The sequence below is a fragment of the Notothenia rossii genome, assembly GCF_949606895.1.
Source record: "Notothenia rossii genome assembly, chromosome: 8".
NCBI classification, from domain to species: Eukaryota; Metazoa; Chordata; class Actinopteri; order Perciformes; family Nototheniidae; genus Notothenia; species Notothenia rossii.
Genome location: NC_136906.1, coordinates 29,200,077 through 29,343,665, shown reverse-complemented (window position 1 = coordinate 29,343,665; position 143,589 = coordinate 29,200,077). Strand labels below are relative to the sequence as shown.

At 39.5% G+C, this 143,589-nt stretch overlaps 9 protein-coding genes and 1 pseudogene across 17 annotated transcripts in view; 3 read left to right on the top strand and 7 right to left on the bottom strand.

Moving 5' to 3' along the window:
* Positions 1-9,093, bottom strand: part of mfsd11 (major facilitator superfamily domain containing 11) — an 11,420-nt gene extending 2,327 nt beyond the window's left edge. Inside the window, exons 1-11 of the mRNA XM_079642323.1 lie at positions 8,804-9,093; positions 7,526-7,693; positions 7,387-7,442; positions 6,013-6,120; positions 4,958-5,037; positions 4,767-4,863; positions 2,988-3,046; positions 2,733-2,886; positions 1,414-1,457; positions 1,124-1,189; positions 719-844 (exon numbers count right to left, since the gene is read on the bottom strand). Of these exons, the coding sequence (XP_079498449.1) occupies positions 719-844; positions 1,124-1,189; positions 1,414-1,457; positions 2,733-2,886; positions 2,988-3,046; positions 4,767-4,863; positions 4,958-5,037; positions 6,013-6,120; positions 7,387-7,442; positions 7,526-7,621 (886 nt within the window). The 5' untranslated portion in view covers positions 7,622-7,693; positions 8,804-9,093. The remainder of the gene's footprint in view (positions 1-718; positions 845-1,123; positions 1,190-1,413; positions 1,458-2,732; positions 2,887-2,987; positions 3,047-4,766; positions 4,864-4,957; positions 5,038-6,012; positions 6,121-7,386; positions 7,443-7,525; positions 7,694-8,803) is intronic.
* A 1,587-nt stretch (positions 9,094-10,680) lies between these two features.
* On the bottom strand, positions 10,681-15,132 carry srsf2b (serine and arginine rich splicing factor 2b). Of its 3 annotated transcripts, XR_013802131.1 has the most exons (4): positions 14,406-15,132; positions 13,337-13,677; positions 12,778-12,950; positions 10,681-12,068 (listed from the first exon to the last, which is right to left on the bottom strand). XR_013802131.1 is itself a non-coding variant. In XM_079646902.1 (3 exons), exons 1-2 carry the CDS (start codon positions 14,876-14,878, stop codon positions 13,350-13,352), a joined length of 801 nt encoding a protein of 266 aa, XP_079503028.1. In that variant the 5' UTR covers positions 14,879-15,132; the 3' UTR covers positions 10,681-12,061; positions 13,337-13,349. The 3 variants fall into 3 exon arrangements, 2 of the variants coding, with proteins under 2 accessions (XP_079503028.1, XP_079503027.1); XM_079646902.1 differs by lacking the exon at positions 12,778-12,950 and having other exon boundaries at positions 10,681-12,061; XM_079646901.1 differs by lacking the exon at positions 12,778-12,950 and having other exon boundaries at positions 14,406-15,131.
* Positions 15,133-17,182: 2,050 nt separating this feature from the next.
* LOC307016062 (GTPase IMAP family member 7-like) lies at positions 17,183-19,089 on the bottom strand (annotated as a pseudogene). The gene has a single exon. The product of its transcript is annotated as a GTPase IMAP family member 7-like (transcript).
* A 1,201-nt stretch (positions 19,090-20,290) lies between these two features.
* On the bottom strand, positions 20,291-22,943 carry eif1 (eukaryotic translation initiation factor 1). Its single transcript, XM_079645866.1, has 4 exons — positions 22,758-22,943; positions 21,880-22,043; positions 21,603-21,704; positions 20,291-21,499 (listed from the first exon to the last, which is right to left on the bottom strand). Exons 1-4 carry the CDS (start codon positions 22,786-22,788, stop codon positions 21,455-21,457), a joined length of 342 nt encoding a protein of 113 aa, XP_079501992.1. The 5' UTR covers positions 22,789-22,943; the 3' UTR covers positions 20,291-21,454.
* Positions 22,944-27,556: 4,613 nt separating this feature from the next.
* On the top strand, positions 27,557-31,053 carry LOC307016771 (uncharacterized protein). The gene is made up of 5 exons (XM_079646088.1): positions 27,557-27,952; positions 28,625-28,686; positions 28,772-28,882; positions 29,492-29,629; positions 30,629-31,053. The coding sequence occupies exons 2-5, from the start codon at positions 28,660-28,662 to the stop codon at positions 30,713-30,715; spliced, it is 363 nt and encodes a 120-aa protein (XP_079502214.1). The 5' UTR covers positions 27,557-27,952; positions 28,625-28,659; the 3' UTR covers positions 30,716-31,053.
* A 1,072-nt stretch (positions 31,054-32,125) lies between these two features.
* Positions 32,126-105,076, bottom strand: LOC307016162 (transmembrane protease serine 9-like). The gene is made up of 20 exons (XM_079645195.1): positions 104,933-105,076; positions 104,205-104,422; positions 103,687-103,882; positions 85,966-86,007; positions 85,254-85,363; positions 83,781-83,910; positions 80,569-80,667; positions 80,138-80,178; positions 79,875-79,999; positions 79,551-79,648; positions 44,671-44,691; positions 44,000-44,162; positions 42,986-43,254; positions 42,387-42,532; positions 41,503-41,764; positions 40,712-40,771; positions 39,357-39,528; positions 35,268-35,521; positions 35,056-35,153; positions 32,126-34,170 (listed from the first exon to the last, which is right to left on the bottom strand). Exons 2-20 carry the CDS (start codon positions 104,418-104,420, stop codon positions 33,865-33,867), a joined length of 2,808 nt encoding a protein of 935 aa, XP_079501321.1. The 5' UTR covers positions 104,421-104,422; positions 104,933-105,076; the 3' UTR covers positions 32,126-33,864.
* LOC307016767 (uncharacterized protein) lies at positions 55,335-66,524 on the bottom strand. 6 transcript variants are annotated; one of them, XM_079646081.1, is made up of 7 exons: positions 65,186-65,372; positions 64,770-64,831; positions 62,254-62,361; positions 61,214-61,370; positions 59,107-59,172; positions 58,385-58,540; positions 55,335-57,313 (listed from the first exon to the last, which is right to left on the bottom strand). In XM_079646081.1, the coding sequence occupies exons 5-7, from the start codon at positions 59,146-59,148 to the stop codon at positions 56,909-56,911; spliced, it is 603 nt and encodes a 200-aa protein (XP_079502207.1). In that variant the 5' UTR covers positions 59,149-59,172; positions 61,214-61,370; positions 62,254-62,361; positions 64,770-64,831; positions 65,186-65,372; the 3' UTR covers positions 55,335-56,908. The 6 variants fall into 6 exon arrangements, with proteins under 6 accessions (XP_079502207.1, XP_079502205.1, XP_079502206.1 ...); XM_079646079.1 differs by lacking the exon at positions 61,214-61,370 and having other exon boundaries at positions 62,254-63,525; positions 65,186-66,524; XM_079646080.1 differs by lacking the exon at positions 61,214-61,370 and having other exon boundaries at positions 65,186-66,524.
* Positions 96,159-99,958, top strand: LOC307016766 (general transcription factor II-I repeat domain-containing protein 2A-like). The gene is made up of 2 exons (XM_079646077.1): positions 96,159-97,196; positions 97,295-99,958. Exons 1-2 carry the CDS (start codon positions 96,717-96,719, stop codon positions 97,994-97,996), a joined length of 1,182 nt encoding a protein of 393 aa, XP_079502203.1. The 5' UTR covers positions 96,159-96,716; the 3' UTR covers positions 97,997-99,958.
* An 8,073-nt stretch (positions 105,077-113,149) lies between the features above and the next one.
* Positions 113,150-134,628, top strand: LOC307016768 (uncharacterized protein). The gene is made up of 5 exons (XM_079646084.1): positions 113,150-113,167; positions 130,397-130,554; positions 130,635-130,808; positions 131,397-131,583; positions 132,996-134,628. Exons 2-5 carry the CDS (start codon positions 130,405-130,407, stop codon positions 133,109-133,111), a joined length of 627 nt encoding a protein of 208 aa, XP_079502210.1. The 5' UTR covers positions 113,150-113,167; positions 130,397-130,404; the 3' UTR covers positions 133,112-134,628.
* arl6ip1 (ARL6 interacting reticulophagy regulator 1) lies at positions 134,253-143,454 on the bottom strand. Its single transcript, XM_079646087.1, has 6 exons — positions 143,283-143,454; positions 142,078-142,211; positions 141,434-141,553; positions 139,534-139,651; positions 138,994-139,078; positions 134,253-135,220 (listed from the first exon to the last, which is right to left on the bottom strand). The coding sequence occupies exons 1-6, from the start codon at positions 143,316-143,318 to the stop codon at positions 135,102-135,104; spliced, it is 612 nt and encodes a 203-aa protein (XP_079502213.1). The 5' UTR covers positions 143,319-143,454; the 3' UTR covers positions 134,253-135,101.
* Positions 143,455-143,589: the final 135 nt, after the last annotated feature.

Genomic DNA, 143,589 nt, shown 5'->3' with positions numbered 1-143,589 from the left:
TCATGTGACAAACTGCATCACAGTGCATTAAGTACTGTACTTAAGCACAAATCAAGGTAGCCTACATCTCAGATGAAAGTATTGAACTTATGAAAGTGTTTCACCCCCCCCCCCTGTCCAGTTAAAACCATGTATTAGGTTATTTTGATGTTTGGTTATCATTCATTATTTACTTTTTAAACTGGAAATATGCTCAGAATGTCCACACCAGCAGAAGTCAAGTGTATGCTGCACAGGGTTGTGGGACAGGGTAAATACGGCAACGGGATTTACATTTTAACGATAAAAAATAAGTTATAGGAAAAACATTTTATAACTTTTAACTTGATTAATTTTAATACCATTATTATTATTACTTTTATTAATAATGTAGTTATTTTTGTTAAAGGCTGATCAAATGTGTGGAAAAATAAGCGTGAAAAAGATGGTGTTGGTATATGAATGCATGTTTGTGAGTTTACCGGTCCCTTTAAATTGAAAGATAAAGGGCTAAGATGCATTGTTGCAGATAAAACTGTTCAATAGTATACCGGACGGGACTGAGAGGGAAAGTTTTCAGCACTATCAATATTTTCCCTTCATTGAGGATCAGAATAAAGGAGTCTTTCTTGTAGTGAAGTATGTTCAAAGTGTGGTATAAGTGCTTTCCCTGCAGTAAAGGGTCTGAATATGTCTTCCACTACTGTCACTGGGTGTAGAAAGAATACTTAGGACTCACCCAGAATCTCTCCGACTCCGATGCAGATCCCAGAGATGCCGATCAAACTCTTCGCATCGTGGCCGAAGCTTGTCATGGCTCCGATACACGTCCCGTAAACCCCGCTGTAGAAAGTGAGCTCCAGGCCTGACAAAGAAGAAAGCAGCAATCCAGACTCATTGTTAGTCACACACACACACACACACACACACACACACACACACACACACACACACACACACACACACACACACACACACACACACACACACACACACACACACACACACACACACACACACACACACACACACACACACACACACACACACACACACACACACACACACACACACACACACACACACACACACACACACACACACACACACACACACACACACACACACACACACACACACACACCTGTGTATCCAATGCAGAAGCTCAGCAGCAGCATCTCTTTGGTGACAAACATTTTGCACGCTTTAACTGCAGAAAAAAGAAAGGTGGAGGTTAGCAGTTCTGTTTGTCTAAAGTTTAAAGGGATAATTGTGATGTTTAGAAATGGGAATGAATTAGGTTATTCTCCACAATCAGTGTGTTACCTACAGTGATGCAGTTTGGAGGAACAGACAGGATACAACCACACTTCATTACATCACAATTCCCCTTTCAAAGCCTATGAAGTGCAGGTGATTTGAGTCAAAACTTACCAAAAGCATCCAGAGCTTGTGAGCCGATGCTCTGGTGCGATGAGCTGGAAAGAGGAAGACGATCAAGACATTTGGATAAAACTGTTCTTCGACATTTCACAGGCTCACATTTTTGTTAAGTAGACATTTTCACCTTTAAACTCATCCCTAAACGGGCCCTCGGTTGTCTTAGTGACCATATTACAGCAGTTTGAAAGACAAATGTGGAAAAGACTACAAAGGATAGCATTTACAGAAAAAGGTCACCCCGTCTCGGCCTGCAAAAACATATCATCCCAGCTCCGGGCGGGACGACGAGGTCTACCATCTGTCTTTTGAAAAATGTCTCTCCAGGACATGTTCCACAATCTATGGAGGGTGTTCTCCTTCTTGTTAAATAATGTTTAAAAGGAATGTTTGCTTCTGACATCAGGACCACTAGAGAAAAGAGGCCCAGCTGCTCGCTAACAATACATATCTCTGATCAATGTTCAGGCTGCCTGTACAGTGGATTATTAGTTATTATCATGAGCCAAATAATACATCAGGCAGAATGATTTGGACCCCCCTAACATATGGATTTATAGGAGTGCAATAAATAAATCTGTATAAATATACATTACAGTATAAACAGTAATGAATCGAAGAATAAATAAGATCATAAAAATAAAGAGGAATCCATAAAACAATTTTTAAAAAGCAGAAAAAAATAAAACAATGGTAAGTTAACAAAGACATTTGGAAATGTATAGGAAAAGCAAAGACGATATGGAAAACTCAAGAGGAACAAATACAATTGTGAATAGAAATGTTTTTAAATATAAAAAGGAAGAAAATTAAATAAAGTGGAATGCATAAAAGAATAAAAAAGTAAATAAAGAATGGTGGTAATACAAAGATAATTAAATAGAATACCTAAATGTGCAACAAAAAAAAGTAATTCAAAATATGGAAATATAAAGAAAAAGAAATTAAAGAGCAAGAAACAAATAATAATTAAAACAAAGACAAATAACATTTTCACGTGTTTCTCATATTTGTTTACCTTTAGATTATTAAGCGCATCTATCCTTTATTTAAAATATGTTTGTGTGAAATCACCTGTGTGTGTATGTATTGTTTGTCTATATAGATTCTATATATTTTTTTCTTGACTTTTGCCCTTATTTTGATTTCCTCTTTATATGTTTATTGTATGCACTACACAAATTGAAAGCCTAATTGGCAACAAACTTGATAATTGGAACGTTTATACAGAATCCTGAAGTTATATTCTGCAGGACAGTTTGATGTTTGTAGTTTTCCAGGTCTTTCCACACAGCCCCCCAGGTGTTCCTCACCTGGCTGTACTCTCAGTAGACTCGGCCTGCAGCAGCGACTCTGTCACGTCTTCAGGAGCCGCCTCAGGGCCGGGCTTCCGGATGAGGAAGAAGAGGAAGCAGCCGACCAGACTGATGACCGTGAGAGAGATGAACACCGTCTGACGGTCTTTGTCTGGGACACACAGCAGCATGAGTCACATGATTACATTTCAACTGAAGGGAACTGAACTCCATTAATAGCCGTTAATGCACATGTTCAGTTTTCCTTCCTACCTGTTATGTGATCGTGTCCATGCCAGGCACAGTATATGTAAAGATTTCCAAAGAATAAGCTGCAGAGAGAGGAGGGATGTTAAAATGAGTTCAAAACTAAAGAATAGAGATGAAACACTTAGTAGAGCTTCTGAAAAATAATCGGAAGCTACTTTAATAATCCTTTAATTGCTAAAGGAATATTTGACCCCCAAAAACGATCATTTGTTTATCAATTACTCAACTGGGGTTACCTTGAATTCTTGAAGAAAGTTAATTTTTCTACCATGACTCCATTGTGAAACAAAGAATGCAAAAAAATTGAAAATTCTTAATGATTTCAAGTAAATGGGGGCCTAATTAAGTAAAACCTTAATATAAAACACTTTGGATATTCTGGAACCAGCGCTCAGCTCGCTGTATAAGATGTCCTTTGGCAGGCGGCCATCTGGCATTCTGCGAAGGTGACCAAGCCACCGCAGCCTCCTGACCTTCAGTGTTGGGAACATTGACTTGCTGCCTGTACGAGCCAGCACCGCCTCGTTCGTGAACTTGTCCCGCCATGTGATCCCGAGGATGTTGCGCAGGCACCGCATGTGAAAAGCATTTAGCTCTCTTTCGTGCCACGCATAAGTTGACCACGCCTCGGAACCATACAGCAGGACGCTGACCACGCAACATTGGTAGATGCGTGTCTTAGTGCGCTCGGTGAGGTATTTGTTGGTCCAGGCTCTTGAGCGCAAACGACTGAAAGACGTTGCGGCTTTGCCGATACGAGTCTGGATCTCCTTAACTAATGACAGTTTACGCCGCCGCGATGAAGTGTCCTCTCCATTGCACTTGCCCGGGCGGGAATGAGGGCTCCAGCGTTGCCCAAGCTGCAGGAACCACACTTGGCCTCCGCTGACAGGACTCCAAGGAAAGACAGAGGTCAATACATTGGCGCCAACATTGGCTGCAGGAGATGGCCGTTGGCTCACGAGGAGCTCATCCGCCCTTTGACAGGTTTTGTATTTAGTCCTGCTGGGTGTCTCCATCACCCTCCACACAAGACCGAGGCCAGGTGGGGGAGCCGGTTTAGTCGCCGACGACCCGACCATGGAACAGCTAGCACTGGTTTACATGGTACCAGTGGAAGCCAAGGACTTAGCTGACACAGACTTTGGACTATACTTGGACTATACTGCATACTGTGTGAGAGTTTGCAAACAGGTGTTCTAATATAGTTTTACTGGCATCAAACGAGGCCCCATTTTATGAAATTCATCAAGACATTCTTTATTTTTTGATTGTTTGTTCAGAGTGGAGTCATGAGTAAAAAAAACATCTTCAAGAATTCAAAGTAACACGTTACATTACATTTCATTTCATTTGGCTGATGCTTTAATCCAAAGCGACTTAGAATAAATTCCATAACTATAAAGATTAGAACAACAAGGAAAGTGCAGATATATTCACTTCAAGCAAGTCATACTATTTGTAATTGTGGTGAATTCATTACAAGGCTTAAATTAACTTTGCAAAGTGCTTTTTTTTTTCTTCAAGAATTTAATTGCCAAGGTACAATCGAAACAGATGCGTTTTCAGATTGCGACGGAAGATATGCACAGTTTCTGCTGTCCTGATGTCAATAGGGAGCTCATTCCACCATTTAGGTGCCAGGACTAACACAAGATGAGTAATTCATACAACAATCATGTTCAGGTCCTTTTTAGAAGGGAATAACTACTTTAAAGTAAAACATGTCATGCATAAATATCAGAGATTTGCTGCTTTGAGAAACTAGGGTGGTAATTTCACCTGAACTGCAGCAGCGCCCAGAAGATGCCACTATTTCTTCCGATGGTGTCATCAGTGGAGTTGATGGCAAGCACATTTCCCTGAGCCGTCCACAAGACTTGAAAACAAAAGTAGAAAATCCGGAGATATAAACAAAGAGAAAACATGCTGTCTTGTTCAGAAACATCCTTAGATAGAGTCTCTTGTTTTACCTGCTGCTCCTATCCCAACCAACACGGACGCGGTGTAGAAGCTCCATGTGTACGGGTAAATGAACATAGCGATGTAGCCGCTGTGGAAACAAGAGACATACATTTGCATTAAAAAGGGTTATGTTAGTTACATCTGCTTTTTCGTCCCGCGTCCATTCGCGATGTCTCGCAGACCCCACGCAGCACGCAGGAAATTAACCCAGCTCACACAGTCCGCTCCTCGCAGCAGGCGAGCCGCGCAACGTCCCGCCAACACGGCACCCAGACCCCATGCAGCATTCTCATCTGTTTGTCATTCCTGGTGTCATTTTCTGGTTGCTAACGCCATTGTAACACATAATCACTGATGTTCCACTGTAACGGTGGTGGACTCATCAGAACACAGTGGGCGAGCTGACCAATCAGAGCACACTGGGCTCACAGGGAGGGGGGGGGCAGGAGCTCCAACAAGCCGTTTAGGACAGAGTGAATACACATACTATACAGAGATGCTGTATGAGAAACCAATGTGAGTTTGAAAAATGGAACAATGTAAATCTATTCTAGTAGACCTCAACAATGGAATTATGATCAGTAGAAATGGACATGACATGGGACCTTTAAAGTCAAGGCTGAAGACTGTTTGCCACTGCCTTTTATTAATTCAAATGATTATTTATTTCTTACAAAGCACTATTACATTTGTTATTGTATTTTATACCTGTGTTATTCTATTTTATTTTTATATTTAATTTCTACTGCTTTTAAATGTATTTAAAACTGTCCTTTTATAATGCATTTCTATGACATGTTTTGATGCTTTTATTGTTTTTTGCAAAGCAACTTGAATTCTTGTTGTTAAAATGTGATTTATGTGACTTCACTCGCCTATAAACGTCACTCGCCTATAAAAAGGGGCAATTGTATCTGGTAATCCCTGAGTCTATGATTTAAAAAAACTTCACCTACATAGAATAAACAAAACCTATACATTTTTCTTGACTGTTTTTATATGTATTTTTTATTTCACTAGGTACTGTATATCAATAAACTTCACGTAGTGTTTGTGTTCTGACCTGTACAAAAGCCCGCTGAAGAACATGGAGAGCTGCGGCCCGACGACGGTCACCACCGAGGGGGCAATCAGGTTGGATGCAGAGAAAACTCCGTAGATTATCGCCATGCTGAAAGTGACAGAAAACACACCGATTATGCATAAACTCAAGTAAAATGTGTGTGCCACTTATCTTAGCTGCTAAGATTCTATTTTAAAAAAGAAAAATCTAAAACGGTTTACTTCTACAAAAGAGGCCAATTATTGCTGGTAGAACTAATGGATAGTTATCATACACACCAGGTCGAAGATTTATCAAGAATAATTGTTAGAAATATCAGTTTTACCTCCGTACAATTTTTCTTTGACATTTGTGAGAAACAAAGGCAGTTTTAAGCTGAACAATTGTATGAATGTAACAGGAGAGGTTTTTGGAAATGTAAGTAGATGTTCTTGAAGTCACTTAGAGTTGAGAGAAACCTTTGTGTAAAAAGTTGATTTGTCCAAGTTTAATAAATGTTATTCGTAGGGTTGCCTTTGTTTGCCATTTTTCACATTCAAATCCCAAATACTGAATATTCCTTTAAGAAAATGAAATGGCTCTGCTCTTTGAAAATGTGGAAATATAAAAGAATCATAAATACAAAATAAAAAGAAATGTGGAAATATAAACACACACAACAATAAGAAATACATAAATAAAATAAAAGAGGAATATATAAATAAATCAATATAAAATGTTGTTTGAATTGTTATTAAAACATGCTCTATAATAAAGATTAATAATATAATTATGTATACATTATTACAGTATTTATTCTACTATCAAGTATTTCATTTTACATTCAGTTTGGTATTATTATGTTTCCCCTCTGTGGGATGAATAAAGGTACTTTATTCCTTAATCCTGCATTTAACTTGCACCATTATGTCACATATGCCCATTTTATTTCTTTATTACTTTTTAGGTCTTGAGTATAGTAGGTTGAACTGCTGGAAGATCCTGGGTCTTAAGACCATTATTAAAAAGGCTTTGCAGCTATGACAATAAAGCCTTTGAATCTTGAACCTTTGAATACATTATACTATCATTGTTTGAATGGCACAAAATGGTCTTAAAATTAAAATCATATTGTTTTTGCCAGTTATTTCTGGAACAATAAATTCAACAAAATTAGATATCCTGACAGATCTAATCCAAACTTTCTAATAACTCTCCTGCAAACTAAAGTGTATGCAATTTCCTGACTTACTGAACTCGGACCAAAAATCCCCTCAAATGGTTAACCTAAGATTGAACTATGCTTCAAGGATTTTTGCGTGCGACAGATTTGATTATAGAAGATGCCAGCAGATCCAGGCAGAGAAAGTGTGCAGCATATCTAAGCATACCAACCTGGTGTATCCACTCCCATGGAAGTCAGTGTTGTTGAAGCTCTTGATGACAGTTTGCTGTAGAGATTGAGAAATAATTTAGTTTAGCACTGAAGCATGATGAATTGGATCTAAAATGAGCATTTGTCAATTCAGCCTACCTCTATATTGCCGCATGTTTGAAAAGCAGTGAACATAAACATAAAGCCGAAGCCTAAGATGACGATGTTTAACAGCCTCTTCCCCTCAGGACCCATTTTGCAGGATATTTGCAAATTCCTTGAGGAAGTACAGACAAAAAAAAAAATCTACAGGCGTGAACAGCACATCTGAAAATAAAAGAAGAGAAGTACAAATCAGAACAACGAATACAATATTACAGTCACTGTCTGCAACAGTCATACAAAAATAACTTTATACTGAACTTGACTCAAACACATATTTATTCAAAACACTGATAGAGTCATACACTATTCATGACACGTTTATATTATAGAGCACAATGATAACTTTGGCACACTATAGATCTACAAACTATAAACCTTTTCTTATAAAAATGTACTTTTTGAATAGTTTCCCCCCTACCATTACCACCTACCTACCATCAATCTGTTTTTGTTGATAACTGCATAGGAATGACTACCTAAGAAGTGTTGTTAAAGAATTGTATGCTGAATTAGGAAGTGGATTGTTTAGATCACAATAACACCTAATGTGTGTTTTTGTCCCAGCATAATGGCTGACTATAAGCAACTTAGCTTTAACTGAAGTATTTGTAAAGGGTGTTTATCTTACTGTTTATGTGTTCAACTAACTGAAGAGGGAAAAGACAGATGTGTGTATGTGTAACATTACGTTTAAGAGAACGTCTGTACAGTTAAACCTAGAAAACACAATTTTAAAAAATGCTTATTTGTGTACCAAACTTCCTTAAAAGATCAGTGGTTTAATCACAAGCACATACACACTTACAAGACTCTAACATTTCATAAACGATTTGAAATATTATTTATTTGACAGTATAGAAGACGAATAATTTCGGCAGACGATATATCTGCAACAAAAAAAAACTTACGTCTATAACATAACATAAGAACTTTTAGAATAGTTTGCCGCTACTCATCTCCACGAGTACCCGTTGATAAAAGCCCATGTTGTTAGGGAATTAATTTCATGCCGAATTGTTCAGTGGATTATCTGGATCACATCAACATCAAAATATGCGTTTTATCCATGGTTTTATCCATTCGTTTTTGTCCGACTGTAAGGCAAGCAATGGAGCTTTACTCGGCTAATTTCTAAATAGGGTTTTGTACAGTCGTATTGTATTGTAGCGAGGGTAAGTTTCAAGACAATGACAGATCACAATAGACAGAGGTGTCTTTTTACGTCAAGCTTAAGAAAATCAAGTGCAGGGTTTGAGACAGAGAACAACTTACCAACACCGCTGTAGCTGTTTAGCTAGCTGCTCCTCTGTGTGCGGGCTCAGAGAGTTATAATTAACATTAGTTAGCTTCTTATGGTAGTCCCGGTATCCTTACTTACTTTAAACTAACTTCAGCATCGCGTTAAACTGCTTTCATGGAGTGTTTTCACCGGTAAACAGGACCGAAACTAGAATTAGAGGCAGTCATGTGAATTAGTCAGCTGACTGTAGTGCTGTTTCGCTAGCTTGAATCTTCGATTTACAAACATTCAGCGCGGAGGAACTTCATCAACAGCGGATCTGCTTAAACCCATCCCGTTTTGTGTAGATTGTTCATGCAACATGGATTCTACTTCCGGTTAGTTGTTTAGTTATTGAACTTCACTCAAAGGCAAACTTAAATGTAACTCGTTCTTAACCACTTGTTACAATATCCATGTATAAATCAGGTATAAATGCTAAGTTATTTATTGTTTTGATTTAAAAAATAGAAACTGTTAACTTTTATGGGTAATGCTACAGCTAGCAAGACAGTAACTACTGCCGGATAAAAAATAAAAGTGCCTTTTTCATATTTTGAAAAATTGAAACAATAAAATGTTTTTATATTTTACCAGAAATCTTCTTTGCTCTATTACATTAGTACTTTAAATTAATAATATATAAGCCAAACAAAGGAGGGATTATGGCTCCACTAGGTACAATAAATCATATTTACCAGAGGTGGAAATACTCAGATCTTGTACTTGAGGAGAAGTACCAGAAAGTAGGAATACTCTGTTACAAATAAGGTCCTGCATTCAAAATGTTACTCAAGTAAAAGTTGAAAAGTATTTGCATCAAAAATATATTGGGAGTACAAAAAGTAAAAGTACTCATTCTGCAGATTGGTCCATTTCTGAATAATATGTGTTTTGATCATAATTATTGTTGTATTAAAGTGTTATCAAAGCTGGTAAAGGTGCAGCTAGTTTTTTTTTTTGTAATACTGCAGAGTAGCTTGTGAACTCAATTACTCCAGGTGGAACTAAAGTCTGATTTAAATGTTGATAATATTTCACATCATTAATCCAAAGTAACTGCAAAGTAACTAAAGGTATTAAATAACTGTAGTGCAGTAAAAGTACAATATTTACCTCTGAATTGTAGTAGAGTAGAAGTGCAAAGTAGCATAAAATGGAAATACTCAGATAAATTACAATTATCTGAAATTGGAGTTAACTACAGTACTTGAGTAAATGTACAGTTACTTTACACCTCTGATATTTACCCATAACAGTGATTGAATAAGTTATTCATGCTGCTTCTTCTCCATTACAACTCAGAAATAAATGTTGAACTTTTTACTCAACTATTAATGTTACATCGACTCTTGCATCATCTATACACCATAAACATATTGGCTCACTAGTGATATTTATTACATCCCGTCTCGATATCATGTACCTTTTAGTTTATTTTCCTCCCATTATATCTTAATATTTGTCCAGGAACATTTTGTATACATAGTATATCTGGAAATGTAGTGTTTTTATTTTTGTGTTAATACTTTATCTCAGTTGTGGAATGTAAAAAAGGTATATTTAATCAAGTAACTTTATTTTTTTTTTTAATTGTGATAATACATCTGTATAATACAAAATGTGCACATTACTGCCACTTTTAATCCAGATATACATATTTTTTTATGCATTTAAAAAACTTTGCTCTTGTCTTATTCCTCAAACGCTTCTCATATTTACCATTATACTTGTATAACAGTGACAAAAAACATTTGGAATCTAGTGAGTATTATCACAGTACTTTTAATGCAGTGAATTATCTAAATACTTCTTCTCCCACTTGCATATGTTTTAAAGCATGCCACATACAACACAAAAATAAAACGGGTCAATTTTAGACAAAACACCAAATCTTTAATGAAAGTCACATTTATCATCCATGACCATACAGAGAAAAAAGGAAAAAAAGCATGTCATCTTACAAAGGGTGAGAATGTAGCACTGCACCACTGGTAGTCACAGGAGCACTCTTCAGAGCAACACGCCACCTTAACAGCTAACCAGCAATACTCAACGGCTACACAACTGCGCCTAGTGCACAAAACAAAACATACAAGCAGGATTAGCATAAAAAAATAAAATAAAAATACCCCACAAAGACACTTTGTCTAAAGTCCAGTAAATTATGCCCTGGCAACAAAATATTGAAGGTCCTTAAAATCTGTGAAACAATCTTCAAACTGATGCATCAACCCCGGTCACTTTTCACTGTTTATGCAATTACATTTAACACATTTATCACAGGAGTTAAAATGGTCTGCTGTCCTGTCTAACAAATACGCCCTGAGCTGCTGAAATAAAAGATTGTAAATTAGGTTTTTTTTGAGGGGTTACTTCAGTTTAATGAATTGTTTGCACTGAAATTAAAGTGATATAAAGCATAGTTTGATTTTGTTGTTGTCGATTTATCTTTAACATTTTTTTTTTTAGAAATGCTTCTTTAGATGTGTGTGGACACCACGGGCCTGTGTACGGAATTACTGTGTTGGCTGATTTTAGGGATGAATACAACAAACTAGAAAAATTTCGGCATTTTGAAATGGGACGAATACACAAAGACGGTATTTAATCGATTGAGTTAGCAAAAGGTTGAATAAATTGAGAAAATAGTCAACATATTGATTGATAAATGGAAAACAACTATTGTCAGTTGCAGCTCTAGAAATATTTCCCTTTTAATTATGTCAAATAGAAACAGCTTTTTGCCAAGAGAATAACTCACAAGTATAGTTACATGACCAACATTTGACCCGTGGCTGTTGCATGTGATTGAATTGTTATTGTAAGGTTTGTTTCTTTTATATTCATAAGCTGTGTTGAGAAAGTTGGTGACTAAATATCTCTGCTGCAAGTAAGATTAAACAAAGCCAGACAATTGAAAGAAACCCAGACTACGTTCTATCTCTTCCTGACACAGGCCCGTGGGGAGAAGAGCGCACAGAAGAGGTACAAACATGACTTGTTTTTATCCTGGGTCATCTTTACAAAACCAGGTCAGAACAGTGTTTCCTCTCCACAGTGAAACAGATTTTAAAAAATCATTATGAAAAATAAAAACAATCACAGCACATTGATGAAGTGACAGAGCCATTTTTGTGGCCAAATGAATAAAAGAAACAAATCATGGAAGACACAATAATAACCTTTTACAGCGGCATACTGTTGCTTGGGTTGGATCCAGTCTGCGACGTGAAGCTGTCAGTCGTCCCCTGAAAACTGCCAGAACAGAGAAAGTTAGACAGAACCAAGTCACAGAGGACCGCAGAATTAATCCAAATCAGACTGGTTTTATAAAAGCCTGTTAATGCGTTGCCTGGACAACAGCTCATGTAGTTTAGCTTCGCTAAAAGACCGTTAACTTATAATTATTATAGTCATGGTCCCAAATATTCATTTGCATAGCTCCCCCCATGTATTTTGTTTTTCATGTTATTCCATCTCAAAAAACGTTGCCATGTAAAGGTGAAACAAATAATATAGACTGCCCACTTAATTGCGAATGTATGTAGCCTATGGCTTGTTCCCAAATCACATACTTATTAGCCTTATTTTTTAGTATGTAAGCAATTGGGACATAGTACGTTGTAAATATTTGGCGCCATGAACTTTGACCGGCTTGCATATTGCAAAAATGTGACTGCCCTAGTATTTATTTTTATTTTCTATACTGCAATTTACTTTAGAGGTAATAAAACATGCACAAAAAAAAATGTCGGCCAACTAAACAATACTGTATTTAATAAACAATATTGAGATACTTGACATAATTTATATTTCCCTGCCCTATGTTGAACAAAAAAAAGGGAAGTGAACCAACTGATATGAGGAGACAAACCTCAGCACCCCGAAAGCCCAAACGTTTCTGGGCTGGGAGCAAGCACTGGAGGACAGTTTAATTTCCGGTGGTGTACACAGACAGACGTACCTTTACACCAAACCCCAACTCTGCCTGCCTCCAACACCCTGCTGCACAGAAACCCCCACCAGCAGCAGCTGCAGCAGCAGAGGCCTGCGGGCAGCAGCTCACCACATAGCTGCTAACTGCTCATACTGCCTCAGCTCAGCAAAAACTCCACTTTAGCAAACAGGATGCCGCAGCTTGGGAAGGAGAAAATTCCAGATTTGGTTTACAGAACTGTTCTTAACAAACACTTAGTATAACTTAGTATAGTTAGTGTTCACTAAATAATATGATCTTTCATACTGGGTGTTGCATAAATGTGATTATGGGTTCGAAGACTTTGCAGGTCACGATTGCAAGGGTGGTAAAAAAAAAAAAAGACTCATGGTGCATCCTTTCGAAGGTAAAAAAAACAGCTACTGTTATTTAAAACCAAAAATGTCATAGTATCTGCTGTATTTGCTGCTTACGGGGATAAACTTACCAAGAGTAAAATTCAAACTACTCTGTCTCCCGTCCTGATATTTAAAAAGTTCCAAAAGTGACATAAAACAAATCTTTGCAACATGTAGTCAACACTCACCTGATGTTGAGCTTTATGGGGTTTCGCCTCCATTCTCTGCTGCGGTCTTGGGCTGGCTTTTAGATCTCGACCTGGACCCTCTGGAGGGGGTGCGGCTTCTGGACCTGGACTTGGACTTCGATTTGGACTTGGACTTCGATTTGGACTTGGACTTAGACTTGGATCGGGACCTAGATCTAGAACGAGAGGGGGCCTTGACCTTCTTGTTCCTGGGAGAGTGAGACTTTGATCGGGAGTAGGAGCGGGACCTGGATCTGCTGTAGCGGGATCGGCTTCGGGAGCGAGAGCGGCTCCTGCTGCGGGACCGGCTGCGTCTCTTGTCTCTCGGGCTGGGAGAGGAGCTGGAGACATTCAGAGCGTTAAATTGGGGTCCAAAATGTGGAAACAGTTTGACATAAAAACACGTTTTTTGGGTCTCAGACATGAAGGCTTCTTGGTTTTCTCTGTTTTACATCATAAAGTGGAATTTCTTATAAATGTAAATAGTTTCAGTTGTGGCCAGTTGGGTGGAAAAAAAAATACGTTGGAAAAGTTTTGCTGTATCTGGATTATGCAGTTTCGCTAAAATACTTAAATTGCGTTCTCTAGGAAAAGTATTGTTCAAAAGAGCACGGCCCTCATGAATATGTTAATTATTCAATGGAGTCTGGCAACAGTTATCCAAAAAGTCACGTGTTCCTACCCTGTATTTACTGAAACAGTAGTTCATGTATTTATTATATAGTAATAAAATGCATTGAAAGGGACCATATTAAATGTAAAGAAGTGGCATACTATTCACAGACTTCGAAAGTCACGGATTAGGCTTTTTTTTTTAAAGTTTTTTTTCGTATTTAATCTTTGCTGAATTGTAGAGTGGATATTGCTGGTTCGGAAAAATACTTTACTTGTGTTCGATGAGGACAATAATGGTAAGTAGAATGGGATCCCTCTAAATCGGCAGTTTCTTTAATGGAGTCTGGCTTGTGTGTGTGTGTGTGTGTGTGTGTGTGTGTGTGTGTGTGTGTGTGTGTGTGTGTGTGTGTGTGTGTGTGTGTGTGTGTAGAGCTGTTTGCGCGCCTATTCTTACCTTCTGCTTCGTCGTCCACCGTATCGCCTGGTTGGACCACCTCCTCCTCTTCGGCTGCCTCCGCCACCACCACCGCCGTCGCGATCGCGATCTCGATCTCGGTCGCGGCCACCACCACCACCACCCCCGCCTCCTCCTCCTCCTCCACCTCCTCCTCCTCCTCCACTACCACCATAATGAGAGTCGGGTGGTCTTCCGTACCGGGCCATCTGGACTCGCAGCTCCCGTCCATCAAGGAGCGCGCCGTCCATGGCGTCCATTGCGTCTTCGGCGTCACGTTTGTCGTGGAAACGCACAAATGCGAAACCACGGCTTTCTTTCGTGTATCGGTCTCGGGGGATGTAGACGTCCCCTACGCGGCCGTACTTCTCGAACACCCGTCGGAGGGTTTCTGGAGATGTTCGGTACGTTAAGTTGTCCACTTTTAGGGAAGTCATGCCGTCGACGTCTGGCGGAGGCCTACCGTAACTCATGGCGATTAGCCTTTGAGGCCTAGCAGCCTTCCTCAAAACACTTGAATTCTCGGCTACGAAAGAGCCTACCTGTTTGTTAAAGTCCACACACACTCACACTGGGTGTTCTTTTAAATGGATTCCCCTCACCTGTTGGGTATTTGAGACTGAACAACCACTAAATTGGCGACTGCTTCCCGCACAACTCCGTCTGCCTCGCGTTCAACAACTGCCCCGAACCAGTGCGTGAAGTGAACTTCTTCTTCTACTCTCAAATTGTGGCACGCTTCAGTATCACATTTAACCAACCAGCGCCCCCTGTGGAATTACGTTTTAATTGTGTTCAATATTAAAACGACACATTTTGTAATTACAAGTCTTAAATTAATTTAGTACAGTATACAAAATAAATAATGTATAAGTTCCATGATATAGTTTGTAGCATAGAATTAAGGATAACATAAAACATTTTTTACAGTCAAGTTTCAAATGAATACGAGTAAAATGTTTGTATTTTTATTGAATACCATTCTGGAAATATAACAAGTCTTGAAAAAAGGGCGTACAATAAAGATAACATAAAAAAGGGAGAAATCAAAGATACGTGTTCCATGAAAGAATGATGTGAAAATAGACAGACGAATTGATGATATCAAATTGACAGAAACCCAAACTTAACTTTACTTAAACGGTTACAATATTGAAAAGATTAAATCAATCAATTAATTTTCATCATTTTTTTACAGCAGGTTTTACATTTGATAGTATGTGAAAATATATACTAAGATTTTTTTGTTGAATATAAGGTGAAATATAATTTTTTTCGGTTAACAAAAGCATGTAACAGGTGTTCATTAAAATAAGTACAATATAGACACAATAAGCATTAAATGCAGAAAAAAAGGTTATTTAGTTCCATGACGAATGTATGTTTGAATAGAGATAATAAATAAGGATATCCAAAAAACATTTGTAGAAACCCTCGCTTAACAACTTAAACAGATATAATATTCACGACTTATTTAAAAAGGAGAAATAATAGGTTTTCGTAATATAAAGTGTTTAAAAAGACAGCTCTGGAAAAACTAAGAGACCACTTCAACAGACACAGGAATGGATTGGATGCCATACATGTAGAGATTGAGATTTATAACACATTTGGAGTGCTCTTTTAAATGTAACAATTGTGTTTAATGTACGCACACTGAATAAACCCCATATAATAACTGAAAGACCAATCTTCTATATAATTACAATGAGTCCAGTTTGTTATAATTTGGACCCAAGTTACCATCGGCAAAACACGTGGGTTTGCTATCCTGGCTCCAAAATGGTGGAATGAGCTCCCCATTGACATCAGGACAGCAGAAAGCTTAAACATCTTCCGGCAGAGACTGAAAACTCATCTCTTTCGACTCCACTTAGAGCGATAGAACTATTAACAAAGCACTTATATACTAACAAAGGACTGGCTTATCTAAAGCTTCAGTTTTAGCTCTAGGAAACATGATGTACTTATATGATTCTGTTTTCTTCAAGTATGTTGTTGGTCGAACGCACTTATTGTAAGTCGCTTTGGATAAAAGCGTCAGCTAAATGCAATGTAATGTAATATTTACGAATATATACATCATCTTTGATTTTGTAAGGAAACACATATGTTGGGAGCATTCAAAAGTATACCACCTTTACCATCCAGAGTCTGATCTGTCTGTTTATACTATATAGGAGTTATTCTCCTTAAAAAATGACTTTCTGAAGAAGGTGTTGTTGGAAATGTTGTCAATAATATTGTTATTGTCTAATTTAAAAAAATACCAGATGTGAAATTACAGCCCAGTCAGATGTTTACCAAGAAAGAATCATCCTGATGTTTTTATATATATATTGAGGGTCTCTGATATGATATCAATAATCAAAATGGTCTCTCAGGCTTAAACCATCTTATCCCACTCTATCAACAAGATAAATGTGATGTTAAAGATTCCTTGTATTGTAACAACTTGTATAGATACATTTTGACGCTTTTATCCTGATTTATTTTCAACCTGAGATTGGTCCTTATTTCAAGTTCTAAACAAATTAATCCATAGGTGATACACATCCTTCAAAAAAGAAAACAATTTATGATGTGTTATTTATGATAAACCATTTGCACTTACTTCCCCCCTACACTGAGTTTCAATGTGGTGTTTCAAAAATGATACTCATACTTTGTGATGTATAATTATATTATGGCACTTTAGTCATACTTGAAATGATGTATTACATCCATATTACACCTATATTACATATGTACATATTTTATAGTAGTTTACATCTTTTTGTTTGTATGTTCTTCTTTTCTTAGTTTATTTTTGTACTTATACTTTTTAATATTCGTTAACTTTTGTAAATGTTAAACACCAAAACCCAAGCCGTTGGACTCTTACACCAATGACTTGACGGGACTTGATGTCCAATTCATTTCCTATAAAAAACAAAGGTAATTTTGTTCATCTGCAATAACTACTGGGTGGTCTACAAAAAATTCATTGTAGTATGCAAAGAAGGCAGGTCAAACGTGGCAGAGGGCACATTAAATGTAGGACCTTGGACCTAAATCTTTCAAAACAAGACAACGTGGTGGTACATTTCCTATTAAAAGCTACAGAAAGCATTCAAGTAACAATGCGTTTCCCAATACCTATGACAGCGATCACTGCACATAGAGTGATGATTTTTTTGAAGGAGTTAGCTTCTCCTTGTGCTTCACCATGCGGTTGATCTTCTGCAGCAGCTCTTTAACTTGGGAGGGATCAACTTTTTCTCTGTTGTCGAAAACATGGTACTGCCCATGACATTCTCTAATGAAGTCACAAAGGGTAGAATCTTCTCCGATTAACTCTTCAACGGACCTTCCATCAGCCCTCAGATCATCTCCTCTGGTGAACAGGCCCATGGTGTATATGCCGCCTCTGTACCGAAGGCCTTCTGGATTATTTTCACCGTTTGCCTTTCATCCTCAGTGAATGTGCTGAGCTGCAACACGACCAGGTACACAGTGGGCAGGCCGGGTTCAAGGCACAGCTGGATCTCCTTCATCTCTTTGTCAGGGTTGCCTCTCCACAGGCCAGGAGTGTCAACAACAGCCAGTTCCTGATCATTAAACCGCCCTTTCTTCATCTGGCACTTCTGTGTCACAGAGGTGGAAGAGATCCACGACTCGAAAGACTGTTCATTCCTGAGGATGGTGTTTCCTGTTGCACTCTTACCAACTTTCTTCTTCCCAACCAACACCATCTGCAGCTTTCTGGCCTGCTGGTTATCTAGGGAACAACAACAAGGCCGTCATTGGTGTTAAGCGTTTAAGCATGACAATGAGACAAAATTCTGCGACACAAGTTTGATGACATTCTTGTAGATCTAACCTTTCTTCTGCTACCACACCTTAGCAGGTAGCAGAAGAAAAGTTAGTTCTACTTTCTATCAGCCTTGTGAATGTCTTTGTGTGTCATCATGCGAAAATGTGTTGCTGGAAACATACTGTAACAGGAACTACTACAGAAAAACTAGTTTGTTTCGGTAAATTGTGACCTAGCATCACAACTTTGAAAGATGCTGCCACGTTACGTTACAGGTGCAGTTGAGAACAAAACGAAGTTGAGTTTGAAGATTGGGGATAACACCAATCCCCCATTCTTCTCACAACTAGCCCAATTTGGCGTTGTGGCTGGTGTTATCCAAAGTGGTCTCCAAAGTTATTTTTTAAAAGCTTAAATAGGGCAAAAGCTTCAAGCAGGGAGGAGTGAGACAAATAACCCCATACTTCCAACACCCGCTTAGACCAAGCCCATCTTCCAACTAGAACTTCATTTTTCTCAAAAGCAGACCGACTCTTTCCGCATGAATGATTCATTTGAGCCTTTACATATGCTTTGACCCTTTCGAGTTTTGATCTGTTTTGAACATTATGGCATAACTTTTCAGGATTTTTTTCCCACCACTAATCGGCTCCTAGAATCTGGTTGGAATGGATTTTCAAAAAAGGAGTTTCCGTCAAACCACATCATTTAATTGGAATTGTTCATTAATTACTATAGTGTAGCTCAGTACTGATTATTATTTTTTTTTTAATCAAATTATATTACTGTTATAACCATTATTATTACTAGTTCTAGTGTTAGAGGGAGGAAACGGTTGCCTATCATTTTAACAGCTGAGTTTATTACCAATTTTGTTAATATTATCTATTAAACGTATACATCTTGAGGGGAAATTGTGTGCACATGTAATAAAAAAGTTCTAAAAAATAAATAACAGAATCTAAAGATTGTATTTTATTTTTATTTCTCCTCCTTTTCTTCTACTTCACACAAAACCACCACCCCCCTTTCCTGAACATCATCACCATCACCCACACCCTGTGCAACACCACCGCACACCGAGTCGGACACAGCAGCAGCACCGCGCTGTATACCGCCAAATATGTACATAAATGTGAAAAGTGTCTTAAAAAATGAGTTTGGAAATTTCTATCAAGCATAAGGAAAACATTGAGAACATATAGCTCTTATAATAATAATAAAAAAATACTATCAACAGGGTTCAGCTCCGCATACAGCTAATAATAATGTTCATTGTTTGGAGAGTCGGTTGTTACATCAATAATAAATGCTACTCCTAAAAGTAACCTGCTTATGAAAGTAGGAGTACTTTTTATTAAATATACTTACCATGGTGAATCCTTCTGCCAGACATGTTGGTGTTGTAAAGTAATCTGATATTCTCCTCACTGTTTATGTTGGGATATTGATATCCTCCCTAAATCAGCTCCATCACAAATAACAGCCAATCTGGTGCAAGTATTAAATGGTTGTTGTGTAGAAAACATGAAAGAAGTTGAAGGGGTTATCCCTGTTGAAAGAATCATAGGTGACTTAAGTCCATTTTCAGCAACATGTTAAGTAAATTGTTATGTTATTACTGGTACAAAAACATGTTAGAGATATTCATGTGCTTCTGGTTGTGTGGTTTATTTTATTATAATTCAACATATGCTAAATGCTGACCAGAATGTATTGGTCCTCATAGTCATAAATATAATATATCTGATCAAATAAAGCCTTCAAATAATTGGAGAATGGTCTTAAGTATGAACAGAACTGTAAGTGTAAATTAAAAAATGGTAAGTGGCTAGTTAGGTACTGTGACCAAGTTATTTATTTTACCTTGCATTTGGTAATAAACCCTCTAAATATTTCCCCCTCTTGTTTAAATAGAGCAATACATATTTTTTACTCAGTACAATATGATTTAGGGTCCAGGACTTATCTATGCTTTTGGTAATTATCATGCGTCCTAATACACTCTGCAGTGTGTGTCAAGTATGGTCAACACCAAAAGGAGGACAACTGAAAAAGCCCACACAACAAAAAAAACAGGACATGTGTATCAACTGCAGACATTTTATTGAACCAAATATGGATTTTGCAAAAAAGACTTTCTCTCCAACTCCCTCAGCACAGTGTGAACTGGCCATGACTTAGATTTTTTCTCAGGTTTATAAATTATTGCATTGTAGGAAATTAAAGAATCACATATTCATAACCGTAAGTAGTTCTCATTTACAGTCCACACCGGAAAGCTGGTCATCTGCCAGAGTAGGAAACTCACTTCATTTACCGGTAAGTCCAAAATGAATCTCAAATGTTACCAACTAAAAAGCATACTTCAAGTGAAATAAGTAACAGCCATATATTACCAGTATTTGATTTAATTCCCTACTCTGGAGGGCTCTGATCACATAACTGATTCAGACTCTCGTTGATCAGAGTAAGAACACCACTGAATCCCTGATTTAGCTTTAATACTTGGATTGGCAGCAATAAAAAAAAAAAAAAACGGAATTAGAAAAAAAATCAGACATAAAAAAAAAAAAAAAAAACATTTCTGGGAGGTGGTGAAGATGTGAATACTTTACAATGCGCTGGGCATGGAAACGGTGTAATTAGTATATTGAAGACTAAAAAGAGGGAAGTCACTAAATTGACAAACTCCTGAAGCAAACACCTTAACAGAAATGCCCTCCTCCAACCTGCAGCTCTTCCGAGTAAAGCCCCTGCAGCAGTGAATAGTTAAAAGTCTACAACCTTCCTGTACAAACCCAGGCCCCATTCCCAATGACACCACTCCAACATGTGGAGACTCAACGTTTTATTGAAACACCTTGTAGTACAAAACAAAAAAGTTACATGAAACGGTGCCTCCATGTTGCGGCACAAGACCTAAAATGGGGAAATTAAAAAAGGAAATTAACAAAAACAGGGGGGAAAGGAAGGAAGAAGTGTGTGGGAGGGTCATCACCACTCGTCCCTGATGTTGTGTGGAGCTGCAGTGGTGTGTCTTTGTGAGAGCAAGTCTGCCCCCTGGTGGCGTAAGGGGGCGTTGGTGTTACAGAATCCCATGTTTGTCAGAGTAATTCACGTGTTAGCTAATAGGAGCTGGTGGGGTAGCAGAGGGGGAGAGAGGGGGAAGGAAGAGCAACAGCAGCACATAAGAGGAGGAGGGGGTTTAATGGCCTTCTAGAAGAGAAGGGGAGAGGGCTGCTAGCAGCTCCTAAAAGCCGTGGACTTTGAGCTGCTCCTCCTTGGCCAGGTCAATCTGCAAAGAAGAAATAAGAGATCAAAAAAAGAAAACGCCCTTTGGCACTCAGTATGTACCTTAACACTCAAACAATTATGCATAGCATAATAACAAGGCTTACCTCAATAAGGAACTGGCAGATATTTTTGCGCTGGTCTCCCTGAAGCTGGATCACTTCACCATACTCTGGGTGCTCAATCACTGTCCCATTGCACGCAAATTTCTGTTAAGGTAAAAAAAAAAAAAAGTGGTTAAATAGACTGAAAAAACCCATCTTTAAGCATTTGGTAGAACAAGGCAGTTCTTACTATCACAACACTGATTATTTATTTTTGATTGAAGGTAAGAAGATTACTGATAAAGGGCAGATTAATGGAAAGCATTATATTTCTCCATACCTTCTTGAAGGCCTTTACTAGCTTCTTCTTGTCATAGCGGGAGCCAATGCCCTGGACAGTAGTGAGGGTCTTCCTGCCGTTCCGCTGTTGGATTCTTATGTGGATATAGTCCTCTGTCCCGGCTGGGAGGCGGTCATCACCCTTAGTTGCATCAGCAAAGGGGTCTGGTGAGGTAAACAATGACATAAGACGTTAAGAAAAATAGACTAAGCTCAAGAAAAACCTCTTTAATGCATCGCCATAAGAAAAATAACAATTCGAGAAATATGTATGGCGGATTTGGCCAAACAACATTTTCTTTGTGTTGATATCTGGCAGAGCTCTTAGGGAGGGCCATTTTTCGGATGAAGAACTGCGCAGACGTACCGAGCTAAATATACTGCTTACTAAAGCCTGGCAGCCATAGCTAGCCAGCAGACACGATTGTGCATTAAAACCACAATCGTGACACGACAACATTCATTTTCGGTGCGTAAATTAGAAGTCTAAGAATACATCTATAATCAAGTTAAATAAATGTATGTTGAAATCAGCCCACATCACAATAGTTCCATCTCAACGGTAACACAGTGAAGAATAAGCTAACGTAGCAGAATGTAGGCCTAATGGCGGCAGTTTTAGCAAATGGCCGGTTAGTCGGTTACATTATCCATGAATAGTTAAAAGTAGTAGACTTAAATATGTCTGGCTTTACTGATCCATCTCAAATCGATGGATTTGAGAAACAAGAACTGTGATAAAGTTAAATCCATTTTCGACGCAATTAAAACCTCGACGTGAGTCAGAAGCTAGCCGTTAGCTCCGCTAGCTCTCGCCCTTCCCTTCCCCCCCCCCATCTTAATGTCTGCCGGGTTAGTTTGATAAAATAAATCACTTACCAAAAGTTTGGAGGTTCTGGATATCGGACATACGATAAGATTTGCTTTCCTTTCGGATAATAACTTGATAAACGAGCGGTTCGTCGGCTAACTGTGACTTATTTGTCGCTTCTAAGTGTCTCCTGTTGACGGGGACGGTGCAGGGTCTGCTTCGACGGCTCTCACAAAATGGAGTTCTTTCAGCCAGTTACACTGAAAAACAAGGCTTTATAGCCCCGCCCTGAAAACAACGTCACTACGTAGCTTAAGTACGGGCGAGACGTCGACTGCAGCCACGCCCGAACGTTTCTCAACTTTACTGGAAAAGTGACGTAATCATATCGTCAGGAAAATTACCAACATCACAAACATCAACATTTCCCTTTTTTATAATTTGTTAAACACATGTTTTTTTCTGTCAATTTGAACCAGAAAAATTTAATTTTTAATATGGTTGCCAATATTGTATTATAATTCAGAAGGAAGGACCACCTAAACTGAGATGTTATTATCCCAAATAAATGTTTTATGTGTGATGCGGTGTCTGTTAATCCTGGAGGATAAGATTTGTTATTTCAGATTGCCATAGTGAATGAATTACAAAAATGAAATGTTAAAGAAGAAGAAAAATAAGTTTTAATTATTAATTCTGAATGATTTTTTAAACAATGTAAAAACTAAAATAATGTATACAAACTATTTGTCCCTTCTGAGCAGGGCCGCCCCTCCCTACACGCAGATCACGCAGACTGTGTGGGGCCTCACCTGGCGGAGGGAGCCTCGTCCGAAGCAAAAATGCGGCGCACCTTAATGCGCATATGCGCCGGGGCGCTGCCAGGGGTTTTGGGCCACATGAAAAGATAATCACATTGGTTACTTAAACTTTTTTTTTTTAATGTTCTAAAATTGTTTGGGTCCCTGTCAGTCACTGGCACTTAGAATCGTCCTAACTGTTCATCCCCTTACGGCGCCCCTGCATATGCGGCGCAATTACTGCAACGGTAGGTCCACACGGCAGCGTCGCGTGCTTCAACGGAGACCCTACCCATTCACTTTGAATGGGGTGACGTCACGCTTTGCCAAACTGCATTGTGGTTCTGTCGCGTCACTTTGCCTTCCGTTGCTTGCTTCGAAAGTTGAGAAAAGTTCAACTTTTCAAGCGTCGGAGGAAGCGCCAGCCAATCGAATCATATGCCAGTACAAGCGCAAGCCAATCAAACTGCGTGCTTGTGTGTCCGGGGTGGGAGATTAATGTGGTTGGTTGTTGGTCGCACGCCAGACACGCCCACCGGCAAGCTTCAACGCGACGCTGCCGTGTGGACGTACCGTAAGCGCGCCACAGTTTCACCGCTGCGAGGCTCCGGTGCATGCGCCACTAGCACCCCCCCGTCGACAAAGGGCAGGGCCGTGGGAAGTAGGGGTGCTGAGGGTGCTGCAGCACCCCCTGGTGGATGACAGGGGATCTGCACTTCTATAAGATATAATACTAATATAATACCAAAAAAATGCATTTTCAGCCCTGATGTAACAACATTCATAATTAAGTAAAGGTAACACCCTTTTTACCCCAGCTACATTTTCCATTTGCCCTGTACGATGGGCGCTGTAGTGATGAAAGTGGGGGATGTTGGCTTCAGGCGCCCGCAGCTCACAGCGAAAGTGAGAGATATAGAGAGGGGGGGTGCACCGGTACCGGCGGGGATTGTTGTTAGCTTCTGCTGCGCTAACGGATATAAGAAGCTGTTTCTACAATAATGTGGAGGGAGAGCTCTCCTGTCAGACTGAGAGGCTCAGTGAGGTAAAGGACTCTGAGGGCTTAGATAGTTCACTTTAGTCTAAGTTATCTCAGTGAGTCTCAAACGTATTGATCACAATTATGTAAACAAATATTTCCAAGGCACTCCTTTATAATTATTAGGATAAATAAAAACAGGTTTGAAATCATTCCAATGTATACTATAGGACAGTAAACCAAAAATATTGTTTAAAACTGGAGAGATTTAAAAATATGCATAAATAAATAAATGTTAACTAGGTAAAATAAGATATGAATGAACAACAAAAATAAAATAAGTTACATTTATTTATTATTGGTTATGGTAGGTTATTGGAAATGTTCACATACTTATTTGATTAATAAAATGCAAACCGATCTTTTTCATATGGGTGTTTAGAGTTGTACCCCCTAGATCAGTCTCTAGTAATTGGGCGCTCAAAGTGCACCAGATTGAAGCATTTTACTTTAAAATGTTAAAAATATCTTCCTGGGGGGGCACCCCCGGACCCCCCTAGAGGATGTAAAGTCCACCCCCCCAATTAAAACATGTTATAATACTAAATACATTTGAAGCCTTTTTATATAAGCTGTCCACCATGTCAATATGTTTCTCTTTTTGTAGTGTATTGGTCTTTTGTAGAGGTTTTTCATTGCCAGCTAAAATCTTGCCGAGGGCAGCACATTGGTCAAAACCAGCCCTGCTGTCATCCCCACAGCACCCCCCATTTGAAACATGTTCCCACGGCTATGACAAAGGGTCTCATCACATAACTTTGCGTGGGGCCACAAGTTGGCCAGGGGCGACCCTGCTTCTGAGGGCCAATTTGACTATATTATTCCATCCATTACATTATGTTATACAATATAAATAAACGTACAAATAAGAACCCCAGATAATCTCTATACAAAGTCGAGATGTTGGCTATCGTTAATGCATTGCAGTGGATAGAACAACATAAAATTTAAAAGGCTAGTATATTCAGACTCGCTAGCCCTGATATGATTATAGTTCATGTCATCCCAAAACAGACTAGACATAGCCTACTACTATGACATATATGAGTCATTATATAGGCTACATCATACTGAAAAAGAAATTAGATTTGGGGATTCCAGCCCATAGGGGCATTGATTGATTGATTGAAAAGTTTATTAACAGCTTGTATATTGGGTACAGTACAGTACAGCTCAAAACATACAATTGTTAAGGGGATGCAGACCAGAGAAAGACTTTCGTCTTGTTTACATCAGGGTCCCCCATTTCCAATTCATCATATCATTTAAGACATATAAAGACATATTTTACATACAGATGGCTTATTTACAATGTACATACAGGTGTTTTTTTACATACAGATGGCTTATTTACAATTTTCATTTTAGATTTCGTTCTAATACATCCTAACCGGACATTTAAGACATACCAAGTCTACAGATATAAAGTTAGTAACAGAGTCTAAAATGTGAGTATATACATAGATGGGGGGGGAAGCTGTCCATTGTACGACAGGTTGAGATTTGTACCATTACCGGAGCCAGTTTTGCAATGCTCTCCCCCGAAGGTGCTCTTTAAGAGAGGTTTTGAAGGTAAGTATAGTTTTACTTTCCTTTACAGTAGTGGGAAGAGCGTTCCACCTTGATGTTGCATAATTGCGAAACGTGTATTCCCCCTTTTTTGTGCCAAATCTGGGTTTTACATGATTTGTGGAGCTCCCTCTGGTGTTATGATCATGGTATTCCTTGACATGTACATGGGTACCATAGAGGTGTAGTGTATCTTGTAGACCAGGCCCATTGCAAGTAGCTGTACTCTGTCGTCTACTCTAAGCCATCCTAGGTTGTCAAAGTGGGCAGAGGTGAGGTGGGTTCTAGATGAAAGTTCAAGCAGTAGTCTGACCAGTTTATTTTGTGATGTTTGAAGTTTTATTTTTAGCGCCTTGGAGGTGCTATGGTACCATAACGTGCAAGCATATTCATAGTACCCTTGAATGAGTGCTCCTGCCAGAGTTCTCAGGGTGCTTTTGTTTACCAGAGAAGAGATCCGGAATAGGAATCTAGTTCTTTGATTGACTTTTTTTATTACATTGGATGCCATTTTGTCACAGGAGAGGTTTGCCTCCAGAATACATCCTAGGTATGTCATTTCCTTCTTACTTGTGACAATAATGTCACCCACTGCAACTGAGAAGTCGTCGGATTTGCTGAGATTATGTTTCGAACCGAAGACAATGGACTCTGTTTTACCCAGGTGTAATGATAATTTATTATCGGCGAGCCAGGTGCAGATTCTGCCGAGCTCGGAGCTGAGGGTTTTTTCAACCTGCAATCTGCTCCTGTCAGAGACCAGCAGGGCTGAGTCGTCCGCGAACAGGAACAAGTTGCAGTCACATGCTGATGACATGTCATTTGCATAAATTAGGAACAGTAACGGACCTAATATGCTTCCTTGTGGAACACCACAGCTCACTGGGAGGGGGGGGGGGGGGGGGGACAGAGTACCGTTTACCTCCACCATCTGTTCTCTCCCCTCCAGGTAGGATTGCATCCAGCTCACCGATAGATTATCAAAACCAATTGCTTTTAGCTTGTCAATCAGAATGGGGTGATTGACAGTGTCAAGGGAAATGAAATAGCTGACTCTTTAGCAAAACAAGCCCTTAAGCAGGAGAGAATTATAGAAGCTATGTTTTAGTAAAAATCGAGCTGAAGCAATAATACGGAAACATATCATGGAGGCAAAAGCAGTGGGATGAAGGGAAAAAAGGACTACTGTTTTATAAAATAGCCAACAGGAAAAAGTGGGAGGTTTTAAAACAATAGGAAATAGCAACACATTATTACAAGACTGAGATTAGGGCACACAGGATTAAAACAATGCATTTAATTGGGAAACATCAACCAGGAGCATGTGAATGTGGCTTAGACGAAGAAACGGCCAAACATGTTATCTGACTGTCACTGCCAGATATAAAACATACAGAGAAAAACTGAAGAGAAAGCTAAAGAAATGTGGAGTAGTAATGTTAAATCTTAAGAACCTGTTGAGTTGCGACAAGGACAACTTTAAAGCTTTATTTTAGTTCTTCAAAAGTACTGGGTTGATGAAGAGGATTTCGTTTTCTTTTTGTTTTTTAATTGTGTTATTTTTCTTTATTTTTTCTTACTTGTAGCTCACTGAATTTTTCCCACTCCAGCATAGTAGGTGGCGGTGGTGCCACCCGCCATTAAACAAAAAGAAGAAGAAGACCCTTCTGACTCCATGGCAACGCAGCAGCTTCCGCCGAAGCTCATCCCGTTTGTTTTCACATGTAGGCTTTGCTCTTAGTTTTACACTTTTATACAAAAGTGTAACATGGTGATGTGACTTTACTTCACATATACCAGCGTTTATATTAATTACACAAGGCGTATTTATGAAAGTACAGGACCATTCAGAACGGTGAGACATTAGCACATTAGCATTGTTAGCTAATGCTTCTCCTGTAACGTTATTCTTTGTTCATTTTTATAAAACATACAATTAATGTATTTTTCTTTCTTTCACGAACATTTAAAACAACTTTGTCCCATCAAAGGGACCCCCCTACTACAAATACTTGAGTCCTTTTTATGGCCACAGTTAACTTACTTGTGTACTTTTACATAGATAAGTATTTTGGAGTATTTTGGTGTGACTAAAATGACTCAGGTATAAGAACAGAAGTATAATCAGCTAAATGTCCTTAACATATTGAAAGTAGAAGTACTGATTGTGCATATATAAGTATTGCATTATACATTAGATTATTATTGAGACATTGCTGACCAGCATTTTAATGTTGTTAGTTACCATAGAGACTGTAAAAGGTTGTTACAGGTCAAGCTCATTTAAGCTGGTGGAATTGTATGAGCTCATCTCGTTTTATGATCTAATATATATCTGAAATGTAACTACAGCTGTTACACATACTGTATGTTGTAGAGAAAAGAACAATACAGTACAGAACATTGAGAAACCTGCACATGCTTTAGAATTATAGATATACTAAACATTTCACATGAAGAAAATTAAAGAGATTTTTTAAAGCCAAAATAAATGTATCTGTTCTATCTGTTATTCTTCTCCTGCCAGATTCCCCAGAGATGTGAGCCTTGTGACAGTTAAAGATGTCTTCTCAGGAAGAGACGATGCCAGTAAGAATAAATGCTGATTTATTAATATACACTAATCTCTGCTCAGTGACATGTCCTTATATATTTCATTGGTCCTGTTCCTCAGGTGCTGCCTATTTGGGAGCTCTCCATCCCTCTGCCTGCCGTGCTGATGATCACTCTGAGCCTCTACATGATCGTCCTGGGGATCGGGCTGTGGATCAGATACTGCCTAAAGGTTGGTGCCCTGTTACCCTTACTGCAGTTTGTAAAATGTAAAATGAATACGTGTTGTTACCTTTAACCTGCACTAAAGGTAGACGCATTAGGAACTGTAATTAAAGTGGACTATGCTAAAGTTGTAAAGGCTTTGATGTTGGCTCCCTCTGGTGTTTGAAATGCAGCACCAGACAAGCCTTGCTCTCCTAACACAGCTATTAATTATCTGCAAATCTATCTATTCAGGCTTTCAATACTATAGGAAAGATATCTGAGATAATTTGAGTTCTTTATCAGGTGTGATTGTAACATTTGAGAAAAAGGGTCTGGCTTAAGAGTGGTTAATTATCATTTATAACTTATTTAACAGGGACACAACATGTAGGCAATGCTGCATCTAATCTTAAGATTCAAGGGTTTTATTATCATATAGAGTTAAGTAAAGAAACATCTACATTCATCTTTTGTACACAACCCTCAATATCTAAAGTTTGCGTGTAAAAGAAAACAAAAAAAACTCACCTGAACACAGTTTGTAGTCGATTAGGTAATGCGCAGCTTAATAAGTGTTAAGTGTTATCTGTACGGAGTGTGGAAAGTGATTATGTTTTTTCTCTCTCTCTCAAAGGACCGGTGCTCTTCAAAGTGCTGTAACTGCTGTCCAGAAATGTCCATATGTGCGCAGTGTAAGAGTTTAGCAGAGATGTGTGACTGTCGCCTGCCGACCCTGCGCTCATGTCGGGCCGTTTCCTGCCCTTCTCCTTCTGTAAGTCACCGCCACATACTGCACACAGTATAACTACTGGTGTAATCATGAATTCTTCACATTCCTGCTGAGCATACTGTTATTGTATTATGTTAAATAGTTAATCTTTGCATACGGCTTTGTAAATAGGGGCCTTACTTCATGCAAATTTGAGATTTCTGGCTATTAAAATACTCAGACTTGACTAGTTTCCACAGCATTAGAGGCAAACATTGGTTCATTTTAGTTCCGGTTCTGCAATAAAAATCTACGTAAATTGGATTTACCCTTTCCTGTCCTTGCTAGCCACTTATGTATGTATGTCTCTCTGACATGCAAAGACTTAAAACCAATGTGTATATTTTCAAAAAGCTTTCCTTTTCTCTTTAAATTGGTATTTTTATCAACTGTTTGCAGCTCAAATAAGTCTGTGAAAACACTCCATGGTCTTTTTCTTACATTCTCTTATTGTGTTGTATGTATGCATCCTAAACACCAAAGCAACTTCCTTGTATGTGTAAACCTACTTGGAAATACATGAACCTGTTTCTGATTCTGATTCTAAAGGGTCAAACTCTTGAGACAAACAAATCACACAAATCGGTCTTGAACAAAGTCAAGTTTCACCTGATTGGTCTGCCTGAGATGAGACTGATTGTAGTGTCAGTACGTTCTGTATGTGGCTTGTGAGAAATGGGTTCTTATGGAGTTTATAGATTCTGCTTCTAGTGTCCTAAACGGGCAAACTCCCCACACACACACACACACACACACACACACACACACACACACACACACACACACACACACACACACACACACACACACACACACACACACACACACACACACACACACACACACACACACACACACACACACACACACACACACACACACACACACACACACACACACACACTACTTTCTATTCTAGCCCCCCTAGGCAAAAAGCTTACCATACAGAGCTTTTATATTTATCTTATTGTGAACTCCTGTGTCTCGTATGTTTCCCCACAGTGTGCATGTTGGGACTGCGCCTGCACCTGTCAGCCCCCGGAGTGTGAGTCCTGCAACTGCCTCTGCTTCGAGATCAGGATCAAGTGAAGGATGCTGGTGCACTAATGCCACAGGGACATTGTTAGAGTTTACAGTGGAGAGATAACAGGAACCAAGGGAGGAAAGTGACTGGGAAGGACTTGAATCAGAGGCGCTCATGGTCAGCATCTTTACCCAGGACTATTTCTCTTTTTTCTTTTGCCCTTTTACATTTTTTTTTTAAAAGACTGAAAATTATTGTGTTACTCAGCAGAACTCGTTTTAGCTTTCACATGTTGAAGACTGTGTCAAAGTGTTTTATTCTCATTCTCTAAACTTGGGTACCTTTGGTATTTTTTTAACCTGGTAGGTTTGTGAAACAGATTAAATCAGTGTGTTGAAGTTCATTGATTTTTACATATTTAATTATTATATCAGCCAAAAAATGAAATTTCCTCTTTAGTTCCTTTATCCGTTAACTATTAATCTACTTTACATGTGCTATAATTTGATATACAGTAGTATATTGATATCCATTGACTCAGGATTACATAGCAGAATGGAGTTTTTTATCCTTTTATCCTCTCTCACTGAATACTTTGAACTATTTGTGACTAAATGGGACAACCGTGGATTTTTGGATCTTTTAAGAGCAATGGCCAGACAGGCGAACAATTACATTAAATCATTGGAAATCGACGATCGGGCTCGATATATGGTTAAATATAGCAGTAGGCGATCGATGTCCATAGATGAGCGTAACATCTACGTCACTTTACGGCCCCGCCCACTTTTGGGGGAAACCAACGCTGTCATTTGAATGGTGATCAAGCCTGAAGCCACAGAGCTCTTCTTTTACTGTCCTTTCTTCTTAGAGGAAGTACAGAAACACGTAACTCTGGATTTGTTTTAATGTTTGTGGTGCAATAAACGACACAGGAGCTTTTTGGCATGATAAAACTATTATTTTCCGCCTCGGTCATGAGAGAGTCAGCCGGCGAAAATTACAGCCTCGCCTACTGATTTTAATTTAACCATATATCGAGCCCAATTGTCGATTTCAAATGATTTCATGTAATTGTTTGCCTAACTGGCCATCGTAATCGGGCTCTTTGAAGATCCAAAAATCCACGGTTTTCCATTTCTGATCGGATTGAAAGACAAAAATCAGAATTTCTATTGACCGCCATTCAAATGACAGCGTTGTTTCCCCCCAAAAGTGGGCGGGGCCGTACTTTTCGCCCGGAAGTGACGTAGGTGTTACTCTCATCTATTGGAGCCTAACAGGGCCCCTTTAACCATGCTCCTTCATCAAACCCTTATTTATTTATTGATCTATTATAGGCAACAATTTATCTATCCACATTTTTTACTGACCCCAACCTGTAAATGGTGGTTTTCTCGGGTGGGCTCAGAATCTTTTTATTTGTATAATTAAGTGAAAATGTAGCGCACCAGAGATGAACTCACAACAACACATTTTCATTATGTATTTAATCATCTCGATATGAACCAAAACAATAAAGAGAATTATTAATATGCTTCAGGATGTTTGTAAAGAAAACACAGAAATATTTCAAAAAGGTCATTATCGCATCAAATCAAAAAAATTTTTACAATTATTTCACAGTTAAAGAGCATGTGTAATCCACGGCAAGACTTGGCAGACTTATGATCCATGAAAAGTGCAGCTGAAGTATTTTAAGAGCAAATGTTTTTTATAGATGTTGACATGTTAGCTCCATGATATTATGAGGTAGACAAGGGCTCTCAGTGTTCCTTAAATCTTACATTTGTTCAATAATCCGTCCAATTGTATCAATATACACCATCTGCTTCTACGTCAGTTGGAGTTGACGTCTTTGTAAAAGATGTAAAAGAAGGCCATGTGTGTTATATCTGGATCCATCATAAATGTCACTTTGAGGATAAACAATTATAAAGTTCTCACAAAATATTACTCGGTACGTAGAAGATTATATATTACAAAGATTTCACACATTTCATTATTGTAGTGATTAAAAAAATAATAATAAAAAAACGTGCATATAGCCGTATGGTCCATAGCTTCATAAACCGTACTAGACTGTTTTTCAGTGCAGCTCAAACAATTCTTCATTTTTAGACTGGAGCAGTTAGCGTACAGGATCACAAAATGAATGTAAACATGTTTTATTTTGTGATAGAGCAGTGAAGCTCGCTTCAGGTTAATCTCCTTCAAAGTAATTCACATTTAAAAGTTTATTTTTAACTTTCTTTTAGAAATGTATCTCTGTACATGCACACATTTCCTTACAAATATTTAAAATGTTGCTTTATGTAAAACCCTCAGGGTTGGGAACTCTAAGAAAAAGAAAAAAATAATCCACCAATCCTGTACCTTATAGTGCCCAGAGTTTTTACATCTTCATTATATATTTTTTCATAAAAGTGTGGTATTATTTCTCTATATTTACAGTGCGTGTCTTTACTTACTTATGCAGTTCAAAAAATATATATTTTCTCTTTCCATGACTGTTGTTATCCACAAAAACACCAAGGTAGCAAATAATGTTTGAAGTAGATTGAGCAAGCGTTTTTTAACCTGTATGGCCGTTCTCTTTATGCTCAACAAAACCTACAAAATGCTAACTAGTATGTCAGCCCGCTAACTTTCTTCTATCTCCTGCTTTGGAGTTATTCTTCATTTCCCAAAATAACATCTTTAGATTTCTCTACAGATGTCGGCAACACGTCTAACTCCTCTAATTGTCTTAAAGTGACGTCATTATTTTTGTGTTTCAATAAGAAAAACAACGGTTCAAAGGTTGTTTAGCTCAGCGAGAAAAGTAGTGTTGGTTTCTAGAGCAGACATAAATGAAAAAAAGCGCTCAGAAAGAGACGCTGTGTGGACACAGTGTTGAACTCTTCCTTTCCTTCCTTAAAATAGGAGGTTTCTGCAACATGTACCCTGCAGTTGAATAAGGATTGTTTAAACAGAAATTAGCCTCTGATAGGATTTATTTTTGCATTGCTGTGCTTATTGCAGCTCCTTAAGTTGTTATTGCCCCCCGGATGTCTGATTTAACTACCTCTCTACGCCAAGTGCTCACAAAATTAAGTCATAGATGCAGCTTTGAGCTAAATCTTCTCTTAAATTAAGTAATTAATTAATTAAAGATTACATTCATTTGTGATCGCCACATCATGTAAATCACAATTTACAAAGTTTGAGCTTTCTACAAAAAGAGTCGGAGACAGGTGGAGAAGATGAGGAGATGGAGGAGGAAGAAGAGGGGGCAGAGAGCAGGGCTCGCCCCGCTGTTGGTGGGCAGCGTGGGGGCAGCGGTGGCGTTGCTGGAGTTGCCTGAAGATAAGAAGCCCACATTTGAAGCCAGGAAGCTCTTGAAGCGGCTGAGTTTTGTATTTTCCTTCACTGCTGCTGCTTTTGTTCTGGTCTTATTGGCAGTGCTTTCAGCTGAGAGCACCACTGCCTGGAACCAGGAGCCGTCCTGCTTACACATCATCGGACCGCCAGAGTCAGTCTGAACACACAGACACACAACATTTAGGAGGGAGTGTGAAACAATATTACCTCAGTAAGCTGCTGATTGTCTTGCTGATAATCTTATATATAATTAAAAAGAAACCTAACCCTAACTACTTCATTACTACCTCTTAATTAAAATCAAAGCCAATCAACAGCCTACGTGACTACATACACTTTTATAAAAAGATACCACTCTCAATCATCGCTTTAGAAGCTATGCATCAAAGGAAATAAAATACATGTTTGCATTTTTGTACTACACAATAAAAAACATTTGTATGTCATCCATTAACTCTTTTTATTTATTTAACTATTTATTTCTGCAAATGTGCAACTGTGCTATGCCAGTCGTGATATATAAAATGACTAACTAGCTATTAAAAAAACTAACTATACGATACTGTAGGGTACAAAAAGTAAATCACATAAAATAAAATAAAAATCTTTATGTATTTAATTATGTAGATATTAATCAAAAGACGATATATGAATATTCACATACTCCTTGATGTGTGCTTATAGAATAAAGGAAAATACCACCTAAGCCGACATGCGAGTATAGTTTTGATAGTCTGCGTACTTGAATATAAGCAGTAGTTTTGTATGAATCCCCGTTCTGATGTGCTGCACAAACAATACCTTATTACGGCTTGTAGAAATAGTGTATTGCTTGTAGACAGCTTTGTTATGGAGCATATTTTAAAAATGTTCAACTTGTGTTTCCAATGTAATTTTTTAAGTGTCCAATGTTAAAAGACCCTAAAACACATTGATAAAACTGAAAAAGCATATGAAAGTGAAATAATCTCCTAAATTAAAATATTGAGCAACACAGAAATATAGGCTAACTACATAAAGAAAGAAAAAATAAATAACTTACTGGATCCAGTGTAAAAGTGCCGGTACATAAAATGTCACTCGACGACGCGTTCCCACAATTTTCCACAGAGGTCTTAAACTCCTGCAGGACTTGTTTTTCTGAAGAGTGGAAGAACAAAAAAAAAGATGGGAAATTAAACATCTAAATTGCTAAAACCTGGACTTGAGGCACTTTGTAAGTGCCTATATTAGTGTGCAAATGTTTAATCTCACCTCCTCCTTTCGCAGAGCTCCAACCAGCAACCCAGCAGGACGTTCCCACGGAAAAGGTCCGTCCATTGTCCATGCAGATGGGCTGGATGTAGTCGGACAGGGTGGGCTTGGTGTGCAGGTGCAGCACGGCTACATTAGACCCCGTCATCGTGCTCAGAGTGATGTTTGACACGTTCCTTTCCACCTCAAAGGGGTTGGAACCGTTCTGTTTCAGCCGACCCAACACAACGGTCCAATCAGACGCTGAGGGGGAACTGTGGGAGATAAAACATGAACTCAATATTGACTTGCAGAATGAGTCCTAAAACCCTGAAATTAGTTAAAACATTTTGGTTAAATGCTTAAAATAAGCTTCAGAGATTTGTTTGTTTAATGACATAAAATACATCGGTAAATATGTTCTTTGTGAATTTCTAAAGCTTGTCTTAAAAGCGGGTAGCTCACTATTGTCTAAATGTGAATACTTAATGTAACCCCCCTGAACATTAGCCATCTTTATCCTAGCGATAACCGTAGTTTAGCTTAGCGTTGCCATGTTTGGCTCGTCAGTCCCCTCCTGCTCCCTGGCTAAATGACGCACTGCGTGCTAAAACAACCATCCTTCGGGCAGCAGAGCAGAAATGGTGGAAATCCAAACACCATGACGACCTCCTAACCTATCAGGCTCTCCTCTCCTCTTTCTCTGCTTCCATCTCTCAGGCAAAAAGCGCTTTCTTTCAAGATAAGATCCAATCTTCCTATTCCAATCCCAAAAAACGATTTTCCATCTTCTCCACCCTCTTGGACCCCCCCAAAGCCCCTTTCCCCTCCTCCCTTCTGTCAAGCGACTTTGTTAACCACTTTGAAAAAAAGGTTGATGATATTCGCTCTTCTTTTTCTGACTCACCTTTACTCACCACTGGGTCACCAGACCCTCCTTTCACCCACACACTGACCTCCTTCTCCCCTCTCTCTCCAAGTGAGGTTCTTACCCTCATTACCTCTGCCCGTCCTACCACCTGTCCTCTGGACCCTATCCCTTCAAACCTCCTTCAGACAATCGCTCCTGATATTCTACCGTTTCTCACCCATTTCATCAACACTTCTCTAACTTCTGGTCACTTTCCAAACAGTCTCAAGGAGGCAAGAGTAAACCCTCTCCTAAAGAAACCCACTCTCAACCCGTCTGATGTTATAAACTACAGGCCTGTCTCTCTCCTCCCGTTCCTGTCTAAAACACTTGAACGCGCTGTCTTTAAACAACTCTCCTGTTATCTCCATCAGAACAACCTTCTGGATCCGCACCAGTCTGGTTTCAAAGCAGGTCACTCAACAGAAACTGCCCTCCTTGCTGTCTCTGAGGAACTGCACACTGCTAAAGCAGCCTCTCTCTCCTCTGTCATCATCCTTTTGGACCTGTCTGCTGCATTCGACATGGTGAATCATCAGATCCTCCTTCGCACTCTCCAAGAACTTGGAGTTTCAGGCTCTGCACTTTCCCTCCTCACCTCATACCTCAAAGACCGCACATACAGGGTAACTTGGAGAGGGTCCGAGTCCGACCCTTGTCAATTAACTACAGGGGTCCCTCAGGGCTCTGTTCTTGGTCCCCTCCTCGTCTCCTTGAAGACAAACTCGCTCGGATAAGTCATTAGCCCGCATGGTTTTTCATACCACTGCTACGCTGACGACACCCAATTAATTCTGTCCTTTCCCCGCTCAGAGACCCAGGTCGTCTAGCTGACATCTCTCAGTGGATGTCTGCTCACCACCTCAAGCTCAACCTTGACAAGACTGAACTGCTTTTCCTTCCGGGAAAAGATTGTCCCACTCTTGACCTAACAATCAACACCGGCACCTCTGTTGTTTCCCCGACTCAGACTGCAAGGAATCTGGGTGTGACCCTAGATAACAAACTGTCCTTCACTGCAAACGTCGCTGCTACAACCCGCTGCTGCAGATAAACGCTTTACAACATCAGGAGGATACGTCCCCAGCTGACCCAGAAAGCGACGCAGGTTCTGGTCCAGGCTTTCGTCATCTCACGCCTAGACTACTGCAACTCCGTCCTGGCTGGTCTACCTGCATGTGCCATCCGACCTCTGCAGCTCATCCAGAATGCAGCGGCTCGTTTGGTCTTCAACCTTCCTAAATTCTCCCACACCACGCCGCTCCTCCGCTCCCTTCACTGGCTTCCAGTAACTGCTAGAATCCACTTCAAGACACTGGTACTTGCGTACCATGCAGCGAATGGATCTTTCCCTTCCTACATCCAGGACATGGTTAAACCGTACACCCCAGCACGTGCACTCCGCTCTGCATCAGCCAAACAGCTCGCTGCACCCGCACTGCGAGGGGGACCCAAGTTCCCATCAGCAAAAACACGTGGGTTTGCTATCCTGGCTCCAAAATTGTGGAATGAGCTCCCCATTGACATCAGGACAGCAGAAAGCTTACACATCTTCCGGCGCAGACTGAAAACTCATCTCTTTCGACTCCACTTCGAGCGATATAACTATTAACAAAGCACTTATATACTAATAAAGGACTGGCTTATCTAAAGCCAGTTGAGTAGCACTTGAAATGTTTTAGCTCTATGAAACCTGATGTACTTATATGATTCTGTTTTCTTCAAGTTTGTATTTTGTTGGTCGGACGCACTTATTGTAAGTCGCTTTGGATAAAAGCGTCAGCTAAATGCAATGTAATGTAATGTAATGTAATGTGACAGTCGAATGTTTCCTGCGTACAGCCTAACGTTAGCTTTTTACTTTTGAAGAATTATAAAAGTGGTGTTAACATAAGGGATTATTCTGTTGAGCAAAACATGCAACTATCATAATCGTTTGTTTGCCACATGGCATACTTTCTGAAATAACCCAAAAATCTAATTTCCATTGGATTTTTGCAGAGGGAACCGGGAATATGCTCACTTCAAGGTTCCCCTACAGAAATACGGTATCCCTGCAACACTCCATAAGGAATAGGAAAAGAGACAACATCAACAGCAGTTTGGCCATCTTTTGAGGATACCTGCGACCACAATATGTATACTAACCTGTGCAGCCAGTAAAGTAACTGGTTTACTGGTTCAACTGGAACTATTTTAACTTGGCATTGTTGTTGATTGTAACAACAATACGGTAGAAGCCAACTGCTGACTGTTTAATGCGAGTATCTAAAATAATTGCTGAACTACAGTAACCCTGAAACAGAGCATTTCATTTAAGACCTAAATTGTCGCAAAATATATATAAATATAGCCGTAGATTAATTATGCAGCATAAGTCAACATCTAGTTATCATTCAGTCATTCAGCATAGAAAATGACAGCGGCTGCCTTTGCTATAAAAATTTTCCTACAAAGATGGCTGTGCCGCCCCAGAGAGCACCGAATTCCCAGGACTGAGCAAGCCTCCAGGAAGAGCGCCGGCTGTTTAAGCACATTTTCGAAGTGGCCAAACGGCGGTACTACACATACTTTCCAGTCAATTACGTCATTTTGGCCCTAACATGCTTTTCCCCAATTGAATTACATTGTGAAAGAAACGTCTGTAAATCAGCGGATAATTCTTTTCTAGCTTAAAAAAAACTACCTAGTCCGAACACTTTTCTATCCAATATTTAAATCATTAGAGTCTAAAAGCTGTACAAATGCAGAATCCAGGGTTTTTTCCCTCTCCATGACGGAACCAAGAGTGGGAGATTGGAGTCGGGGCTAAAGGAAAACTCAAGTGCTCATGCTCTATGGGCCCAGCTCGGGTACTTTTTGAATCTGTAGTCTTTCCATTTCGGGCTTCATGTGCCACTTTCATAGGAACGAACGGGGCCCCGCCTCCGACGTTGTATCTAGTTCTGTTTAGACATCTGACTGAAGAGAACTCAAAACTTCCAAACCTCTGATTGGTTTAAAATAGGCGTTTTCCATAAAGTCCAATATAAAAACCATTGACACAGTGCGTTGTTGTATAGGGTAGACTTACGTCTGTGGTTTTAGCACACTGTAGTTACAAAGCAATGACAATGCAGCCTTTGAAAAGACCATCTTACGACTAAAGTTGGACAACCTTTGGTCGTCATTTGTCGGAACCATTCCTCCAGGTGTCTCACCTTGTGAAGCATTCGGCGTTGCTCAAGACGGCGTCCTCGGCCACCAGAGTCCCGCCACACACATGACTCCCGTTCTTCTGCAGACTCACCATCCAGGGCCACTCGCCGGCCGTCGCCACCGAGCTTCCTCCCGCAATACGTGAATTCATCGGGGCTTTGCCACATAACACAGCTGCAGAAACAATCACAATCAGATTTCTGAACGTTAGTTTCTTGTTGCTCTCAAAGCACTTAACACGGCTATAGACATACAGCTAAAAACAAAGACAAAAGGAAAAGGGTTAGTCAGTAGATAACACAAAAAACAGCAAAGCAATGAACCTGAACCAAACCTAGTTTTATTAATAACTTTTGAAAAATAAATCCACAAGAGCAGCTTCAGAGAACAACTCATTACACCAAGATGCTCCACAGAGCACCACATGAAGTCATTCCTGCCTGTGGCCATCAAAAAGGAAGTCATTTCTCCCTGTGGCCATCAGACTCTTAACTCATCCCTCACCAAGAGACTCACTTAACCATCAGCAGCCAAACCCTTTTACATTTTATTTGATCTTTTATTGGACATTTTAATTCAACTACTTATGTTTATTTAAGTATCTTTATTTAATTGTATGTTTTTGCAGCACAATCTTACTTTAACTAATGTCAATATAAATATTCGTATTCTATATTATTTTATTTGACCATTTATTGGACATTTAACTTGAATTACATATGTAAAGATATAAATATCTTTATTTTATTTCATTATGCATTGCACATTTTTACTATAACTTACACATTTTTAAGCAATGTTTTTATATTTGACTTTAGTGTCCTACAACACAATTACTCATGTTAGTTATTTAACTATTAACAAAAACAATGTTAATACTCAAAGTACAAATACCTTAAATTGTACTTATGTACAGTACTTGAGTAAAACTGCTATAATCAATTCCTATTTTAGCATGTGTAAACAACATACAGCTTCAATGTAAAGTGGTACAACGTTATACTGAACGTGTAACACAAGAGAAAATTCCAAAATGCACAATTAGTTGCTAATAGTTTAAAAAAAATTCTCTATGTGGGTACATTTCTCCTAAATTCACCAAAAACAAGCATTACATAAGTAATACCTGATTTGCAAGTTTTATCACTTACAATTACATAAGAGTGTTTTATGTTGTTATTTGTCAATGTCAACAAAGTTTGGATACTTTGAGTACTTCTGAGAAGATAAGTATTATACATATATATGTTAATACCTAATACTCAATGTACATAAGTACAGTACTTGAGGAAAACTGCTATAATCTTGTTTTAGATGTAAACTATGGTGTTGGAATATAAAGTCCTAAAGCTCCTACCAGTGGGTGGAGGTTGAGGTGTGGTTTTTCCAGAGTTTGGCAGCTTTGAAGTGGCCTTTGCTGTACAATCACAACATACAAATTTAAAGATATTAAACTCAGGCGCTGAAGACACAGTATTACACAGAACTTAATATTTGAAAGTTTCCAAATACAGCAAACATTTCAGGGTGAAATTTCGTGGGGGAGTGGATGATACACATAATTCTTCAATTTTCAAAGTATGAATTATACAGCTACAATGTAAAGTGGAACAAGCTTAAACAGAATTTATAAAAAGAGCAAACATTCCAAATACACATTTAGTTTTTCTCTATTTGTGTACATTTCAAAAGCGAGCAGTAAATAATACATCATTTGAAAATGTATCACTAATATTTCAGAAAACTTGTAATACAACACATATTTGCCTTAATGCAAGTTATCTATTAGGAAAGTTTTGTGGTGAAATCTATCAGTAAAATGTTTACCCTTTCACCTGTAGTGTGTACAACATGTAAGAGTTTTACAATATATATCTCTAAAAGCCATTTTCTAAAAATGCGTATTATCTCATTCAAGAGATCGAGTAGTAATTGCATACAATCAAATGTACAGTTGTATTCCTATTTAAATTCTGAAGGTCTTATGTAAAGTATGTTTTTTTCAAATGAATGGAGTGAAAAAGACATTTCCAAAATCTCCTCTGTAAAAACCATTGACGCTAATCTTTCAACAAAATGAAACAACCATATTAAATCCGGCTTTTCCACATTTCTGTTGCAAATGACTGACAGGTGACAGGTACTCACGTGGGGGTGTAGGGGTGGAGGTTGGAAGGGGGGGCAGGCCGGGACAGGACACGCTGAGGTCGCTGTCAGTCCCTGTGGATATGAAGGTCACGAAGCCCGGCTGGTTGCTGGTGATTAGGCTGTTGATCCAGGCCTGATACCGGGAAACTCTGGAGTAGACTCCTGGGAAATTAGGTAAGGCGCAACCTTCCCCAAAACTCACAACTCCGCCCTGGATCCAGCGGCCGCCCTGCTTAGTCACCAGCGGACCGCCTGAGTCCCCCTGTAATGAGAGGCACATTTAGAAAAGGGTCTTTGCGGAACGTCAAATATGAAAGTCTTCAGGTTCTTGAATGCAGTAAAAATATTAATTCCAGACTCTGAAAAATGTCCACTACAAGTAACGTTTCTTTGAGTATGCAATCAGCTAAATCTAGCCTAGTTAAAGTACCTACTTAAAAGGTATTGATCCTGCATTAAAACTGTTCCGTTTTGTTATTGTTCTACATAAAAATACGTCAGTAAAATACCCCATTTGTGAATTTCTGAGCACAGTTGAAGAAATTAAAGGACACTACTAAACGTCATCGAACATTAACCACCCTTAGCTTAGCGGAGGAAAGGTGAAGTCATGTGACTGTGCTGTTGTTCCTTCACAGCTAATGTTAGCTGTTTGATTGCATTAATGCTTCAAAAACCATAAAGTGGTGTGAATATGTAGAGCTTGAACCAAAACAAGTATCATGAATGTGTTTTGTGGAGGGAAACAGTAAGATGCTGAGTTCAGGGTCAGACCACAAAAATACGTCATCCAGACACCAGTCTATTAGGGTACACATGCACCATTTTAAGATAGATACTGTGTAACAGAAAGGATTGGAGAAGGTTGGGTCAAAGATGCTCACCTGACAGGAGTCTTTCCCTCCGGCCCGGAGCCCGGCGCAGATCATGTTGTCTGTGATTGTATTAATTCGATAGTCACATTTGCACTGCCTGTTCCCCACGATGGGCACCTCCACCTCCATGAGGCTTTTTGGGGATGGAAGAGGAGCTGAAGAGACACAAATACACACTTCTTTAAGAGCACAGCATTTTTACTGCATTTTAAAATTACAACTACTGCAATTATGAAGTATTACAGTGCTTGAACTTATCATCAAACTTTTTTTTTGTTTCTAATAATGTTAAAACGACCTTATATATAACATAATGACATTTGACAAAATGTAATGTTTGTTAAATGTGTGGTTCGTAAAATATATTTTGAGGTTTTTTTTGTTTTATGTTTTTGTGAAATATGTTTGAGTTTTCTGATTTGATTTTGACATTTGTGAAACGTTTTTGTAATTTGTGCAATTTTTCAGTGTTTTGAAATGTATTTTTTGTTGGGACACCCTTATGAGTGCTCAGTTAAGTGCTCAATGGAAATCTAAATGTCTGTTGCATTTAGACAGCAGAGTTGTGACCTTGCAATAATAAAATAAATGTTGCCTTCTGAACCCACTTTGAGATGCGATGGCCCCCCAGCCGGTGACCCAGGAGTCGGTGCCGCTGAAGAAGGTGCTCTCCGAGGCTGCCAGGCACACGGGAGCGATGTAGTTGGTGAAGGTGACCGGAGAGGAGAGCTTCAGGAGGCAGATGTCATTGTCGCTCTTAATGGAGTTGAAGGCAGGGTGATTGATGATCTGTGTAACCGTCCTCGACACCTCGTTAGAGTTGGCGACTTCTAGATTTAGGCGACCCAGATACACAATCAGTTTGTCTGTGCCGGTACTGGAGAGTTAAAAAAGAAAGACAAATATTAGTAAACTTATATCATGGTGAACTGATGATAACTCACGTAGTGAAGTGACATAAATTAAAACAATTATAAATTGATTGATTCATGAAAATTCAAATGATCAGAATCAGGTAAAGTAATTTTTCACATACTGTAAAGGGCATTTGCTTTGGGGTTTACCGTTGCTTAAAATAAATTATAAAATAAGACTTTAAAAAAAATGTACTTATAAACTATTATAAAGTAAAATAAATGTAACCAATTATAACACAAACCAGATATAAGACTAAATGTACCATAATTACAGAAACTATAACAATATGACCAATTATTATAAAAAAAAAGCAGTATATCTGAATTAAAACTGGAAGAGCTGTGCAGAAAAAGTAGAGCTTGGGGTTGGGTTCACAGTACTACCCCCCGCTCCAACAAATTGTACATGATAGGCTAAGGGGCGGGAAATCTCTAAGCGGTTGACCAATTACATCAGAGCCAGCCAGCTAACCAATCAGAGCAGACTGGGCTCTGGTTTCAGACAGAGGGTGAAAAGAGGTGCTGCAGCACAGGCAGTATGAGAACAATAAAGAGCTTTCTGAACATTAAAGCATGGACATGGACATGGACATGGACATGTCACAGTGGAGGAACAAAATACAAATATGAACCTAAAAATTAGAATAATATTTCCTCGTGAATTAAGTCACATAAATACATTTCATTATAGGATATAGGACAAACCTTGGGAAGCAATGAGCCGCAGTCAGCACCCATTCACTGTTAATGAGGGACCCTCCACAGAAGTGATTGCCTGATCGAGTCAGGCTGGCCTGCCAGGGCCAGCTGCCCTCAGGCGCCGCCTGTCCTCCAACGATCCTGGTGTTGAGCGCAGGCTTACCGCACTCTGACAGAGACACACAACACAACACAGTGAGCCCCTCTGCTCTCCCGGGTTTTATATCGAGTTGTCATATTGATTGATTCTGATTGACTGCAAAGTTACATTTGTAATTTTGAGGTTTGTATGTGCATCTGATTGCCAGAAGTCTATAGGCTGTTAGTGACGACATGTAAATGATATGATGACTAAGCAACTTTTTAGCGTTTTTGTGGACGACATTTTGTTTTTGTTTGGAATAGATAATAGTATTTTAATAAACTGCATGTGTCTGGAGGCTGGCCCTGGTGGGATTCTCATTTCATTCTCATGTGTGGCGCTGAGTGTAATTGAGTTCAGCACACACTGTTCTTTAGCAGGGGGTCTCATTTTTTTAAGTTGTTGTGTTTTATAAGAGAATGAATTGTAACATGAATGAACAAAAATAATAGCAAAGATATATCAAGCAAATTGTTAAAAATAACACAAAGTGTTAACGGAAGTAAATAAAAAAGTCCATAAAACTTCGACTTACCATTTAGTTGTGAATGAGACTCTGAAAAATAGAAAAACAAACATATTGATGAAACAGTTATGAATGAACATACTTATGTTTCTATAATGATATTTAATTAATTCTTTATTTCAAGTTTGCCTAACTCACTAAAGAACGGTCTACTTTTCTTTAATTTTTTATCTTCTGTTCTGGGAAAATTTAATAATATTAATTTGATTATTATTAAATTGTATATCCATGTCATTTATTACCATACACACAGGCACTGTATCCTACATTTCCCTTAAGCCAACTTTTATAAAAATCTTTCACCAATTTAAGATATAATGCTTTAAAAACCTGGTAATTATGTTTTTACATTTATTTATCTTTCATTTCTTGTTTTGGCATCACTTTTATTTGATTAGTAAATATATATACAAATATATGCACACACCCACACACGTATGAAATTATGTTATATCAATGAATACATAATTATATTAATAAATAACATTAAATGAAGTGAATTGGGTGGGAAATAAAAGAGAGGAGCCCCGCCCGGTATTCATCCTGGTGTTATATAATGAATACCTGCAGGTTTGTTTGTTTGAACACTGGAAACAACGGCATGCTTCACACTGGAAACATATAACCATCTGTACTGCCATTACATCTGTTTAGAAAAATATCTAGTACAGCAATATAAAAAATACCTACAAAGTAATAATAGCCCTGACAAACACTGCTGTTTCTTTTGTGTGTTATTTATGAGTTGTTGTGTTGGCGTGTTTTTTCATCTGCCATTTGCACATAGTTAAGGTTGTGTAAAGGCCCAGATACACCGGCCAGTCACCTGAGAAGTCGCCGACACCGACTGTTGACTTGCTTCGCCGGACTCTCCTGCGTATTTGCCGACTTTGAGCACTGGAACACGCCGCAAATCCGAGCCGAGCACATATGAACTGCGTATGCGTGTGTGGCAATAACTCTCCTTACCAGCAGGCGGCGGTAGTGTGTATTCATCATTCAAAAGAGGCAACAACCGCAACAACCGGAAGACAGAGAAGAAGAACAGACTCCGTGATATAAACAAACAACAAATAGCGTTTTTCTTTCCATTTTCACTCTCGTCCATTGAAAACATGAACGAACAGGAGCTCTATAAACCGATGAGGTGAAATAGCCGTCCGTGTGTGTTCCATCTTCCATTTTAAATCATTTGTTTACCTCCCTCACTTCCGTTAACGCTTCTCATGCACTGATTCGCTAGCTGAACAGCCAATCAGTGTTCTTCCTTTGTCCGACTTCCGGTGGTGTTCCCATGTTGAATCGGCAAGAAAAGGCGTCAGGTCGGCAGAAAAGACCCGACGGTGCGGCGCACACCACTCCGAATAGTGCGTGCCCATGCTCATGTTCGGCCCGACTCCCATTTACTGCCGGAAGTCGGACAAAGGGATAACACTGATTGGCTGTTCAGCTAGCGAATTTATAGAGTTTCGGTTTATGGAGCTCCTGTTCGTTCATGTTTTCAATGGACGAGAGTGAAAATGGAAAGACAAACGCTATTTGTTGTTTGTTTATATCACGGAGTCTGTTCTTCTTATCTGTCTTCCGGTTGTTCCAGTTGTTGCCTCTTTTGAATGATGAATACACACTACCGCCGCCTGCTGGTAAGGAGAGTTATTGCCACTCACGCATACGCAGTTCATACGTGCTCGGCTCGGATTTGCGGTGTGTTCCAGTGCGCGAAGTCGGCAAATACGCAGGAGAGTCCGGCGACGCAACAGTCGGTGTCGGTGACTTCTCAGGTGACTGGCCGGTGTATCTGGGCCTTAACATGTTGTCTGGTGTCAACGAAACTGGTTTTACTGGCTCCATTGTTGAGTCAAACATACATACAAACATTCATAGAGACCAGAAAGGCCACATTTCTCTTAGAGCACGACATTTCTCCACCATGAACAATTATTTGCCCAACTTGTTTGGTTGTTTGTTTGTTCGTTCACACCATGTAAAGCGGCCTTGGGTCCCTTGAAGGGCGCTATTATAAATGTAATCTATTATTATTATTATTATTATTATTATTGTTGTTACTTGTACTTGAATATTTCTTATATGTTAAATAATCATTCTTATTATCAATGCATTGTTGTGCTCATCTTAAAAAAAAAAAAAAGGTGCATCTGGAACTTTGAAAAATATACTGCTGGGTAAATAAATATTACCAATAATAAATCATTATTTAATATTGTTGTGTCTTAAGTAAGTAATTTAAGTGAGCATATGAAATAAAGTAAGAAGTACAATACTTCCTCAAATTGTGGTGGATTAGAAGTGTAAAGTAGCAGGAGATGGAAATACTCAAACTACAAGTACCTAATATGAATATTCATTTTTTTACATTCAACATTTTCTATTATTATTGTGAATTATTATTATTAATATATAAGTATTTATGAATACAAAAGTACATATTTCCCTCTCTTTAAAAAAGGGACAATAGTAAAATGTTCCTTTAAAATATATATATTTAACATATTTAATGTGGTAAAGTTCACGGGCAAAAGTAGTTTTAGCAACTGTTTTACAGATTGACCACTTTTGTACTTTTAGTGCATGATCAACGGCAAGGCAATGTATCACAAAAAAATATTTATTCATACAACTTTTTTGCAATAAAGGATGCATTCTATGCGTTTCTGAACTATTATTTCGAACGATAACTTCACTTTTGGTATCTCAAGCGTATTTTGAATATAACATCTATGTAATTAAGATTCTCAAAGCAGTACTTTAATACGCTAAGGTAATAAATATTTTTTAACAACTGAATTTCCTGTCCTTAAATAATTACATTGACACTAATTCCTCTTTAATATAAGCCAAATGTTTCTGGTTTCATGAAAAATAAAGTCTTTAAAATGTAAATACAACAGGATTTATGTACCACAAAATAACTTAAAACTAAGGAAAATCAATCGATATGAGTTTGATTATAACCACATCTTAAACATGGCAATTCTATTACACTAAATATAAAATTAAGTAATAAAATACAATGGAAATTTAAAGCAGAACTAAAAGTTGGTTTCTATGACTAATAAATCACTTAAAGCCTGGCATTGTGTGCGGCTGCTTCACTCTCAGAGGATCTAATAAAAAGAATGGGACATGTATACAATAGAAGAAGGCTTGATAAAGGACACTGACAGTGATTGACTGGACACATATAGTTGTAGACGGATTGTACTCTCACCTATAATTATCAGGAATTGCCCAGCAGACAAAAGCTGCAAAGGTTCAAATGAGTCATGTTTTGACATCTCTCTTTAATCTAATGCATCTTACTGCAAGATATAATACTTTTATTCAACTTAACAACAACAACAACAACAACAACAACAACAACTAAGTTACTGCAAACTTCCAAGAATGATTTATTTTATTATGTTCAATAAATACAGTTGGTTGTTTTTCTCCTTCAGAAATAATTTTTCTAAATAATTTCTTTAAATGCAAATGAAAGAAAATGTAATAAAGAAAACATTTTCTCTACTATATCATATTCAAACATTTTACTAATGCATATAATAGTTCAATTAAATGAACTCTGCTCTGCATTTTGATCCTTTTAAGTGCAATATTTTCAGTTAAGGCAATGTAATCACAAATTGAATGCAGGATTTCCACTCAGAGCTAAATAATTTAGAGATGCAATCATCATAAAAAATACACACATTGCATTTTGATTAGTACTTTTCCCTCTATGGAGCAACAGCTACTCCTACTCTTTTTTTTAAAGTAATTCCCCCTGTCCCTCAGACAGCAGTGAGGTACGTCAGTGTGTGGTGCAGCTGAGGACCATTACCTTGAGTCAGGAGGGAGAGCAGAGCCGCGGCACAGATCAACCTGTAGAGAGCCATGACTGTGGGTCGATTCTGCAGGTCTGCTGCGGCATTAAATAACTTCATTTGCCTCTACACCTCCCTCCTACAGTGTCACCTGTTCAAAGACACGCCCAACACCTCAATCAACATTTCTCTGAGCTGCAGGGAGAGCATTTCCATTAGTGCTGATATTACCTGCTTAATTCCACTGTTCCGCATCTCAAGGGGAATTCCACGCCTGTAAGGCACTGATAGACTTAAGAGGTTGTTTCAACTGCACTATTTCTTAATGCTAAAGGTCTCCTATCATGCAAAATGCCCTTTCTGATGTATTTTATACATAAATATGTGTCCCCGATTTTGCTTCAACAGTTCAGGTTTAACAGCCTTATTACCTGTGGGATGAAACTGTCCCTGAGTCTGGGTTGGCATGGATGTCGGGACCAGTGTGGTATCTCTGTGTGAGACTTGGGACCAGTGTGGTCGGTGTGCTTGTGATTGTATCTTTCTGTATTGTTTACTTTTCTCACTTTCTTTTGAAGAAAGTTATTCCTATTTGGCATTGAGACCTTTTTGCTTTGACTTGTTGAACAACTTTTTTCACCAGGGTTATTTAATATTTTGTCACTTCCCTTTTCCCCCTAGACCTTAGGAGAAGGTAATGCCAATAAATAATGAACTTGCAGAGTTCACTTGCATTTGAAAGACAGTCAAAACTAAAAAGCAAGAACAAGCAAATCCCCATGGGTAAAAATGGGAAAGAGTGCATTTAAAAGACAAATAAAAAAACGAAAGTAAGCACAAAAATAGTTAAAAAGGAAAGAAAAATTGCAATCAATGACAATACTTCTGTATTTACCATTGCTCTTACAATACTTTCAATGAATTAAAGAATAAAAATACCGTAATCTATTGTTAAAGCTTTAGTTACGCTTCAGTGAACTTAGTTTTCTCAAAAAACAATAACGAAGTACTGATACTCAAAGCTAAGATAAGTATTATGACTGATGCTAACCCTCCCACATAAAATCAAACACATATTTAATCCTGCAGCAGATCTGACCTCTCAGCATTCCTGTCTTTCACACCCACACGCATATTGTTTCATTCATCAAACCCAACTAATGTGAACTTAAAAATGTCCCTGAATTCACCTCTCAATCAACAACATCATGTTCCGTTCAATTTTTTTGTTGGATTCACATAATGCTGGGAGATTCTGATCTTGAGAGGAAGGATAATACTACAAAAGTGTTGAATAACAACCTCAAAGTGAAAGTCTTGCATTCTAATACAGAAGTAATTCCACCTGAAATATGCTTAAAACATCAAAAGCACTCAGTATGCATAATCACCGTCAATCGGGGCTTACCCATAGTGCTCCGATAACCACTGGAACTTTACTATATAGAGCATATCACTACTTTCTACTGATTTATTACCTTTATAATGTTTCATTTATAAAATACAAAAGAAAAAGAGTTGCCAAAAGTCATTAAAATATATAAGGTATGCAAATTTGTATGCAAGTCTACCACTTAAAGGTGTATGTAATTTTCGAGAAACCAGCTCGAGTGCGCTAGAATTTGAAAGTACACAGCCGGAACAAATCTGCCTCTGCTGACAGGCAGGTAGGCCATCCAGTTATTTTAGCCGGGCCAGCTAAAATCATTGGTCGTGCTTTTTACAGTACCAGGGCTTCCACAGATGACATTTTGTTATGTATTTATTATCAAAGCATTTAATGTATTCATTTCTATCAGGATGTTAAGAACATTCCACGGAATATAACAAAAAGTGTTTCTGAAATAAATTACATACCCCACCTTTAAGTAAATTTACTTTACACCACTCTACTCTATAATTTGTGCAGTCAAATGTTTTCAAATTCCACCAGTGAGTCAGATAAGTTGGGTGTGAATATCTTTCCTAAGACAGCAAAAACTTACGAGAAGGAAGCAATTACAAAAACTAAAATACCTTCCCCTGTGGTTCCCCATCCATGTCTTTTTTTTAAATGATCACTTCATCATAGAAAGATGTTTGTGTGAAATTGGTAAAACTTGCATATGAATTCTTGAGTTTTGGATTTAAACATGTTTTGTGAGGACACATTGACCTTTGACCCCGAATGAGGCGATCCCTCAGGGCGTTCAGGAAGTCAATCAGTAAGCGTAATCATAAACAACAAGACAAACCATATAACCAAGAGCAGGGTAACTGATGCTCAAAGGGACAGTGCGTAGAATGTTGGACTGTTATCCACTCATCTTCCCTTGACAGGCCTTCTGTAACCAGCAAAATTGCATTACACCAAAGTTGCTCCAAATCCACCTCAACTTCCAGTTTTAGCGTAATTGCTATAACCTTGCATAGCGTTGCCAGCTTCATCAACATTTTAATTGCCAAATAAACATTTTTAAGCTTTTGAATGTACTGTTAATATGTGATAACACTTATTAAGGCAATGAACTTACCATTTCCATTACCAATATATGAACAGTTTATCCAAACAATGCATATTTGAGAATTGACGTTGATGGTTGGTGCAATGAGGAGCTGCTGGCTGTATGGAGCGGCGGGCTTAAAAAAGAATGCACAAGTCAACAATGTTTTGATAATTACTCTCACTGCCAGAACTGTAGACACAGCTCCGCACTGCCAGTTTAACCAAATGGCGTTAAATAATAATACAAATTGAAATCATAAGAGCCACACATTTGGTGAAAGCTAGCTATATAGCAGGGGTGTCCAACACGTCGATCGAGAGCTACCGGTAGCTCGCAAGCCCTCAATAAATAGCTCGCCAAGCAAATCCAAAATGTAAAAAATACACAAAACAAAAAAAGGAAATGTAATTAAAATAATCTACCCTATGCATAAACGAAACCTCAATCATAGCGAACTCTATCTACTTACTACAACTCTATATCTATCTAACACCCCTCCTCCCCCCACAATGAATATCGACCAATCACGTTCTTGTAACAGTTTAAAAGGGGAGTGATTAGTAAAATATGCATAAATAAAAAGAAAGAATGCTAACTAGGTAACATAAGATAAGAATAAACAAGTTTAAATGATTTGTTATTAGTTGTGATCATATTCTAAAGATGTTTGGATTATTGAAAAGTATACAGCTCCCTTTCATATGAGTGTTGAGAGCTGTATCCATAAATTCATTTTGTGCTCAAAGTGCACCAGATTGATGCGGAGGTGAGGACCACCCCCAAATAAAGCAGGTTAAAATAATTAAATTGCATACATGTTCTTTTAGTAAACACTGAAAACGGGTCCCACAGACCCAAACAGCACACAAAGGTTAAAGGTTAGCACAGTGGTTCTCAACTGGTCAGGCCTCGGGACCCACTTTTTACTTGGTCAATACATCGCGACCCAACATTTTGAAGCACTCAAATCTATTCAACAAAAAAACGTGCTGTAATATATACGCTTTTCAGCATACAATATTAATACAAGTGAAATACAGTGCATATATCCCTTACAGGACTGTCTCAGAAAATTAGAATATTGTGATAAAGTTCTTTATTTTCTGTAATGCAATTAAAAAAACAAAAATGTCATACATTCTGGATTCATTACAAATCAACTGAAATATTGCAAGCCTTTTATTATTTTAATATTGCTGATTATGGCATACAGCTTAAGAAAACTCAAAAATCCTATCTCAAAAAATTAGAATAGTTCCTCAGACCAAGTAAAAAAAAAAGATTTATAACAGCAAAACACAATCAAACATTTGAAAATGTCCATTAATGCACTCAGTACTTGGTTGGGAATCCTTTTGCACGGATTACTGCATCAATGCGGCGTGGCATGGAGGCAATCAGCCTGTGGCATTGCTGAGGTGTTATGGATGCCCAGGATGCTTCAATAGCGGCCTTTAGCTCATTAGCATTGTTGGGTCTGGTGTCTTTCAGCTTCTTCTTCACAATACCCCACATATTCTCTATGGGGTTCAGCTCAGGGGAATTTGCAGGCCAATCGAGGACAGTAATGCCATGGTCAGTACACCAGTTACTGGTGGTTTTGGCACTGTGGGCAGGTGCCAGATCATGCTGGAAAATGAATTCCTCATCTCCATAGAGCTTTTCAGCAGACGGAAGCATGTAGTGCTCTAAAATCTCTTGGTACACAGCTGCATTTACTCTGGGCTTGATGAAACACAGTGGACCAACACCAGCAGCTGACATGGCTCCCCAAACCATCGCTGACTGTGGGAACTTCACACTGGATTTCAAGCAACTTGGATTTTGCTCCTCTCCAGCCTTTCTCCAGACTCTGGCGCCTTGACTTCCAAATGAAATACAAAACTTGCTTTCGTCTGAAAAGAGGACTTTGGACCACTGTGCAACTGTCCAGTGCTTCTTTTCCTTAGCCCAAGTCAGACGCCTCTTCCGTTGTCTTGAGTTCAGAAGTGGCTTGACCATGGGAATATGGCTATTGTAGCCCATTTCCCGGACACGTCTGTGAACAGTGACTTTTGATACCTGGACTCCAGCTTCAGTCCACTGTCTTTGAAGCTCCCCCAAATTCTGGAAGCGACTCTTCTTCACAATGCTGTTAAGGCTGCGGTCATCTCTCTTGGTTGTGCAGCGTTTCCTGCCACATTTCCCCCTTCCAACAGACTTTTTGTGGATGTGCTTTGAAACTGCACTCTGTGAACAGCTTGCTCTTTGAGAAATTTCTTTTTGTGTCTTACCCTCCTGATGGAGGGTGTCAATGACGGTCCTCTGGACAGCAGTCAGATCAGCAGTCTTCCCCATACTTGTGATTTAGTTTACTGAACCAAGCTGAGTGTTTTTCAAGGCTCAGGAAACCCTTGCAGGTGTTTCGAGTTAATTAGACGATTCAAGTGATTCGTTGAACACCCTACTAGTATACTTTTTCATGATATTCTAATATTTAGAGATAGGATATTTGAGTTTTCTTAAGCTGTATGCCATAATCAGCAATATTAAAATAATAAAAGGCTTGCAATATTTCAGTTGATTTGTAATGAATCCAGAATGTATGACATTTTTGTTTTTTTAATTGCATTACAGAAAATAAAGAACTTTATCACAATATTCTAATTTTCTGAGACAGTCCTGTATATCCCTTCACAGAACTAAAGTATGCTTTTAAAGGTTTAATGAGATGATGGAATCAAAGCTGAACTATATAAAAAGGCGCACATGATGAAAACCCAACCTCAGCAGGGGGGTCTGGGGGGATTCTCCCCCAGGAGATTTTTAGAAATACTAACATAAACTATGCATTCTGGTACAGTCTGAGAAGAAAATAAATAAATCTATTACTACCCGACATATTAATAATATTTTATGCCATTGTTTGTTTTTCACTTTGTTCTGACATCTTGCAGAATAGTAAAGAGGAGATAGTCTGTGTGACTTACTTTAAATTGTGGGTAAGGGTAGATAGCTCCCATTGTTCTTTGACCTGTCAATCATCAAACCGGGGGTCATATTTCATTATGTGTTCATTTTTATCTGAAGTTGTACCCATGGATGTATAAAGAAGAGTTCTACCGCAAAGTTATTCTCCGTGGGGACTTCCGGCAACGAAATAAAAGTTTGACTTTTTCCACCCCGCAAAAAAAAAAGAATTAAAAAAAGTTTTACCCAATTTTTTTTTCTTCACTCACACATCCGCGACCCACTTTTGGGTCGGGAGCCACCAGTTGAGAACCACTGGGTTAGCATATAATAATGTTAAAATGTGCTAAATATATACACTGCAAAGAAAGAAAAAAAAAAGTAAAAGTAGCTCACGACTTGTTTTATTTTGTGAAAGTAGCTCTTATCCTAAAAAAGGTTGGAGAGCCCTGCTATATAGCAAACGTTAGCTAGCTTGTTATGTGGCTAGATAAATAGATAACATTCGCTAGCCAGCTTGTTAGAAAGATAGCTAACGGTCGCTACTTAGCTAACGTTACCTAACTAAAAAGCACACTGCGCAGTTAACCAGGGCTGCCAACACTCACGCATTGAGCGTGAGAGTCACGCAATTAACCCATATCTCACGCACTCACGCCACACATGCCTTTCCTCACGCTAAGTTTTCGTCCAAAATAAATCTATATAAATATAAAAATAAAGTGAAGGAACAGCAAACCGAGCAGTCTACGAAATGAGACGGTCTTCTGGCTTAGTTCAGTAAAGTTGGAACGATATTGGGAGATTCTGCACTCTTAAAACAACTGGGTTAAAAAATAACCCAATCATAACCCAGCTGCTGAGTCACTATAGGACAGAACACACGCTGGGTTGTCTTAACCCATTTGCTGGGCTGGATAATTTTAACCCATGTGCTGGGTTGTTTATTTGACCCAAGCTAGTGATTGACATTAACTATATCACTGGGTTAAATATAAAACATACATTGGGTTGTTTATTTGACCCAAGATAGTGATTGAAATGAACTATATCACTGGGTTAAATATAAACCATACATTGGGTTGTTTATTTGACCCAAGCTAGTGATTGAAATCAACTATATTGTTGGGCTAAATATAATATAATAATAATAAAGTATAATAGTGTAATGAATTATCTCCAAACACACCGTGTATATTAGGGATGTGCATCTCCATCACTGAGGCCGATGCGATGCGCATCTCGATACGTTACCACGATACGATACATTAACGATACCTTTGAAACACCAGGCGATGCGATACGATACGATTCACCCCTGTTGCGATACAGTTCGATACGATTTGATTCAACATTATGCGATTCGGGAAGATACGATGCGATTCAACACGATGCAAAAATAATGATACTTCAATATGGTACGACAGAGGATTTTTGTTTTATTCCTTATATGCAGCAAATCATACATTAACAAAAAAGTGCTTTACATATTTAGTACTGCAAATCCCATCATGCCGTTTATTTTTTTACCTTTAAAAGCTCTCCAGAGTACAATTGTATAACACCTCACAGTTAAACAATGTAAGGATGCATTGCTCATGATTAACAATGTGCAAATAACAGCTACCATAGAGCAATGCCCATACAGCTGCCAGCCTGATGTGCTTAACACTCAGAGGCTAACACACCAGTGAGCAGAAAGCATTGGTTTCTATCTAAACAATAAAGAAAACAAATAACCTTTCACAAACAGGTATTTCATAACTGCTTACAGAAAGGAAGACATTTAAATTATTATTGGCCGTCACAGGCTGCTGTAAGCTAAACACCTCTCTCTGACAGAACACCTCACTGAGTGATTTAACTCATATGTCTCACTTTCAGGTTTCTCTTTTCAGCCGCAGACCCCATGTCGCCTCTTTATGTGCGTCGCTAAGTTCCTCGTACTACTTGTGTACTTTAAAGCGGCTCGGCATCGTTAACAATTTGCGAGTGATTTTTCAAGTTGACCGTCTGTAGTAATAGTGCCGCGCACATATACCATCAGGACGTTACTGATGGGGTGCGGCTGCGGAGTGATACTGTGTGTATGCAAGTCCGCATCTAGGACGGATCTATGTATCATGGCTGTAGACCTGTTAAGTAATAAAGATACCTCATACAAAGGTCTACGGATACCTTATTACTCTCTATGACCTGCGGTCAACTATATAGCATAAATGACTATTACACCGTCTTTCTTGAACAATCCGAAGTGTTGCCAAACGTTTGATTTGTAGGTATTTTTCGCTGCGCTGTGTTTCTCTTTCTCATCAACTTCCGTGTGTGTTGATAACTGAGACTCTCGTTCTCCGTAGTGGCGAAGCAAATATCAAAGATCGTCTCTGCTGAACGTTGACAAGATAAGGGGATTTTATATGAATGAATCGGTTTTTTACCGATGCAAAGACGCTACGCAATCGATGCATCGCGAGTTCAACCCAAACTGTAGCCGATGTGCACTCTTTCAACCGGTGCACTCGCATCTTGAACGTTTATGCCGGTGCACCGATGCGAATCGGTGAATCTTAACATCTCTAGTGTATATATATATATATATATATATATATATTAAAAATGCATTTATTGATAATTTGAACAGCTTTGGCAAATCGCCAACATTCCATTTGCACTATAAAAGAACAATGTATTTTAGCACAATACAAATTCAAAAAAATACTACATCCGTTTGAATTCCAACACTTCGAATGGACAAGCTGCTGCCTCCAATCTGGTGTGCACACCGATTCTGATTCATACATACTGTAGCCTATATGTCACAGGTAATGTGAGAAATCAGACTAGGCAGAGGTGGAGGCCATGACAGCAAAGTGCAGTGGAAACAGATTTAGCGAATAAATCCTGACGTAACATGAAGCATGTGACTTAAACAGCTGAGGAGGATGTAACCTTCCTCACATTAAACATGAAACATGTCTTCCAAGTCCATCAACATTTCCACATTCTTCTCCCAACCTTTGAGGTTTGACTGGTGTTTTTTTTTTTAAATGGCATCGGTTCACGAGCGGCTGAAGAAATCCTACAGTCCGGCATGTTCTTCAGTCCAAGGACTTTGGGGAAAAGCCTTTCACCATCCATTTGCAAGAGCACTTTCAGAATGAATTCATAGTAGTACCTTAGCTCTTTGGGGTAAGCCATGTTCAGTGTATAGATGACTCCCAGCATGATGGCACAAGCTCGGGCTACAGATCCAATGTTGTCCAGAATGATTAGTCCTTCAAATAAAATCCCAACGTCATCATAATGTCCAGGTTCTCCACCCTCCTTGTTGATGACATATATGCCCATGGTAGATTTCTGCAGGTCTCTGGTGACGTCATCTCCTTCGATGTCCTGTATATTTAAAGAAAAAACATTTATTTATTCAATATATGTAATTTTAAAGACATACTTTGTCGTATAAATGTTTTGTAATATTGCTCACATACCTATTAATCCCTTAAAACAAAGCTGGTCATATTGTATATTTCTGAATCAAACTAAATATATGTGAGGTGTTTTTAAAGATTTACGTAGGATCCAATAAGCTTGGTGCTGAGTGTCAGAAGTCAGAGAGGATTGACAGATGGACTAAGACATTGTTGATTATGGTCTTTCCATTGGACAATAAGAAAAATAATTAATAAAGCCAACCTCATCGTATAAAGAACCAAGCTGTTGATGAATATCAACATTCATAAACATATTCTCAACCTTCATGCTCCTTATAAGGTAAAACATAATTATCTAAAATTGATGCCTGACACTAGGATCTTAAAACACCACATGTGACTGACAAATGCAATTACAGTGACTCACCATATACTCCCGAATGAGATGTCCATTGTCCTCACCAAGGTGGATGCAAAGTCCTTGAGGATTGCTTCCCTTTTAAGGTTAACATCACTTGTTGCCTGTGTAAAAAATTACAATTATTAAAATATTTCTAAATACATCAATAATAACAAAATTGTCTATAAATTGTAGAAGATGTACAACCTGTAGTAACCTAAATATACAATATATATTACAAATTCTACTCATCCAGGGACTTTTCACCAAGAGCAAAGCTCTGTTCTTCACAGTTCACACCTGGAATCTTCCTAGTACAACCACAGTCTGATCTGTTGGCCACTGAGGATTAAGTGGCTTGCTCAAGGCAGGTTCTGCTTTTTCACTTTCCCCACCTGGGGATTGCATTTGCACCTTTCCAGTCACAAGCCTGCTTCTCTAGCCAGTATGCCACTATTGCCTTATTAAGATCAGATTTTCTTAGAAATGTGTCTTGCATTCTTGCACCTGGCAAGTAATCCAGGCTGTTGCGAGGCAAATGGGGCTCTATACGGTACTGGACAGGTACATTTAATAAAATTGCTCCATAGAGTATATGACAATTTGTATAAAACAGTGTATACACACATTTACCTTTTGCAAGATCGCCAGATGTTTGGCTAGTTTCAGGCCAACAACTCCTCCCTTCTTCTGGAAGACAGATGTCAGCTGAGGTAGATGGCTGTCCAACTGCGCCATGAAGGCTGTTTCAAGTGGGATAGTTGTTATGCGCTGGAATTCAGCATGTATCTGTTATGCAAAAACAAAACGACAGAAGACAAAGACCACATTCAGACATTGGTGTAATGATATTTTGTATCTGCTATATAATTAAAGGATAGATTCTAATTTTGACCTCCTCATTAACCAAGTCCTTGATAAGATGTGTATTGGTGTACAGTGTGTTCTAACCAGTATTTATATTAATCTAAGGTAATTGCATGGAATCAGAACTAGACCTGTAAGCTGTATGGTTGTTTAAACCTTGCTAATACTTTTTTTAATTGACAATGGGTTAAATGTTGAGTTATAAATTGAAAACCCCAATTCCAGCAGCAGCTGTTTTCTTCAGACAATCAAACAGACAGTTAGAGAATAGCTGGTGAAGAAAGCGGAACATTGAGCAGCTAAAGAGCCAAATACTTTACTAAGGAGTTGGTGCAGAGCATAAACAGAGCTAAAAGATAGTGAATATTGGACTTATCAAATGGACAGAAACACCATTTCAGATGTATGATCATGTTGCTCTGTATCAGCTCGATGTGCACAGTACAGGCATTTCACCATACATTCACCATGTGAAATATATAACTTACCTCATCAATATGGAGTATTGTGAGTAAGGTTCTGTTGCACATCACACCAACATCAGATAGCAAAACCTGCAATAAAAATAAAGATGAGCAGAAATTAAAACTAATAATAATGGTAAATGAAAAAAGGTAATTGATTGCCAATGATTACTAACTTGAGTTAGGCCAATGACTCAAAATCCTACAAACTCCTTTGTGACAAACAATGTAACGTTTTTTTTTTTTTTTAATAGAGCCTAAATATGACTGGATGTGGTGCACTTTTGCTAAATGTTTAGACAAATTGCTTGTGTGCCCTTACATGCTCAACCGTTATTGCACTTGATGGAATCTTTTAAAAAGTGAGAAGCTTTTCTTAATTCTTTCATTTTAGATGTATAATGACATTAAATGATTATATTCTATTCTATAGCAAAAAGCAATAAATGATTTCTCCCTTTTGGCAAAGAGCATTGTCCACCTCAAGACGGGTAACATTTAACCACACCTCGGAGCGCTGAGTTCTCTCTCCACAGTGTGTGTGTGTGTGTGTGTCTGTGTGTGTCTGTGTGTGTTTGTGTGTGTGTGTGTGTTGCATGCATGTAGAAGCCACGTGTGTATAAACTGCCCCGCCCCCTCGCACACAGACGGGGGAGAGATCTCCCTTACCAACGTGATTTCACATGTTTAGTTGTGTCCAAAATAGAGAACCGCAGTGACGCGTCGTAAAACCCGGAAGTAAGTTAGCATTTTTAGCACTTCCGGTTCCCTCCTCAAAAAGCAATGCATTTTTTCCATAGGGTTTTGGAAAATAGCTCGAAATAAGGTCTGTGGTTGACACAAATTTAAGAGATAAATCACGTTTTGTTCTACGACATTAAATACATCAGCAGTGACCCCACTGGGGATTTTTGAAGAGTTTACGTGTCTGAAAAACGATGGTTGTTACCGAATGGCTGAATAGGACTACAGAAATTGTCGAGGCCGTTGTACGTCATTACGCCGAACACGTAAACACTCCCGCTAAGTTTGTTTTCCCCTGTGTTCCGCTTGAAAGCAAGTACATGCCTATCTTTAGTATCTGTATATCTATATCTGACCATTAGAATCTGTATTTTTGAAATTGTCGTTTTTAACAACGTAGTTTTACAAATGATAGAATAATTAATTACCAGTGTTTTCCAATTTTACTCGGCAATTCGTTTCGTTAGCTAACGTTAGCTAAAGCTAGCGCTACTAGTTAGCTACGCAATGGTTTGTTGCTTTGCTCCGGGTTGCAGCCACAGGTCTTCGCATGAAACGTGCTTGTTCTATCGTTTCCCGGCCAATGTTTTCCAAAGGAGAGTCTGGATTCGTGCCATGAGGTAAGCTGACGTTACATTTTTGTCCATGTCACGGTGAAATGTAAATGATGGGTAGTGACTGTATCGCCCTTTTAGAGATGGCGCTGCTGAAAAGACCGCAACATAAGTAAAGATAATGAATACATCCTATTAAAACCTGTGTGGCTTATATGATAAGTCTAATTAGTACAAGCAGCATAACGTTTCACCATGTAACTAAAGATTGTAGTCAGGGAAATCAGTTTGACATATTGAACTAATAACAAATCACCTCTGGCTGGCAGAGAACTCTCTGCTCCATAGCTTATCTTGGAAGTAAAATCACATGTACATTTTACATTTATATTCAATTTAATATTCCATCCCTCACATACTTTTGTATATATAATAACTTATATTTTGTTTTTCTTGTTATGCTGCTGCAACACAAACATTTCCCAAATTGGGATCAATACAGTAATATCTTATCTTAATTCATTAAGAAATATAACTATTATAATTAGTGTAGCAGCTGACACCTATTTTCAAAATGGATTAATCTACCATTTATTTCTTTAGTTCAATTTTCATCTACAAAAATGTCAAAATAGTGAAAATGTTCACGAGGCTTATCAAAGTGCAAGGTTATATCTTTAGATCTTTTGTTTTAGCCTATGTCTTAATGCTCTTGTATGTGACGGGGTGACTTCCATGAAACTAATATTTTATATCTTCCCAACAGACGAGCTGACAGGAAACCTAACACTCTAACAACCACAACATTGCAACATCCTCCACTGAATGCATACGTTTAGCTGCCTTTGGCTTCTTCAACTGACAGGGGGTGTCAGTGCAGCTGAAATTGTGGATGGCAAAGATGGCTCATGCAGCCGCATGACTGCATTTCCATTCTTCACGTGGGCATTCACATTTTGTGGAGAGAATTCCCTCTTCTCCTGTAGATACCTGTGGTGGTGGGATTGTTTTATTATTTCAAATATATTTACATTTGTAATGCCTTCCCAATTATCCCTTTAAAGAGCATCTTGCAGGTTTTTATTTATTCTACATTTATGCTTAAACTTGCTTGAAAATTACAATTAAAAAAGTGAATGCAGGATTTGATATGTTTTACGAGACATAAGGGCAGGAATTCAGAGGGAAAGGAGCAATTTTGAGCTCTGCTCTTAAAAACGGCTTTTTTTTAAGGTCATACGTCAAACGCGTCATATTACATCACGCAGGGGACACATCTCCGCTCTCTGACCGCGGGTATAGTAGAGTTGCGTTGAGAAGAGCGGTTGTGTTTTAAGGAGCTGGTAATTTTCGGTAGTTTTACATTGTATTTCACCATTTGTAATCATGGTGCAGTATTGTGTTTGTGCAGGTTGCACAAATACCAGCCTTTCAGGACATCGAGTCCACAGTAAAAAGGACCGGAGCTAGCGTTCGTTCCTGGGTGCGTTGTGCATCCACCTCCCTGCAGCACATACTCTCCACAGCTTTATCAGGAAACCGTATTACTTCTCTCTCCCCCCCCCCCTTCGCTGCTCTCTTTCTCTCCCCTCCGGTACACGGCACCGTAAGACATAGTGTGGAGTTGCATTAGGCCGTATCTCGCGTCTCTCCTCCGGTACACAGCACCGTAGTGTGGAGTTGCATTAGGTAACGCGAGATACGGCTGATACTTTCGCATTAGTTTCTGTTATGGATCATTATCAACAGTCCTGCCAGTAACGTTACTATATTATCAATGCTACTTCAGTTATAGCCTGATATATGATAGCTAACTTTACAATGTTGTGATGTGACGTTAGCTAACATTCTGTAGCTAACGCCGGTCACTCACCAAGATAGCTGCCCAGTTCTCCATTGGTTCTCCTCACACCACAGCTCAATTTCTCTCCGATGGCCGTTATTTCTTCTAATCCTTGGCTGCTCCTGGTCTCTTGGACGCCTAGCAGGCTCAAAATTATAAGATTGTGGTCCGTCATATGCATTCGAATATTCATGTTCAACTTCTTCTGTGTCGAAACTAGCATTGGGATCCATGTTTATTAATACGTTACACCGGCCGCTCTCCCCCTTGTGTCCCCCGTATTACGTCACACGCGGGAGGTCACGTGCCGAGGCTTTTTTATGCGGAAGTGAACATTTCTTACAAAAATGACGCCAGATGTCACTGTAGTGTATATTTCTGTATATTTTTTTGAAAATCTAGTGTATTCATCATTTTCCTACACCTTTATTCACAGGTGTCTTTAACCTGGAAGTTGCTCTTTAATTGTTTATAGCCTACTGTATGTTTATTTCATGGATATTTGTGTTTTCTGGTGTGTAATATTTGTAATCTTGGGGCCTCTTCTCTTTAACGTCTACATGCTACCACTGGCTCAGATAATGAAGAACAACAAAATAAGTTACCATAGCTATGCGGATGACACACAAATTTACGTAACCATTTCACCAGGAGACTATGCTCCAATTCAAACACTGAGTAAGTGCATTGAACAAATCAATGACTGGATGTGTCAGAACTTTCTCCAATTAAACAAAGATAAAACTGAGGTAATGGTTTTTGGAGCCAAGGCAGGACGTTTAAAAGTTAGCGCTGAGCTTCAGTCTGCAATGTTCAAAACAACAGATAAAGCCAGAAATCTAGGTGTAGTCATGGACTCTGACCTGAGGTTCAACAGTCACATTAAAACAGTTACTAAATCAGCCTACTATCACCTAAAGAACATATCTAGGATTAAAAGACTAATGTCACAGCAGAATTTGGAAAAACTTCTCCATGCTTTTATCTTCAGTAGACTGGACTACTGCAATGGTGTCTTCACAGGTCTCACTAAAAAATCTATTAGAAAGCTGCAGCTGATCCAGAACGCCGCTGCTCGAGTCCTCACTAACACTAAGAAAGTGGATCACATCACTCCTGTTCTGAAGTCTTTACACTGGCTTCCTTTGTGTCAAAGAATAGATTTCAAAAATACTGCTGCTGTTTATAAAGCTTTGAATGGTTTAGGCCCAAAATACATTTCTGACCTCCTGCTAAATTATGAACCATCCAGATCTCTCAGGTCTTCAGGGACTGGTCAGCTTTCTGTCCCCAGAGTCAGAACTAAACATGGAGAAGCAGCGTTAAGTTATTATGCTCCAAATATCTGGAACAAACTCCCAGAAACCTGCAGGTCCGCTGCAACTCTTACTACTTTTAAATCCAGGCTGAAGACTTTTCTTTTTGTCGCTGCTTTTAATTGAACTATTCATATCTTAGACTGCACTGTAACTTTTTTCCATGTGTGTTTTCTTTTAATGTTTATTTTATTAGCTTTTCTTTTTAATGACTGATTTTAAATGCCATTTTCTTAATGTCTTTCATTTTTTGTAAAGCACTTTGAATTGCCTTGTGTTGAAAAGTGCTATATAAATAAACTTGCCTTGCCTAATAAAGATTTCATGTGACACATAAAATGGATTTGTTGATGGGAATGTATGTGAATAAATTAACTCTAGGTGAACGGTACTCTTGCTATCACTACTCACCGACACTATAAACCTTGTCCCTCATGCTAGCCCTGACAACACCGGTAAGCACACCTTCATCTAGGCTTCACTGTTTTACGTGTCCTGACTTGTAGTGGTTCTCTCCTATCTACACTCTTGTCATCTTTGTAAAACGATATGAGACTGGTAATTGACACAGCCATGACTTCTAGTTCAATTCAGTGTGGCTAAAATAAAAAGCTTTGTTAAAATATGCAAGCGCGCGAAAGTTAAAGTCAGCTTTACTGTCAAAAATTCTACATGTGTTATACATCCAGAAATATCGAAATATCGTTTCCCACAGTGTGACATGTAAACATAAAACAAAAAGGGCCTAGATAAACCTGGTATACATGAAACAAAACAAAAAGGGCCTAGATAACCGGGGTATACAGTTTAAAATGTTAATATATTTAAAGTGTTCAAAGTGCAGTTTTCAGTGCAAGTCAGTTGAAACGATCTTAAGTTGGTGTGACGTTGAAGTCAAAGGCCAGTACACTGCTGCTGTACTGGCTTGTAGTTTGTTTATAGCATAACGTTAGCATTTTGCTTCTGGCGACTAGATTTATGATTCAAAAATTATAAAAGTAGGGTTGACATGTGGAGATTATCCGGCTGAACAAAACGCGATCCCTCTCTTAAATGTGTGTCAACCACAGACCTTATTTCGAGCTATTTTCCAAAATCCTATGGTGAAATTGCATTGGTTTTTGACAAAGGAACCGGAAGAAGTTTACTTCCGGGTTTTATGACGCGTCACTGCGGTTCTCTATTACCACAATGATAAGAACAAGTTAAAAAGAAACATACTGTACTTACAGCCGGTCAGGAACACAGTAGGAATGGCCAGTATATAAACCAGGGCAGCGGGGAAGGTGAAGCTACAAAAAAAAGCATAGTAACAGGCAGTTAACATTCAACTTGTATTATCCACAAACTAATAAGAAAGTCTAACAAGACAAAGATTGGATTTATCACGTATTATATTCGAAAGCAGTATCAAGTTATCTTAGAATTTTAATGTTGCATGTTATACTTCAATTAGGTTACTTAAACATTACTACACAACTAAGCTAGGTTAACAGTAGGCTAACAGTTAGCTAGCTGCTGTAGGCTTATGTTAACGGTTGCTAATGTTAATCTATCAAAACACACAATCGATAGCGTTAATGTTAGCTATAAAGCTACCTGTTTAAGTATAATAATAAACCCAAGGCTATAAATGAGCTACTTACTTAAAACGGAGAGCCGTGGAGAACGTTCACCTCACGACAGCGGAGCTAGGCAGGCAGCTGAGTCCGGTCCTTCAGATTCCGAATGGAAAATGGAGGGAAAGGTGGCGGGCTGTTTGTGTATGCACATGCGCAGACAGGACAGTATATGTGATAATTAAATTGTACATATTTTTTTTTTTCAATTAGGCTACTTTTAAATGAATGAAATTAGCTAATTTTAAACAGTGACAATATATGTTAAGATTAATAAAAAAAGATAAGAAGGATGCAATAACACATTCAAATATATAAAAAAAGGCTATATTAAAACATGTAACATCTAAAAGGGGTCATAATCAGTTTTTTCAGTGTGTTTTGATGTGAGAAATAACAAAAAAGATGGTTCCAGAATGATTCAGAAGTGGGAAAATGAATAAAGCAACCTCTGGGTTAAAACATAACCCAGGCAGGTGTTCAACTGCAATTGAAGCCCTAATAACCCCTTTGACCCAGCGTGAACAACCCACCAGTGTGTTTACAGTACCCAAATAACCCATAATTATGACCCAGCCAAATCAACCCAGCAATGTGTTTATAGAAACCCAGCATTTTTTGGAGTGTGATTTCATGGATCAATAACTTATGAACAAAAGGTTATTCAGACATAAATGACGTCTCCTAAGTACCGTGGTAAGGTTGACAACGAACTACAATCACATTTTGATCAAAAAAAGCCAATACGCGCCGTCCTCCGAGCTGGACACATTACATGGGTCTCTATCTGCAGCCGGAGAAGAAATGAGTGCTCAGGGACCGTCTGCAAAGTACAACTCCAAAAAAAGAGAATACAATAATATTCAATCACTATTATACAGCTTATTACTACCAAACTCACTACACACATCAATAGTCTCCTGTGTGTCATACTACAGCAAGGAGTTTGGAAGAATATGCTTTTGAATCATTTTGGGGAATATTTATCATGTAAAATCTTCAATAAATATGGCATCATCTTAAATAACTTGACTATTATACAGTATATTTCTAACAATCTCACTATTTGCATTGTTGTTTTTAGCATCTGGTTAGCTTTAAAAGCTGTTTCTCAAACAATGAGAGGGAGAGCTCTGTCCTGTCAGACTGAGAGAGATAACTACAGCTCAGTGAGGTAAGGGACTCTGAGTGTTTAGTTAACTTTAGTCTAGTTATCTCAGTGGGTCTCAAACGTTTTGGTCACCATTTATGAGAATAAATGAAAAACGGTTATGAAATACTATGACAGTAAAACAAGAATACAGTTTAAAAGGTGAGTGATTTGTAAAATATCCATAAAGAAAAAGAAAATCTGTTTACCATAAATTATTTTTGCTCTCAAAGTTCATCAGGTTGATGCATTTAACTTCAATATTTAAAAAAAAAAAAATCTTCCCGAGGGAACATGCCCCCGGACCCCCCTAGAGGAAGTGAGGACCCCCCCCCCACATTTATAAAATAGCACTTTACCTCTGCTTAAACCTATATGCCCTTTTATATGCCGTGAGCTGATTATCGAGCCTTCATTGTAAGAGTCGCGGGTACACTGTGTATGTGCGTGTTCCACTGTAGCGCTCGGTACATTAATGGGAAACCCTGGTTTGTACATGTTCAATACATTTGTAACACTGTACACATGAACATTGCTTTTTTCGGTTCACCCAAAAAAAATCTCACTCCAAGCTGAACTCAAATGTTGGCAGCCCTGAGTTAACTGAATTTGGTCTCTATATGTTAACTTGCTTTCATAAATGTCAACACTGTGGACCTTTGTCTCCCCTTCTCACAGAGTTATTATAAACTGTCGACATGATCTTTAGTATGGAGTCTACCGAGCCCTGAGGCCTGTACTACGAAGCCGGTTCAACCTAACCTGGATATGTTTGAGTTAGCCGGTTGGCCTAATCCAAAACATACGCGCTCTCGCTAAACTGTACTACGACGCGGGTTATCAAGTGGATCGCTCAAGCCAGCCGTGTCCTATCTAGTTAGGTGCACGTTCACATGAAAGGGGTGGTATTTGGAGCATTCGACCAATCACATACATGGAGAATGATACTGACAGCGCAGCGTCATACTTCCTGAATGAAAAGGCAACTTTAATATTAGACATATGAAGAAGTTAAACTTTAAACATCCATGACTTAAACACTTTATCCAGGACAAAAGCCACATAGTTGCACCTGCAAGGTGAATACAGCTGGTAAAAGAACAAGTGTTTGAATGCGTACATTAACAGGTTTATGATATCAATGCCCCGTCTAAGACACGATCTGACTTTAATTACATTTGACTCGAGTGTTTCGTCAACTTAATGTGTTGCTTAAAATAATACTTCTGCATACAGTATGTGACACTGTGAGTGTTGCACAGCCAGATACGGCTCAGCTGACTCAGATAAGGAAATATATGATACATTATGATGTGATATGCCGGGCACTGGAGGCAGTAACGTGTAACTCAGCAGAATCTGAGAAGAGCAGCACCAGCTGGAAAGAGCTGTGCCTTTTACTGTTTACTTCACTGTGTTTCCCTTCATTAGAACAGCTGAATAGAGATCGAGGCTGCTACGTTTGTTTGTGCTCAGCTCCGCTCTGTGTGTGCGGTGTGTTTGTCCGACACCACCGGCATTTGTTTTCAAATTACCACAAATTAAACATCTTTTAATCTTAATCTCGATGTGCTATAGTCCTGCCGGCGTGCACCGGAACGAACGTCGAACCACACACACACACACACACACACACACACACACACACACACACACACACACACACACACACACACACACACACACACACACACACACACACACACACACACACACACACACACACACACACACACACACACACACACACACACACACACACACACACACACACACACACACACACACACACACACACACACACACACACACACACACACACACACACAGTTTAGTAACTTGTGCGCACGACTTACTAAAGCGTTCGCACTGAACCCTCCAGGGCTCCGTAGGAGTCTGACCGGCCGATATGAGTTTAGAACTTTACATTTAAAAATAATTCACAGACTGTAAAACCATTCCTTCACTGCAGTGTAGCTGGGAGAGATCCAAAATACAATTAATTGTTAATTAACACTGCTGCAGAGCGAGAAGTGAGAAAGGGGACGGGGCCAAGTGAGGTGAATAAGTAAAGGAAGCTTATTACAATTGATGCCAATGTTTTAAAGGGGTACTATATACTTCATTTCTCCAAAGAAGGTGTGGTCTAATGTATGTATGCTTTATTGAGCTTATATTACATACTTCCACAGCTAAGAAACTTGTCGAGCATTCCAAATGTTAGTTGACTTGGGTGTTTCTGTTTTGTTTCGTTCATGTTAGCTGACATTTTGAACCAAGTTGAAAAAAACAAGCAAAACACAAAGGGTGCCAAATGTCACTGGTCACATATTGACAACTTTCTCTTTAAGACCCACAGTGTACAGAAATAAAAAATATGCCATGCTGAGTAACAGTGACAAGACATTTCCATGTTTTTATTGTTTTGGAATAATGTGCATTTGTCTAGTCTTTGGACCTCTTAACTTTCTTCCCGCTTCAAAGTCTCACATGTTGTACATTTGTGGCTTTCTCTTGGCAGTAGTGAGGGAAAATCTTTTACTTAAGTTAACATACCACATGGTTAAAATGTTTTGTTACAAGGCAAAGACCTCTTTTCAAAATCGTGCTAAAAAAGCATAGAAGAATAATCAGTAAAAAATACATACTTTATAATTAACAAATTCATTCTAGAGATTTGTTCAAGAACGTGTTTTGAACGTGCATGGTTTTCAATGGATTATTTAACGTCATCATTCTTATATTGATAATAACATTCAAGGAATTATTTTCCACAAATTCATCAAACAAGGCAGCACTCAGTTTGTAACTTTAACTTGCAAACTTAATTCAAATTGAAACGTTAAAGGTGGGGTAGGTAAGTTTGAGAAACCGGCTCGAGATACACTTTTTGTTATATTCCATGCAATGCTCTTAACAGCAATGAATATCTTAAGTGCTTTGATAAAAAATCCATACACACATTTCATCTGTGGAAGCCGTAGTACTGTAAAAAGCACGACCAATCATTTTAGCCGGTCCGGCTAAAATAACTGGATGTCCTACCTGCCTGTCATCCTTCCATCTCGTGCACAAACTTATCTCGTGCCCTCATTGGTCATGTGCGCGTTCGCGTGTTTGGAGGAAGGGCTCTGTAAGGAAGTAGCAGATTTCTTCCGGCTGTATATTTTCAAATTCAAAACTACCTACCCCACCTTTAATATATGCCACCCACATATGTAGACCTTCTGTTAATATACTCCTGTACCCCCAAAGTTATGTAGTTATCATTTTTACACTGCCTAAACAGATTTTAACCATTCAAAATGTAATAAATTGTTTTACATTTTCATTTAATCTTATGCAACGTTTTCTACCCTTACCAATCGCTTACAATATTAGTTACATTGTTAGGTTATATTTTATTCACATTTTTACCACTTTGTAGAGATCTGTTTCGACCCACAGTGTTTTTCATTAAAATGCATAACAACTAAACATACTGTATATATATTTTTAAGGCCCTGTATATTTACTGTACTCAAACAAACACTTTAGCTCAACAGAGAATGTCCTCCAACCGTCAAATCTATTTATACTAATATTATATTTCATTATTTGTAATTATTGAATTACCATAATTAAAAACATGTTTTCAAGAAAAAGCCAAGATGCTCTAAATAGATTGTGTTCACTAGATTTGAGCTCTTACATGTTCTTTAAGGCACCTGCTCACAGGTTAGGGGATACTTGAGGAAATGTTATTCCATGAACACTGAGTTTCTGTGAAGGCAAGCTGGTTCTGCCAGTTAAACCTTCAGGCCTGTTGAGTTCCAGGAAGTCAGCTGCACACTTAAATACAGGTTTAGTCTGCAGATACATGTGCAGTTTCGCATAGGTGCACAGTCACATTGGCAACACTCCAAACAGCACCGGGAAATTCCTGCAAACCAGGTGAACCGGTGGGACAATTGTTATGGTAAATGATCCAGATAAAAATGTGACTCAGACAATATCTTACATGTTATGTTAAACATAAAAATAAATAACTACTGCACCCATGGGCATTTGGTATAAATATATTTTACAGGCCCTATTGTTTTTTTTTTCCTACCTAGTGTGTTTTGTTGGTTTTTGTGCATGTAAATGGTCTGAAAAGGCTAAAATCCCAAAGTTTTCTCCAGAGAGAGTTTCTCTGCCCAACCAAGCCCCCACTGCCTGAAATGCCTCCATTGAATTCCTTTGTTCACTTCTGTGACATAATGACATCACTATATAGCACTTAGTTTCTTGGCTAGCACTCCAATACATTGTAGTTTTTAGGCGCCGAACATCTCTAAGCGGTTGAAGTATATGATATAAACGAGAGTATTAGACTAAATTAACCTGATGATGGTACTAGATGGAAAGTATTGTAAAAGTTATTATAATTCCTCCTAAGGGGAACAATAACGTCGGCTCAAAATTTGAGCACAATACATCCAAGTGCTTGAGACATTTCACTATAAACACAAATTTGTAGCTGCTGGTGGCAAAAAGTTGTAAGAAAGAGGATTACCAAAGTCATGAAGGTTTATCCTCTGGGGAACATGATCGCTGAACAGAGTTTAATTCCAATCCATTAAAGTCTGTATACAAACGAACAGAAAGATGTGTAGTACTGCACACTATCATATCAAGATATATCATGTGATTGAATGTAAAAAGAAAACACAACTTTGAATTTTATAAATGCATAGTGCAGTATTTAATATGATATTTTGACTCGATAAAAAGCTCATTACCTAGAGTAGAGATACTTATGGCGCATTTCCACTGCAGCGCATAGCACGGTTTAAGCGTGCCGTGCCAAACCCGGCCCGTTTCTTGTTGCGTTTCCACTAGGGGTAGTTCGGGCTAACGGTTACTTTTTCACAGTTTTCTGTCTCTCCAAAATCCAGGTTCTTTCCGGGCCAACAACAGGGCTGAATATGCTAAACTAGTGAGAGAATCGCTGGCAACTACAAAAAAATGAACATATTTTACCGTGATTTAATTGTAATACACGTTTCAAAATGATGCCGAAGTGACAACATACTGATACCGGTTAGTAAAAAACATGAATTAATGCTTTGACAAGTCTGCAGACAGACGGCAGGCGAAAACCTTTTAAAATGCGTGTTTTCTAAATGGAGATTGGCTAAGCTAACGCAGTATGTGCTCCGACCGTCCACACTCACAACAACGGCCTATACAGACATAAATAAACCAGCGACTGTATTCACCATGCAGGGGATATGCAGGAATCCTGAAGTCAAATTTAATACCTTTTAAGACCTTTTTTAAGACCCTTTCCATACATTTTAAGACCTCATCGCAACTTCGAGTTCTAACCGGTTACATTGGCGACACACTTTACCTCACATTTAATATATTGATTGTAAGATAGCACAACTAAACAGAGTGCAGACAGACCACTGAAGCCTCCTCTCCACATGAACTTCAACCTCTCTGTGAAGGTCAGGTTTAATGCAGTATGCTGCTTTGTTGCTTCTGTAGACTCTGTGCTCTTTCATTCCAGTGAAACTCCTCAGAAACCATTAGAAACCAGTATTTGACCAATAAACAAAACACTTGACAAAACTTTGAACTATGAAATATATTAAACTTTGGTGAGCTTCAGCGGGGTATTGCCATATAGGATCTCCCTCACAAATACCCAGGGGTTAAATTGGGCTATGGCTGTCCGGGGCTAAGCCCTCACACATTTGTCATATGTTCGCAAAAAACGATGTTAAGACTTTTCTCGTTCTTAATATAGACTATATTTGGGTCGATATGTGTTGACTTTACTTTAAAATAGCAGATCTCTGTGACCGGATATAGTTTGGCTTAGACCCCGGCCCCACGAGGACGCATACGTTAAAACGCATACGCAAACACAAAAAAGTCTTCCGTTCACACGCATTCGATTCATTAACGTGTCCGTTCACACTAGATCGCTGGAAATGCTGGAAACGCTGAAGTACATATGCCAGGCCTGTAAGTGGCGCTGCTGCCGCCACAAAATACACCAAAAGCAGCAAAGAAGACCCCGGAGCATGGTTGCCCTTCTGTTTATTCTCCGCGGTGGACGGCGCGTGTTCTCCTGCTGTATATCTCTCAGGTAGTCCACCAGCAGATGAAAAACACTCACCTCTCCGCCTCTTCCAAGGAACGAGGGGACCGTGCGGCAGAGTTTCCGTTAAAAAAATGTTCCGTCGGTCAACATGTCCGTTAAAGTTTAAATCTTCCGTACAAAATTAGAAAAGTGCCGGTCAGAGGTCTTATTTGTTATTTATTGAGCTTTAAAACAAATTGATAACGACTCTCTGTATAATAATATTTAATAAACTGTGCCTGCCTCTTTTCCTCCCCCTCTTCTGACAGCCCAGCAGCAGCAGGAGACGTGGGGAGAGGGAGGCGGGGCTATTTCATCATTATCAGAAAATGATCATATAGGGCTTGCACACGGAGCCGTTGGACCCCCAGAGCGTTGCGTATGCCGTTCTACCCACCTTGGGACCCGTTATCGTTACCGTAGTCGTTTAGTGCCCCCCCCCCCCCCCCCCACAGAGCGGAGCAAGGCAACGAAACTTAAAATAAGAAGCAGCATTTTACGGCGCGCTATGCATGGGGCCGACTTGAGGGGGTTTCCCCACATATCGTTTCAGTAAATTAAAGGGTGTTTCATGTTGTCGTTGTCGTTGCTGTGGACCTTCTTAATACCTTGGAAAATGCCGTTTAATACTTTTTAATAGCCTTAATTTTCGCAAAATTGATTTATCAACTTTTAATACTTTTAAGACCCCGCGGACACCCTGACCATGACACAGACAGTCTGTGGTTTGTACTTGTTTAACTTTTGTCTAGTTTCTGAACATACAGGACTGTCTCAGAAAATTAGAATATTGTGATAAAGTTCTTTATTTTCTGTAATGCAATTAAAAAAACAAAAATGTCATACATTCTGGATTCATTACAAATCAACTGAAATATTGCAAGCCTTTTATTATTTTAATATGGCTGATTATGGCATACAGCTTAAGAAAACTCAAATATCCTATCTCTAAATATTAGAATATCATGAAAAAGTATACTAGTAGGGTGTTCAACGAATCACTTGAATCGTCTAATTAACTCGAAACACCTGCAAGGGTTTCCTGAGCCTTGAAAAACACTCAGCTTGGTTCAGTAAACTAAATCACAAGTATGGGGAAGACTGCTGATCTGACTGCTGTCCAGAGGACCGTCATTGACACCCTCCATCAGGAGGGTAAGACACAAAAAGAAATTTCTCAAAGAGCAAGCTGTTCACAGAGTGCAGTTTCAAAGCACATCCACAAAAAGTCTGTTGGAAGGGGGAAATGTGGCAGGAAACGCTGCACAACCAAGAGAGATGACCGCAGCCTTAACAGCATTGTGAAGAAGAGTCGCTTCCAGAATTTGGGGGAGCTTCAAAGACAGTGGACTGAAGCTGGAGTCCAGGTATCAAAAGTCACTGTTCACAGACGTGTCCGGGAAATGGGCTACAATAGCCGTATTCCCATGGTCAAGCCACTTCTGAACTCAAGACAACGGAAGAGGCGTCTGACTTGGGCTAAGGAAAAGAAGCACTGGACAGTTGCACAGTGGTCCAAAGTCCTCTTTTCAGACGAAAGCAAGTTTTGTATTTCATTTGGAAGTCAAGGCGCCAGAGTCTGGAGAAAGGCTGGAGAGGAGCAAAATCCAAGTTGCTTGAAATCCAGTGTGAAGTTCCCACAGTCAGCGATGGTTTGGGGAGCCATGTCAGCTGCTGGTGTTGGTCCACTGTGTTTCATCAAGCCCAGAGTAAATGCAGCTGTGTACCAAGAGATTTTAGAGCACTACATGCTTCCGTCTGCTGAAAAGCTCTATGGAGATGAGGAATTCATTTTCCAGCATGATCTGGCACCTGCCCACAGTGCCAAAACCACCAGTAACTGGTGTACTGACCATGGCATTACTGTCCTCGATTGGCCTGCAAATTCCCCTGACCTGAACCCCATAGAGAATATGTGGGGTATTGTGAAGAAGAAGCTGAAAGACACCAGACCCAACAATGCTAATGAGCTAAAGGCCGCTATTGAAGCATCCTGGGCATCCATAACACCTCAGCAATGCCACAGGCTGATTGCCTCCATGCCACGCCGCATTGATGCAGTAATCCGTGCAAAAGGATTCCCAACCAAGTACTGAGTGCATTAATGGACATTTTCAAATGTTTGATTGTGTTTTGCTGTTATAAATCTTTTTTTTTTACTTGGTCTGAGGAACTATTCTAATTTTTTGAGATAGGATTTTTGAGTTTTCTTAAGCTGTATGCCATAATCAGCAATATTAAAATAATAAAAGGCTTGCAATATTTCAGTTGATTTGTAATGAATCCAGAATGTATGACATTTTTGTTTTTTTAATTGCATTACAGAAAATAAAGAACTTTATCACAATATTCTAATTTTCTGAGACAGTCCTGTATATGAGGAGCTGTGAGCTCTGAAGACTAACAGCTAACGGCTGATGTTTGGTCTTGTGTTTCGATTTTAAGATGACGTCACGGCTCCGCCTACACTGTGTTACTATAGTTACTACCCAGTTCCTAAACTGCAATTGAAACGCAGCATAAAGTGAGCCAGGCCTACCAAGGCCTAACCATACCGTACTAAGCCGTGCTAGGTCCTGCAGTGGAAATGTGCTATTAGTGAGCTAAAATTGTAGCTCAAGAGAAGCTGCAATATTGTAAATATACAGTACCTCTCAGATCATCAGAACACTGTATTGTACAACTTACATAACAATTTTAATATTAATGAATCTGTGCCAATAAATAGCAGAAAGCCTGAGGCGCTTATTCTTCCCGTAACCACCTGCTCTCAAACTAGATTTTACAGGAGTGATACTGGATATTTATAGTGATGTGACAGCTCAGTGATCAGTGATTTTGTCCTGCATCCATGTTCACTGACTGTGGGGAGTACTGGAGTTCGAGCAACATGCAAACTCTACGTAGAGCCACAGGTTTGATTGTTGTTCCATAAAGTCCACAACATAAACACCGGCAGCTGCTGTTGACAGCCAATACAAAAATAAAATATTAAATCTACTGTTTTGGAATAACATTTGACAAATGTTGGCAAAGCACAAAAGCAAAAAGGTAAAATGATGGCCTGCAGGCTGAAGACTCAATACAGTATCTGATCCCTTTTGCCAATTCTAGTCAAAGGTTAAAATGAGCTACAATGTATAACAATTGTTGTTCCCGAGGACACATTTGTTGGCAGCTTCAATGTTTCAAATGAGCTATTATGCAAATGTTCAGGTTCATATTTGTATGTTGTGCCTCTTCTGCGACATGTCTCCATGCTTTAATGTTCAAAAAGGTCTTTATTTTTCTCATACTGCCTGTGCTGTGGGACCTCTTTTCACCCTCTGTCTCCAGAGTGCGGGAAAGGCCTTTTTTTTTTTGCAGACCATTTACATGCACACAAACCAATATAAACACTACAGGAAAGGAGAAACCCCAAAAAGCACAATAGGGCCTACTGAACTACAGAATAGCACTGGACGTGAAATAACACCCAGTATGTCTGAGGCATCTTTAATTCCAGTAAAAAAAAAAAATAAAACCTCTTTCTTCCTTTTTCAAGTGACATTGGTGCCATTTTGAAGGATGTTAGTATTATTGGTAGGTATAAAACATTTTTTTATTTCTCGTAATGATGACGTAAATGTACAAGAAACATATTTGGGTATTATAAAGTCATAAATTGCGAGTAGAATAAAATCAAGCAATATTGTTTCTTGACAAAAAAGCTGTTATCTCATCAAATGTAAAACTTTAATCTCAGAGGTTATTCAAATGTCTTTCTCTGTAAATGTTTTCCTATTAAACTCGCCATTTTCTTCCCGGAATACCACCCCTGTACCTAGGTCTGTAATTATAAGTAGCATTTATTTTTTTACCGACAATAGCCCAAGTAAGGATACAAATAATAATTGAGAACATACTTTAAGTGGAGAATAAAATATGACAGAGAACTTTACGCCACAGCTTGAAGATGGTTTAGATCTGACAGGCAGTGAGTCAGAATATACAGTAGATATAATGTGAAGTTTGTAACTAAAGTGGATTTGTTGGTTAAACCCTGTACTTATTAAACCTGCAGTTAAAATATAATTGAATCTAATTGTTCCTGTTTGGAAAATGTCAGGGCAGACGTGAACTTTAACAGTGTGCCAACTTTAAACAGGAGCGGCACCTCTTCTATGGAAGGTCTCAGGCAGTCCTGCAACAGTGTTCCAATGAAGATGGTATTTTTTATGTTAATGATTTCCTTGTCCATGCAAAAAGAAGACAAGTATTTTCTAATCTATCCTATTCATACAAATTGCGTAATGCTTCGAGCTGACGGTAAGAAATGTCAACACTTGATCTTCTACATTAAAGGGAATTATGAGGATTTACACTTGTCACATTTAAAAGTCTTCAGAGTTGGGGAGCTTTGGAAACCACCCAAGAGTCACACAAGAATGAATTGATGAATAAGCAGGTGGATTTAAAGCTTTTCAATTCGACAGACAGCTGAAACAATGAGAAATAAAACTCAAGCTGTATTTTTAGCTGACTTGTCCCTTCTTTCAACAGGGTCAGCAAGGACACATCAGAGACTTTCTCCACAACCAGAAATAGAACCAATGTGTTCTAAAATATTTCAATATTTCAATCTTGGAATCATATGCTTTCATTTTTTTGTTTGCCACCTTGTATTGCAACTTGGCACTAATATAAATAAAGTTGGAACGTTTTAAAGCTGCACAAGATACAAACAAGTCAAGGTCAGTAAGAACCACAGATGCATCGTTTTCACTTTAATCAACACTTTCATTTGAAAACCAGCACATACACAATACAAAAAACAAATCATAAATACAAAATAAATACACAAGTTCTGTCTGAAACAAAAACATTTTAAATATGAGGCCTCAAATATAAAAGTGGATTTTAATCGATCTTAAGATCTTTTCTTGTGACTTCCTTCTCATACTTGAATCTCGTGAGAAATGTCAGCCTCTTGAATTAAACTGTTCTACAATGTTAGAGGCGTGGCAGAAGTTCAGCTGAATGCTCTTACAGTAAAACAAACTAATTATGTTGTTTTCTTTGCAACACACAGTTGCAGAACTTGCAGGGCATAGATGATTTTTCTTGTAGTTTTCTAAATGTATTCTGGTATATTTTGGGGGTTTTTCCAAAAGGTTAATGTGATTTATTTAGATTCTTTTTTTCTCATACATTTTTCATTTATTTCCGGGAAAAAAATATGTTTTCTGCTGCATTTGGGATATTTTCTGGTACATTTTGTAGTTATTTCTCTGTGCTACTTTATCCTGAGGGAATATCAACGTTTTATTGTCTTTTTTATCTCTACTATAATATTTGCATAACAGTGTAGCTAAACATTTATAGATTTAAAGATTCATCAGTCTGTTTTTTAACTCCCCAAGTGGCTAAACTTTGAAGTTAAAACAAATATGAAGGCACTTAAAGTGCCAACTATAATTATCCCTTACACTGTAAATCTAATCGATACGTTAAGAAAACATGTCAGAGTTGAAACAGGAAGTGGCTCTGAAGATAACAGCACAGTTTAGGGGGGAAAAGTACACATTCCCTTCCAAATAGCTTGAATCTCCTAAATGTGTTTTAATGACACATTCTTAAATGTTAATATTCTCAAAAGTCCCTTATTATTCCAGTTATTGGATAAAAATGCCAGATACTTTCCGTCATTCAAGTGCAGTAGGTCATGAGGAATTAGCCATAATGTTAGAACATACATTTTCTACAGAAGATAGGGCCAAGGGATTTCTGACCAAAAGTGATTAAGAAAAGATTAAAGTCAGAATTCTGACTTAAATCTCAGAAAAAAACAAAAGAATGGCCATGTGGCCCTAATCCTCTTCCGTAGTTTTCTCACAATTTTTAAAAGTTCTCTTAAAAAAGGTTGATTAATCCACACATTTATTTGCCCATGCCTTAATTATATGTCAAATCAATTAAAAATGATGTGGAAATATAATTTAAAACATCCCCTATCTGCACATGTTTCAGATCAAATGCTTAAGCTGGATTTTAGACGTTTCTGATAGAGTTGTGTCCAGTGATGGTGCGATAGAGCAAAAATATCATTAGGGTTGAAATATGACATATATATGAGCACTTAGAAGATATGAACACTGAAAAGATGGAGTTTGATCCTAAGATTGTTTTCTAAACGAGGCCATACTGATGTCAAGAATAAGAGCAAACACAGAAAAGAGGGATAGTCACATTTTTCTACACACTGAAAGAAAAGGATCAGAGTTAAAAGAGTTATATGAAAGATTAAAGGTGAGGGCTGGGTCCAGGGGGGGGGGGGGGGGGGCACTGGTCTCTGTAGTGCAGGATGGTTTAGTAGGGACGGCCCCGCCGCTCCTGTCTGTGGTCAACTCTGGAAATAACAAGACACTGACTCAGCAATGACAGAACAGGTGAGTTTGTGTTTGAGGGTTTTAAACAAATGATGTGCTGAGTGTTAATGTTATTCACATTGGTGCATCCACACAAGACTCCCTTTATTGCTCGACATTATAGCAAAGTTTAGATTGAGCTTGATTCCATAATACAGCCATACAATTTTTTTCACAAACAGAATCAAGGGTGAAACATATCATAATAATTCAACATAAACGAGCGCAAAAAAAGATAAAAATAACTGGAACTGGAAAACCCTTACTTAAATTGCTGCTGTTTCAATTTTATTTTAAAGCATGAATAAAAAAAATCCCAAAAATGTAAATCCATTCAAACAACAGTGTGGGACTCGAATTGGTTGGCAGTATCTGGAACTCAGTATGTGAACATCAACAATGAGTGTGGTTTGTTTGAGTGTATCTAACCTTGTGTCCATCTTTCCAGGCCCGTATCCTCCGCGCTCGCCTCCTCCTCGGCCCCCTCTGAAGCCCCCGCGCTCAACGCCTCGGCCCCTGAAGCCACCCCGGTCGAACCCCCCTCTGCGCTCGCCTCCTCCATAACCTCCTGACAGACGAACACGCGATTTGGTGACAAGTTGTAAACTTTTGACCGTTTACACTGCAGAACAATGTGTCTGTCGCTGCGGGGTTGACTTGCAAGTGAGTCAACAGCTACATTCAGTAACATTAATGATAAGGCTGCAGGAGTCTTACCGCTTTCCATTGGGGACAGCCCCCCGGCATCCTCAGGTTTCGGGGCCTTGCACTGGTTGCACTCATTACGCCACGAGAAGTTCAGGTTGCCACAGTTGCTGAGGAGAAATGTGCAGCAAGGACATACATTCAGATTCTGTAGTTTTATTACACCACACAATAAAATAAATCTCCTCTTTGTGCATTAAGTTATATTATGAATTATAAACAAAGTGTATGAAATAAAGTAGTAAAAGCTCTGATCCTTGTGCAGCGTAGACATTTTTTTTTTTTAAATGTCCACATCCCTGTAGAAGAGTTAAAATTCACAAATTCCAGACTCACGGGTTTGAACACTTCCAGTCTCCGGCTCTCTGTTGTCGTCGTCGTCGTCGTCCTCCTCCTCCTCCTCCTCCTCCTCCTCTTCTTCTTCTTCTTCTTCTTCTTCTTCTTCTTCTTCTTCTTCTTCTTCTTCTTCTTCTTCTTCTTCTTCTTCTTCTTCTTCTTCTTCCTCCTCTTCCTCCTCTTCCTCCTCTTCCTCTTCCTCCTCCTCCTCCTCCTCCCCCCCCCCCATTGCCGCAATTGCCTCTGTTTCCTCCTGGGAAAACTCCCCCCCGCCCCCCTCCAAATCCACCACGACCCATCGGACCTGCAGGGAGCACAGAACCACACCAGTCAGATCTTCTGCTAGTTTACCCGCAACACTTTCACCTGTTTAATGACCTGTGTGTGGGATTATAAGAGAGACATGTGACTGCAGAAAGGAAGGTATTGTAAATGAAGAAAAGCAAAAGAAGATTCTGGTAATATAATCTTGTAATCTACCTTTTCTAGAGTCAAGAAGAAACAATTTAGGCAGAACCTCAAGACAACATAGTCAATAAGAGTTTATAGGCACGCGAAGGATTTGTACAATATTCAAAATTGGCTTAGAAATATGAAAATTTGAAGATATACTTTTTGGCAACCTGGAAAACTTCTCTACTGAGAAAGATCCCAGTGATACAAAAAATAAATGTAGGTTTAAGGAGAGGCTCACCTCCTCGCCCTCGACCCCCCCTCATGCCACCTCGGCCTGCGAAGTCAGCTCTGCGGGTGGCAAAAGAAACCTTGATAGGATTTTCATTGAAGTCTTTACCTGTCGGGAAAAAAAGAGACAAAAAAGATAATAAGTTGAGACAAGAAACAAATTAGCTGTAAATCACTGACAGAATAACACTTAGAAATCTGAACAAGCAAAGAATTTAGGCTGGAATTCATGTCTGTCTGAAACAGAGCCCAATTAGTTCCTAGTGTGAAGGGGAAGGGAGTTTTACCACTCTCAAAAGTCAAGAGTTTGACGACTCCTGCAGTTCTCTGCTGTTCCCTAAGCTCAATTAAGTGGTTGACTTGGACCCCGTTTACACGAGGACGATAAGGGTTGTATCTGCATAGTTTCTCTTGCGTATAGCCCTTTCGTTTACACGAGGCCGTAACAAAACAATAGAAACGGAACCTGCAAACGAAAACGGGTTCCAAGGTGGATAGATCTGCAAACTGAACGCTCTGGGGGGTCAAACTGCTCCGTGTGTACGCCCTATACGATTATTTTCTGATAACGATGAAATAGCCCTGCCTCCTTCTCCCCACGCCTCCCTCTCCCCACCTCTCCTGCTCAGAGATCAGCTGCTGGACTGTCAGAAGAGGGGGAGGAAAAGAGAGGCTCTTATATTATTATATAGTCGTTATCAATTTGTTTTAAAGCTCAATAAATAATAAAGAAGACCTTTTGACCGGCACTTTTCTAATTTTGTCCAGAAGATTTAAACTTTAAAGGACATGTTGACCGGCGAAAAAAAAATGTTAACGGAAACTCTGCTGCACGGTTCCCTCGTCCCTTGGAAGAGGCGGAGAGGTGGGTGTTTTTCATCTGCTGGTGGACTACCAGAGAGATATACAGCAGGAGCACACGCCGTCCACCGCGGAGAATAAACAGAAGGGCAACCATGGCAACCATGCTCCGGGGTCTTCTTCGCAACTTTTGGTGTATTTTGTGGCGGCAGCAGCGCCACTTACAGGCCCGGCATATGTACTATAGCGTTTCCAGCGGGTCGAGCGGTCTCGTGTGAACGGACACGCTAATTGAGCCGAATGCGTGTGAACGGAAGACTTTTTCGGTGCGTAAACGCAAACGTTCCTGTGTAAATGGGGTCTTAGACTACCTCGTTGTTTTTCATTTTGTCAATAATCTATTATTAGCAGTGTTTGTTATGATTAAAAGGAATAGTGAATAATTCATTTATTTACATTTTAATAACTAATACAAGCTTTTAGATTAAGCATTTATAAGTGAGGTCATACCAACACAACAGCAGTGACACTTCAGACAAAGTTTTAAAAGGTGGGATATAGTTCTCCCTGGGAACTGATAAGAAGTCAGCAAGACTCCCCGATCCTGAAAAATGATGCCAAAGAGGGAAAGGAAATCCCTGCAGCAGTCACTCTTCCTGCAACAGCAGCCCTGACGCTCCTCACAGAAGGAAATAAGCGCTGTGAATTACTTGCAAGTCAGGGAAGATCGCCTTCAGTCAATGTTTTAAAGAGCAACTTCCAGGTTAAAGACACCTGTGAATAAATGTGTAGGAAAATGATGAATACACTAGATTTTCAAAAAAATATACAGAAATATACACTACAGTGACATCTGGCGTCGTTTTTGTAAGAAATGTTCACTTCCGCATAAAAAAGCCTCGGCACGTGACCTCCCGCGTGTGAGGGAACACGGGGGACACAAGGGGGAGAGCGGCCGGTGTAACGTATTAATAAACATGGATCCCAATGCTAGTTTCGACACAGAAGAAGTTGAACATGAATATTCGAATGCATATGACGGACCACAACCTTATAATTATGAGCCTGCTTGGCGTCCAAGAGAGCAGGAGCAGCCAAGGATTAGAAGAAATAACGGCCATCGGAGAGAAATTGAGCTGTGGTGTGAGGAGAACCAGTGGAGAACTGGGCAGCTATCTTGGTGAGTGACCGGCGTTAGCTACAGAATGTTAGCTAACGTCACATCACAACATTGTAAAGTTAGCTATCATATATCAGGCTATAACTAAAGTAGCATTGATAATATAGTAACGTTACTGGCAGGACTGTTGATACTGATCCATAACAGAAACTAATGTGCAAGTATCAGCCGTATCTCGCGTTACCTAATGCAACTCCACACTACGGTGCTGTGTACCGGAGGGGAGACGCGAGATACGGCTGATACTTGACGATCTGGCGGAGAAAGGTTGTGGAGCCTCCGTTGATATGTCGTTGTAAATGGCTTGATGGAAAGCAGGTGTGTAGTCGGGGAGGGTGCACAGCTGATTGCAGCAGGTGAGTGGAGGTTGAGCCGGGAGCCAGGAGTGACAGCCACCACGCCCACACAAACAACACAGACAGGGGGAAACAAACAAACACAAAGGAGACGGCTGGAGCAGTACAGCCACCACAGCGTTACCTAATGCAACTCCACACTATGTCTTACGGTGCCGTGTACCGGAGGGGAGAGAGAGAGAGAGCAGCGAAGGGGGGGGGGGGGAGAGAGAAGTAATACGGTTTCCTGATAAAGCTGTGGAGAGTATGTGCTGCAGGGAGGTGGATGCACAACGCATCCAGGAACGAACGCTAGCTCCGGTCCTTTTTACTGTGGACTCGATGTCCTGACAGGCTGGTATTTGTGCAACCTGCACAAACACAATACTGCACCATGATTACAAATGGTGAAATACAATGTAAAAATACCGAAAAATACCAGCTCCTTAAAACACAACCGCTCTACTCAACGCAACTCTACTATACCCGCGGTCAGAGAGCGGAGATGTGTCCCCTGTGTGATGTAATATGACGCGTTTGACGTATGACCTTAAAAAGTTTTTAAGAGCAGAGCTCAAAATTGCTCCTTTCCCTCTGAATTCCTGCCCTTATGTCTCGTAAAACATATCAAATCCTGCATTCACTTTTTTAATTGTAATTTTCAAGCAAGTTTAAGCATAAATGTAGAAAAAATAAAAACCTGCAAGATGCTCTTTAATCTGTCGAAATGATGATGATCTTTCCCTCATTGTTTAAGAAAGATATTGATCAATGACGGAAAGTATTTGTTAGCATGACCTCTGCTCAGCACGTTCCACTCTCTCATATTTTAGTACTTCAACTCAAAATATATTGTTCGATCCATCTTACTATTGATCCGATGCTTGATAAAGACAAACAGCTCACCATCGAACCAGTCGATGGCAGCCTTAGCAGAGGGGGGGTCATCAAAGGACACGGTGGCCTCCCCCTTCAGCTTCCCCGTCTCTCTGTCTGTGTACAGGTTGATCATGGGCAGGCCCGTCTTCTTGTTGATCTGAGAGGCAGATAGGCACAATGCAATGATTCAATTAGGTCACGATACAACTCTGGGAAAAATTAAGAGACCACTCCAATCTTAAATCTCAATCTCTACATGTATGGCAACCACTCCATTCCAGTGTCTGTTGAATCTCAATACAGAGAAATGTTGTCAGTAGTTTATAGAATAAAATGAAAAAATACATTCATTTTACTCAAACACATAAATAGTAAAACCGGAGAAACTGATAAGGCTTCAGTGGTCTCTTCATTTGTTTTAGAGCTGTAATTATCCGGTTAAATGGGGTCACAAATATGGGCATGTACTGTATGTGTCAGGAGGTTCAGTAATAAAATTGTTTTAGAACTACTGAATTTGTACAGCAAACCATTGAAATCTTACATCAAGTCTTGAGTGTCATCAGTCTTAAAAGGGGCCCTATTATGCCTTTTTTTGTGAAATCATCAACATGTAACATTAGCTTCTATTGGCAAGCGCTTCAACACATTGTACGTGATAAGCTAAGGGTTTCAGACAGAGGGGCAGAAGAGGTGCTGCAGCACAGGAAGTATGAGAAAAATAAAGAGCTTTTAGAACATGAAAGCATGGAGACATGTCACAGTAGAGACACAGAATACTAATGTGGACCTGAAAATGAGCAGAATAGTTTTCTGAGACATAAGCTTTTCTTGAACGTTTTAATAAAAAAATGTAATAATAAAGATCTGAATTAGTTAATAATTTTGCTACAAATAGAATTTTTATTTTAAGAAGTTATTGTGGTTTTTTAGGCCCTGACACATTAAGCCTATCAGCAGCAGGAGTAGTGATCATGTTTAGCGAATCAGTACACGGGAAGATAAAGGAAAATGAGGAAAACTTAAGTCAAAAGGGTACACAGAGTCTTTTGAACAATTTATATCTTTATCTCATCTGTTCATTCTGATACTTGGATATTTTCACAATGACATGGCCATCTGTAGTGAAGCTGATTAATGAGGGCGTGTGGTGTAAACATGTTTTAATTAGTTTATTATAACAACAGCTTGTATTTCTACGGTCTTACATTTTCAGGTTTTCCATTTTTGACTGATGAATACAGACTACGCAGGTGAAAATCTTACCTGATTGTTTGCTGATAGCTGTAGACTTTCCCTTTGTTTAAATGGGAATTTTTGGCAACTTCACTTGTACTCTTTAAATGTGTCTAACATCAACATGAAATGTTAAAGCGTTATCATTAGGGCACTTAACGGACACTGTACCTCCTTCTACCGTCTGTTAGTGTAAACACATACATAAATAGATACACTTATATATGACTTGATTGACACACACATGCAGCTATGTAGAGCTACCTTAATGATCCCGATCTGCTTAAAAAAGTCTGCCACTGATTCCACTGTGTAGTCGTCTCCCAGGCCCTGCACGAAGATGGTGTTGTTATCAGAGTTATCCTGGTCCTGCACTGTGGGACCATAACAGGGGGAGGTGTTAAGAGAGAGGCTAACAGGGCAGTGAACATCTCACTACTTTACATCATCACATTTCATTGTATTTCTTTTTGTATTAATTTACTATTTATAGAATGTTTTTTTCCATTCATTACAAATAAAACAAAAACAAAGAACATGCCTTAGCATATGCCTGAAATCCCCAAAGTTTTTTTAATAAGGAAAATAAAGCAGGAAAATCTAAAATAAATAATTGTATTATTGTTTAATAATACATGTATAGTATATGCATTAATTTAACTTTTTAAAATATGTTCTATCAATGCTCATTGTAATATGTCGTTTTATGCTATAATCTCTTTTATCTTGTGTAACATTTTAATAATGTGTATAATTATTTGTGTGCATCTTTAGACGTATATTACTTTTTTATTATGCACATATTGAATATTTTAGTAGCTTAAATATTCTTATTAAACTGTAAATTCGGGCTTATTTAGAAAAAACTAATGTTAATTTTTTTTTACTTTTGGACAATTGATCTACCGTAATTAAAATCACATGAGTGGCTTTAACATGTCTGGTGTGGGACAAAACAAAACAATAGAAAACTTACTGAAGCTGGGTCCTCCATGTCCATGCACTGGGTCTCTTGGTCCTGCAAAGGACACAAATCTGAGATTAATCAAGGTAAAAAAACACATGATAAACAACACATTAACACCTCACACATAGTGAACATTTCTTAATCCATGCTCCCTCTATTTGCCAAAAGAGCAGTACCAATCTTTACTTTATGGCCACTGTATGTAGAGATATGATCTCAGGAGCATGACAGCCTGTGTAATTATCAGAAAACAACAAGCGTGTTAACACCCTGTCTTTTAACCATTACAATGTGTCATACCGTCTCTGGTTGACAAGGCAGAGGACGGAAATAACCTGATGTTGTCTTAACATACAAACAATGCAAAAAACAAGATTGGACACATTGTTGAGACACTGCCTTTAAGTCGATGTTGTGCTTTGGTTTAACCACCTCCCTTCTCACAGTGTAACATTTCATTGGTTTTGTTTGTTTGTTGATTCAACACAGCCAATAGGATGGGCCCTTGTATTTAATGTTTAAACAATTCATTAAAAAAAAAATGTGTTGAAGCATGATAAATAATTTCCCTTCACACAACATGACCAACTCTTGGAACCAAGTCCAACTCATTGCAACACAATCCCTTTTTTTTAGTTTGTACACCTGACACAGTAATCCATGTCACTCAATCCCTTTACTTCTTTTCAAACAGCAGAATAGAAGATTCTTTGAAATGTTCACAGGAAACGCTTCTCATTCTCAGACTGATTGTAAAGTGTTTTTGTTATAAATTAGTACAACATGACCCTCTCACAAAACCAACTTCCATTGTTGAGGTCCTTAGGAAATTCTAATGTGTCTTAAGACCTGTAACCTTTTCGAAGATGGCAGGTTGATGGCAGGTTGTTTTACGCCAGCTTCAGGAACTAAAATGTTCCTACTGTAAAACAAGACTTTGCATTGTGATGAGAAGCCGAAGCCAAACCCCTTTCCATCAACGCAACTTCAGAAATGACTGTGAAACCGGACCAACCCTTTATCGCAGCAACACAGAGGTCACCTACTGAAAACCTGTGATTCTTCTTTACGTTCCAGAAATGTCACTAAGCCCACTGCAATATTCTTGGCATCATATAGGATGATGCATAATTGCCAAGAAAAAAAGCCATCTTCAAAAGGGACACACCTTTTCTCAGATAAAACCATGTGTCCAGGTATCAAAGATAAAACTCTAGATTTCAAATTGAATGGCCTCGTGTCACTATTTAAAGATACGGAGGTTGCTTCTTCTATTATTTTTTAAAGCCTTATATAGATAAAAAAAAAATCAACAAACTATCTATAATAAAGTTCATTCCAATAACACTTTAACCCCTAAAAGTTGAACAAACATTTTGAACTGTAACTACACGCTGAAAAACTAATAATAAAGCTAATATTGTTTTCTTTTGAAAGACACCTTTCTTTATTTCTTTGTTTGATGCTGCTTTTTATTTTTCATCTCCTCTATCCAGGACTTATAAAGCAGAATGTACAGAACCACAACTAGTAGGATTATGAAGGATGCTTTCCACCAAAGCAATAAACTATTCCATCGCTGCAATCTCTCTTTTTCTCTTAATTAAAAGCTGTATCCTTTTATGGAGAATGTTATGTTATGCACTTTCCAAAACAATGTCCTGCAAATACTTCTAAATACAAGTTTGGCAACACTTTATATTAAGGTACACAAATTAACCATCAACTAGTTGTTAATTAACATGCATATTAGCAGTATATTGGCTCTTTATTAGTCATTATAAAACACTTATTAATGCTTTATTCTACAAGTAATAAGCCATTAGTTGAGAGTTTTTCCTCAATAACCCTCTAATTAGTGCTTATTTATTGCAAGTAAGGAAGTTGTTGTACATGAGTTTTGGTCTTAATATGCTCTGCTCGATATGGGCCTAATAAGGTAGTAGTACCACAAGAATAATAATTCTCCCATAATAACACTTCATTCAGACAACTCACGTGTTTCTTTAACATGTTTATTAGAAGCAGCATATAGTTGAGTTTGGCGACTAGGCTCGGGCATCATCACTCCACAGATATACATAGCACGATGAGTGATGATTAAATAACTAACCCCCGAGCCTACAGGTGGAAGCTGGGGTGGTGACGGCGAGCATGAAGCAGTGGACGTGAATTCCGCAGGGCGATTGAGGCGATTGAAGGGGGCCGCGACAAACGCTCGAGTTCAATTTTTTCAACCCGAGCGTCATATTCGCGTGACGCTATCTCGCGGTAGCCAATCAGCGGTGAGGATCTCAGCCTGCCGTCACTGACTTTCAACCAGAAAACATCAGCCGTTAGCTGTTAGCAGTTAGCACACAGAGCTCAGAGCTCCTCATCTCTGTTCAGAAACTATACAGAAGTTAAACAAGTACAAACCACAGACTGTCTGTGTCATGGCGAATACAGTCGCTGGTTTATTTATGTCTGTAGGCCGTTGTTGTGAGTGTGGATGGAGCGTATACAACGTTTGCTTAGCCTGGTCGACCCGATCTTAATTCAGAAAACAAGCATTTGAAAAAGTTTTTCGCCTGCCGTCTTGTCTGCAGACTTGTCAAGCATTAATTCATGGTTTTTACTAACCGGTATCAGTATGTTGTTATTTCGGCATAATTTAGAAACGTGTATTACAATTTAATCACGGTAAAATATGTTCATTTTGTTGTAGTTGTAGCTCCCGAGCCAGCGCAACTTGTTTGAATGACGTGAGTAAACACAGCTGAAAGCCGCGGTGAAACTCGAGCGTTTAGAGCGATGTGATAGGAGCGATTAGAGTGATTAGAAGCTCTAATCGCTCCTATCGCATCGCTCTAACGCGGCGGCGTGCGTTGCCGCTTCAACGCTTCTGCCCATAGAGAACCGCAGTGACGCGTCGTAAAACCCGGAAGTAAACTTCTCCCGGTTCCTTTGTCAAAAACCAATGCAAATTCTCCATAGGATTTTGGAAAATAGCTCAAAATAAGGTCTGTGGTTGACAAACATTTAAGAGAGGGATTACGTTTTGTTCAGCCGGATGATCTCCACATGTCAACCCTACTTTTATAATTTTTTAATCATAAATCTAGTCGCCAGAAGCAAAATGCTAACGTTATACTATAAACGAACTACAAGCCAGTACAGCAGCAGGGTCGCACGACTTCAACGTCACGCCAACTTAAGATCGTTTCAACTGACTTGCACTGAAACTGCACTTTGAACACTTTAAATATATTAACATTTTAAACTGTATACCCCGGTTATCTAGGCCCTTTTTGTTTTGTTTAATGTATACCACGTTTATCTAGGCCCTTTTTGTTTTGTTTTATGTATACATGTCACACTGTGGGAAACGATATTTCTGGATGTATAACACATGTCGAATTTTTGACAATAAAGCTGACTTTGACTTTCGCGTGCTTGCATATTTTAACAAAGCTTTTCATTTTAGCCACACTGAATTTAACTAGAAGTCATGGCTGTGTCAATTACCAGTCTGATATCGTTTTACAAAGATGACAAGAAGAGTGTAGATAGAGGAGAGAACCACTACAAGTCAGGACACGTAACAGTGCAGCCGAGATGAAGGTGTGCTTACCGGTGTTGTCAGGGCTAGCATGAGGGACAAGGTTTATAGTGTCGGTGAGTAGTGATAGCAAGAGTACCGTTAACCTAGAGTTAATTTATTCACATTAATTCCCATCAACAAATCAATTGTATGTGTCACATTAAATCTTTATTAGGCAAGGCAAGTTTATTTCTATAGCACTTTTCAACACGAGGCAATTCAAAGTGCTTTACAAAAAATGAAAGCCATTAAGAAAATGGCATTTAAAATCAGTCATTAAAAAGAAAAGCTCATCAAATAAACATTAAAAGAAAAAATACATGGATAAAAGTTACAGTGCAGTCTAAGATATGAATAGTTCAATTAAAAGCAGCGACAAAAAGAAAAGTCCTCAGCCTGGATTTAAAAGTAGTAAGAGTTTTAGCGGACCTGCAAGTTTCTGGGAGTTTGTTCCAGATATTTGGAGCATAATAACTGAACGCTGCTTCTCCATGTTTAGTTCTGACTCTGGGGACAGAAAGCTGACCCGTCACTGAAGACCTGAGAGACTTGGATGGTTCATAATTTAGCAGGAGGTCAGAAATGTATTTTGGGCCTAAACCATTCAGTGCTTTATAAACAGCAGCAGTATTTTGAAATCTATTCTTTGACACACAGGAAGCCAGTGTAAAGACTTCAGAACAGGAGTGATGTGATCCTCTTTCTTAGTGTTAGTGAGGACTCGAGCAGCGGTGTTCTGAATCAGCTGCAGCTTTCTAATAGATTTTTTAGTGAGACCTGTGAAGACACCATTGCAGTAGTCCAGTCTACTGAAGATAAAAGCATGGACACGTTTTTCCAAATCCTGCTGTGACATTAGTCTTTTAATCCTAGATATGTTCTTTAGGTGATAGTAGGCCGATTTAGTAACTGTTTTAATGTGACTGTTGAAACCAATAACTAATTTAACCCGCTCACAAGAGAGCCCACCTCCGAAGATCGTGACTGGCTGAGGGACAGACTCGGGGGCAGGTTTTCAGGAATTTCTTGGCTTCTCTCCCCCGAGCCAGAAGAGGAACACTGCAGCTTGGAAACACTTACTGTTCCTGAAATTATCAAATCTGTTGGGCATCAGGGACCTGAGGCAATTGTGGCAAGCATGGCATTGTCTGAGGAGCAACAGAGGGCAATTCAGGTGGCTACCACTGGTCAGCGAACCAACCCAAACTGGCATTTGTTCAGGAAAGGAAGGTTGACTGCCAGCAACTTTGGAGCTGTCCTGAGGTCAAAGCGTGTGACTGCTTCCTTTATTGCCAGGGTGCTAGGGCAACAACAGGCCCTTGATGGTGTTTTGTCTGTACAGTGGGGGACTATTAATGAATGTGAGGGCGTCAGGGCATTCACCACTGCAACCCAGATGCAGGTCCATGAGTCAGATTTGTGGCTTTCCCTATCAGGATTTTTGGGGGCAACTCCAGATGGTCTGGTAGGGTCTTCCGCTGTGCTGGAGGTAGAGTGTCCCTACAGAGCCAGGGAAATGACAATTAGTGAAGCATTGCAAATCAAGGGCTTCTGTGTCAGTAAGGAAGGAGAAACATTCAGCCTGCGTGAGGAACATCCTTACTGGCACCAAGTGCAAGGTCAGCTTCACCTCACTGCAAGAAAGAAGAAGAAAGAAAAAAATTGTGATTTTTTTTAAATTTACATTTACTCGCCTTTGCAATGTTGTGGTTATTAGAGTGTTAGGTTTCCTGTCAGCTCGTCTGTTGGGAAGATATCAAATATTAGTTTCATGGAAGTCACACCGTCACATATAAGAGCATTAAGACATACAGTACATAGGCTAAAACAAAACATCTAAAGATATAACCTTGCACTTCAATAAGGCTCGGGAACATTTTCACTATTTTGACATTTTTATAGATGAAAATTGAACTAAAGAAATAAATGGTAGAATAATCCATATTGAAAATAGGTGTCAGCTGCTACACTAATTATAATAGTTATATTTCTTAATTAATTAAGATAAGATATTACTGTATTGATCCAAATTTGGGAAATGTTTGTGTTGCAGCAGCATAACAAGAAAAACAAAATATAAGTTATTATATATACAAAAGTATGTGAGGGATGGAATATTAAATTGAATATAAATGTACATGTGATTTTACGTCCAAGAGAAACTATGCAGCAGAGTTCTCTGCCAGCCAGAGGTGATTTGTTATTAGTTTAATATGTCAAACTGATTTCCCTGACTACAATCTTTAGTTACATGGTGAAACGTTATGCTGCTTGTACTAATTAGACTTATCATATAAGCCACGCAGGTTTTAATAGGATGTATTCATTATCTTTACTTATGTTGCGGTCTTTTCAGCAGCGCCATCTCTAAAACGGCGATACAGTCACTACCCATCATTTACATTTCACCGTGACATGGACAAAAATGTAACGTCAGCTTACCTCATGACACGAATCCAGACTCTCCTTTGGAAAACATTGGCCGGGAAACGATAGAACAAGCACGTTTCATGCGAAGACCTGTGGCTGCAACCCGGAGCAAAGCAACAAACCATTGCGTAGCTAACTAGTAGCGCTAGCTTTAGCTAACGTTAGCTAACGAAACGAACTGCCGAGTAAAATTGGAAAACACTGGTAATAAATTATTGTATAATTTGTAAAAACTACGGTGTTAAAAACGACAATTTCAAAAATGCAGATTCTAATGGTCAGATATAGATATACAGATACTAAAGATAGGCAGGTACTTGCTTTCAAGAAGAACACAGGGGAAAACAAACTTTACGTTTACATGTTCGGCGTAATGACGTAAAACGGCCTCGACAATTTCTGTAGTCCTATTCAGCCATTCGGTAACAACCATCGTTTTTCAGACACGTAAACTCTTCAAAAATCCACAGTGGGGTCACTGCTGATGTATTTAATGTCGTAGAACCAAACGTGATTTATCTCTTAAATTTGTGTCAACCACAGACCTTATTTCGAGCTATTTTCCAAAACCCTATGGAAAACATTCATTGCTTTTTGAGGAAGGAACCGGAAGTGCTAAAAATGCTAACTTACTTCCGGGTTTTACGACGCGTCACTGCGGTTCTCTATTCACTTTGAATGGGGTGACATCACGATTCGCTGAACTGCATTGTGGGAGCAAAGCGTAGCTTCTCTCGCGGTGCTCGCTGCAAAAGTAGAGCAATGTTCTACTTTTGCCGCCTCGACGGAGGCGTCAGCCAATCGAATCATATGCCAGTGCAAGCTCTAGCCAATCAAACGGCGTGCTTGTGTGTCTGGGGCGGGAGATTCATGTGATTGGTTGTTGGTCGAGTTTCAGCCCCCCTCGCCAGCAAGCGACAACGCACGCCGCCGTGTGTAGGAGCCGTAATTGTCCGTTCCCACCGGACGCGATGCGAATATTCGCTTCGCTCTAATCGCTCCAGTTTCACCGCGGCTGCCAGCTGTGTTTTTTACTCGCATCATTCAAACAGAGTTTGAGGGGGCTTTTATTTTGAAATCGATTTTTTTATAACACATTTTTCACTCTTTCTTTCTTGTTGTTCTTTAGAACATGGATACCATAGTTATGTTGTTGCTACAATCTTAATGTTCTGAATTGAGCTGTCAATTCGACCATAAAGACAGTAAACTCTGGCCTCTGTATAATCCTCTGGCTTGTCTAGCACATTCATACAACACGTTATGGTATAGTTTGCCTGAACACCAGAACAGACACCACAGTTCCCTCCTTCCTGCAGCTGTCACCCTTTACAGCCACCACGGCCCCTGGTAGACCCCCCACACATATAACAACTATAACAGTCCTGCAAAACTACTTATGTGCAATATATATTTACCGTAAATAGCTGTGCAATATATACTTTAACCTTTAATACACCTGACTTCTATATATCTATTCCTAGTTTTTATCTTTAATATATTTGCATGCTTCTTTGATGTAACAATTGTACATTTCCACTCTGTGGGACGAATAAAGGTATTCTGATACTTTTGTGTAAAGCTCCCATTTATATTCTCAGAAACAAGAACACATTTGATTGATTTTTTAAACATTAGATGCATTTTTTTAGTGATTATACACATAATGTTTGAGCACCAAATGTAACAAAAACTAAGCTTTCAAATCGCTGGTGAAGTTTATAACTGCAACTGCACATATGTAGTTTCCACAATTAACCCTGCTGCTTCAACCAAAATCATAATAATTTTTACTATATACTTTATATAGTATATTCCTTTCATTTAATAATAGAAGAGACACGCTGTTGGCAAATGTTGGCAAACATTGCACTTTTGATGGTAAAACACATCCTGTTATCACCATGAAAGTAGCTATTGTATGCGTCACTGATAGCGCTCCTGCATAAACTCTGCTGCTGTATCACTGTTGACAAAAAAAATTGAACAAATATAACCATCAACTTCAAGCTGAATGATGTAAATGCCTCATATGTTTCTGTCCCCATCACGGACCTGAGAGTGAGGGCTTAGTCACAACCTCAGACTTTCCATCAGTAAATCTTCCCTTAATTAATAAAACCATATTTTTGATCAGCCACCTTTGGATGTGGTTTACCTACTAGATAATAGAGGTGACATGATCTAGCTTTAATACATCCTGGTATATTGTTGCAAATGGACAGACCACATTATTGACAATCTTTGCTTTATTTACCTTACAAAGCCTTCTGTATCAAGTTTCTGGTAAGTTCCATTGTTGAGCAATAAAACCAGTCGTTTACAATGTCTCATCTCTGAACACCAACAGTTCCTTCCACCTGTTTACAGTAATTCTGGTATGAGGAAAGGTTCCCAGAAAACATAAATCTTTTTTCCCGTGACACAAAAACCTTTTGACACCTTTCTTATCTTGTTTTCGTTTGTTCATTTTCACACACTACCCAATCAAACACTGCAGGTATTATGACCGGACCAAACCTCTGAACACCACCAGAAATTCGAAGATTGAACATAGAGTAGCAGAAGAAGTCCATGTCAATCCATAATATGCCATTACCTCCCTCTGCTGGTCCTTCTAATCACTGAGTATAAGTACACTTGCAGTACCTGAGCTTATTATCCACAGTCGACCACAGCAAAGGGGTTCTTACCTGGGAAGCTGTGCAATGGAAAACCTGATGCATGATCTCACGCTACCTTGTGTAGTATAGCAGCATTTAGTGGACTAAATAAAAAATAAAAATGTCATTTCCGGATAGTGTTTTAAATCCCCACTTACATAAGCATTGACTGGGTCTAATGCAGGGGCGGTTCTGGGGGGGGGGCAACGGGGGCCAGTGCCCCCTTAACACTGAATTTGGACCCCCCTGTGGCCCCCCTGAAAATGAAAAGTTTATGATTAAACGATTTCTTGGCTGACGGAATAGGCGGAACTAATGTTATTTGTCATTCTAGGCGGACCCATTAGAGCGTAAAAACTTTAACTATAAGTATCTGAAATAAATATGTGTACTGAAACAAATACCAATAACTGTATTGCATTGTTTTTCTTATTCCCAATGACTTCATACTGTCTTTGTCTTTTCCGTCCCGCATTTATTGTGCCCATCTCAGAAAATAACTGGCCCCAGCCTGGCCCCCCCAGTCAAATTGGTCTAGAACCGCCACTGGTCTAATGTTTAATTAAAGTCAATCATGCAATTTTTATTTTCCCAACTACAATGGGCATTCTCTGAGAATATTTAAGATTTTATTTTGAAAGATAAACTCTGTTGTATTGTTGAACATATTAAAACAAATGCAATTTAAATATTATATAAGACAAAAATAACAATTAAAAAGAAATAATAATAGTAAGAGAAAAATAGCTCACAATTCTAATTAACATGGAATAATCCATTTTAAAATACTTTGATGTTGATTCTACAACAATTTAAAAATAAAAATGCCATTAACATTTTATTTCATTTTTAGAGGAGGAATACAGTATAAGGTTGACAATAATCAAATTCTATTCTTTCATTTGCACTGTTCTTCTGTCGTTCATTTCCCCACAAGGGGAAGAGAAAAAGATTTCAGATTTTGAAAAGCAGTCTACCCGCTTGCAATTACATTTCAATGCTGTCACAAATGAAATACTATATGCAAAATGTTTTTCAAAAAAACATGTGTAAGTGGGAAATTAAAATGCTATTGTAAGATTACATCTGAATTTTTATTTACGCTTCCATACATTAGTATATTGTTAAGTTCAAATAACACAAAACTTTTTTAACACTAAAACCGCCAGAGGTCACTGTATACCTAAAACCGCCAACGGGTCAAATTTACCCGCTATTGATTTTCAAGGTACAATGTTCTTTTATTTATCATGTAAAACAGTGTTTTGATCGCACAGAGACGAAACTTATACCAATAGAATCTGTGGACTCTCAGCTTTCCATAGGATATAGTTTGTGCAGATAGCATGACGTATAAAATATCGCTACCAGTGCTGATTTAAACGCTTGGTGTTAGACTTGTGTTTTGCTTAGGTACAAATCTCTCTATCTCTCTCTATCTATATATCTATCTGTCTATCTATCTCTCTATCTCAGGGATGGGCAACTGGCGGCCCCGCGGGCCGCATGTGGCCACCCCCCTCACTTTGTGCGGCCCGCGAGTCAATTTACAAAAATATATTGGTTTCACAGTTGTAAACAAGCAAATCATTTGAACCAGACCCCACTTGTAATTAATAAAATTCACCGCTAGAGGGCGCTCCCCCCAAATTAATGAGGCCTGCAGCCAAGTGTATATTGTCTTCTGTTTACCTCGCGGCTTTCCTCCGTTAGCGGGAAAAGAAACATGAGCGCCCAAAAAAGAAAACTGAACCTAGAAAACCGTATCTTTCAGCCAAAATGGGAAATAGATTATCTGTTTACAGAATTCAAAGGCAAACCTATGTGTTTGGTGTGTCTTGAAACTAAATCGGCAATGAAGGACTACAATTTAAGTCGCCACTACAACAGCACCCATAAAGACAAATATGAAAAGCACACAGGAGCTGCCAGAGTCGCCATCGTTGCTGACCTAAAAGGGAAAATATGCCAGCAGCAGACCTTTTTTTACCAGAGCCACGACTACACAGCAATCGTCTCTCACGGCGTCTTATGCCGTTTCCCTTGAGCTTGCTAAAGCTAAGAAGCCCCTGTTTGACGGCGAAATGGTGAAGAGTTGTGCAGTCCAGATGGCTAAAGCATTCGGAGATGACAACATGGCTAAAAACTTTGAAACCGTCTCTTTGTCCCGTCGGACAGTGACACGAAGAATATTTGATATACAAAATCATGTCGAACAAAAGGTAAAACAAGTCATGCATGACTGTGCATACTTTTCCTTAGCGTTGGATGAGAGCACTGATGTGACTGATGTGAGCCAGTTTCTCATCTACACACGAGCCATTAACAGTTCATTTGAAGTGCACGAGGAGTTATTGAAACTGGCTTCTTTGCATGGCACTACCAAAGGACAAGATATTTTCGCCGCTGTTGAAAATGTTGTAAGTGCGCACGGAGGATTTCACAAGCTCTCAGCTGTTGTTACCGATGGTGCGCCAGCAATGCAAGGAAAGCGCACTGGATTCGCCGGCCTCCTCCGCCAGAGTGGCGTTGACTGTCCAAGACTGCACTGCATCATACATCAGGTGGGTAACATTATTGTTAGCTATTCTAATGGTTTTGAATGTGGGCATTCTTTGTAAAAAAAAATCAGGCTAAATCAAATTTCGTTTTGATATTGCAGGAGGCTCTGTGTGCCAAATCAATGAACTTTAGCCATGTCATGGATTTAGTTAAAAAGACTACTAATCTCATTCGAGGAGGGAACCGGTCTCTCAATCACAGGAAGTTTATAGCCTTTTTGGATGAAGTGAACGCCGCGTACGGTGATTTACAGATGCACACAGAGATAAGGTGGATGAGCCGTGGAAAATGCTTGGAGAGGTTTTTTGCGCTACGCGCAGAAATCCCTGTGTTCTTGGAGGACACCATCCAATGTGATACAAGTGCGTACTGCGCAAAACTCAGGAATACAGATTTTCTTCTCGACATGGCTTTCCTTGCGGACATTACCTCGCATCTTAATCACCTGAATATAGGGTTACAGGGAAGATGCCAAACCGTGTCGGATCTATATGCGCACATGAACGCATTTGTTACTAAACTGACTCTGTTTAAAGACGGATTTTCAGCCGACCGTCATAATCTGGCGCACTTCCCGTCATGTGAAGAGATGCGCAAAGATGCCCCCGAATGTGAGAAAACATTACCCAAGTACAGAGCCGACATAGAAACACTGCAGCAGCAGTTTAAGAAGCGCTTTCAAGATTTCCACACCATGCAGCCACGCATCGAGTTATTCACTAACCCCCTCTCGGCTGCAATCATCGAGCAGCCCCCTGATTGCAGCTTGAAATGTGCGAACTACAGTCAGACCCCTTTCTAGCAAAGCGCCAGGAGAGGGGAATTTCCTTTTGGAGACTGCTACACGAGTCCCGCTTTCCACTCCTCAGGGATTTTGCGCTCTCAATGGCCAGCATGTTTGGCAGCACTTACGTCTGCGAGAGCAACTTCTCTATGATGAAGCACATCAAGTCAAGGGAGAGAAACAGACTGACAGATGAGACACTGTTCTATCTCATGCAAATCGGATGTACAAATGTTGATATTGACATTCAGTCTATTGTGCAGCAGCAGGAGAGGCCACAAGTATCTCATTAAGATGTATAGCTTACTGATCCAGCTGTGGGTGAAGTTCAGAAAAATGCATATGTTCTTGGTTTTATGTATGTGTAGCCGGTCTGGGCCTACTTCTCAGCAGACCCTTGCTACGACTCTGCGTTGTGTTGTGCGTGTTTGATGGACAAGGAGATTCGGTTGTTGTCTTTAACCGAAACTGTGGCGTATTTATTCCTCTGCATGAAGTAAACACAATAATGCAGCAGCATTAATAAACATGGACGTCTGCAACACACCAGTCTCAGTCTGCCATACAAACAACTGAGAGACTAGTCCTTATAAAACATTCAGATATCAAATCTGTCACAATAGATCACAATACACTGTACAATTACAGTTACACTGGAAATGTATACACCACCGGCTAATTAGTATTTTTAGACATGTAAATAAAACAATAAAATAAACACATAGTACAAAACACAATAGACCAAAACATGGGAGCAACAAACATACCTGCATGAAGTAAACACAATAATGCAGCAGCATTAATAAACATGGACGTCTGCAACACACCAGTCTGTGGTGAGGAAAAGACGCCATTAAACATGCTGCAGGTGCTGTGTGTGAGTCCTCACAAGTGCTGCTAAACAGTACACTTAACTAAAAGTTTGCTAAAACACTCAAACTTCTGCAAAACAACTACACAGCAACACATTAGCACCATGGAATGATATTATAACCTTGTTTCACAGTTTAAGATTATATAAACACTGTAAACATCATTTAGAACAGAAATTTACAAAGAGCACATGACAAACTCTCCTCACCTCAGTCTGCCATACAAACAACTGAGTGAGAGAGGGTGCAACGCAGGTAGATGACGTCACTGCCGAAAGTGAAGACTTCAAAATAAAAGCATTAGCTCCCAAAACGGTCTTTTGTAGTAAACATACCAAAATAAAAGTGACAATAAATAATATTGGAACAATAAAATAAAACGTGAGGGATTATTGGTGGAATGCATTCCTGTATATTTATATACCTGCTACATATGGAATGTGAGGGAAGCATAGAAACACAATACAAAGATGAATATTCGTTGTTAACCTCAGTGTTGGTGTTTGGTACAAGAAACATTTATTGCCTATATATATTTAGTTATTTTCATTAAATTAGTAGCTAAAGTTGGCTATTTAAATGTCGTGGATATAGTATCCTGCCGATGGAAGTGAATGGTCACGAAGTGGCCCTCTGGTAGTGAGGACATTTTTTTTTGGCCCTCACTATCCTCAAGTTGCCCATCCCTGCTCTATCTATAAGAAACCACAGTAGACAAAAGGCGTTGCTATAGCAACACTTCATGATTACGCTTCATTTTCTTTGAGGTAAATATTACCCGCTGGTGCTGATGGGTATAAATGGCAATTCTTTTCAATCTGACTTCATCTTGACAATTTTTAACAACAGTGGGTGCTACATAACACACTTTCAGGAAAAGTTACGTACTGGGAAACTTTAATATTTTATTGAAAAAAAGTTACATACAATCAAAAAACAGCAGCGGGTAAAATTGACCCGTTGGCGGTTTTAGTGTTAAATTAGTTTGACCTGTCCTATAATATTCTATCTTATAGCAGTCTTAAAGTTGAATATGCTTCACATTAATCTTTTCTGCATGTTTTTACTTTGCAGAATTCAGTGCACTAGTAAATAAAGAAATGTCTTATATTAGTTCAAAAAACATACACCCTCTTCATGCTTTAAGAGTACTCCGTTTAGCTTTGCCTCCTCAAACCCAACAAACCTTCTTGATCAAGTGTTTTTTTTTTGTCACTTACCACCAAACTTATTGAATCCTCCACGATCGCCCATTCTGATGTGGAGGAAGAGAGAAACGACACGCATTGAAGGCTGGTGCTGACAGGTTGTGGGTAAACTTCCCTCTCCCAGTCTCTTTCCTAAACCCACCCCTCGTCAGTTGGCACTGAACCCCTACTTCATTTTTTTGTTTGTTGAATATACCTTGAATACAAATGACCAGTTAAAAGACCTATATTGTGTCTCAGTTCACGTACTTCTGTACTTTTTTTTAGTGCATAAGTGCGTTCTCACTCGAATCAAATGCTGTGCATTGAGTACCTGGATGTTGTACTCATAAAGCTCAAAAAGTTGCTTTGGAACGCTGGACACTTTTCACCTTCAATTAATGCTATTTTGGCAGCGTAACGAAAGTGAAGGGACCAGCAGCAGTTGCTCAGGTACACAATGCACTTTACAAATAAAAGTTATACAAGTGGGTTGTTTGAATTGTGTAACATAAGTGCCACTTTATACTGTTGTTGGACCAAAGCCATTGTTATTTTTAATAAGTGAATTAAGCAGTCTGGTACGGCGAGCAATGACGTTGCTAACCCGCTAGCTGGCCCCAGCAGGATTCATCATTTTCCAGTTTGTTTTGAGCCAAAATTAAAATGCTACAGAAGAATATATATGTATAATGTTCACAGTGTGCGTAATGGCAGTGTAGAAATGGAAGTATCCGAATTGAGACACAGCTCTTGTCATCTTATGTTAGAAGCAGCTGAATTGGCCTGTGTTTACCCTGTTCTACCAAGTCTTGTTGTTCTTTGTTGTGCGCACCCATTATATTTCATTATGACCCCTTTTCCACTGAAATGAGTTCCGTTCTATGTTTCTACTTTTTTTGTCAATAAACCAACCCCAACAGCAACACCTCTGACCTGTGGATAGTTATTGTTTTTTTCTTTGGTATTAGTCAGCTTTTACCCTTGCAGCAATACCAAAAACAGGAGTTATTTTTTTAGGCTTTTTTTTCATGATATCCTAAATTATTTGTGTTTTTTCAAAGATGTTTTCCTCAAACTACAAGAAGACTTTTGACTGTCTGTAGACTTTTCCCTATTAGCAATTTCCCAAATGGCGGCTTAAGAGCAGAAAGCCAGCCTGGAGAGAAGGTAAAAGCCTAGGAGAAGATTCAAAGATTGATTAAAGCAGAGTATGGTACAGTGGGGAGGGGGCTGGTTGGGAGGGTGGTGAATACATGTGAGGAGGGCAGGTGATGGTAATGTTTAGTGTGGGGGCAGAGTGAAGGGCACAGTTGCCTTGCTTTTTTGCGAGTCGTTGAAGTATAAAATATACTTATTAAGGGGGGTATGTAGTTTATGTAGGGGTTTTTCGCTAAAATTAATAGATTTATAATCTAAGTCCTCAAGTAATTAGTTGTTGTGCAATTACTGTTATACTTCTCCTGAAGCCGAGAGAAGCAAGTGAGAAGGAAAAACCAAGAGGAGTACATTTGTTCGTTTTGCGAGGATAACTTTTGGAAGTTACTTTTTTCAGCAATGAAAAAAGGGTTGAAATTAAAACATGTTATTGTTGTTATACACGTTTCAGCCACACAGAGCTGAAGTGCACCACTACCTATGTTCTAAATATTCAACTAAATGCATTAGGTTTTCTTCGAGATTAGTTTTAATTTCTACATGAACTCTTAACACAAGGTGTGTGAGCAAGTTCTGTAACATTGATTTTCAAATATTGTAACGGAGGGAAAGGATATTTGGAAAAAGTCTGTGATAGGTGAGAAAGAACAAACAATAAAATGGCAAACTTTTTGTGCTATGTCTTTATCACCAACATTTTTTGTTTACAAGGAAAACACAAAATATTGTGCAACCTCTTTAACAAAAATATCACCTTCACAAGTTTCTGCCTTATAGCTTTACAAATGTTGTCAAATCTTTGATATGTAATTTTCTTGTTATTTTTCTTTGTTTGATTTTGCCCAAAGCCATCATTTTTTATAACATTCAATGAGTCTCCCTTTAGTTATACGAAACCGTTCGAAGAAGAGCCTATTCATTCAGAAGATTATCATTGAAAAAAAGATTCTCCAACTGTGTTATGTAATTGATGTTATATCTCTCACAGGCTCCGCCACCTACTGGATTCTATGGATACTACCTTATCATGCAAGCATTCACCTACTGAGACTTCTATAGACGTAGCCGGTCCCGGGGCGGGCCTACCTGAATGCGCGCCCATCTCACCATATAATAGGAGGCCTCAGCACTGTTTTCCGAGCACACTTTTCGTGAGGTAAGCGCGTCAGAGTGTGCTCTGTCAGCCGCAGCCCAGACTTCTCCACGGTTAAAACCGAGGTAGACGAGAGTAAGGTGCAGCGGCTGCTAACCAGAAAGCCGGTCAGGGGCAGTGGGGTGGAACGGTGTTGTTGAACGACAGCGCGTGTATACATCGGAGCCTGTGAGAGATATAACGAGGGGTTACGTATGGTAACCCTTGTTATATAAGCACACGCTCTGCCCTCTACTCAGGGCACTGTCTGTCCTATACCGCTCGCTGAAGAGAGGTGTAGGAATCAGGAGGCGAGGCCACCTTTTATACGGTGAGACGCGCGCGCATTCAGGTAGGCCCGCCCCGGGGCCGGCTACGTCTATAGAAGTCTCAGTAGGTGAATGCTTGCATGATAAGGTAGTACTACCCATAGAGTCCAACAGAGGGCTCCGCCTGTGCTTATATAACAAGGGTTACCATACGTAACCCCTCGTTTCATTGCATGAACATCAATTACAAAAGTTGTTCCTCCACTAGGTTATATCTTATTATATTGTCAAATTGTTTTCAACTGCTGGCCACAGAATCGAGGCAGTGGTAGTGTTTGTAAAAAATACCACCAAACTAAGTTTGAAGAATCTTTATAAATGGGACAAAAAAAAAAAAAAAACGTCCCTCTTCGGATTATTTTAAGAGAACAGTTCAAACTATTAACATCTTTTTGATTACATTTTCTTGTGTTATAACATGCCTGTGATCAAGTTAAGCAAGAAATGTCTGATGTTTAACAAATCACCATTGAAATGAAGTCTGAAATGTATTCAGAGGTAGCCTATTGATGAATTCACCGTATAAATCATGACACATGGCTTCCCCCTCGGTCATAATAATTTTGCAGCTTGATATAATAAGAAGTATTGGAGTCGATATGAGAGATTCTTGCACTCTATTTCTTTTTGGTAATGGATCAGCCGATTTCAGTGGCAGGCAGCACAAGAAATAAAATAAAGCTGTTCTCTGAGGTGCTGCGGAGAACACACAAACCTTTATTTGTTTTGTATTCACCTAGATAAGATGCATGTATGGCAAACTGCTCTAAAGCAAAACAAATGTGTGCAGTCGTCACAGCAGACTGATAACATAGTAATAGCTTTGTGGCAAGAAGGAGTGCCTTTCAATAGCTTAAGCATGAAGCTACAGATGTGGAACAGTACACTGTCTTCTTTTTTTCTATTTCCTCAACACAGTTGTACTGAAACTGCAGTGGAGGAAACTTTTTTATGAATCCCTGTACTTAGATTTTCGTTTTTATAAGACAGGATTGATAGCATGGACACTGGATGTTTTTTTAACACTCACCCCATGCCTCTTCCTCTCGGTCCACCTCGGCCCCCAAGGTCAAAACCACTGTCAAATCCGCCACCGCCACGACCTCCAAATCCACCTCCGCGTCCCCTGCTGCCGCGGCCATCCTGATCCCCGTAACCTCTATTGGAACCGCTGTATCCCCCACCTCCTCCTCCTCCGCCCAACGGTGGGCTTTCATCTCCATATCCTAAGAAGGAGTTGAGAAACTTAGAAATCTACAGATGTGTAGTGATGCCAATACCTGATTACAGAAGTACCACAAAAAACTATGTTGTAGCATTTTGAAATTGATTAATCCTTATTCAAACATTAATAGCTAAAGTAATTTTTCATGCAAATTATAGTAATATCATTGTAAAGATCTTAGGTTTAGGATTGACAAAACAAGACATTTGAAGTCATCACCTTGGACTTTGAGAAACTGGGATTGACATCTATTTTTGTTATAAAAATTAAAAAAGGAATACTCTTCTAAACAGAAAGGCCAATATAAAGCATCTCTCATCCACCTTGCCCATACTGGCTCTGCTGGCTGTAGCTCTGTGGAGTGGGCGAGTTGTAGCCTGGAGGCTGGTTGAAGTGACCTCCTCCGTGTTGGGGTGGCTGCTGAAGGCTCCCGCTGCCACCATAGCCCCCAGACTGACCTCCACTGCTGCCGTAACCACCTCCACCCTGTCCACCGCTCGGGGGCTGGTTGTATCCAGAGGACTGCGAGTTACCTTCATGGCTGTTGAAGGAAGAAAGGGAGAGCAGCTTTAAAAAAACAACAACAACAAGACAATGCATGTGTGGCACTAAAGCTTGCTGGAAGCCAAACCTAAACCAGGAGTTAAAGCTTAAAACAGCTCTATATTGAAATGTTTTAACTTAACATACTGTATTATTTTATAGCCACTGCCTACTACTATTAATATCAACTTAGGTACAAGACAAGTTCTTTCCTAAGCAGCTATGGGTTCAAGGACACAATTTAATAATAAAAAAAAAAACGCTGACAACTTTAAATTAAAATCAGGACTCCTCAACAGATGATGCAAAATATCTAGATTTAAGAAGACTTAACATTTATTTTTCAAGAGTGACCTGGCAAACAAGGGAACATATAACAAGCGACAGCCTATTGTTACAACAACAAACACAAACAATACAAATAGAGAAATAGAACTGTCACACACTGCAAATGAGTGAGCACAGTATCCAGTTAATAGGCAATACACTATTGCTGTACTAGTCTTACCCTGCGGAGGATGAAGGAGGAGGCTGCTGCTGGCTGTACCCAGAGAAGGATGACTGCTGGTTGTAGCTCATGTTGGACGGCTGGTTGTTGTTGTTGTTATTGTTGTTGTAGCCTCCAGGGCTATAGGATTGATTATAGCCACCGCCTTCACCTCCACCACCCTGGTTAGAGGGGGGAGAACCATATCCTATAGGGAGAAGAGAGAAGACAGGACATGTAGATAAAGTTCCGTGTCTACAAAGAGTGGGTGGATAACTGTGGGGCTTTGGACAGTCTTCCTCCACCTGACTGGGATTGACCGTAGCTGCCGTATCCGCCCTGGCTGTAGGAGCCGGGGCTGCTGTCAGAGCCCTGTTTGTAGCCTCCATAGCCCTGCTGGCTGTAGCCCTGCCCAGAAGACTGACCATAGCCCTGGCCCATAGCACCACCACCGCCTCCGCCTCCACCACTACCTCCATAGAACCCATAGCTGCCAGAGGTAAAAGAGTCAACCACATTCAGACACCAAACATGAACACAATGTAATAAAAGCGTTAGAGCAGTTTTATTTAAAGAATAACCATATTGTACTTATTAATTTTATATAGCGATGTCCCGATCCGATCACGTGATCGGGGCCGATCATGTGATTTTCAAAAGATCGGAATCGGGAGAAAAAAGATCGGGGATCGGGATTATTTTATTATTTTTTTAAAATACTTTTTATTTTATTTTGTATTCATTGTTACAAAACAAAAATGACCATGTTCAAGTCTTAAAGTCATCCTGAGGCCTTTTGGTTTCAAATGACAGAACATCATGTATGTATGTATATAACTCCCGGGTCGCCGAGGATGCTGGCGTTGTTTGTTCGCCGCTCCTCCGCCCCAAATATTGTTCTTTAGTCCAGATTAGAACCTCTCCTGTCTGGCTCTCTACTTTTGAAATGTCAGTCATCAGCAAAAATAGCAGATGTGTTGTCATGTCCTACCTGCTGGCTCTTTCCTGCTCATCGGTCCCTAGCCCGCTAGCTAGCTAGCATTATCGGACCTAGCAGGCTGCTACCTAGATGCTCCTCGGCTCCCTGAAGTCTGCATAGCTAACAATTCTGTCTCCACCCCAACTCCACCCTAACTCCGCGGCTCGTGTGGGTCTTCCCATCCCGCTGCGATCAGCCGGCTTCCCCGCTGACATCGTCTTTCCCTGCCGCCTACAGCCGGTGGCTAACAAGCTAGCTAACAAGCTAGTAGGCTGGTCACCCGGCTCCCACTCTGCACCAGGCTGTCAGCCCCTCCTACGATTCTCCTCCGGAAACCACTGGAATCATTCTCCTGATATGCTGTGGATTATCACTCTCATTTTATCTGGACTCACACCGCTCCTTCTTCCACGGTCATCCGGCTCCTGGTCTCTGCTGCCCGGGTCCCCAGCATTAGCTAGCTCCGTGCTAGCGCCACTTCACGGGATCATGCCGCCGCTCTACTCCCTGTCAGATCTCCACTCCTTTAATAACCGCCTGCCTCCGGACTGCATGGACATCCTGGCAGATAATGAAATACTCCGCAAACGCCGTCCTCCACACAGAGGCTCTGGCCGTAAGTTTTTATTTCATTCCACGTCTCCAGACTCCATCCCGTCCATTCGGTCCTGCCCACACTACGCCATCACAACAAAAAACACGTGAATCTGACCAATCTCCTTCCACTTCCCCAGTCCACACAACCCCCCCCCAATGCAACGTCACCTCAGAGCAGCCCTGCTCAACACACGCTCCATCCACAATAAAAGCCACATTCTGAATGAATTCATTAAAGACAATAACCTGGACTTTCTGTATCTGACCGAAACATGGCAAAAGCCCCTGGACTATTTTTCTTTAAATCAAATCACCCCAGCAGGATTCACATACATTGACAAACCTCGCCCACAAGGGCGGGGGTGGTGGTATAGCTGCAATTATCAGAAAGGAAATAAAAGCTACCATAATCCCCATCCCTGATGCTTCTTCATTTGAACACCTGGGGCCGTATTCACAAAGGATTTTAGGGCTAAAAGTAGCTCCTAACTGGCGAATTTAGGAGAAACTCCTAAGCATAATGGGCGTTTCAGTCTTAAATTTAGGACTCCTAATTTTATTCACTAAGAGCAATTCACAAAGTATTTTAGGCCTAAAAGTAGCACCTAAGTCTGGGAGAGCTTAAAAGTCCTCGAGAGGACTCCTAACTCAGTAAGACCTATTCACAAAGAATCTGAAAATGGCTGAGAGACGAAATGTTTTGGAGACAATGGAAGACTGTGAATTGATCAACAGATATAGGCTAAATCGTGAGGGTATCAAACTTGTTGTGGAATTAGTGCGGGATGCAATAACATCCCCGACTAACAGGAATAACCCGATTAGTCCGGAAATAAAATGTTTGGCAACACTACGATATTTAGCAACAGGGAAAATGCAACTTTGCAATGCCGACGATTTAGGAATATCGCAACCATCAGTCAGCTGTGCCATAAACCAAACCATCAACGCGCTCTCTAGACCACATATCATCCAACAGTTTATCCGGTTTCCTTTGGACAATCAACAACTACACAGGATCAAAGCCAACTTCATGGCAATGCAGGTATGCCCGGAGTGGTCGTTGCTATTGACGGGACGCACATAAAAATAATTGCGCCATCAAAAGATGAGGACGTGTTCGTCAATAGAAAGAAAGTACATTCCATCAACACGCAGATTGTTTTCATTCATCATGATAGGGGGACTTGAACAGCGGTATGGGCTGTTATTGAAAGTGTTTAAGTGCTGGAAATATGCTCATTATATAATAGTTTGCAGGGTGCTTTTAATTGCCTCCTCGATTTAATGCAATTTACGTATTTTTATTGTTTGCTCTCTCTTTAACTTGCATATACAACGTCATTATCGTGGTCTGCACAAACTTGTCATCATGCGTGTATTCTGCTAACTGCACTGTCCATAACTATTTGATAGGAATACATTTCTAGCCTAGGCTATTTCCTTGTTTTTCGGTGTTTTAGTGGGCTCGTTTGTGGGATGTTGCGGATGAGTTTCACCGAGACCGCCTACTCTAAACAACCAATCACCGTACTGACCGCTTCTAAACTCATGCACGAGAATCAACGTCATCCATAGCAACGGCGCGTCACTCTTAGTTCACTCTTAGTGATTTATCCTTAGTATGAGTAGGTCTCAGCGGCTTTGTGAATAACTTTTAAGAAAAAACTCCTACGTAAAATGTTTTAGCGCGAGTTAGGAGCAATCCTAGCGGTAAGATAAAATGCTTTGTGAATACGGCCCCTGATCTTTAAACTCTCTGGTCCCACTCCCCTGGTCACAGCCATCATCTACCGTCCCCCGAAGCCAAACCCCTCCTTTCTCTCCGACCTCTCTGACATTCTCACTCAGCTTTCTGCCATATCCCCATCTGTTCTCCTCTTAGGGGATTTTAACATTCATATTGACTAGGGGTGCACCGAATGGGAAATTCTTGGCCGAAACCGATACCGAAAATAGGAAACAGTTGGCCGAATGCCGAAAGGCCGAAAATGATTACGAGAAATATATATAATGTATACATTTTTTACCAATGTTGTCCAGCTTCCTGATTATGGAAAAAGACATGATTATGGCAAAACTTAACTTAAATAATAATCACTAGTATGGGTCCATAAAACATTTATTCAGCACTTTTGAATGCATACATTACATTAATTCCAAGTCAAGTCCATTTTCTTTTCTCTGTAGGATAACTACAACAAAGTGCATTCAGAACAAAGCCAAGGTGCTTTAAAACTGCATAAACATCTAGGCCAGTAGGCCTACAACAAAATAGTGTAAATAAAGACTGTAACAGCAAGGCTTCAACAACAACAAATGCACCTATAAGTGCATGCATACAAATGTGCAAAATGGATAAATCCACATGAATGTAACTATTTACAAATGAAATTACAATTGAATTTCAAGAATCTAAATAAGGCTGTCTGTCCTCATAAGCAAAGTAGTACACATTGTATAAAGATACATAAAGTGAAAACTGGATACAAAATCCACAATCAATTACAAATTAAATTACAATTTCAAGAATCTGCAAATAAGGTGGTCTGTCCTCATGAGCAATTTAAACAACATTGTATCATTTAGATAACGAAAGTACAATATATTGAACACTGTGCTGCTGTCATTTCCCCCTAATGATACCTGAGATGGTGAAATATAACTCACAATGAAAATTGTTCAGGAAAGTGGGTATAGAGTAGACATGTAGAAATAGATAAGCTTATGATAAACCAGCCTTGTCTACTTATTAAGGAAAAGTGGGAGGTTCTTTTTAATGAACATTAGCTTCTCTGCTTTATCAGCCATAAGTCTGTTCCTCTTCTCATCAAGCACATGAGAGGCAGCGCTGAACAGTCTCTCGCTGTCAGTGCTTGTGATTTGATCTTACTCCGCATATTTGTCCGGGTGTTTTGATTTCAAGTGGTGGAGTAATCCCGAAGTGGTGAAAGTCTTTGCAGTTACACCCCCTCGAGAAATGTCAGCTGAACACGTTTTACAAATCGCAATCCGCGCCTCTTTCTCTGATATTTTTAAATATCTCCAAGCGGCAGACATGTTGGCTGTGAGCCAGCCGCGAGCATGGTCGCGCGCCGTGCTTGTCGCTGCATTTTGATTACGTCATCACAACAACACGTTAGCTTACCAACGTAACCCTGTTCTCTGACATTCGGTGATATTTTTTCGGTGCTAAAACCCTTTCGGCCAAAAGCCGAAAGAGCCTTTTTAACCATTTTCGGCCGATAATTTTCGGCGGCCGAATATTCGGTGCATCCCTAATATTGACGACCCGACCTGCAAATATGCCTCTGAATTTAAGGAAACCCTTCATTGCTGCAACTTCTCTCAACACATCAACTTCCCAACACACAGCCGTGGTCACATCCTGGACTTGGTCTGCTCCGCTGGTCTCACCATCCAATATCTGTCCAGCCTCAATCTCCACATCTCTGATCACATGGCCATCATCATGGATATCAACATCCCCATCCCCGCCCAAAAGCAAAAACGCACAATAACCTACAGAAATCTCAAATCCATCTCACCTTCAGCAATCACTGCCTCCATTACCTGCAAGATGTCTGCCTCCCCCCCCCACTTTCTGAAAACCCATCTGAACTTGTGGACTATTATAACAGCACCCTCTCCTTCTGTGTCAATGAACTGGCCCCCACAAAAACAAAAAATGTCTCTTTCATACACTCCGCCCCCTGGTATACCCCCGAACTCCGCCAAATGAAATCAAGGAAACGTCAACTTGAACGCCAACACAAGAAAACCACACTAACAGTCCATCTTCAAATCTACAAAGACTATCTCCAGCAGTACAGTAATGCACTCAAAGCAGCCCGGTCTAATTACTACTCACAACTCATTCAGTCTGGCTCCAGCAACCCCAAGCGTCTGTTCTCCACCATCAGCAAACTTCTCAAACCCTGTGACAACGCCACCTCGTCCTTCACCACCGAACAGTGCAACTCCTTCCTTTCGTTTTTCCAAACCAAAATCAGCAACATTTACAGCAATCTGACACCCTCATCAGCACCCCCCACCTCCTCTCCTGGCTCCCCCCCCCTTCACCTCACAGCCCCTGTCCCACTTTTCCCCTGTGACCCCCATGCAACTGTCCCACTTCATGACTGGAATTAACTCCACCTGCACACTTGACCCAATGCCCTCCAAATTTGTTAAAGAGAGCCTCCCTGCCATGTCCCAGCTCATGGCCACCATCATTAACTCCTCCCTCAGATCTGGATCAGTTCCCCCCTCTCTCAAACTGGCTGCTGTCACACCCATTCTCAAAAGACCTGGACTCACACCTGACATCATGTCCAACTTCCGGCCCATCTCAAATCTCCCCTTTCTGTCAAAAATACTTGAACGTGTCATTGCCTCACAACTAAAATCTCACCTCAGCTCCAATGACCTCTTTGAGCCATTTCAATCCGGTTTCCGATCAAAACACAGCACAGAAACAGCTCTTCTGAAAATCACAAACGACCTCCTCCTCTCCTCTGACTCCGGCAACCTGAACATCCTCATCCTCCTCGACCTCACCGCAGCATTCGACACCATCAACCACACCATCCTGCTGTCCCTCCTCGAATCATCACTCAACATCACTGACACTGCACTCTCCTGGCTGAAATCCTACCTCACCGACAGACATCAGTTTATCAACATCAACAACTGCACCTCCTCCACTGCTCCTCTGTCCCAAGGCGTCCCCCAGGGTTCGGTGCTTGGCCCCCTCCTCTTCATCCTTTACATGCTCCCCCTTGGCAAAATAATTTGTCGCCACAACCTTCAATTTCACTGCTACGCCGATGACATCCAACTTTATATCTCAACAAAAACCATCACCCCCACAACACACTCCACTCTCACCAACTGTCTCTCAGAAATAAAAGCATGGATGCAAACAAACTATCTCCAACTGAACAGTGCCAAATCAGACATCATCATCATCGGCCCCCCATCCCGTATCAAAGACATCCAGAATTTCCACTTCACCATTGACAGCCATACTCTATATCTCCCCCCCCTCACATCCGCAACCTCGGAGTCATTTTCGACAGTCAGCTCAAATTCAACCACCACATAAATCACATCACCAGGACCACCTTTTTCCACCTCAAATACATTGCACGTCTCCGCCCATCACTCTCCTCCTCTACTGCTGAAACCCTGATTCATGCATTCATCACTTCACGACTCGACTACTGCAATAGCATTCTCTATGGCATACCATCCAACCTCCTCAATAAACTCCAACATATCCAGAACTCTGCTGCCCGCCTCCTCACCCGCTCCCGAGACCACACTCCCATCCACATACTCCACTGGCTCCCCGTCCGTCAAAGAATCCACTTCAAAGTCCTCCTCATTACTTACAAAGCCCTCAACAACCAGCCCCCCCCCCCCCCCCCTACCTCACAGACCTGCTGCACCACCACACCCCTTCCCGCTGCCTCCGCTCATCAGAAGCCAACCTCCTATCCATCCCCACCCGCACCAATCACCGGACCTGGGGGGACAGAGCCTTCTCCGTCGCTGCCCCCTCCCTCTGGAACTCACTCCCACAACCCATCAGAGACTGCACCGACCTCATCACCTTCAAAAAACTCACAAAAACTCACCTCTTCAATCTGGCTTTTCATGTGTGATTGTTTTTGTATTATTTGACTTTAACTTTAACTATATATTTATTTGTTGTTCCTTTCTTCTCTTTTCTTTTCTCTTCTCTATTATCTGTAAAGCGTCTTTGAGCACCTGTAAAAGCGCTAACAAATTAAATCTATTATTATTATTAAGTAAATCCTACCTTCACCAAGTCCAACATTGAAGTGATGAACCAATTTTACACTGCTTATTTTTTGTATTGTATAATAATTCTCATTTTACATTTTTGTATTATTGTTTTACACATTCGAAATAAATCTGATCAAATCAAATGAACAATTTAATGCACCATTAATTTGAATAAAATCATTAAAAAATATCTGTTGTTTAATTGTGCCTTTATTCATAACGAGTACTTTAACTTTTGGTATTTAAAGTGGACCTATCATGCTATATTTGAAACATATATTGTAGGGCCATACCTATATACAGTATATAAATTAGGGCTGTCAAACGATTACAATTTTTAATCAGATTAATCACAGTTTAAAATTAATTAATCATGATTAATCACCATTCGAACTATGTCCAAAATATGCAATTTCTTTATGTATATATTGTTGTGGGAATGGAAAGATAAATGAAAGAAGCTGGATATATCCATTTAACATACAGTAGGCCTATGTATGTTTATTATAAAAAAATGCTGTGTTTCAAAATGAAAGACAGCCCACACACCTATCAATCATCAAACCGTGGGGTCTTAATTCATTACGTGTTGATTTCTATCAACGGGGGAGTACTTCAGGAAAGTCGACGGGGGGGGGGGGCTAGTGGAGTACTTCGTGACCACAAAGTGTGAACGTTGTGATCAGCTGTTTTAGCGCAGTTCTCCAGTGAAGGGGGGGAGTCTCCCTACGCAGCCGGTTGGCGTAGTTTTGGCACAATTCCGTTGTACAGACCGACGTTAACAGCAGCACTGTCTGTGTACACGGAGACCGACTCTGTCGTCCGGTGATCTAACCGCCTTCTGGAAAAGCTTCACAAGTACGTCGGTACGCAAATGCGCTTTGTGACACAGTGACGATACGCATTTCAGATTACGCAAATAACCTGCGTACCAGTTATGTGCACCCTTGTACTACGGTTATGGCTAGAAAGGATAAGTCTAGTGTAAAACTCTCGCGAGAGTTTGCAAGTCACGTGGCTGAATGTTTACGTTTGGAAGGCAGCCTTTCAGTTACGATCATTAACATGAGTGGGCCACAGCAAATTATCGTGAGAAGCTAAACTATCTATTAATTATGTCAATGACAGGGAGTGTGATTGTTGAAATAGGGTGTTAGCGGTCTTGCTGTTCAAAGAAGAATGAGAACACTGTAGATCACCAACACTATGGTTGATTTTTTATTCACAGGCAAGTCAACGTTGTCGCAGTAAAAGTCCCAAGATAGCTCCTGGTGCAATAAAATGTTACCTTTCAGTGTTTTACTATTATCCTGCTGCATTAATGTGTATGTTGCATCATGTTACTGCTGTAGATTTGTTTCCGAGCCTCTCCAACGAGAGTTACAACGAGAACGTGACGTCATATTTACACAAGACGGATCCTTTCTAGCCATAACCCTGTACTACAGCAAAAGTATTCTCCGTCGGGACTTCCTGCAACAACACCACGCCGTTATCTTGATTCTGATTGGCCAGAAGACATTATCAAAGATGTTCTATTCAGAAGACGATCACTACGTGACAAAAGTTTTCAAAACCGTTTCTGGTCTTCGGTATTTCCAGACAAGTGGCTACTGAAATCAATCTTACTAACTGCTGTCTGTGCAATTCTCGCCGCGAGTTGGTGGACTTTATTTAGCTTACTTTAACATCATTTTTGTTTTTTAACGCAATTAATTAAAAAAAATCATTACCGCCGTTAACGCGATAATTTTGACAGCATTAATATATTTTTTCAAAATACCAAACAGATCCTGCATTTTAGCCTGCCTCATTTCGCTCTATTTGCTCTTTCCAGCCCTGTTTTTGCAAGGGGCTGATTCTGTGAGCTGCAACCAGACTGCAACTGACCACGCCTCCCTGCAGGAGAGGGCAGTTGTCAGTTACTTTGGCATTAGGCCAGGGATATCTAGATACTTTCCAAGGTTTGACATAATGAATTGTACTACTTTTAAAGCAAGCAACGATGTTTTAAAATCTGTAATCAAAAAGCTCCTCAAAAACACTATCAAAGCAGTTCCTGCCGTTGATACGTTAGTTCAAACAGTAAATACGGACTATTTTTCTTAGCGGATGCATGTCAATTTAAATCAATACATACAACTATTTTTTAAATCAATAAAATCATTTTCTAAATCCATAAAAGCATTTAAATTAATATTGGGAGTCATGTCGTTACTTTGTTGAGAATGTGGCCATGTAATAAGCGGGATAATGTGCAGCAACGCGGTCATTATGGGGAAACGCTTCGCGTCGGGCTACTGATCAGCCTGTCGGTGTTCTTTTCCCCATTTTGACCGCGTCGCTGCACATTATCCCTTACATATGATTATATAGAGTCATTATTCATTAGTTTTAAAGCAGAAGTTGCAAACGCTTGCCTCGGGGAGGGAGAAAAAGAGCCACAGCGGAGAATAAACAGAAGGGCAACCATGGCAACCATGCAAGGGAAGTCTTCTTCGCTGCTTTTGTGGCAGACTACAGCGCCACTTACAGGCCTTGCAATCTGGCATATGTACTACAGCGTCTCCAGCGCTTTCGAGCAGCTATAGAGGCGGAGTCCCTCCCCTTCCGGGAGCCTCCATGGGACCTTATTTCGGAAAAATTATACATTGAAGACAATGGGGAGAGAAAGATTATCTCTCGATCCCGTTTGAATTGTGCCACGAATTACACATATGTTGTTTGTCAATCTTAAACAATCATTTCCATGTCAAAAAAGTCAAAGTTTGTCGTAAAACTGTTGAAATATAAGATAAGACTATGAAAAATACGCAACTAGAAAGACTACAAATCCAAGATCCCATTCTGGGTCGCGTAAGTGATGTCATGCGATAATGCTCCAAGCGGCTCCAAGTGGTTGCGACTCGCAATTAAAGCAAAGAAGAAGAATATGTCATAACTGATTTATTCCCTCCAATAAATTTAAGAGATTGCTAAAAAATAAATTAACTTTTACAAGATGCCTGTGTGTTTTGTAACAGGTTGTGATCACAACAGTAATCATACCTCTTGCTCGTTCTATCGCTTCCCGTCTGATGAAAGGACCAGGAGTCGCTGGATGAAACATATCAGGTAATATACATGTTGTGCATTGAACAGTCAAGTTAGCTACCTAGCTAGTAGCGAGCACGTTAGTTAGCATTACATTACTTAGCCGTGTCATTTTTATTAGCCTTAACATGAAGTAAACCAAAATGTTAAACAGTAAGAGTAGTCATGATGGTAAGTATTTCGTGACACATTTGAAGAGTAGCCTACTGCCCCCTCCACCGGGTGCTAAGGGGGCGATGTTTTCTACTTAATGCTATCTGCACAAATGGTTAACATTGAACATTAAAAAGATCAGGCAGTTCAGGGAGAGTCGAAGGAAGGCAGGCAGGCAGCTTTGCATGACATTCTTCTGGACGTGTTTCATTGTGATGATAGTGAGGGTGAATCAATCTGTTTGTTGGCAAGACAGTAGTGAGTGATTACTGAGAGAAAATTATTCCAAGAGATAATTATTCAAAGTTGTGTTACTTTAAAGTGTTGTTTTCTCTTTTATTTCCTTTACCTCACCTGTAACTCTGCTGAGACCTTGAGGAACATGCACACTGGACTGACCTGCTCTGGCAACCTGATTTCCACTGTACGTATTTGGTTATGGTATATTATTTATATACATCAAATGCACAATGCACCCCCCAGAGCTGCACCCCACATAGACACAAATGTATTGAGTTTGATATTTTGCATAGGTCATGTGAAATCATCTTTACACACTTGAAAACTGTAGGAGCGGCAACTTGTTTTGAAAATTGAATTTTTAATATCCGATAATAAAGTTGATCTGTTTTCTTTATTCTTCTCTCTTCCCAGCTCCATCCATCACCATTCTCTGTTCCTGCAGGTCCTGCTTGCTAATCAATGCTCATATTTTTACACACAATTACAAATAAAGTGAATGTATTGTATGACCTGAAGTTGTGCTTCATTCTGAGTCAGTAATAAATTCATTCTGCCTTCAACTGCACAATGATTGTGGACTACACCGACATCAATGTAGCTGCCCCCCAGTAAGATGAACCAAGCAAAGTTGTCATACTCAACATACAGCTGTGCTCTTAAGTTTACATGAAGAATTTGTGAAATATTGGTAATTATTTGGATAAAATGACTGATGATGCAGAAAACTTTTTTTATTTAGTAACAGTGGTCAGGTGAAGCCATTTATCACTGCATACAGTGGGGCAAAAAAGTATTTAGTCAGCCACCAATTGTGCAAGTTCTCCCAATTAAAAAGATGAGAGAGGCCTGTAATTTTCATCCAAGGTACACTTCAACTATGACAGACAGAATGGGGGGAAAGAATCCAGGAAATCACATTGTTGGATTTTTAATGAATTAATTGGTAAATTCCTCGGTAAAATAAGTATTTGGTCACCTACAAACAAACAAGATTTCTGGCTCTCACAGACCTGTAACTTCTTCTTTAAGAGCCTCCTCTCTCCTCCACTTGTTAACTGTATTAATGGCACCTGTTTGAACTCGTTATCAGTATAAAAGACACCTGTCCACAACCTCAAACAGTCACACTCCAAACTCCACTATGGCCAAGACCAAAGAGCTGTCAAAGGACACCAGAAACAAAATTGTAGACCTGCACCAGGCTGGGAAGACTGAATCTGCAATAGGTAAGCAGCTTGGTGTGAAGAAATCAACTGGGAGCAATTATTAGAAAATGGAAGACATACAAGACCACTGATAATCTCCCTCGATCTGGGGCTCCACGCAAGATCTCACCCCGTGGGGTCAAAATGATCACAAGAACAGTGAGCAAAAATCCCAGAACCACACGGGGGGACCTAGTCAATGACCTGCAGAGAGCTGGGACCAAAGTAACAAAGGCTACCATCAGTAACACACTACGCCAGCGACGTGCAGTCAGGGGAGGCAGAGCCTCACCTGTCATACTCCAATGTAACGGAAAAACAACTAAAGAAAAACTAAATAGTAATAATAATAAAATGTCTCCACTGATCTATGATGTAAGTGTGATTTATGTATGATTCCAATCGCTTTCTAAAGTCAAAATCAGCCTCCGCTACAACTACATGTAGCGATGAGAAGTGAGGCAGGGACGAGCTCTGCCTCTCGTAAGCCCACAGTAACTTGCTGGAGCACGGGCACTAATTTAGCGCGGGCACTTATTTTGTGCTCAAGCCAGTTAGTGGGGTGAGGTGAGGCACAGATGAGCTCTGCTTCACCTCAGAATGTGTCACCCCACAGAAACTGGCTGGAAAGCGGGCACTAAGCGCATGCCTGTTACCATCTCACTGTCGGTTACCAATGTAATGTTTGTAGATCCCTTTATTCCATTTATCCTCGCCATACAGTCTCTGAATAACTTATTTAACGTATATATGATATTTAGGCTCGCTGGTCTCATCATATAACGGCAATGAAAAAAGCAGCAGGAGAGGCAGCCATAACCTCTGCCACACTGAAGGGGGCGCACGTGAGCCCACAGGTTCTTGTTGCTACTGTTATTCTACGCAGAGACGGATAGACACAAACAACAAACTAGACTTTTAAAACTACAGGAAGATAAGGAGGACTTTTACACAAAACTAATAGAGATTGTTGTCCAGAAGGAGAGCATGGACTTAATCTTCAAGTCAAGGTAAGACCACAATTGTAATGAAAATGGGATCTTACTAAGAAAGAACAATCCAATATTTGGATTTTGGGTATCCTTTTGTTGAACGGTCTGTTTAAAATGAATCAAAGCATCAGACTAAAAAAGCTTTTGAAAATAACCGAATATTTTGATTAAGGTCAAAATATAATATTTGTAAATCTGACTCTGAAAGAGTCAGTGCCTCACCAACCATGAACCTCACCGCACGTCACTGCACTACGCCGCCAGGGACTCAAATCCTGCAGTGCCAGACGTGTCCCCTTGCTTAAGCCAGTACATGTCCAGGCCCGTCTGAAGTTTGCTAGAGAGCATTTAGATGATCCAGAAGAGGATTGGGAGAATGTCATATGGTCAGATGAAACCAAAATAGAACTTTTTGGTAAAAACTCAGCTAGACGTGTTTGGAGGAGAAAGAATTCTGAGTTGCATCCAAAGAACACCATACCTACTGTGAAACATGGGGGTGGAAACATCATGCTTTGGGGCTGTTTTTCTGCAAAGGGACGAGGACGACTTATCCGTGTAAAGGAAAGAATGAATGGGGCCATGTATCGTGAGATTTTGAGTGACAACCTCCTTCCATCAGCAAGGGCATTGAAGATGAAACGTGGCTGGGTCTTTCAGCATGACAATGATCCCAAACACACTGCCCGGGCAACGAAGGAGTGGCTTCGTAAGAAGCATTTCAAGGTCCTGGAGTGGACTAGCCAGTCTCCAGATCCCAACCCCATAGAAAATCTTTGGAGGGAGTTGAAAGTCCGTGTTGCCCAGCGACAGCCCCACTGCTCTAGAGGAGATCTGCATGGAGCAATGGGCCAAAATACCAGCAACAGTGTGTGAAAACCTTGTGAAGTCTTAGAGAAAACGTTTGACCTCTGTCATTGCCAACAAAGGGTATATAACAAAGTATTGAGATGAACTTTTGTTATTGACCAAATACTTATTTTCCACCATAATTTGCAAATAAATTCTTTAAAAATCAGACAATGTGATTGTCTGGATTTTTTGTTTCTCACTTTGTCTCTCATAGTTGAGGCATACCTAGGATGAAAATTACAGGCCTCTCTCATCTTTTTAAGTGGGAGAACTTGCACAATTGTTGGCTGACTAAATACTTTTTTGCCCCACTGTATATGTGTCACAGATAAAAGGCCAAACACACTGTTTGTTTGGCATTTTAAGAGCTCTGTCTTACTTCCTCGCTCTTGGTCCTCTTCTACCTGGAAATAAAGACAACCAAAACACATACAAGCTGAATGTTAAAAGTGCTTCACAAGATAAATATAAGAGTGCAGACTGTTTAAACTATGGGTAGGGGGACTATTTGGCAGGTTTAAATGATTATTAGTAATTAATATCATTTTCTCATTGTAGACGAGGAGACAGGGAGCCAGATGAGAAATGCAGAATATGCAGCATCCATTTTCCACATGGAAAAGACAAAGGGCCAACTTTATTTGAGTGGAAAAAAGAGAAAGGGAGCTTAGCTCTAAATCAGTCCACCGACCACAGCTACACCAAAGGGCCTGAGTCTGCAGGCACTGACCCCGAACCATCCAGCGTGCAGTCTGCAGACACTGAACCTGGACCCTCCAGCGTACAGTCCTCAGACACCGACGCCGAACCTGGACCCTGCAGCGTGCAGTCCAGTTGTTCTGAAGACCTGGCAGGGGATAATTGTAAGAGAATGGCAAAAATAATCAGCAGCAGGCTTACCTGATGATGTCATCCGAATGAAAACAGGGCTTCCTAATCAGGCCATGTTTAAAAGGGTGGAGCGCTTTGAGGGCTCCATATTGTATTTCACTGGATGGAAAGTGGAGGGCATCCTGCTGGCAGACCAGGTCTTAATAATGAAAACATTTGATCGACAAAAAAAAGGATGGTCAGGATCTAGACTCGGTGTGTAGTTTATTAATTAAATCAACGCTCTCTACATTAGGAAAACACATACCAGTGTACCAGAGGGAGTCACACACAGCTGTGCCTAGATAACCAAACAAATTGACAAGATAACCAAAATCCTTGAATCTACACACAGCAAATAAACTCAAATTAGACCCTCCAGAAAAACAAGATTCTGCGATCGCAGAATTGACCGCATAATCAGCAAAATGGCGCAGATTTTTAAAAGGCCGCATATTTATCAACAGGCCGCATAATCTCCGCATTTTTCCACACAAAGTTGAGAATTATTTTTTTTAACTCGTCTTGACGTCATCAGCTCGCGCATCACAGAATGTAAACAACACTGTATAGAGTGAACGTGTGGAGCTCACACGATAGAGAAAACACCAAGATGAAAACATCTAATCCATCTCATTTACCAACGAACATTTCTACTAAAGACCGGGCAAAAAGTGGGGGGAAACTATTCTGCACCCCGTGCAACTGTGTGTTGGAGCATAAGAGAAAATCGACGGTGGCGACCCACTTTGATTCATTCAAACATTCGAAAATGCTTTCTGCTGCTGCGGACAAGAAAGCCATTCAACTCACGTTCACCGAGGCATTAACCTCCAAAACCCTTTCGAGGGCTACAAGAAACGAAGTGAGTAGCCTACAAGATTGAAGCTAGTCAGATAACGAACGAGTAAATGAAAACAGAATGAGGCGGAGAAGTGCGTGCGTGTGTGTGTGTGTGTGTGTGTGGGGGGGGGGGGGGGGTGTGTTTGAGATTAAAATAGCCCAATAGAGAACCGCAGTGACGCGTCGTAAAACCCGGAAGTAAGTTAGCATTTTTAGCACTTCCGGTTCCTTCCTCAAAAAGCAATGCATTTTTTCCACAGGGTTTTGGAAAATAGCTCGAAATAAGGTCTGTGGTTGACACAAATTTAAGAGGTAATTGACGTTTTGTTCTACGACATTAAATACATCAGCAGTGACCCCACTGGGGATTTTTGAAGAGTTTACGTGTCTGAAAAACGATGGTTGTTACCGAATGGCTGAATAGGACTACAGAAATTGTCGAGGCCGTTGTACGTCATTACGCCGAACACGTAAACACTCCCGCTAAGTTTGTTTTCCCCTGTGTTCTGCTTGAAAGCAAGTACCTGCCTATCTTTAGTATCTGTATATCTATATCTGACCATTGGAATCTGTATTTTTTAAATTGTCGTTTTTAACACCGTAGTTTTACAAATTCTAGAATAATTAATTACCAGTGTTTTCCAATTTTACTCGGCAGTTCGTTTCGTTGGCTAACGTTAGCTAAAGCTAGCGCTACTAGATAGCTACGCAATGGTTTTTTGCTTTGCTCCGGGTTGCAGCCACAGGTCTTCGCATGAAACGTGCTTGTTCTATCGTTTCCTGGCCAATGTTTTCCAAACGAGACTCTGGATTCGTGCCATGAGGTAAGCTGACGTTACATTTTTGTCCATGTCACGGTGAAATGTAAATAATGGGTAGTGACTAGGGATGTAACGATACCAAAAACTCACGGTATGATAATATCGCGATAACAAGTCCAAGGTACGGTATTTATCGCGATATTGAATAATAAAGGGAAGAGAAAAAAAATTCATAATTCTTTTTCAATAAAACATTTTTTTACTCGGAAAATGTTTTTTTATTACATAATAAATCTGATTTTTACAGCATTTTTGTAGGATAGCAGTATTTTAAAGTGTCAAAAACAAAGTGACAGTAACAGACTGGAACAAGAAAACCAGTGTTTTTGTACCTACCAGTACTACCTAGACCCTCCAGAAAAACGCGGGCAAAAATCCTTGATTATGCGGGCTAAATTCCTTGATTATGCGGGCTAAAATCCTTGATTATGCGATTAAACATGCGGGGGTTTTATGTGATTTTATGCGGTGAAATGGCGGGAAGTTGCGAAATATGCGGAAATATGCTAAATATGCGGGGAAAAAGAATTTAAAAAAAATAAAATATTGGGCTGTCTTATTTATTCTCTCTCACACACAACCTGCCACTAACGTTAAACCCCTTTACTATTCAAATAAACACATTCAATGTTTATTTACTGTAAAAGCAATTGGGCTATTTTAATCACACACACACACACACACACACACTTCTCCGCCTCATTCTGTTTTCATTTACTCGTTCGTTATCTGACCAGCTTCAATCTTGTAGGTTACTCACTTCGTTTCTTTTAGCCCTCGAAAGGGTTTTGGATGTTGATGCCTTGTTGAACGTGAGTTGTTTGGCTTTCTTGTCCGCAGCAGCAGAAAGCATTTTCGAATGTTTGAATGAATCAAAGTGGGTCTTCACCGTCGATTTTCTCTTATGCTCCAACACACAGCTGCACGGGATGCAGAATAGTTTCCCCCCACTTTTTGCCCGGTCTTTAGTAGAAATGTTCGTCGGTAAATGAGATGGATTAGATTTTTTCATCTTGGTGTTTTCTCTATCGTGTGAGCTCCACACGTTCGCTCTATAGACAAGTTTACGCGCCAAACCACGGGTAGCGCCATAACCCTACACAAATGCACTTCATTTCCGCCGGAAGTCTTTTGCACAGCGTCTGTCGGTGTAAACCGGTGTAAACAGTCAGACGGGCACTGGTGTAAACACAGCGATTTCGATGCTAACAGTGATGCTAGCTTGGGAACACGATTCTACTTCTTTGACTGGAGATGGCGTTACTCTCCCCCACCCGAATTCAGTGCAAAACTGGGAGGATAACATGACGACGTGGCCCAGCATAACGTACAGCAAAATTTGCTCCTACTTCGTTCAATCCATGGCAATAGATGGAAAAGCAATGGACAGTCTGAAGGCATATCATAAGGCTGCGCACATTCTACTTTGCCCACATGCTCCCGAAAATTGTTGACGATTTTGTTGAGGGAAGGTTACAGTTCTGCAGTAAATATCTCAGCATTTTAAAACCAAAATAAACTGCCTTATTTAGGTCATGCCCACAGGAGCCAACAGTTGTCTGTTGTTTACATAATGCACAATTTACATGATCTCTTTATGCTGTGCAATATATCATATGTGCCTGTACTGTTTGAGTGAAAATAAAGTTTGATGTAATTTAATTTCATTATTGCAGTGTTATTGCATTATTGCATTTCATATGTTCCTTAGAGTGCTACAATTTCTTTTAACACAGTTCATCATTCATATTAAGCTCATACTGTACATAAATAACACTGAATTAATTAATTGTTGAGAGGAAACTAAAGAAATGGCTTCAACAAGAAAGATCACATGTTTAATCCTAACAGGTATTACAAATTAAAATATAAAAGCAGCCCACACAATTACATCACTATGAAAATATTCATATATAATATTAAAAAATACAATGCATGCAGTATTTGTTGTGTTTATCTGTATTTAATGAACAACATGGCTGGGTGCTGGGTGCTGGTTTGTGGTCGTAGCACTCTCTATCTAACCACTCGTTCAGGTGCTTTCTCGAGTGATTGCAACCAACTACCGCACACGTAGTTCCCGAACCACTTTTCTTCATGTTGTAATTGTTATATCCTCTTTGTCTCTGCGATATCAGTGCTTTGTCGGCACAACGGAGCTAGCTAGCAAAACAAACCCAGTCCGCCAAAACGGAAGTGCATTGCATCGAAGGGAGGAGTTCAGGATGTAGAGCGGAAACGGCTCAATAACTTGTGTATACAGTGTTGTTTACATTCTGTGATGCGCGAGCTGATGACGTCACGTCAAGACGAGTTAACTTTTTTTTTTTCTCTCAATTTTGTGTGGAAAAATGCGGGGATTATGCGGCCTTTTGATAAATATGCGGCCTTTTAAAAATCTGCGCCATTTTGCTGATTATGCGGTAAATTCTGCGATCGCAGAATCGCGTTTTTCTGGAGGGTCTAACTACCAAACAAAGTAAGCATTTTCTTTGTGCCACTGCATCTCACAAATAAACAAGGACATTTAATAATCAGACCCTGCAATAAAAATAAATCAAGTTTCACTTTAGTTTTTCAAGTAACTCAACTCAAACTCACTAGTCACTCACTCAGCATCATCAGACAGGTTTTTAGGAATATGAGAATGTCCACATTTCCAGGTATTTATAAACTGGAATGTTTGGGCATTTACAATATCCCCTGCTCTGGAAAAAACTCTCTCGCTTGGTACTGATGTTGCTGGGACACCAGTGGTCGCGTTAACCGAATATTTTATTTAACAATGACGGAAAAATCTGAAAGCAGTCTGTCATTTTGACAGATTAGAACAAACTCGGAACAGCGCCAACGTTTCCCCGCAGCCAGGCTCTGGTGTTATGCCGTGTTATGCATGCCCTCCAAAAGGAAAATATATGGTTTCCAAACCGTACTTTGCCGTAAAGATCAATACATGTCTGGGAGGTTTTGCTTTACGCTGTGCGCGTCCCGCGAGGTGCATGCACACACGGCATAACACCGCCCCCCCCGTTGACAGTTCACGAGCATGGTCTATCGTGAACTGTTCAGACCCGACGGGTAATAAGGGATTATGACGGATATTTTACGATCCTGTCTGTCAAAATGACGGACAGCGAAAAAGTCTAACGCCAGGCTTATTGACATGGCGAGATATAAATATACGGTTGGTACATGTCTCTAGGTGTGTAAATGTGGCCCTGTAAATACGATGTCCTTTTGTGTTAACTGTTGTTTTATTTTCATTTTGTAACCTACTTGCTGCCATGTTGGACAGGTCTCTATTGAAAAAGAGATCGATGATCTCAATGGGACCACCTGGTTAAATAAAGGTTTAAAAAAAAAAAGTGTTTAAAAAAAAAAAAAGATTTTTTTTTTTTTTTTTTTTTTTAAATCGCGGTAGATTTTGTCAGTCTCACGACGGTATTGGGAAGTTTATTTATCGCGATACCGCGATATTTGGTATATCGTTACATCCCTAGTAGTGACTGTATCGCCGTTATAGAGATGGCGCTGCTGAAAAGACCGCAACATTAAGTAAAGATAATTAATACATCCTATTAAAACCTGTGTGGCTTATATGATAAGTCTTATTAGTACAAGCAGCATAACGTTTCACCATGTAACTAAAGATTGTAGTCAGGGAAATTAGTTTGACATTTTGAACTAATAACAAATCACCTCTGGCTGGCAGAGAACTCTCTGCTCCATAACTTCTCTTGGACGTAAAATCACATGTACATTTTACATTTATATTCAATTTAATATTCCATCCCTCACATACTTTTGTATATATAATAACTTATATTTTGTTTTTCTTGTTATGCTGCTGCAACACAAACATTTCCCAAATTGGGATCAATACAGTAATATCTTATCTTAATTAATTAAGAAATATAACTATTATAATTAGTGTAGCAGCTGACACCTATTTTCAATATGGATTAATCTACCATTTATTTCTTTAGTTCAATTTTCATCTATAAAAATGTCAAAATATTGAAAATGTTCACGAGACTTATCAAAGTGCAAGGTTATATCTTTAGATGTTTTGTTTTAGCCTATGTACTGTATGTCTTAATGCTCTTACAGTATATGTGACGGTGTGACTTCCATGAAACTATATTTTATATCTTCCCAACAGACGAGCTGACAGGAAACCTAACACTCTAACAACCACAACATTGCAAAGGCGAGTAAATGTAAATTAAAAACAATTCACAATTTTTGTATTTCTTCTTCCTTGCAGTGAGGTGAAGCTGACCTTGCACTTGGTGCCAGTAAGGATGTTCCTCACGCAGGCTGAATGTTTCTCCTTCCTTACTGACAAAGAAGCCCTTGATTTGCAATGCTTCACTAATTGTCATTTCCCTGGCTCTGTAGGGACACTTTACCTCCAGCACAGCGGAAGACCCTACCAGACCATCCGGAGATGCCCCCAACAATCCTGATAGGGAGAGCCACAAATCTGACTCATGGACCTGCATCTGAGTTGCAGTGGTGAATGCCCTGACGCCCTCACATTCATTCATAGTCCCCCACTGTACAGGCAAAACACCATCAAGGGCCTGTTGTTGCCCTAGCACCCTGGCAATAAAGGAAGCAGTCACACACTTTGACCTCAGGACAGCTCCAAAGTTGCTGGCAGTCAACCTTCCTTTCCTGAACAATTGCCAGTTTGGGTTGGTTCGCTGACCAGTGGTAGCCACCTGAATTGCCCTCTGTTGCTCTTCAGACAATGCCATGCTTGCCACAATTGCCTCAGGTCCCTGATGCCCAACAGATTTGATAATTTCAGGAACAGTAAGTGTTTCCAAGCTGTAGTGTTCCTCTTCTGGCTCGGGGGAGAGAAGCCAAGAAATTCCTGAGAACCTGCCCCCGAGTCTGTCCCTCAGCCAGTCACGATCTTCGGAGGTGGGCTCTCTTGTCAGCGGGTTAAATTAATTATTGGTTTCAACAGTCACATTAAAACAGTTACTAAATCAGCTTGCTATCACCTAAAGAACATATATAGGATTAAAAGACTAATGTCACAGCAGGATTTGGAAAAACATGTCCATGCTTTTATCTTCAGTAGACTGGACTACTGCAATGGTGTCTTCACAGGTCTCACTAAAAATCTATTAGAAAGCTGCAGCTGATTCAGAACACCGCTGCTCGAGTCCTTACCAACACTAAGAAAGAGGATCACATCACTCCTGTTCTGAAGTCTTTACTCTGGTTCCTCACTGACACTAAGAAATTGGATCACATCGCTCCAGTTCTGAAGTTTTTACACTGGCTTCCTGTGTGTCAAATAATATATTTCAAAATACTGCTGCTGTTTATAAAGCACTGAATGGTTTAGGACCAAAATGCATTTCTGACCTCCTGCTAAATTATGAACCATCCAGATCTCTCAGGTCTTCAGGGACTGGTCAGCTTTCTGTCCCCAGAGTCAGAACTAAACATGGTAAAGCAGCGTACAGTTATTATGCTCCAAATATCTGGAACAAACTCCCAGAAAGCTGCAGGTCCGCTGCAACTCTTACTACTTTTAAATCCAGGCTGAAGACTTTTCTTTTTGTCGCTGCTCTTAATTGAACTATTCATATCTTAGACTGCACTGTAACTTTTATCCATGTATTTTTTCTTTTAATGTTTATTTTATTAGCTTTTCTTTTTAATGACTGATTTGAAATGCCATTTTCTTAATGTCTTTCATTTTTTGTAAAGCACTTTGAATTGCCTTGTGTTGAAAAGTGCTATATAAATAAACTTGCCTTGCCTAATAAAGATTTCATGTGACACATACAATTGATTTGTTGATGGGAATTAATGTGAATAAATTAACTCGGTCTGAAAAGGTTAACGGTACTCTTGCTATCACTACTCACCGACACTATAAACCTTGTCCCTCATGCTAGCCCTGACAACACCGGTAAGCACACCTTCATCTAGGCTGCACTGTAACGTGTCCTGACTTGTAGTGGTTCTCTCCTCTATCTACACTCTTCTTGTCATCTTTGTAAAACGATATCAGACTGGTAATTAACACAGCCATGACTTCTAGTTCAATTCAGTGTGGCTAAAATGAAAAGCTTTGTTAAAATATGCAAGCACGCGAAACTCAAATTCAGCTTTATTGTCAAAAATTCTACATGTGTTATACATCCAGAAATATCGAAATATCGTTTCCCACAGTGTGACATGTAAACATAAAACAAAAAGGGCCTAGATAAACGTGGTATACATTAAACAAAACGGGCCTAGATAACCGGGGTATACAGTTTAAAATGTTAATATATTTAAAGTGTTCAAAGTGCAGTTTCAGTGCAAGTCAGTTGAAACGATCTTAAATTGGCGTGACGTTGAAGTCGTGCGACCCTGCTGCTGTACTGGCTTGTAGTTCGCTTATAGCATAACGTTAGCATTTTGCTTTTGGCGACTAGATTTATGATTCAAAAATTATAAAAGTAGGGTTAACATATGGAGATTATCCGGCTGAACAAAACGTGATCCCTCTCTTAAATGTGTGTCAACCACAGACCTTATTTCGAGCTATTTTCCAAAATCCTATGGAGAATTTGCATTGGCTTTTCGCGAAGGAACCGGAAGAAGTTTACTTCCGGGTTTTACGACGCTTCACTGCGGTTCTCTATTGCTTTTACAATAAATAAACATTGAATGTGTTTATTTGAATAGTAAAGGGGTTTAACGTTAGTGGCAGGTTGTGTGTGAGAGAGAATAAATAAGACAGCCCAATATTTAATAAAATTGTTATTCTTTTCCCCTGCATATTTTGCATATTTTGCAACTTTCCGCATATTTCGCAACTTCCCGCAATTTCACCGCATAAAATCACATAAAAACCCCGCATGTTTAATCGCATAATCAAGGATTTTAACCCGCATAATCAAGGAATTTAGCCCGCATAATCAAGGATTTTTGCCCGCGTTTTTCTGGAGGGTCTATCAAATGACACGAGATGTAAAAGGAGATGACACATACAGTACAGTCAATATGAAACTTTCCGCTTCAATCTGAAGAGCAACTAAAACAAAACACGGGAGTGTACCTTGTTCTTGTGAACACTAATGTTATCCACAGCATACACAGAGACCACGAAGTTCTTAACGAGAAAACTAGTTGCTAAAACAAAACACGTTAGTGTACCTTGTTAGCTAATGTTAGCTAGCTGACATTAACGTTACACATTGTACTCATGTTACTCACCGAAACCTTGTAAAGCCGGTCCCGCATGCTGGCTCTTACAGAGCCGACTAACTCCCCTTTCGTGTATGTACAGCTCTCAACATGCCCAGACTTGTAGTGATTTTCGCCTCGTTCTGAAAGAAAGAAGTGAAATGTGCTAACGTGACAGCCATCTTTGTGTTGGTGACGTGTATTGTGCGAGACCAGAGATGTAGTTCACAGAGCGGCTTCACACAAAAGATGTGTTACTTCACAGTTTTAGGACACACAACATTTTCTTTTAAATTGACAAACATCATTAGTGTAATTCGTGGCACAATTCAATAGGGATCGAAAGATAATCTTTCTCTCCCCATTGACTTCAATACATAATTTTTCCGAAATAAGGTCCCATGAAGCTCGCCCGGAAGGGGAGGGACTTCGCCTCTCTATGACCGGCCGTGGCCCAACCTCTCATTCCCCTGATAGGTGGAGAATTGACCAATAGCCGTAGCGCCACCGTCCTGACGTCAGTTTTCTGACACTTGGTGAGTTCCCTGGAACACCGGGGACACATATTTATGTATAAAAGACGTACAAAAGTGCATTTTGCATGATAGGTCCCCTTTAAAGTACATTTTGATGCTAATACTTTCTTATTTTGACTTAAATATACATTTTTAAGCATATATAATATAAATAATTATTCAAGTCTCCCAATTAGTATTCACGCCACTGGCACTGCATTTAAATAATATTTTACAGACTATTTTATGTTTGCTTGTATTTTGCAGTGTTTGATGTTTTCTTTTTTAATGTATATTCTTTATTTTATGCCTCCTATGAATGCGCTTGAATGTTGTGCTCCCACCGTATACAAGTGCTAGACAAATCTTTATTTTATTATTATTACAATTATATACATTTCAATTTCAAATAAAGGCTATTTTGTATTATTATGATACCCGATCATTATTTTTAAGTACATTTTCTTCATTTAAACACCAGTAATTGAAAATAAACTTTAAAATAGAGTATAACACTTTAAACCATCTTGTGATTGGGTCAGACATGTGGGGCCAATGGATAAAGTCGAAGCCAATAAATATACAAATATATTCAGTATCTTTAATTTTGCACTATTTGCATGTGTTTACAATCCAAGCCGTAAAGACATTGTATGTTGGTTGTTGTTGCTTTGATTGTTGTTGCAGAAGAAGGTTGGTCAAACAGGTTCTTTTAACAAACACTTGATAAGTGAACTTATTATACAACTTGACCTCATGTCTATGTTTGAATGGTGTAAATTCAAACTGCAGTGTTCTTGTTTTCTGGTTACCATGACAGCTACATTTTCACAGAAGGAGCCTTACTCATCTCAGCTAGGTAACAAATGTCCTTAAGTGGCTTTAATCTTTTTATTATTTATTATTTGATTTCGACTCGCCTAAGTTGCACTAGGTGAAAGCCACTGATTTCTGTGATTTCTATGATTATTTCTTTTTAATATTTGATTATTGAACTGATTTACATGTTCTTTTGATTGTTTTTGTTGCTGTATCCATAAAAATACTGTCAGAGCTCAAATAACAGAATATGTTTTTTTTAATAAAGAAATTGTCTTATAATCATGCTATTAGTAGATGTTTGGTTTTAGTGTAGCCTTTTATATATTTAGAAGTTGGTCTTTTTTTGTGTTTGTGTTTTAACCCATTTTGAATAAAGGTATTTCAGATTAGATTTAGGTTTAGATTCCAGCAGAAACTTTGCGTATTATTTTCTGTTTAGTGTATCCTAGAAAGACATTGAAACCCTCATAAGCTTTGGTTTAGACGTCGTCATGAACAGTGTGATGGTCGGGGACCAGAGGTCGACCCACGATGGTCAGCACTGTCAAAGTAAGTCAAAGAGCGGCAAACTGAGGACTCTGCATCAGAGCACCTTGGACCTGGGTGACACAGCACCCTGCTACACCACCACCCACAGCCAGGTCAGCACCCGTCAGATACCCGACAGATTCATACCTTTTACAGAAGCCTCTTCATCATGTTGTGTCTTCATGTTGGTCAGAGTTATTCTGGAGAGTCTGCTGGTGGACGTCCTCTCATCTTCCACCTGAGAGATCCCAGCTTCCCCTCCCAGCACCGGAACCGGCTGGACCTCAGCACAGCGCTACAGGGGCCGCTGCAGGGGCTGCTGCAGTCACACTCTGCAGACGTGCATGGGCCCAAACACATAACTCCGGTAACTGCAGCAAAAGTAAAACTGCAAACACACTTTCTGTTGTCTATATTGCATTATAATCTGTTAAATGCACTTAATTATTATAGTAAAAAATACTAAATATTCATAATTGCTTCATAACATTAATGATTACACATCATAAATCAATATATAATGCCAAGTATCATCATTTTGTACATTTGCTGGACACTTACTTACTCACTTACTGATGTTGTCCAATGAAAAATAAACTAACCCTTTATTGTAATGAGATATCTAAAGTCCACTCAGTAAAACCTCTGATTAATATGATATATGACATGATATAATATGTCTATAAAATGTCCACAAAATGAAACAAGAATTTTAAACCTGTCTTTATCCTATTCACAAAAAGGTATGCAAGTTAGCAGATATTTCATGAGATAATACCCTATTTGAATATTTAAACATATCATTTCGGAAAAAGTGTTATACAAAATAGAATTGTATAAATGTGTGTAATCAACAAGGGAAGTTTCATCGTTTTATCTATTATGACAAATGATTACCCATGTCACCTGTAGTGTTTCCCATTATAAATCAAATCATGTCTCTGTCTTGCCGCAGAGGACCGACCAGAGGAAGGAGAACTGGGCTCGGTACCGCAGTGGCCAGGCCGTCAAAGAGATCACCAACCCACAACCCACTGAGTCCTGGACCTCCTACAGAGCAGGACACACACTCCCAGCACTGGAGGAACCCTGTCTGCAGGCTGGCAGAGCAACACAGTGGCACCAACACAACCTGCTGACAGGTGCTGTGCTCAGCTTCATACAGGAAATACACGTTCACAGAGCCGGTTTGAAAGACATGTAATAACAGGAATATTAGTTTTTCATCGCAAAATGTAGAGCTTCTGATGAACTTCTATAGGTCTTTATGAAACCAGGATAAAAAACATGAGTTCCATAATTGATTCATGTATTTGCCAATGTCCATCTGCAGTAGGTTCACTTATAACAATCAGAAGACATACAAAATATTGTAAAGTCTTTATCACACCAACAACTATAAAGCCAGATCTATGGAAATACCAGCAAATATATCTTCAGTGCAAATATAACATGACAGTTCATTTTCAAGTAAATCATTTTTGTCTCAAGTTTAAATGTCCAATATCATGGTCAGTTCAATAGTGATATAAAAACTCCCTCAGTGGAGAAAGACAGATATTAATTCTGATTATTCTCATAATTATTCTTTGTACATTATATGACTATAGTTATGATAAAAATGTACAATTGTATGTTAAATATACCCCAGAGCATCTCTTAAAAAAAAACGTCAAAATAATTACTTTGTAAATATTTTCCACTTTTATATACATTTTTCAATGGTGGATATGGTATTTAAAGCATTGCAGTTATTTTGTGTTGCTAGTTGTAGTGTGTGATAACAGTTTGGGTATTCACTGCTCTCCAGTGGTCACAGGGAGTACCTGCGCTTCATTTTAATTTAAAGGTCCCCTATTATACTATTTTTCAATAATATATTATTTGTCTCAGATATATACAAAACATTCCTCTGAAGTTTTTAATTCGAAATACCAAACGAATCATGCATTGTAGCATCCCATAAAACTCTTTTGTTTGAAATGCTAAGGAGCTGCTGCTGGCCATTCCCCTCTGAGAAGCGATTGGTTAAAAACACGATGGTGCTCTAGAAGGAGATGCAGTTGAAAAGGTGGGCGGGAGTTACCTTGGTTGGTTATTGGCTAATGATTGCATAACCCAATACAAAACATTGTGAAATCTCAAAGTTGCCAAAATCTGATCCGCTCATTTTCCGACTTTTCTATAAACGGATCAGGCCAAATGAGAGAGAATCTTTTCTCCTGAAACTTTCCGAATCTCTTATTATTCATTTATAATTAATAATTAAATTAATAATTGTTAAGAATATGTACAACACAATATATTTGTTGCATGTTTAGAAACAACACACAATTCATTGACAGTTATATTGATTCTCAAATGTCACATTTAGATATTGTAATGAAGCCTTTAATCGCTTTAAATGTTTGGTTTTGTCCGTCCAAAAACCCAGAGATATTCCCTCTGATATGAGACAGAGAAGAAAAATTACCTCAAATGATTAATCGATTATCAACCAGTTAAAGTTTGTGATTCCGTGAATATCTATAAAGTTGTATGAACCTGTGTGCAGGTGAGCCGAGGCAGCAGGCGGGGGGGCCAGGGGGGCCCTTCAGGAGGCGCAAAGATGAACTACTGTGGGTGGCGAGGCCCCGGGAGACAGACTGCACTGCCCTCAGACTCTACTGACACACTTACAACAAAATATATGAACATTGTTAAATATATAATCCTGACACTTTCACTCTTATGAACATTTGAATTGAGGTTTAAGTGGCTCATATCATATTCTCTAGAAATGTATAGACAGATTAATCAATAATGACAAATATGAATCGCAGCTTTCTTCACTGAAAGACCCTTTTGCCGTACAATTCGCACTGAAGCACTTTGTGACAGTACATCAATATTGTAAATGCGCCTCCACAACTGCTTACAAGTAAAAGTCCTTCTCTTCTGTAATACAACTTAGTGCACACCCTTCATAATGTCATCTACGGGGTGTGTGTCAGCAGATTGCAGTAAATAATTACTCTGGCATGTTGTGCTGAGGGAACAGCCCTGAAAGTAAACATGATATGAATGCATCTGCAATTAACATTAGATATTTAAGGGTTAGAAAAAAGAATCACTAGGGACCAGAACCAAAGTAAGTAACCTTATGATACTATCCACTTTAACGTATCATCTCTTGAATTGGTGCGTTTTGTTATTCAAAATCTCATTAAAATAGTGAAAATTCCCCAGCCAGTGGTCATAGGGACATTGCGTCAATTTTATAATCTAAAATTACACAGATCCTCATCTTCGACCCAGATTCCCTCTCCTCAAACTTTCCCCATTACTTTTGTTCTTCCCAATCCTTAACCATCATGCAAAGAAGACATTGAAAATGTCTCCCAGAAAGGCATTACGATATAGTCTCACATTTACAGCTTGTTCAAGAAGACCTTTGACTGAGAGATATTGAATCTACATTTGCGAGTTACGTTTCCTTCAGTCCCCCTTTCTACAGTTCTAAAGTTATCAACCACGCCAATATTTGCACACACTTGCCAACATGTGTGATTGGTGAAAATAAGCTATACACAACATTGCCTCATTGACAACGTTTTTAGGAGTTGTGCATTTGCAGACATTTTCTTATTCACACATCAGACCCTGAGCTACACCAGGATTTTGTGTATGCATGCATCCAACTGATAAATATTCTTCCATTAACTGCTATATCTTCGGAAGATGAACAGTTGTCATTTTTCTATTAAACTACCTCAGGCCCCTCGAGAACACTTTAAAAGAAAAATAAATAAATACAAAATGCCAGTATAAATTAATTTAAATCAAACTTTATTCATTTTTGTAAAGAAATCCAATAAAGACAAATAATGAAATGAGTTGAGACAGTAATCAAACCACAAGGGATGAAATTGAGGGAAGAGAGGAACACATAAATAACAAAGAAAAGGAGGACATACAGGGACAGAGTAAGGGATAGGCCTATTTACACAGAGTCCCCCACATGAGTTACACACTGTGGGGTTTTTAAAGAAGAGCTAATAGACCACAGGGCCCAGCTAGCAGCGTTACAGCAGTAGGCTTTATCTAGAAACTCCTGAAGAGCTCAGCTTTAGATCCAGTTCTGTTTTCAGCATTAGTTTTAAATATAACAAAAGCAGAAAAAAAAGGTAAACTGTACATGACCTGTCCTTGTGTGGCAAAAAGTGTCCTGAATAAGAAAAAAAGAAAAAAATACTGTGAGGAATCTATGGGGGGTTAAAAATGATGCAGTAATGCTACAAAACTGCCCAGTAGTCACGTTGTCTAAGTAGAAGGAATGGCTTAAAAGCATTACTGACATCTTAAAATGAAACACACGTCACCTAAGAGTGTGTACTTGTGTGTTGAGCATTTCAGTGCTGTGTGTGAACATGTGACAACAGATACCTTCATGTGGTGGTGGCTGCATGCATGGCAGATAGCTTTTAAAAAAAAATTAAGTGTAAAAAAAAAACAAGGTGTACGAGAAATGAAACTTATCCGATGTGTGAAAATAAAAAATAAGTGTCAGGGACCGAGGAAGCCGGGGCCATTTTTTGCTATCCTCTCTCTTTCTTCAATCAACTTCCTTCCCCATTCCATTTTTGTCATCTTCCAGACATTCCTATCCACATCTCCCCATCTACTCGTTCTTCTTCTCCTTCTGTTTGAGCAGTTTGTTGATCTCCCTCTTGGCCATGGACGCGTACTTGGTGATGACGCCGTGCTGGTTCATGCCAGGCAGCAGCAGCAAGAAGCTCACTGCAGAAGAACAAACAACATGGAGTGTGTCAGCAGCTTAGAAAAGCCACAAGTTAAGCCTTTTATCATGTGTTCAACCTCGTGAAATAAAAAGCAGATGCATGTAAAACCTCAAGTTTTACATGCATCATGTAAAAGTGCTCAGGATTACACCAAATAGATTTTATTGGATTGCTAGATATATGGTAATCAAACATGTACATATTTTACATCAGCATTAACCCAGAAAACAGTGTTCTAAAAAGACATAAATCCTTTTTAAACATAAAACTATAAAGTAAAATGCATAACAGATATAGTGGCAACTATATTCAAAACTCTAATATTGAGTTTGTATTAAAAGCTTCAGAAAAGATTCAATAGCCTGATATATTTTCCAACACGTCACAGTATCTTTAGTTAAACACATTGTACACAGAAATTTGAAAAACACTAAAGATTGTTACGATAGAGAATATACGAAGTACCGTTGAAATAGTCAGATTAATGGTTTAAAATTTACTTGAAATAAATGCCAAATACTTTACTCCAAAATCTCAATTTAACACTAAAATCCCAGTTTGGACAGCTTTGGGCAAGTTGGAGTCTTTTTAATGTGACTTGGGGAAAAAATGTTTCCGTGAAGTTCCCAAATCCACCTACACATTACCATTGAGGAGTGAGAGTGATGCGCATGCAGTTTGCCCAAACCGAAAGCTATGTTAGGCTCTGAAAACTGGAAAACCAGTATTATTGCCATAAATGTCAATCCTTTGAAATTGACACAGAGGCATTGGATTAACCGTCAGCAGCGTTTATATGCGTTTTAATGCCATTGAACACAACTTCTGATCAGAAAACAGCAAAGGTCAGTGTGCGAAAAAGCACACGTCCCACCGTCCGGGACGTGTTATTTACAATAACGGACAAGTAGATCTTGTAATTAACTTGTCCGGTGGACAAGTGACGTTTTTCGCCCTCATTTATTGACAAATTATTGACAAATTAAGTTTACAAAAGGCAGAACTCATTCGCAAATTGTCCGTGTCCGACATTGTTCGTTTAGAAATGTTAGTTTCGGTTCTGCTTGTCAATTCCTAAGGAAATGCATCTCGCCGCTTTCTGTACTGAGACAGGGGCATGGCGTGGCGGGACGTGTAGCACAGTGGCAGGGTTGGGAAGCAAAACTCGGTTCCGAGTAGGAACAAATAACAATTGTCAGGTCCCGGGATTAATAAGAGTTGTGAGGACAGGACGCGAGGCCGAACCCCGCGGACCGCAGCTCTCTCTCTCTCTCTCTATGCTCCGGATCAGCTGATCGCTGCAGCTCAGCGTCTCTCTCTCTCTCTCTCTCTCTTTCTACACACAGCGGATCCGCTGCCCGTTTAACAGCCTCATCTTTGTCAAACTTTCTTATGTTCTTTCTTTAACACGTAATGAAGATTATTAAGCGTTTTAGCTCCTGTGTTGTTAATATTGACCGCCATTTCCTTTATGAAGTGAAACAGCCTCCCTGTCTGTGTCCTCGCGTTTTCCTCACATCCCCGGACCCCCAGACTCGGAGGAGCACAGGGATGTCAGTATTGTTTATGAAGCAGGGTATAGAAAGTACATTATTGAAATGAACATACTATTTATTTACTTTTACAAACAGTGAGCAGCTGGGCAGCTGCAGCATGTGTATTGCAGGACATGTGTAAGCGTGCAAGCTTCTTTAAGTTGTAGAAAAGCGTACGCCTATAGGCTATGAAAATAATGTCTTATTATTATTAGGCCTATAGTGTTGGACATGTGTGGTTGGACTCTGTCTCACAGGCAGGTTGCAGCATGTGTGTTGCCATATTTTCCATTCTGGACAAGTCAAAAATGTATTCGGACAAGTAAATTGCCAAACTCACTTGTCCATGGACAAGTACTCTCTAAAAACTTTTTCTCACACTGAAGGTAAAACGTATTTGCCGTTTTGGCTACGTACAGTTAAGTGAAGTTGTGTGTTGTCTTTGCTTGCTTTCACTGCCGCGAGTTTTGGTCGCACAGTGATGATACTTATACCATTGGAATCTGTGGAAGCCCTCAGACCAGGGGGGCATCTTGCCGTCATTTGACAAAAAAAAAATTTATTCGAGAGAAGATCGAGAGTTTTTATCATTTCAAATGACGAAATGGAAAAAGGACAAGGACATCCCTCTCTGTTGGAGGGGCAAAGGAGTCTGGTGGGATTCTTCTCGGAGTATTTCCCCGACATCAGCGGTGCCTGCTACAGGACAACACGGAACGTGCGCGATTTGGATGCGATGAGCAGAGGGGTGCTAGTGGAGCACGCGCTGGAGCCTCGCAGCCGCGAAACTGAGGCTCGGTGATAACATCAAGAGCCGTTTGGGAGCCGAAACAGCTGGCGCTTTAAGAGAGCCGAGCCAAATGATCCGGCTCACTAACGTAAAGAGATCTATGAGGGACAGCTCAATTCAAAATTCAATAGTAGCTGCAGACATGCTAGGAATCTATGGAACCCTAAATGGCTCCTGTCAAAAGAATGTTTATTAGTTCTTTTTTTCGACTCAACACATGAAACGCTTCATGTTCAAAACATTGCTGCTATGCAACGACAAATTGTCACATCTTTAACTTTACTCTATTATTACTTATGAAAAGGACGTTTTTTTTACATTTCAATGGCACTCTGAGAAACAACTTAGCAGAGCAGTCAATAACAAGATAGTTGGTGAAGATTCCAGAAAGTTTTGAAAAGATTGTGCGATTAAGACCTAGAAATATGAAAGTAGCCTGTGAAAGTGAGCCTTGAGATCTGATAAAGAATTATTTGTCGTTTCAGAGTCATGTGCTCTCCGAAGTCATTTCTACTACATTGGAAAGAAACCCAGTATGTTTACTCACGTACTGTAGTTCAGTACAATTTTGAGGTAGTTGTTGTTTACTTGAGTAATTAGATTTGATGCTACTTCTCTACAAGTGTATAATGTTTGACTGCATTTCATTAAATTGCTTTTAACATAACAAAAACATATTTACTTTATGATATCATTCAGTTGTATAACAATGAGTACCTAAACAGGCTCCATATTACCAAACTACAACAACACTATATGGGTTCATCAGTAAGGGAACAAAAGAATAATATTTTAAGGCATGAAACTACTTTCATTTTTTTTTTTGAAAAACCTTTTGCTGACAATACTTTTGTATTTTAAGACTATGGTATTTCTTCTTCTGCTTAAATAATCTGATTACTTCTTCCTCCACAGATGAATTCTTGGCATGTCTCTGCTTATGTAACAGCTGGCAGACCTGCTGATTCACTAACTGTCACTTTGCCCAAGGCGTTTGTGTGGAAAGACAGGTAGGGCTTCACAGTAATGCTGCGCTCAGTCACAGTACGGGAACAGACACGTCAACGATAACTACCCGTTTGTGATCTGTGGTGCACCACAGCAGCCACATTTGTTCTCTGTGTAGTTAGTAGTTTTTAATCAATTTCCGTGTGTGTTTTTTTTTTAAACTGCACTTGAAAACTGTGTGAAAGCTGCCATCTAAATAACTTATTATAACCCCCAATTCCCAAAGAAAACTATACTGCATGAACACCTCAAGCTGCTCAAATGTCAAAGACTTAATATATCCGCTTTTAAATATTCTTTGTGAAGAAATCTTAACGTCATTCCATCCTACTGGTTTATAATAATAATAATAATAATAATAATAATAAAAATTATATGACAAACACAGGAGAATTAAAAAACCGTTGCTCAAGCAGGATAAATACTGCATGTACTCACCAATCAGGTAGGTGAGGAACAGGTTGTGCACCTGCTGTCCGATCCAGGCCACTGCCAGCAGACTGCTGATCACTGACGCAAAGTACTGTGGAGATCAGAGAGGTCACATTACACTCAGACACACAAACTGCTTCCTGTCTGCACACAGAGCATCAGTTATTGAGGATCATCTGTCAGAGATACTGCAACATAACCATTTTTATCAGCAGAATATTGGCTGTTATTGTGACCAAACAAACAAAGCCGCCTTTGAATTAAAAAAATGTGATGTGAACAGTGTGTCTGACAGTGTTAAAGTATGCTGTGAAACACTTATTATCATAGCCTGTAACCCAGTTAGAGGCCTGCTAAGTGGAGCAGCAAAGCCAAATCAGCCGAGGATATTTTTATCTGGAGCACAGAGGAATCTCATCATTGTGACAAACCCATAAGAAAGGCTTAAGAGTAGCTATCAGGACGAAGTGTACAGTATGCAACGGCAAGTATTTGACTGGCTTCTTCCTTATGGTGTGGTTTTAACTTTTATATTTTGCAATTTACCATTTTGGGCTTTTCTTCCTTGAGCGTACACAGGCGCTTCCACCAGCCCACGGTGCGGCGCTGAGTCTTCACCAGGTTACCGCAGATTTCATGGAAACGCTGCTGCTGCTCCGTGGTCCTGGGAACAAGGAAGGGTTTTAAAACAAAACTAAATGTGTACAACAAGGGCTACACAAGTACGGCCAAGTTTATAATCACGATTATTTGTATCATAAATATTCATCACAACTACTTGATTTTAGCCTCACAATTTTAAATTGGACTTTGGAATTCAAATAAACTGCTTCCATATTGTGCTACATTGCTGCTAATGTAGCAATTAGCGCTGAACAATACTGAAAAAGAAAAAAGATTTTACATTATTTCTTTTCCTGAAAATATAGGTTGCAAATTGCAATATTAAAAAAAAAATGTAAAGGAAAAAAACAGCATACATTTTCAAGGATACATTTTAAAAGTAAAATAAATCTGGTACATTTTAGAGTACAAAAGAGAGGCCAGGTAATATATTTGTGCTCTTGCCATCCTGAAGTTTTTTGTTCAGTTTTAAATCAGACAAATGTTCACCAACAACATCTGATCATGTGCTCAAGAGGAAGTGAAAAAGTTCAGTGTGGTTTGTCACATCAAAATAGCTTCCCTCACTTGTTAAAAGCTCTTTGATAGAGATAACAGAGCTGATGTTCATGATTACTAAATAAATCCTGGTTTTAAATTAGGTTGTTCACCCTTTTTTGATCTATCACTTGGTAAAAAAATGATAGGCTTTGAAAAGGTCAAAGTGAAAAACTGGGAATTTTTGACCATTTCATTAGTTAGAAGATCAGATTGAGCCACTATACAGGGCCAGAAAACACCCTGTGCCTGTATGTTACAGTGCTGCAAGACTAAGGGATTAAACAAGGGTAGGAGTAGGGCATGTCTTGAGGGGGGCCGTTGACAAAAGTGGCCTTCATTTTCTGCTTAGCCATCGTCGCCTATTTCCGTCCTTGTTGTTAGGGAGCCAAACAGGGGCCGTGACCAGACTTTGGTAGCCCGGTTTAACTGACACTCACGCTAACTGGCTGAAAATGCTGTAGGCTCAGCAGCAGCATGAGCTACACAGCACATTTTTTAAAGAATTTTGACTATACAGATCAATAGGCCTATATCTAACAAAAAACAGCTCCCTCTTAAACCTAGGCACGAGTTTGGAAACCCATCCCCTGTGTTAGTTTCCTACATAACTAAACCAAGAGGAAAGGCAGGGTTTAGCCTACTGAGAAACTACAGAATGCATGCAGTGAAGCATGTATAACAATTACAAAACTCTTCACTTAACCATGCATCTTTAAAACACTCCATCTGATCCTACCCTACATGTCTGCTGCCTCAGCCTGTGGAATGTGCTGCAGTGCAGAAGAGTCCAGGTCATGCCCTTATGGTGCTGGGTAATATATTGAGGTGTCTGGTTGAGTGCACTCATCCAACACACATTGTGCCAACTGCAGGCTGTCACTCTACCCTGACCCGGTTGTTTGGTTTTCACCATCAAATACACAGCTGAATGAAGAGGCTGTTTGGTATGCACTGTGTAAAGGCAAAGCTCCATCAAATGCTTAGACAGGTTTAAGTGACAACTCAGACTTTCATATCAGGTATTGCAAGAAGAGAGCTTTTTCTCTCACTCAAGCAGAATTTAGTGGTTATCATGTCCCTGAGATTTATTAAGCAGATCATTTTAGAGAATAGCTGCCTGTCCATTTTTGTGATTTGAAAGCAACTTAAGAACAATGACATCTAAATCCATAACAAAGGGAAAAATGAGACTGAAAGCCAAAGAAGAATGTATATTTACAAGTAGGAAATTCACATGCTTTTATGGTCTATTGTTGAGCCAATTTTATCCTCATGCCCTCACCACTTATTGGAGCCGAAGACTCTGGGTGCCAGGGTGGGCACCAGGTAGTCTGCTAGGCAGAGCAGCATGACAGCACAGGAGAGACCAGTCAGCACTGATGGGTCCAGGTAGTAAACCATCCTGAAGAAAAACAAAAGCAGTTCGTTGTAGTTTTTTTTTAACAAACTCATCTTCTATTTGAATCACTATGGCCCCTAGGGTTTGTACAGGAATTCATGCACATGCATGTTGAAGCTATAGTGGTAAAGACTTCTGAAAATTGAATGCAAAGGCTTTGTATTGATGCTGACTGATTTAGAGATTGAGGAGGGCATGTGCATTTGTAAATAATGTATTGTGTTAACAAAACAGTCCTTTTCTAGTATGTAATCTTCAATTTTCTCAACAATCAAAACATAAAATTAAGCTTATTTAACAAAAATGATTTTATATTAAAAACATCTATAGTCTAACCCGTTTTATTCTTCCGTCTTTGAACCAGTTTGTTTTAGTACACTGGTCTACCTGGGAATTAGATTACAAAAGTCAGGGTCTCAGTCAGGGTAGGTACTTTTTTTTTTTTTTACTTTTTTTGTATGCTATGCAAACAATGTTTCCAGCTGTGTGTAACTCTGACACAGCAGCACACAGTGAAGTGGACTCACAGGAAGAGCATGGTGGTGCCACCCATCAGGGCTCCGGGGAACCACGGTTTCTCCCAGCGCACAACACGATCCCCTGCCAGGATAACCTCGCCCCAGCCCTGCAGCTGCTCCTCCAGGTGGGCCGTTTCTTGAGCCTGGACACAATATGATATACATTAGAAAATTAAACACATTGGGAATTTTCTTTAAACTTGGTAACAAGATGGCCATAACATTAGCATGATTTCAGAGAAAACAGGTCTATATCTGCAGAAGTCAAGGGCAGAAGTTTCTCCTAGGCTATGCAACATAAGCCTGGATGTAAAATTCTTCTTCTGCAACAGCCACTCTAATGACACTTGATACGTGCATTAACTTTGAAGCCCCTTAACAGATGTGGGAATGTATGATGAGATGGATGATTGATTTTATTCATGATCATCATGTAGAGAAACACAAATCCAGATGATAACCTGTAAAGGTAAAAACACATTCCAAACATGGTACCAAGAAGATAGATGACAAAGAACATACAGACATTAACCATTAAACATAAAATAACTAATGAAATCAGTTTGATATATAAATGTCAGTAATAAGTTAACCTTAGTAATGTTGCGTACGGTGCAATTCAATGCAGTACTACTACTTTTTTGAATATACTTATATTCAGAATTTAAATAATAATTTATCGAAGTCCCAGGTTGAGGGTGTGGGTGCCTTTGGCGATAAGAAAGGCAGTGATAACGGTATTGCTATTGATATGACTGTGCAGTATATACATAATAAAACAAAATGCGAACATTTCTAGAACTAACCACACATGTCATCAAGTTAAATCGAGTGTAAATGTCATAACTCAATTTAAGGCCTCTAAAGAACCGTCAGCGAACAGTAACAAGGTTACAAATGGGAAAATGGGACTGAACTAGCTAAAGGTTAGCTAACTAGCTAGCTAGCTATCCAGCTAGCTGGCGTTAGCTGCTGTCACCGTCACCTTCTTGAGGAACTTTGACGGATATTTGGAAGGGGTATGCTACTAAATTGCTAGCAGTCAGTTGTTGCAAAAACACAGTACAAAATGTAAGTGATTAAATAATCAACACATTTAAAAAAGGGCCATCCTCGGCTGCATGGAAGCCACAAGATTAGCGCTTAATGCTAACGTTACAAACACCCTCAGCAGACAAAACCCTTTAAAAGACAAACAAATACGTCATACTCACAAGCATATTAGCGCTTTTGTTGTCACCGTCAGCCATCGTTACTTGTTAACCACCGTCTGTTGAGATTCTATTGTGAATTTGGCAATATTTTTTACAGGCAAACGACCCGCAGAGCAGCAGCAGCAGCAGCAGCACACACGCCTCCTTCAGTTGCTTTGGCGTTACTAACGGTCGAGTTCTGGCAGGATGTATTTATGTCCACATTTTGCGTCAAAATTAGCGAATGGCATTCTGGGAAATGAGGTTTAACTTTTGTGTTCATTGTGTGAATCAGGTTTAAGTATTTGCACCTATGATTTGCACACAT

What these genes read in the sequence shown, in the direction of transcription:
- srsf2b (XM_079646902.1), bottom strand. Translation starts at nt 14,878, where the DNA reads ATGAGTTACGGTAGGCCTCCGCCAGACGTCGACGGCATGACTTCCCTA. An exon ending in GGTGGACGACGAAGCAGAAG is followed by an intron (nt 13,678 to 14,405) that starts GTAAGAATAGGC and finishes GAATGTCTCCAG; the next exon opens with CTCCTCTCCCAGCCCGAGAG.
- eif1 (XM_079645866.1), bottom strand. Translation starts at nt 22,788, where the DNA reads ATGTCCGATATCCAGAACCTCCAAACTTTTG. An exon ending in CCAGAACCTCCAAACTTTTG is followed by an intron (nt 22,044 to 22,757) that starts GTAAGTGATTTA and finishes TTACCTCACCAG; the next exon opens with ACCCCTTTGCTGATGCAACT. An exon ending in TAGTAAAGGCCTTCAAGAAG is followed by an intron (nt 21,705 to 21,879) that starts GTATGGAGAAAT and finishes TTACCTTAACAG; the next exon opens with AAATTTGCGTGCAATGGGAC.
- LOC307016771 (XM_079646088.1), top strand. Translation starts at nt 28,660, where the DNA reads ATGTCTTCTCAGGAAGAGACGATGCCA. An exon ending in CTCAGGAAGAGACGATGCCA is followed by an intron (nt 28,687 to 28,771) that starts GTAAGAATAAAT and finishes CCTGTTCCTCAG; the next exon opens with GTGCTGCCTATTTGGGAGCT. An exon ending in TTTCCTGCCCTTCTCCTTCT is followed by an intron (nt 29,630 to 30,628) that starts GTAAGTCACCGC and finishes GTTTCCCCACAG; the next exon opens with TGTGCATGTTGGGACTGCGC.
- LOC307016767 (XM_079646079.1), bottom strand. Translation starts at nt 62,277, where the DNA reads ATGGAGAACTGGGCAGCTATCTTG. An exon ending in AGAACTGGGCAGCTATCTTG is followed by an intron (nt 59,173 to 62,253) that starts GTGAGTGACCGG and finishes TTTTTATTGCAG; the next exon opens with GTTTTGCTATCTGATGTTGG. An exon ending in CAATACTCCATATTGATGAG is followed by an intron (nt 58,541 to 59,106) that starts GTAAGTTATATA and finishes TTTGCATAACAG; the next exon opens with ATACATGCTGAATTCCAGCG.
- LOC307016766 (XM_079646077.1), top strand. Translation starts at nt 96,717, where the DNA reads ATGGTGAAGAGTTGTGCAGTCCAGATGGCTAAAGCATTCGGAGATGAC. An exon ending in TGCACTGCATCATACATCAG is followed by an intron (nt 97,197 to 97,294) that starts GTGGGTAACATT and finishes TTGATATTGCAG; the next exon opens with GAGGCTCTGTGTGCCAAATC.
- LOC307016162 (XM_079645195.1), bottom strand. Translation starts at nt 104,420, where the DNA reads ATGAAGGTAACTCGCAGTCCTCTGGATACAACCAGCCCCCGAGCGGTG. An exon ending in TGCCATCGACTGGTTCGATG is followed by an intron (nt 80,668 to 83,780) that starts GTGAGCTGTTTG and finishes TTTTCCCGACAG; the next exon opens with GTAAAGACTTCAATGAAAAT. An exon ending in GCGGCTCATTGCTTCCCAAG is followed by an intron (nt 43,255 to 43,999) that starts GTTTGTCCTATA and finishes TTAACTCTCCAG; the next exon opens with TACCGGCACAGACAAACTGA.
- LOC307016768 (XM_079646084.1), top strand. Translation starts at nt 130,405, where the DNA reads ATGAACAGTGTGATGGTCGGGGACCAGAGGTCGACCCACGATGGTCAG. An exon ending in ACACCACCACCCACAGCCAG is followed by an intron (nt 130,555 to 130,634) that starts GTCAGCACCCGT and finishes CATGTTGGTCAG; the next exon opens with AGTTATTCTGGAGAGTCTGC. An exon ending in GGCCCAAACACATAACTCCG is followed by an intron (nt 130,809 to 131,396) that starts GTAACTGCAGCA and finishes GTCTTGCCGCAG; the next exon opens with AGGACCGACCAGAGGAAGGA.
- arl6ip1 (XM_079646087.1), bottom strand. Translation starts at nt 143,318, where the DNA reads ATGGCTGACGGTGACAACAAAAGCGCTAATATGCTT. An exon ending in ACAAAAGCGCTAATATGCTT is followed by an intron (nt 142,212 to 143,282) that starts GTGAGTATGACG and finishes TATTGTGTCCAG; the next exon opens with GCTCAAGAAACGGCCCACCT. An exon ending in GTTCCTCACCTACCTGATTG is followed by an intron (nt 135,221 to 138,993) that starts GTGAGTACATGC and finishes GTTCTTCTGCAG; the next exon opens with TGAGCTTCTTGCTGCTGCTG.